A 134,265-nucleotide genomic window follows, 5' to 3' on the forward strand; every position below is an offset into this window, starting at 1 on the left:
GGTACCCCTGCCCCAGAGAGAGCGCAGGTTTGGGTAACCCCAGGAAGCCAAGCGCAGGAGAGGCCCACCTCAGCCCTCACTCCCCACCAGGGACCACATAGGGGCACCGCCTCAGCCCGCACTCCCCACTCGGGGCCACAGGAGGCGGCCTGCATGTCGCTCACCTTGTCCAGGGCTTCTATTTCCTTCCCTGCCCCCAACCCGGGGGGGTGGGGGTGGGGGGTTTGGGACACAGAGGCTGAGGGGAGCCCCAGCCGAGGGGCATGCGGGTTCATGGTTCTCCAGGGATGCCAGGTCCCGGTACACGGCCGAGCTGCTGCCTGAGCCAGCCCTGCTCTTGCCCACCTCTGCTGCCCATGCGGCAACCTTGGCAAGCGACTCGCCTCACTCTGGGGAACCCCCCTATGGAGTGCGAGGTGCCACACCCCACCGAAGCCCTGCAGGTGTTCACATTTATATTTATATAAAAGATGACTTCACAGTTCGCGTCCCCCGGCACAGGAGCCGCGGGGCCCCGCAGTGGCCTGGGCCAGAGCCAGCAGTCACAGACGCCGAGGTCAACGCTGCCGCCTCGGCGACCGCACGCGGGGCGGGGGCGGGGCGGCCCTCACTCGGCTGGGACCTCATACTTGAAGATGACGCTGAAGAGCTGGCCCCCCAGGCGCGCGGCTAGCCAGGCGTTCTTGACCACGGCCAGCTTGAGGCTCTCGCAGCGTAGGGCGGCGTGGTAGTTGGTGTGCACGGCCCGGCCCATGCCCTCAATGACCACCAGGTCGGCACCTCGCTCTCGTACCAGCGCGGCCAGCCCCTTGTCCAGGCGGCTATGGGGAGCAGGGGCGGGGAGACCAGTCAGGCACCACAGCCCGTGGGCGGAGGTGGAGGCAACCCGAGAGCCAGGCACCCCTCCCGCTGCAGCCCCGCCGGGCCCTGGCTCCCACCACCTCCCTCCAGGGTTTCAGAGCCCCTTGCTGGTCACTGGGGGTCTCGGGCTGGGCCACGGCTGAGTCCCAGCTCTGGCTTCCAGCCCCAGGTGGTAGCTCAGATCTAGAGTGGTGCCATGCGCAGGACGCAGATGGAGTCACTGGGCCCCAGCTCCGCCCGGTGACTGCACACACCCAGGGGGGCGTGGACTCAGCCCCCAGAGCAGGACGCGGCCTCGGCAGGGAGAGCTGACCTGGTCCTCCCTCCTCGAGTTGGTGGGGGCAGACAAGTAACCATCATGTGGCCAGAGATGGAAACCTCCTGCGTTGCCCCCAGCCTGAGCCGGAGGCCCTGGCAGCCTGAACCGGGCGGCTGCGGGCAGGGGGCTCCGGGGCGAGAGGGCAGGGTTACCTGAGGTCGAGGCAGGGCGAGCTCGAGCCGGTCTGCACCAGCCTTAGTCTCTCTTCTTGGAGCGCCGCACTGTGGGGCACGAGGCAGTCAGGGCCCGCTGTGCCCACCGCCCACAGGCTGGACTCTCCGCCCACTGCCCTGCCTGCAGGCTGGACTCGCCTCCGCCCGCTCCAGCCACTCACCACACAAGGGGGTCCATGGCCGCGATGCGCTCGGCCACCAGGAGGGACTCACTGTGGGTCACGTCATTGAGGGCAGGGCCCGAGTTGCACGCCAAGATGACCTGTGGGGGAGATCCAGGCTCTCAGATCCGACTGCCCGGCTCGGACGGGGCCGCGGGCACCTGGGTTCTTCGACGGCCAGGCCAGGGCCAGTGACCAGGGCCACTGCTGAAGGCCGAGGCCCCATGGCCCTCTACTCTGGCCTCCGGAAGGCAGCAGTGTCCACAAGTTCCCAGGAAGCTCAGGGGCCAGCCCAGGTCCCCCAGGGACTCCCGCCCCCAAGGCCTGCTCACTCACCTCCGTCCCTCTAAGGAGTAGCTCCCTGACAAAGGGGAAGACTCCCAAAATGAGGTCTACTCCACTGTTATCTGCGAAAATTAAGGCACATTTATGAGGGGGCCCCTGCAAGAGAAAACCAGGACCTTCAGTCGGGAACAGGTGTGGCCGAGCGCTTGAGACCCCACGGCTTCTCCACGGCCACGCAGGGCCTGGGGCCGCACTGCACCCACACCCACACTGTGGCCTGTGACCCCACTACACCCATACAGCAGGGCCTGGGACCCCAAGACACCCACACCCACAGGGCTGGATCTGGCTTCAGGGTCCCGGAGGCGAGGCAGGCCCAGGGGGACACGACTCGGGTGCTTCACCCAGTGAGGCTGACCTAAAGGCCTCCGCACACCACGGTGCCAACCAGGCAGTGCGAGACCAGCAGGGTACTGTGTGAGCTGCCCTGCTGGCCCTGCCTCCCATGGCCCAGAGGCCCTCCTGGCCTGGACTGGAGGGAGGCCCTCGTACATACCTTTGACCTCTGAAGCCATTCGTTGTAGGAGTCCACAAGCCAAGGCCGCTCTGTGAGGACAGAGAAGAGTCAGCTGCAGGTGCCCGGGCAACGTGGGGCCACCCCGTCCCCCCACCGCCCCCGGGATCCCAACAGCGTCCAGGACGGCCCACCTTGCAGCTTCCTCTTTGCTTCTTCAAACCCAAAATTGGGGTCAGACTCCAGGACGCTGCGGTGGGGGCAGAAAGCATGGTCAGCCATGGGGGTGCGTGAGCGCGGCCCGCAGCCCTGGCAGAGCGCGGAGCTGGGGCCGCATCCACACCGAGCGTGATAAGAGGGTGTGGCGTCACAACAAACTCAGCTCAGGGGGTAGGCGGGGTGGGTGGAGCGGAGACCCCAGTTAGGTGCCCTGGCCGTGCCACCCGAAGGGGCCTGTTCCCTGGCCGCACCTAGCTCACCGAGGCACGGATGGGGAGGGCTGAGGGGGACACCTACTCAGACACGGCCTTGGCGCCCCAGTCGAAGACGTTCCCGGCCAGGAGGCCCTTGACCAGGGCCAGCTGCCGCTCCTCCCAGGCCAGCGCGTCCAGGGCGCGGATCACGCTCCGGAAGCAGCGCAGTGCCACGCCGTTCTCCCTCTGCTTCACCTGGAGAGATGGGCCATCCATGAGGCTGGCTGTGTGCCACCCCGGAAGGACACTGCCAAGGACGCCATGGGTCTCTGGCCGAGGTCTGCTTTGAACTGGTCCTCCCTGCAGGTTTGCCAGGCTGTGGGGCGGGGTGGGAGAGCCTGCAGTGCCCAGGACGAGGCCCTGGAGGACACCCCCATCCTCAGCGCCTGCCACTCCGACCTTGCCCGGGTTAAGCCACGGCCACACAGGGTCAGGGTCAGTGCTGAGGGGTGCTCAGCGGGGAAGTTGAGCAGCCAGCCCTGGCGACAGCCTCCTGGCCAGTGGAGTTCAAGAGCACGGTCCCCTGACCCTGACAGGTGGGAGCCAGAGGGCCCAGCCAACTCTGCTGGCTCCGCACCGGCTCCAGCTCAGCTTCCTGTGCCACGCTGGGAGCTCCCCGTGCATGTGTGGGCAAACAGCAATGGCTCCGCTCATACGAGGAGCGTCTGGCTTGCTCCGCCCGCAGCTTTCCTGGCCCAGGGCATCAGGCTCAGCCCCTGGATCCTGAGGCTGCTTCCAGACCAGCGCTGGGCCAGGGCTGCCTCTCAAGGACACTCACTTTGGAGTAGGGGTCTGGGAAGTTGAACTCGTTCAGGCAGTGTTCCCGCGTGTCCAGCAGGCTGCGCACAGTCAGGGTCCCGTAGGCGCTGGGGACAGGACCAGGGTGGACAGCGGCTGAGCAGGCCCGGCCCGCACTCAGCCCTGTCGGGGCCCCCCATGGCAGCCAGCAGAGGCTGCAGGTGCACGAGGCATGTAACGAAGGGGCTGTGGGGCCGGATACTCACCAGGGCTGCTGGCGTAGCACCTGCAACTTGTCCCGGTACTTCTGCCGGAACTTCTCAGCCCGCTCGGCTGCGTCCAGGGCTTCAGGCTGGCTCGCCACGGCACGCTTCACCACCTGCCACGAGAGGCGATCGGGTGGAATCTACACACCGCCCATGTCAGGGACCATGGAGGCTGGTCCCGTGTGCTGGAGGATCCCAGGCTGGGTGGCTTCTCCTGGCCACCCAAGGACAGGTCCGGACAAGGCCACCACAAAGCCCGAGGCCAGGTGCACACCCTTGGACAGAAGTTATTCAGGATGACAGCATGGTGGCAGGCAGGGCCTTGCTGGGACAGCCCTCTGGCCTCACCTCTGAGCCCACCGGCTTGGCCCAAGCCTCTTTGTGGCCACTCTGGCCCCAGGGGAGGGCGTGGTGCAGGTGTCACTTCCTGGTGCTCATGGGTTCCTCAGCTGTGCCCCACAGGGCCACACTAAGGAGCAACACGCTCTGGTACCCATTGCTGGAGGCACAGCAGGAGTGTACCAGCTTGGCTCCCGGTGGCATGCCCCACCTGGGCCCTGGGCACAACCAGATGAGTGGGACGCTCGAAGCTCATTACCCCCCTCGCCAGAAGTCGGAGCCCACGTGGCCCCTTACCCCGTCCAGGGCCTCCTCGAAGCAGCCGAGCCAGTACTTGCGGGCCAGGGCATCGTCGGTGAGGTCGACCGTGTCCGGCACGTAGGAGGCAGGGTCCCGGAGCAGTGGCAGGTCTACCAGCAGCCTTTCCAGCCGGTCCATCTCCAGCAGGTCGAACTGGGGAATGCAGCAAGGGAAGGGTTACTGGGGTCCTCAGAAGACCCAAACCCTCCTGTGGAGTGCCAGAGCAGAAGGCATAGCTGGCCTTCCACAGTGCCCAGTGCCTGGGCCTGCCCCCAGGAGTCCTGGGCCGTCGTTCCACACCAGCTAACTCTGGTATTCGCTCCCACTGGTCCTGGGCCACACCACTGGTCCTGGGCCGTGCCACTGGTCCTGGGCCACACCACTGGTCCTGGGCCACACCACTGGTCCCCAAGGGACCTTGGCTCAGCACTGCGGTCCCTGCAGATGGCCTGGATTCCCAGTTGTGTCCCCATCACTGGCCTGTGTGTGCCTTGGCTCGGCTGGCCAGGACTACACCTTGCCCTGCTGCTGGGGAGGCTCAGGGCATACGTGAGCCCGGAATGCCCTCTCACTAGGCGGTCTCCCTGGCAGAGATGCGCCAAGACGTGGCTGAGTGTGCCCACTTGCATGCCCCACAGTACGCCTTGCCACAGCCCTTCTGGGCCGGCCTGCTGTGAGAACCAGCCGACGGGCAGACGGGGGCGGGGCGCCTGACGTTCTCGTGCCAGGGCTCACCCACTGTCCAGGCGTATGTGCCGCCCCCAACTGGACTTTGAGGCACAGACTAAGGACCTTGCAGCAGGTCACTGCCACAGCCCCGGAGCCGCCTGCTGGCCTTGCTGTCACCAGGACCCGCAGGGCTGCCAGGCCCACGACTCACAGTGCCGCTGCGGGCCCGCTGTGCGGGGCAGAGCCCCGGGGAGGTGCTCCTGAGGCCCGAGCTGCCCGCGTAGTTCTCACCCCAGCTGTACTGGTCGGGGTCTGTGGAGACAAGAGGCCGGCGCACTGACCCAAAGTCTGCCCGCCCACCTGGCCTAGACACCCTCAACCTTCAAACCCCTTAGTCTCCCCCATTCCCAAGCCACCCCAAGTACAGAACAGCCCACAGGGGTCACAGCCTGTGGGGGGTCACAGGCCATAAGGGAAGGGAACAGGCCATGGGGGGGGTCACAGGCTGCGTGTGTGTGTGGGGGTCACAGGCTGTGTATGAGGGGGGACACAGGTTGTGTGTATGGTTACAGGCCTCTGTGTGTGTGTATGTGGGGGTCACAGGCCGTGTGTGTGTGTATGTGTGGGGGTCACAGGCTGTGTGTGTGTGTGTGGGGTCACAGGCTGTGTGTGTGTGTGGGGTCACAGGCTGTGTGTGTGTGTGGGGTCACAGGCCATGTATGTGTGTGGGGTCACAGGCCATGTGTATGTGTGTGGGGTCACAGGCTGTGTGTGTGGGGGGGGTCACAGGCTGTGTGTATGTGTGTGTGTGGGGTCACAGGCTGTGTGTATGTGTGTGTGTGGGGTCACAGGCTGTGTGTGTGGTCACAGGCTGTGTGTGTGGGGTCACAGGCCGTGTGTATGTGTGGGGGTCACAGGCTGTGTGTGTGTGTGTGTGTGGGGTCACAGGCTGTGTGTGCATGTGGGGTCACAGGCTGTGTGTGTGTGTGGGGTCACAGGCTGTGTGTATATGGTGGGGTCACAGGCCGTGTGTGTGTGTGTGGGGGGGTCACAGGCCGTGTGTGTGGGGTCACAGGCCGTGTGTGTGTGTGTGCATGTGGGGTCACAGGCTGTGTGTGTGTGTGTGTGTGGGGTCACAGAACGCCACGAGCACTCACTGTCTTGCTCAGCTCCCTTCAGGAACGCCCCGATGGCGCCCAGATAGCCTTCGTGCCTTAGGAACAGCGCCTGGACTTCCCCCTGCACGACCGAGTCCCCGTAGGGCCACACGTGTCACCAGGGAACACCCGGGCACAGCCGTCTTCCCGCCCGTGCCAGCACCCGGACGCCCCACAGTGCGGCTGGCAGGAGGGGCGGGCCGGGCCGGGGCGGAGCAGCTGGTACCTTGGAGAAGAAGTTGATGCTGTAGGTGATGGTGCGCATGGTCACGGGGTGGCCCCGGATGAAGAAGCCGCCGAAGTACACGCGGTCGAGCGCGTGCAGCCGTGCGTACAGACAGGCCAGCTGCCCGATGTCGTTGCTGATCATGTGCAGCAGGCTCTTGGCCAGGTCCTCCGGGGAGAACTCTGCGAGCAAGGAGACGCGCTGTCCCAGAGCCCCGCAGCATGGGACGTCGGAGTCCCTCCCACATCGGTGTGGTTCTGCTTAAAGGCCAAAGAAAGCAGCTGGCGCTGCAGTGGAGCCAGGAAAGCCGGCACCTGGGACCCAGCGTCCCAAAGAAGTGCCGGTTCGAGTCCCGGCTGCTCCACTTCCCGTCCAGCTCCCTGCTGGAGCCTGGGAAGGCAGTGGGTGGCCCTGTCTGGTCTCTGCACCTGCATGGCAGACTCGGAAAGAGCTCCTGGCTTCAGATCAACTCAGCTCCGGCCACTGTGCTTGTTTGCCGAGTGACCAGAAGATGGAAGACCTCTGTCTCGCCCTCTGTGATTCTTTCAAATAAATAAATCTTTGAGAGATACAGGAGGGCACAGCCAGAAGCCCCGGCGTGCCGGCTGCAGTGGCCGTCCTGGGCCCTGGCCGTGTAACTGCTGGCAGCACACAGTTTGGGGACGGACCCCGTGTGTCAGACGATGGTGGACAGCAAGGGTGCCCTGCAAGCCCGGTGCCCCTGCCCCAGCTGGCCTGGTACCTCCGTCGGCCGTGGCCGACTTGCCGAAGCTGCTGGCAATCAGGTTCCCGCTCAGCCCCAGGGTCTGGTGGGCGCCGCCGTATACGTCCCGCACCAGCATGTCCACGTGCGCGTGCTGGCCGCGTGAGGCCAGCTGCAGCAGCTCGTCAAACTTCTGCAGGCGGGCAGACGGTGGCAGTGAGGCCAGAGGGCCAGCGGACTCCAGGGACCCTGGCAGGAAGCCGTCCTCCCACGTCCCTGGCCCCGCTGCCCCTCCAGGGAGCCGGTGGCTGCTACCTTCGTCTTGGTGAGCAGAGCTCCGAGTCCCCAGAAGGTGCCTCCTCCGATGGAGCTGCCGCCGACCCACTCAAACCTGTCCTCGGCCTCCACCTGCAGCATAGCAGGGCAGCCGGGGTCAGCGGGCCCGGCCTGTGGGTGCCAGTGAAGCACTGCCCGCGGCAGCCTGCCTCACCTTCACGATGGAGACCCCAGAGCCGATGTTGACCAGCAGGTAGGGGAAGATGTTGGGGTGGTTGGTCTGGAAGCGGAACTCGGGGTCGGTGTCCTGCTGGCACACGAAGGCCTCCTGCGGGATGTTCCGGAGCACGAAGTTGCAACCCTTGATCAGGCAGCTCATCACGTCCTCCTTGGCCACCCTGGAAGGCAGGGCCGCCGCTGACTGCCTCACGCCCGCTGCCGGCCGGCCCTGCTGAGCACGGCCCAGGGTCCGGTCTCCCGGCACTGGCCGCTCACCTCAGCTGCAGCTTCTGCTCAATGAGCTCCTTGAACTTGTAGGCCCCGCCCCCAGTCGCTTGGATGACCTTGGTCTCTGTGTTGACCAGGTGGTCTTTGATGAAGTCCAGGCAGGCCTCGATGTAGGTGTTCTCAAACTTGATGAAGTGCAGGCGGGCGCTCACCTCCTCCTGCACCGACACCTCATAGGGCGGCTCGTGTTCCCGCTCTGCGTCCTAGGGATGTGCAGGGGCTGCCGGGGTGCTGCGTGTGCTGGGGGAGCCCGGCCCCACCCGTGTGTGTGTGCATGCTGGGGGAGCCCGGCCCCACCCGTGTGTGTGTGCATGCTGGGGGAGCCCGGCCTCCACCCATGTGACTGTGCACACATGTGCTGGGAGAGCCACCACCCTTGCAGGACTACTCCTTGCAGTGGCCTACTCCTGGCCAAGGGGGAAGGGTCTGTGGGCTGAGTGGGCCTTCCTAGGGGCCCATGGCGCTGGCCTGGTGGGCACGGCGGGGACAGAGCAAGGGCAGGGCTCATGGTTGACGCTCACCTTTCCCGAGTGGTCAAAAGACCTCACCCTGGCTACCTTGTGCTGCACGGTGGAGTAGTAGGCCAGCTTGGTGAGCGAGCCACCTGCAGGGAGAGCTGGGCCTCAGTGAGTCTGTGGAGTCTCAGAGACTGAGTGGTCCCTCTGCAGGCCTGCCCTGTCCCTGGGGCCACTGCCCACAGGCCTCGGCGACCACCCAAAGCAGCAGCTGGCAGACTCAGTGTGCAGTCACAACCCTCACTCTGGCAGAGCACGCAAGTAGATCAGCATCTTCCCAGGGGATCAGCGGACAAGAGGCAGAGACCTGGGCCAGGATCTGCCTAACATCCCTGACTCCTGGGACCCCCACCTGTGGCCCCACACGTCCACTCTCCTAGAACATGCTCAAATATAACTCCTGGAAGCCAGAGGCATAAAGGACAGGAGGAACACCCACCGGCCACCACTCTCCAAGTGCTGGCCAGTCAGAACCCAGCCCGGGGCTCCGGGTGGACAGGTGGGCAGGCGGCAGGGGCCTGGAACCCAGCCTGGGGCTCTGGGTGGGCAGCAGGGCCCAGCAGTTGGGGATCAGCACCTGCTAAGAAGTGGGAGGGAACAGCGGGACCAGGACTTGAACCCAGGGCTTGGGCATGGAAGTGGGCGGAGTGGGTGTCCCAGGCAGGGCCGCAAGGCCACCCCCCTCAGGGGAAGTGCAGTGACTGGGGCCCTTGGACAAGCAGCAGGAGCAGGGCAGATTCTGGGTGCTTGAGAGGCCTGGGCCAGGGTTGTGGCATGGTGAGAAAACACTATGAATGCGAGAGGAGCAACACCCAAGCCTGGCAATACCAAGGCGCCCGAGACGCAGGCGCAAACCACGGAGCCCAGACGTCTCGCGGCATGCCCGAGCCGGCCCTGTGGTGCCAGATGGGCTGCGGTCCGACTTATCCCCTGCCCCAGTCCTAGCCCCACGCACCCCTCGAGAGGAGTCAACCCAGCCAGAGCACGGGGCGTGAGGGAGAAGTCCTGAGTCACATGCTCACTCCACGATGGAGCGTGTGGAACAGGGTCCCTCGTGGGTGCCCACAGGCCACCTGACAGCAGACGTAGGGGCAGGGGCACCCCAGAAGCCCAGGCTGGCAGGGAGCTGACTGCCTGGCTCAGCAGCGCCGCCCTGGAGGCTGCCTGGGGAAGGCCAGGACAATCCTGCCAGGTGCCTCGCCTGGCCACCAGCAGAAGCCCAGAGCAAGGTCAGACCTTGAAGCCTGTTTCCTGAAAGGCTGAGGTGCCTGGCTGGCGGGGTCCTGGGCCTAAGCTGGGTTCCACAGGAAGTGAGCCCACCTCACAACACCCCGAGCCAGAGTGGCCAGGGCTTTGGGGGACTGTGGTCCAGCCCTGCCAGGACAGCATAGCCATGGCTCTGTGCGGTCCCATCGGGCCACAAACCCAGCACCGTGCCAGGTGGGCACCCAGAACCCAGGTCTGGCCAGCCCGGCCGTGGGACAGGTGGGGCAGTATTCTGTCCTCAGTCTGGGGAGTGGGGTGTCCAGCCGTCGAGTGAGCGAGCCGTCAGGCACAGGGACAGCCCTGAAGGTCAGGTGGCCAGGTGCCCGTGATCAGGCTGGGCAGAGCGGGCACCGGGGAGCCTTCCCTGGGATTGGGGTCTGAAGGTCAGGTGGCCAGGTGCCCACAGTCAGACTTGGGATGGGGGTCTGAAGGTCAGGCGGCCAGGTGCCCGCGGTCAGGCTGGGCAGAGCAGGCCCCGGGGCGCCTTCGCTGGGTGGGGGCGGTACACGGGCCTTGCTCTCCCGGGGCCCCGACCTCTGCCCTCACAGCAGCCGGGATCCCCGGGGTCCCCAGGCGCCCATCACACCCGCTCTCGGGGTGCCGTCCCCCACCCCGGGGTCACCAACAGGCACCGGGAACCGCCGAGAGGGGCGAGGGACTAGGGGGAAGCGCTAGCTGGCCGACAGGCCAGGGGGGACGCGGCGCCGTGGACTCCGCACCGCCCCACGGCCAACAGCCCCCCGGGGCGCTCCTCACGGCGGCCGCACCGACTACGAGTCCCGGCAGCCCCCGGTCCGGCCCCGCGGCGCCTGCCGGGAGCGGTAGTCCGGCCGCCGCGTCCAGGCTGCGCGCAGGCGCCTCGGGGGACTACAAGGCCCGTGAGGCCGTGCGCGGCGGCCCGCACCCCCGCCCTTCGTCCTTCTCGCCGCCCCCGCTCGCCGCGGCCGCCGCCGGCGCCCCGCGCGTCCCGACCGAGCGCCGTCGCCATCCGGCCCGCGGCTACCTATGTCGATGGCGAAGCGCTTGGCGTTCTCCAGGTTGCGGAAGATCTCGTCGGGCGGCAGCGTGATGCTCTTGTCCAGGCTGTCTCCGCTGCTCCCGCTGCCGCTCGCTCCGCACGCCGCCATTTTGAAAGTGCCCGGCCGGCCTCATCGTCCATGGAGATATATGCGCATATATTTGAATGTTAAACACCCCGCGCATAGATTATGCTAATGAGCCCGCCTCCGCGGTCAGCGCCGGGGGGAGCGTGCGGCGCGGGTGGAGGGCCACGCCACTCGGGAAGGCCAGCGCGGGTGGACTCGCGTGTCCGCGGCCCGGCTGCCTTCCCGGCAGATGGGAGCTCTGGGCACAGGCTGAGCGGGCATCCCAGGTCTTTGGGCACTTGGCCGGAGAGCTGCCAGGCTAGCTCGGTGGTCAGCTGCCTGGGGGGCCTGCCTCCTGTTGGGGTTCCCGTCAACGAGCAGAGGAGGGGAGCCCCTCTGTGTGAGGCCCCGGCAGGCCTCAGGCAGGTGGTGATGGTGGTGGGGGGGACAGGCCAGGGCCTCCTGCTGCTCTTCTGGGGTGCCCACAGATCCCCGGAGACACTCAGTGGCCGTGGAGTCCACCTAGAAATAGGTGCCCTTCCCACAGCCAGGGATCCGCCCAGCGGTCGGCGCGTGCAGCTGGGGCAGGCGGCTGCGTGGGCGCTGCCCCCGCGAGGCTGGCATGGCTGGCCGCCTGCCCAGGCGAGCCCCTTGGCTGCCCGGTGGCCCACTGCCAGCCTGTGCCGAGGGGACCCGTGGCTGCCATGGTGCCACCCTCCGGTGCCCCCTTCCCACCTGGCAGGGGCTGGTGGAAGGCCTGCGGGGGACCTCGGGTCTGGCCCAGGAGGGGGGTCCTGGCACTCCTGGCCCCGGGGCAGGGAGGACAGGCCAGAGGCAGACAGGAGACCAGGGTGGAGGACTGAGACTTTATTAGAAGTGTTCAGAGCAGTCCGTGGCCTCCCACGGGACCGAGAGTTCAAATTCTGAGTACAAAGCCGTGCCCACCGCACGCGCCCCTTCCCGCTCCCCCGCCGCCCACGCACAGCGGATCGCGGCGGGGACCCCGCCCCCGACGGCCCCCTAGGAGCCCGATCCCGTCCTATGAGGATACACCTGAGTTCGGCCTTCACAAAAGGCAACTGTGCGGACCCCACGGATGGCACAGAGCCGCGGGCGCCCGCCGGGACTTCGCGGAAGTCACCTGCCGGAGAGCAGACACGCAACGACCCCGCGGGGTCAGGCGCGGGTGGGCCCGCCGCCGCGACAAGGGCCGCGCGCGCGCGTTCTCTGAGAACGACCCTCCCGCCGGCCAGCCGGCCCGCGGCCTGGCGCAGGGCGGGGAGGCTCCTCCCTGCCGCGGGAGGAGTGCGCGCTGCCCCCGGTCACCAGGGCCGCCAGAGGCCGCCGGGGGGCTGGCGCGCGGCGGCCTTGGCCGAGGGTAGCGCGGCCGGGGACGCGGCGCTCGGCGCCTTGGACTCGGCGGCGGGGGCGGCGGGGGTGGCGGGCGCGGCGGCGGGCCGCTGGAAGTGGTACAGCAGCTTGAGGTGCGTGTCGCTGGCGGAGTGCAGGGTCAGGAACTGCACGGCCTCCTGCAGGCACCACGAGTAGCCCTCGCTGTAGTCCTGGTGCAGGCTCTTGGGGCCGGCGGCGGCGGCGAAGGCTGCAGGGAGATGCGAGTGGGCGAGTGGGCCGGGGGGCCAAGCGTGGGGCTCGGGAAGCAGGGCGACGCGGGCTGCGCGGGGCCGGGACGCGGGGGGAAGCGCGGAGTGTGCGGGGAGGCGCGTGGTGCGTGGGGCGCGGGGGTGCACGGGGCCGGGGCGCGGGGAGACGCGAGGTGCGTGGGGCGCGGGGGTGCACGGGTCCGAGGCACGGGTTGCACGGGGCCGGGACGCGGGGGAAGCGCGGAGTGTGCGGGGAGGCGCGTGGTGCGTGGGGCGCGGGGGTGCACGGGGCCGGGGCGCGGGGAGACGCGTGGGGCGCGGGCGTGCACGGATCCGAGGCGCGGGTTGCGCGGGGCGCAGGGGAAGCGCGGAGTGTGCAGGGAGGCGCGGGGTGCGCGGGGCCGGGACCGCTCACCTTTGCTATGCTTCAGGTAGCTGACAGCCATCTCCAGGATGTCGGCTTTCTCCAGCTTCGAGTTAGGCTGGTGCCGCGCGAACTCCTGCTCCAGCAGCAGCTTCAGCTGCTCGATGCTGCTGTTGATGCGGTCCCGGCGCATCTTCTCCACCACCGGCTTCCGCAGCTGCGGGGGGAGGGGGCGTCAGGTGGGGCGGCGGGCGCGGGGCGCGGCGGGGCGGACGCGCCGGCCAGGGCTGGCACTTACTCGGTTCTTCTCCTTGGGACTCAGCAGCTCCACGGCCACGGTGCTGGGGGCCATGCCGGGCGCGGGCGGCGGGCGCGGGCAGAGGGGCCAGGCGCGTCCCGGACTTGGCTCGCGCCCCGGGCCCGGCCCTATATAGGCGCGGGCGGCGGCCGGGCGCCTGGGGCCGGGGCGCCGCGGCCGTTCCCACACTCGGCGGCCAATGGCGGCGCGGGCCGCACAAAGGCGCCGGCCCATTAGCGCACGCTAAATTGCCCGTGAATTGGCGCCGGTACAATGGACGCTCCCCGAGGAGCAGGTGGGCCGCGCCGCACAATGTCCGGGCTGTGGGAACGCGCTCGCCCGCATTAGCATCCCGGGGCCGGGTGCTGGGAGCCCTGAGCCTCAATATGCTGCCTTTTCCCAGGCCGCGGGCGGGGGAGGGGCAGGAAGGAGCGAGCCCCTCCCCTCCCCCCACGGCTGGCTGGCTGTGGCCTCGGGAGAGGAAGGGGGAACGCTGGGGGGATGAGCGAGCGCGGGTGCGGCGCGTGTGCCCTCCCGACTCCCAGCACCCGGGCAGCTCCCCAGCGGGCACCTGTGCGCCCGGCCTGCAGGCCCCAGGCATCCCACTGCCCGTCGGGCTGGGCTCTGACACTGTCACCTGGGGCCTGGGAAATGGGCCGGCACTGCCTTCACGCTGGGCCTGGGCAGTTCCAGCGGGGAGCCTGGCACTGACCCTCACTCCCGCGGCCCCGAGGATGACCAGGTGCCCCGCGGGGGGGAGGGGCCCAGCTCAGGAAGGGGCTGCGTGTCACCCTGGGCAGGCAGGGGGTGGCAGTGCCGGAGTGGGGCAGATGCTGAGCCCTGCTCCCCAGCCCCCAACCCAGGGTGAGCCCAGCGGGTGGTGGGAGCCCCCTGCTCTCAAGACGGTTGCCTGGGAGCTCAGGTGTCTCCTGGGGGAGCCGGGTTAGGCCCAAGTGGGAAGCCTTGGCGCCAGGAGCCATGTCCTGAGGGTGGCAAAAGTGGCTGGGCCTCATCCAGGGCTGGGAGCTCCCCGACCCCTCCCCCCAGCGGGTCTTGGCAGTGACCCATAGCTGCGAGAGGCCCTTTGGGCAGGCCTGGCCCCGGAGTCCCTCAGCACAAGGAGCCATTGGTGAGCCAGGGCTGGGCGGTCCGGGAAGCAGTGCCAGGGTGGGGGTGGGGAAGGAGGGCTCAATTTGAAGCAGTGCAGGCTGGTCACCCCAGGGTGAGGTGGCGGTCTGCCCCAGGCTGGCCCTGGGAGACAGGGCCCCCCTCCAGCTGGAGTTCCTTCTGAGCCGCTCTCCCCCACTCACAGTTCAGCTTGCAGCTTGGGCTCAGCCAGCGGTGCTGAGTGGCGAGTGGGACGATGCTGTGGAAAGGGGGGGGTCATGCTCAGGAACATTTTGGGGACCCTTTCTTGCCATGGGCTCTCTGGGCTGGGGTGGGGAGGATCCCACCTGCACCCACACGACCCCTGGCATGGTTGCATCCACATGGGGGGTGGCTCTCAGCCCTGCCCTGCCCGAGCCAGGCTTCCTAGAGGGCAATGGGCCGGGCTGTGGCCCAGCCCCAAGAGGACACGTGCCGTGTCGGGAGGTGTGGCCCAACCCCCAGCCTGCCCGCTGCAGGGGGTGAGGGTGGTGGGTGGGCCGAGGGAGGCTGCCTCCCCTCTGCTGCCCTGGCCGGGGGGCAGCTTTGATCCAGTTTCCAGTTGTGGGAAATGAATGGTGTGAAGTCCCGGCCACAGCACGGGCCAGATGGCAGCGCGGGCGGCCCCCAAGGCACACGCCTGGTCTTTGTGGGCCACTTAACACGGTGAATGGGACCAGAGTGTGGGAAAGGCACTGGCTGCCGGCTCACGCCGCCGGCCGTCGGCGGGAGGCGCTGCGGGGGCCGGGGGCCGCCCTGGGCTGCCCGGCTCTGCCGCCCGCGTGTGTGAGACGAGGGTGGGGTGGGGACGGTGTGGGTCCTGCCCGCACCCCAGGGCCCCATGTGCAGTTCGGGTGCGGGTAGCATTCCCTGAGCTCAGGCTGAGCCTGTGCTGTGACCGCTGAGCTCATGACCTGTTCACCGCGATGCCCCGAGTCCCTGGGAGGGCAAGGGGTGCAAGGCAAAGCTGGGGGGCTCCAGCTGGCAAGGCCATATGGTGCCACCTTAAAGCATCAGTTGGATCTGGCAATGACATCTGGGTTTGAACCCCAAAGACAGGAAGGGGTGCCTGTGACAGGGTGGGGCACTATTCTGTGCCCTGCTGGCACCTGGGAAGGCAGCAGAGCACTGCCTGCTCCTGGGCCCCCTGGAGGGCTGTCCCAGGGTTCTGTTCTCGCCTGGCCCGGACCTGGGACGACCGTTTGGGCCATGAGCTAGTGGATGATGATGTCTCCGTCTGCCTTCAAATATAAAGCAATGTTTTTGTTTGTTTTTAAGATTTCGTTATTTTTTGAAGACGTATTTGTTTTCTTTGGAAAGGCAGATTTACAGAGAGACAAAGATCTGCCGTCTGCTGGTTCATCGTCCAAATGGCCAAACAACTGTAGCTGAGCTGATCCGAAGCCAGGAGCCTCTTCTGGGTCTCCCACGCGGGTGCAGGGTCCCGAGGCTTTGGGCCGTCCTTGACGGCCTTTCCAGGCCACAGGCAGGGAGCTGGAAGGGAAGTGGAGCTGCTGGGATTAGAACTGGCGCCCATATGGGATGCTGGTGCCTGCAGGTGGAGGATTAGCCAGTTGAGCCATTGCACCAGACCGGAGCGATCGCCCATCCATTGGTTGACACTCCACATGGTGCAGCTGCCAGCGCTAAGCTTCCTCTGGGTCTCCCACGGGGGCACGGGGCCCCCCACATGCACGGGGCCCCCACGCAGGCACAGGTGCCCAGATGGCTACAATACCGTCCGCTGCTTTCCCAGGCATGTTAGCAGGAAGTTGAATGGGAAATGGGACAGCCAGGCCTGAAACCAGTGCTCATATGGGATGCCAGTTGCGGGCAGCAGCTTAACGCACTGCGCCCCAGTGCTGGTCCCATCACGTGATCTATTGACGAGCTGGCAGGGTTGGCCGCCTGCCTGCCCCGTCAGAGGGCCTGTCCCCAGTGCATCCTGAGGGATGGCCCAGGTGCCCAGGTGCCTGCAGCTGGATGGGGCTCCGTGCCTTGTCGGCCGGCATTAGGGGTATGAACAGGTGTCAGGCACACATCCACTTCTGCTCTCTTTTTCAAGTGACAATAAATGCATGAAAGTTGAGAAATGGTTGAGGTGATTGTTTTTCTGGGACTGGAAACAGGAAGGGGAGGGGCCCTGTGGCCAGGCCTGGTCTGGAGCGGACACTGCCCACCGCTCTGCCCGTCTACCCCAGGGTCGACTGTGCAGGGCACATGGCAGCTGGAGTGCCATGGGAGGGGCCGGGCTGCTCCTTCAGGGCTCCCAGCCCCCCCCCCAGGGTTTCCAGAGGAGACTGTGGGGAGGATTGGGGTGGCCTGCAGCTCTGGGCTCTGAACCCCAAACCCTAGAAGTAGCAATGGGGCAGCTCAGTCGAGTGGGAGGCCCTGGAGTCACCGTGGCCCCCCTTGGGAGGGACGGAGGTCTAAGACCTCAGGTGCAGGCTGGAGATGGACACACCCCTGGGGGTGTCCTGACATGGCCCCTGCCCGTCACCCCTGGGGGTGTCCTGACATAGTCCCTGCTCGTCACTCTCGGGGCTGTCCTGACATGGCCCCCACCTGGCTGAGCCTGGCCTCCCAGGAAAGGCTGCCCTGGCACAGATGCACACACATGGTTATAAGGTGCCCATGCGCACGCAGACACAAATGGACGCTCCGGCCCCTCACCCCCCGCTCAGGGCCACAGCACTGCCTGCCCCTCCCCACTCCCGCTGGCCGGCTTCAGCCAAGTCACTGCGGGTCAGGGTGGAGTGGGGGAGGAGGAGGTGGGCAGGTCCCTCTGCCCCTCCTGCCTCCCTAGCCCAGCCTCTGCCTGTGGTTGCCTTGCGGAACAGCAGGCTCCTTCTCACTCCAGACCCCAGGCTGGTTGCAGCCTGGGGGAGCGAGGTTTGAGGAGGGGGCTGCAGCCTGCACTGCTGACATGGGCTCACCTCCCGTGTCTCTGGATGGCTGGTGGCAGGCCCTTGTCACCCTCTGCTGAGGTGACCCTGAGACCCCCATGCACAGAACCACTCCCCCCGGGGCCCCAGTGCAGAGTCCCCAGTGCAGGGTCCCCCAGCGCAGGGCCCCCCAGTGCAGAACCCCCCAGTGCAGGGTCCCCCAGTGCAGAGCCCCCAGTGCAGAACCCCCAGTGCAGGGCCCCCCAGTGCAGAACCCCCCAGTGCAGAGCCCCCAGCGCAGGGCCCCCCAGTGCAGAACCCCTCAGTGCAGGGTCCCCCAGTGCAGAACCCCTGTGTACCCCATATCTGGGAATTGGGGCCCAACACCCGTCCCATTGGACAGATGTGGCCCTGAGGGAGGGGTTCAGTCCCTGAGCCCATGGGAGGCCTCTTGGTTCCTTCTGCTTGGTACAAGCTGCCTGCCCCAGGGCCTCTAACTATCCTGTCAATTGAGCACCCAGAGCATTGTGGGGGGACACAAGGAGTGCTTTTGTCCCCCATTTCCTCATCTGATGAAGCCGGGGCTCCCCCAGCCAAGAAGGAGGGCGCATGGGGGCAGGGAGGGGTGTCCTCACTGAGGAGTTGGTGAGGGCCACCCAGGCCCACGGGCGTCCTGGCTGGGGGGGGAGGGTCTGCAGGTCAAGTGGGGGCAGGGGTGCAGAACGCAACCCCTTGCAAACGTCCCGCGGGGCGCTGGAGGCCCGGCGGGTGCCCAGCCCGGCGCCAGCCCTGGCCTCCCAGCCTCCGCTCTGCGGCGCGGCCGACCCACGTGGCCGCCCCTCCCCGCCAGCGGTGTCAAGGAGCAGTTCCTTCCCAGCCCGGCGCCCTCGGCCGCTCCTTTATGACGCGCGGCCAGATGGTCTTTTGGGAGGCGCCCCCCGCGCCCCGCGCGCCCCCCGCCTTCATTCAGAGTCAGACGCCGGCACTAATGCCGCGGGGGCGCCCAGGCACGCTTCCCCCGCGCCCTCCCGCCCGCCACAGTGTGGGAACGGGCGGCCCGCGCCGACCCACAGCCTGTCTGGCCCGCGCGAGGCACCCCGAGATGGGGCGCGGCGCGCTCGCTGCCAGGGCCGGGGGGCAACGCCGGGGTCTCAACTCCACTCATTCCCGAGTTTCCTCACGTCTGGAACTGGGGCGACGAGGGCCTTCCCAACAAGTTTGGCCTCTCCCTGGGTTTTACCCACATCCCGAGAGGAGCAAAGAGAAAGATTCCACCTGCTGGTCGGCTCCCCAAGTGCCAGCTACAGCCAGAGCTGCCCCCTGCACCTCCCTCCCAGGGGCCTGGAAAGCAGTGCAGTTTTCGATGCAGGGGGCAGGGACCCCAGGACGTGGGCCATCGCCTGCTCCTCCCCGGTGAGCATGAGCTGGCAGCCACCCGGTGCCTGGGCCTTGGATGTGGGCAGTGGCCCCCAAGCAGCAACCTGCCTTGCACCCCAACCTGCTGTGTGGGGAGACGCAGCCTCAGCCCTATTGTCAACTGCACTGTCCATCAAGTGCCCAGCCCCTCGCTGGTCCTGTCTGGCCATCGCCTGCCCGCCGCAGGTGTGCCTGGTTCTCACCGCGAGCGGCCCGCGTCCCTCTCCCGGGCTCTGGGGCAGCCGGGGAACTGAGTGAGTTCGCACTGGCCAGTGGCCATACCTGCCAAGGCCAGCGTGCTCAGGCTTGTTGCTAGCCCAGAGAACCAAGGCCCAGCCTGCCAGTGGGCGGCCAGGTCTGAGTGGATGCTGAGTGAGGGCGGGTGAGGCAGCCTTCAGGGCCTCTGCCCACCTGCCCATGGGCCGTCCTTCCCTCACAGCTTGCTGTCTGCACACAGCGAGAGAGAGCCGTTCTGTCCATTGTTCATTCCCCAGATGGCCACAGCAGCCAGAGCTGAGTCCGTCTGAGGGCAGGAGCTCCTTCGGGCCTTCTGACCGCGGGGGGCAGGGTCCCGAGACGAGACCATGAGCAGAGAGAGCTGGATGGGAAGTGGAGAGGCCGGCACACGAACCCGTGTCCCCCACGGGATGCTGGCCATACATGTAGATTAGTCTGTTGAGCCAACCACCGGCCCCTGATGGATTTTATTACTATTATTATTATTCATTGGAAAGGCAGGAGAGTCAGAGAACGCCCACCTGCTGGCTCACTGCCTGGGGCCGGGCCAGGCTGCACAGGAACTTCTTCCAGGTCCCACGCACACGGGGCGTCCTCGGCCTCCGTCCCAGGTGTGTCGGCAGACACGGCTTGCAGGTGGTGCAGCTGGGACTCGAACCAGCCCCTTGCAGGGTGCCAGAGGCACAGGCAATGGCTCATACGCTGTCACAGCACTGGCCTGCTGAGTGCAGGGCTTCCAGGCAGACCCGTCCTCCACTGCAACCCCGGCACATGAGCAGGGCGCAGGATGGGAAGTGGAGCAGCCGGCACTCGAACTGGTGCCCACTTGGAATGGTGGTGCTGTAGGCACCTGCTCCATTGTGGCTGGCCTTTACCAAGGGCCCAGCCTGGACGGGTCACTGTGTCTCTGTGTCACCGGTGGCATTCAAAGCAAGCCATGGGTGTGGGGCATTGCCCTGCCGGGAGGGGCAGGATCCTAGGACAGCCGCTGTCTGTGCCTGAGTTGAGCAGCGACCCCGAGAGGCCCGGCTCCCCCCATGCCAGGGCATTCCATTGCCTGTAGCAGGGGCCGAGGGCAGGGGGTGGACAGGACTGCCTGGGAGTCTCTGCCATTCAGGCAGGTGCAGGCAGCATGGGGTGACCACTATGCCCTCATTGACTGTCCCAGGCCCCCCAAGGTCCCTCCTGGGTGTGGCCATGCCTGGTTAGGGACAGGAACCAAGCATGGGCCCTCCCTGGGTGGGGATCGCTTGGAGCCAGTGGGCAGGACACACGTTCACCACCTTGGCGACGCCCTATAGCCCTGGCACTCGCCACAGCCACGGAGGACCTGGCTTCCAGGTGAACGTGGAAGGGGGCTGAGTGCAAGTTGCAGACTGGGCTTCCCTAGCTGGGCCAAGGTCACCAACCTTGGTAAGTGGCTGCTGTGCCACAGGGAGTGCCACTGTGGGCAGGGTGGGATTCTGCCTGTTTCAACCCCTCACTCAGCCCCAGGACCAAGGTGGGCCCTGGTCCACTGGGGCCATCCCGCTGCTGAGGGTGCCACAGCCGGGTTCCAGGACACTGCCCAGAGCTGCCCGCAGGGCATAAGGAAGAGCCCCTGTAGCGGCCTTGCTTCCCTGTGGGAAAGGCGCCCGGGGCCCACCCAGCCCCTCCTCTCTGGGCAGGAGGCATCCGGGACATTCAGCTGCACAAAGGCCTGTGCGCGGCCCCAGGCATTGGGCATTGTCCCCTGAGGCCATCTGGGGGACAGTGGCCCCATGGTGGGGAGGGGCTCCCCAGGTTCTTCAGAGGTGACAGCCAGCTGGAAGGCTGCACATCTGGCCAGGCCAGCGGCCTGCCATTGCCCCGGGCTGCTGCCCCAGGCGTGGCGAGGACACGGCCGCCTGCCAGGCAGCCAGAGCCAAGCTCACGGGGCTCAGTGTCTGTGGCGTGGTGCTGGCAGCGGTGCCAGCTCAGGCTGTGAGGAAGAGGAGCAGGCCTTCATCGTGGCCCTGAATGCAGAGCCCCAGGCCTGGCTCCACTTCCCACTTCCTCCAGTGTGGGCGGGGCTGGGAAGTCCCGCATGCTGGGACAGCTACGGCCCAGGCCCCTCTGGGTTCCTGGCACCCCAGAACCATAGCAGGCTCAGGAAGAAGGGGTGCTGGTAGGGGGTGGAGGCCCTGGGGGCTTCCCCAACCCTGGCAGAGGGCGGGAACGCCTGGGCCTCTCCGGCCTTCTGGGGCCAGCACTGCCCCCCTTGCTGGGGGGTCCCGAGCGGGGAGATAATCCCGGCTTTGGAGCCGCTGTGAGAGGCCGGGCCCTGGCTTTCCCACAGCCCACATAAAGGCCTGGCCGCCAGCTGCTCTCCCACAAAGGCCTGTGGGCCTCTCAGGGCCTCTGTGCGGGCGGGGCGGCTGCGGCCTACCTGGCCACCCTGGAGCAGGACTCGGCACTCAGCGGGGTGTGCCTCCCTGCCGGCCTGGGGAGGGGGTCGGCTCCTGGCAACGCCTCGGCAGCACCCCCCCCCACCGCCTGGCCGCCACGTGCCCAGCAGGCACATGCCCTGGCTGCCTGCCCCGCCCGTGCCCTGGCACCCTCAGCTCACGGCTATGCTCACCCACCAGGCCAGGGGCTGAGAGGGAGGCAGACCCGTGAGGACCAGGGTGGGGGCCCAGCCATTCAGGATGACCCAGCTGGCAGGGGACAGCGTCCCGGCAGGGCTGTCTGCGGTCACTGTCCACGCTGACTGGGGCAGGTCCGAGCAGGTCCCTGGCCACTGGGAAGTGACCCAGAGACACCCAGTGTGGCCAATAAACAGACAGTGGCCAGAGGATGCCTTGTAGGCGGAGGGCTGGGAACAGGGCAGCTCGCTCGGCCCCTGCCTGGGGGCAGCCCCACGTGCCCAGCGGTACCTCCGCTCACACCCCGCCTTCCGCTGCTGTCTGCTGATTGGCTGCAGGGCGTGGGAAAGCCGCCCGGCCAGGCTGAGCCCGCTGCTGCTGGGGGAAGAGCCTGCCCGGGGTTGCCCGGGGTCTCCTCAGTTGCAGAGGGAGGTGGGTGGGTGGATCCGCCTCCTGCACCTTTCCGCGTGACCCCCAGCTCTCGGTTCCCCCCCCCCCCCCCCCCCCCCCCCCCGCCAGCGCTCCCCACCACCCCTCGTGCTCCACAGCTCCAGTCTTGGATGTTGGAAGAGGCCCTGGCCACCGCCTCCAGGAAGCCTTCTCCCCACCAAGCGGGTACCCAGCTAAGAGCCACTTGTCGAGAACCCCATGGTCCCAGAGTGCCGCTTCCTAACGCAGGGTCTGGCACAGTGAGGGGTCGTGGTGGCTGGGGCCAGGTGCAGGCGTGGGGTCCATCTCATTGGAGGACGGCTGTGTTCCTGGCCCCATGGGAACCCCACGTGGGTTAGTCTTGGGACCCTGCTCTGGCTGGGCTGGCCCTGGCCACACCAGGTGCAGGGTTGGCTGGGCTTTGCTGCCCCCTCGTGGCTGGCACCTGCAGCTGTGCGACTCGCAGGGGCCCAGCCTTGCCCAGGCCTGCCTGTCCAGCCCCAGGCGCTGGCCATCCCACATCCCAGCGGCCCCCCAGAAGACAGATCTGGGGATGCCCTTGCTGGGTGGACGTGCAGCGCAGCAGGTTCCCGGAAGGCTGGGGCGGGGTGGCCAGACGAGAAGCTGCCGGCAGGGGGAAGTCCCCGGTTCCCTGTAGGTGGCGGGGACTGGTGAACGCCCGCCACAGGCCAGTGGGCTACAGGGGTGAGCCGGGGGCACCCTGCCCGACGCCCAGACGTCCAGGCAGTCTCACCAATGTGGCTGGCAGGGGCTGCAGCCGCTGTCCAGGCCCAAGGGTCAAGGGGAGAGGCCAGCCATCCCAGGGAACCACCATTCTGTGCCAGGCGTGGGGGCAGCAGTTCCAGGGCCCAGGCTGCACCCCACCTTTCTTGGGGACAGCTGAGTGACAAGAAGGCCCGCCCTGCACCGCCCCCAGCTTCTGAGGAGGACCACTGCGCCCCCAGTGTGCCGGGCGGAGTGGAGCAGGAACACCTGGCTGTAGCCAGGCCCTGCCCGACCCCAGGCGAGGGTGCCGCTATGCAAGCCTGACTCGTGCCCCTCAGTGCCCGCTGACTGAGGACTGGGCAGGGGCCATCAGGAGTGGCCCTGAGACCCAGGAGGGACGGCGTTCTGCCGGATGGTGCCTCTGGTGGACACTGAGAAGGAAAGGCAGCCGGCTCGGGTGGCGGCTGCACCTGTAGCGCAGGAAGTGAGGTGTGAGTGCAGTGTGACCTGCCTGGCAGGCAGCGTGTAGTGCGTGCTCAGCGTCGTCCAGGCAGCGTGCCGTGTGGACACTCGGCAGGACTCAAAGGTGCTTTGTGGGTGCTCCACCCGAAGGGGCGTTGGGCCGCGGCGGGGTGACCTGAGGGCGCCTGCACTGTGTGTCCCACGAGCTCCCTGTGCGTCACTGTTACAGCGTCGGTACAATATTGAAATATTAGAACGTTACCATGCAATGTTATTGTTGGGCAACGTTAGGCTCCTTTGTGCCAGGAAATTGCTACCTTGTTAGGCCAGAAGGCGCCTGGACTCCTCTGACAGGGTGCTGGACACCAGGTCTGACCATCTGGGGGTGCCCAGTGTGGGGGTGGGGCTTCCTGCAGAGGCTCCTGCGGGCTGACCCGGGCAGTGGCGCGCAGCAGACCCCTCGCTGAGGATGCCATGTTACAGTGAGCGTGCCCCTCCGGCTGCTCTGGGCGCGAGTCCGTGCTCAGCTGGGTGGGTTTGCCAGCCCGTGGCTGCGCGTGTGTAAATCCCGGGGCTGCAGCAAGGCTGCGGGCTCCCTCCCCTGCAGGGACTGGGTGCGGCGTCTTTCACCTCAGCTCCTTCCTTGCCAGCTGCTCAATCTCGGACAGCCGCTGACACATGGCTCGTGGCTCACCCGGGGACCCAAGTTCCTCCTGCGAAGCGGGAACTGGAAGCAGCTGGCTCCCTGCGGAGGCCGATGGGAGCCCTGCTCCTGCTCCCCCTTGGCCTCGGCAGCCCCCTCCTCCTTGCTGCCCCCTGCTCCATCTGGTCCTCCGCATCGGGGGTCCACTCAGACCCTGTCCTCCCCCGGCCTGACTCTGGGCAGTAGCCTGGCTCTCTGGTCTCTATTCTTGCTGGACAGCCAGCCTGGCCTGGCTGCCGGGGTGCTGACTGCCGAGAGGGTGTGTGGATGGTGACGAGGGAGAGGAGGGCTTGGCCCTGGGGAGGTGGGGGCCAGAGCAGCTGCTCCGGCAGGTGGAAGGTTCTGGGATGCGGGCAGCTGGCTTAGCTGGGGAGTTGAGGCAGGTGACTGGGCGGGGCCCAAGCCAGGGTGTGCTGCAAGGCCTGGGAGGGGACGGGCGGAGGCCCAGGAGAACCACAGTGCTGCCTGGAAGCACAGGAGGCAGGAGGAGAGGGGCTTGGGCTGTTTCAGGAGAAGTTGTCAGGGTTCCAGGAGGGAAGGCCACAGGCACAGGGTTCCGAGAAGCCTTGGACCGCAGCCAGAGGCCCGCAGCCTAGGTGTCTGCCCCGCCCCTCGCCCCAAGTCCCCGGGCCTGAAGCCCTGCAGCCCCAGAGTCCTCCCTGCTGCCCCCGCCAGTGGCCATGTCCCATCCATGCCATGACTGCCCCTCCTCAGAGTACCCTGTGCTGCCCCTCTGCCCACAGACCAGTCCTGGCCTGGGAGCCCCTGCCCCGCCAGGCTGGCACTGAGCAGGGGGCAGGCAGCAGGTGGAGGGACGCTCTCTGCCCTTCTCTCAGGCTGTGCTACTCTGATGTCCCCGCCCCCTGGACATGGTGCTGGAGATGCTTCTCCCACAGAAAGCAGAAATGTACCCAGGGAATTTCCAGAGAGGGACCTGCCGGAGGTCAGGTGCTGGACATGGGGCCCGCAGGGGGCAGCTGGGACTGGGTGGGACTGGGTGGGGGGCAAGGGCCAGACCTGGGCTATCTGCTTCCCAGACTCAGCATCCCTGTGGGGGGGGGCCCAGCATGATCCCTGGAGGGGCCACATGGGGAGGGGGAGGCCTAGGGAGACACTGGGCTTATTCAGGGGGCCTCCGATGGCAGCCTTCTCCTTGTTGGTTCTCGGGGTTCTGGGGCCTTGCAGGTGACAGTGGGTGATGGGGTCCCTGTCAGGAGTGAGGCCCTGGCTCTAGCCTTCATGTTTGGGTCATTTCATCCTGAGTTCTCAGCCTGTGTGGGGGTGGTCTGTGCTGAAGGCAGGAGGGACTAAATGGGTGAGGGAGTGAATGAATGAATGAGTGAATGAATGACTGAGTCAGTGAATAAATGAGTGATTGAGTGAGTGAATGAATGGTTGAGAGAATGAGTGAGCGAATGAGTGATTGAATGAGTCAGTGAGTGAATGAATGACTGAGTGAGCGAGTGAATGAGTGAGTGAATGAATGAGTGAGTGAATGAGTGAGTGAGTGAATGAGTGAGTGAATGAGTGAGTGAGTGAGTGAATGAGTGAGTGAGTGAGTGAATGAGTGAGTGAGTGAATGAGTGAATGAGTGAGTGAATGAGTGAGTGAGTGAATGAGTGAGTGAGTGAGTGAATGAGTGAATGAGTGAGTGAGTGAATGAGTGAGTGAGTGAATGAGTGAGTGAGTGAATGAGTGACTGAGTGAGTGAATGAGTGAGTGAGTGAATGAGTGAGTGAGTGAATGAGTGAGTGAATGAGTGAGTGAGTGAGTGAATGAGTGAGTGAATGAATGAATGAGTGAGTGAATGAGTGAGTGAGTGAATGAATGAGTGAGTGAGTGAGTGAATGAGTGAATGAGTGAGTGAATGAGTGAGTGAGTGAATGAATGAGTGAGTGAATGAATGAATGAGTGAATGAATGAGTGAGTGAATGAGTGAGTGAATGAATGAGTGAGTGAATGAATGAATGAGTGAATGAATGACTGAGTGAATGAATGAATGAGTGAGTGAATGAGTGAGTGAATGAGTGAGTGAATGAGTGAATGAGTGAGTGAGTGAGTGAATGAGTGAGTGAATGAGTGAGTGAATGAATGAGTGAGTGAGTGAATGAATGAATGAGTGAGTGAATGAGTGAGTGAGTGAGTGAATGAGTGAGTGAGTGAATGAGTGAGTGAGTGAGTGAGTGAATGAGTGAGTGAATGAGTGAATGAGTGAGTGAATGAGTGAGTGAATGAATGAATGAGTGAGTGAATGAATGAATGAGTGAGTGAATGAATGAGTGAGTGAATGAATGAATGAGTGAATGAATGACTGAGTGAATGAATGAATGAGTGAGTGAATGAGTGAGTGAATGAGTGAGTGAATGAGTGAATGAGTGAGTGAGTGAGTGAATGAGTGAGTGAATGAGTGAGTGAATGAATGACTGAGTGAGTGAATGAATGACTGAGTGAGTGAATGAATGAATGAATCAGTGAATGAATGAGTGAGTGAGTGAGTGAGTGAGTGAATGAGTGAATGAGTGAGTGAATGAATGTCTGAGTGAGTGAATGAATGAATGAGTGAATGAGTGAATGAATGAATGAATCAGTGAATGAATGAGTGAGTGAGTGAGTGGACGCTTGGCGGGCAAAGCCCTCCAGGTGGGCTGTGGTGGACACCAGGTCCAGCCCAGGAGTCTCCACAGGGCGCCCCAGGGAGGGGCTGGAAGGCGTGGGGGACCCTGGCCTGGCCCGTGGGTAGCAATCAAGGAAGGCCTCATGGAGGACGTGGCATTCCAGCACAGCCCAGAGCACAGAGAGGGTCAGCGAGCCCCTCATGGCCAGCATGGCGGGGTCCAGTGGGGGCGGGGTTGAGGCAGCCGTGGGGGCCCTACTTACTGGAAAGGGTGCATGGTCCCAGAGTTGGGGTGTGTGTGCCTGGGGGCAGGGTCTGTGTTGTGCTTCCAGCTGGCTCCCCAGGGACCCCCAGATGACACACGGGGCATAGGGGGTGGTGTCCGCTGCCCTTCTCTGCTGTGGGGCTGGGGGTCTTGCGGGGACTCCCAGCAGTCCTGCTGCCTCCCTGCAGTCTGGCCCATGTGGCCGGCAAGGGCCTCTGCCTCGGTCCCCCAGCTCCGTGTGGGGGTTCCGCCTGCCTGGCTCTCCCCTGGATGTCCTGGGCAGGGCCCCGCAGCAGGCACAGCAGGCTCCTGGGCCAGAAGGGGCTCCGGAGTCGGTAGGGTGGACGTCTAGAAGGGACGGCAGCTGTGTGAGGTGAGGCTATGGCCCTGGGGCTGATGGGGACCCAGCAGGACAAGCACAGTCACACCTGCTCCTGGGGCTGATGGGGACCTGGCAGGACAAGCAGTCACACCTGCTCCTGGGGCTGATGGGGACCCAGCAGGACAAGCACAGAGTCACACCTGCTCCTGGGGCTGATGGGGACCTGGCAGGACAAGCACAGTCACACCTGCTCCTGGGGCTGATGGGGACCCGGCAGGACAAGCACAGAGTCACACCTGCTCCTGGGGCTGATGGGGACCCAGCAGGACAAGCACAGTCACACCTGCTCCTGGGGCTGATGGGGACCCGGCAGGACAAGCACAGAGTCACACCTGCTCCTGGGGCTGATGGGGACCCAGCAGGACAAGCACAGAGTCACACCTGCTCCTGGGGCTGATGGGGACCCAGCAGGACAAGCACAGTCACACCTGCTCCTGGGGCTGATGGGGACCCGGCAGGACAAGCACAGTCACACCTGCTCCTGGGGCTGATGGGGACCAGGCAGGACAAGCACAGAGTCACACCTGCTCCTGGGGCTGATGGCAGGTTGGACTGGAGGCAGGGGCGGACTCCTCAAGTGCCTCACTCGATCCACAGGACTTTAGCGGTCCCACTGATGTCCACGGCGTGCGAGGGACCATGTGCCCCCCTCTCCGACTTCCAGCTCCCAGATCTGGGGGAAGGGCAGGCGGGTAGGGCCCCCGACTCCTCCTTCCACCAGCAACAGGGCAGGGAAGTTACCTCAGTTCACACAGGAAACCCAGGTTCCTGTGGAGGTGGGGGCAGGGGGGCAACGGGGTGCAGTCATAGCTTCCCCACCCAGGACTCAGAGCACCCCGATCCTTCCTGCACCCCGCAAGTGGCTGCCACTCCCCGCCCAGCTGCCTGCCCTCGCCGCAGGGCCTGTCCAAGGAGTGCTTATCAGTGGTGGGCGGACTCCAGGGTTGGCGCCCCAGCCTGTCCTCCGGCTTCTGCCAGCCGCAGCCTCCTGAATGCCCAGCCAGAGCCACTCGACCAGGAAGCCCACACACCCCTCGGTGCTGTGTCTGGGTGCTGAGTGCTGATGGGTGCTGAGGGCACGGTGCAGTGGAGGAGGGGCAGGCTTATAGCCACGCCCCCTTCCTATCTTTGAGGCTGAGAATTTTCGCTTTCTGTTTTTGTCCCCAGGTGGCAGCGATGTCTGGCGGGTTGCGAGGGGCTGAGGGACGTCCTCCTGCCTGGGGTCTGGGTGGGTCCGCCACGACCTGAGGCAGCCTTGTGCTCAGGTGGACATGGAGCCCCGGCGGGGCGGGGGGCCTCCCGGCTGCGGCCCAGCACCCCCTGCAGACGCCCTGGGCCTGGTGAGTCACTCTGCCTTCCCTGTCAGCACTGCCCCCAGCGAGCCCCCTCCCCTCAGCACCAACCTTGACCCTGTCCGGGCAGGAGTTGTGGACGCAAGCCTTAGCTTTCTGCTGGACTCTGCAGGCCTCCCGTGGCGGGGGGTGGGGAGGAGGGGACAAGGGCAGGTGGCAGGGGGGAGGGGACAAGGGCAATGGAAAGGGTGCCCAGCCAGGAGAAGCCCGATCTGGCACTCCTGAGTCCACGCCCACTAGCTGGCCCCGTGGGATTAGTGGGCAGTTGTGGGAGGGACTTTGCTCTGGGCTGGGCCCTGGCAGGTGTCCAGCTGGCCTGTTCTGCAGGTGCAGATAAGCAGTCTGGGGTGCAGGGAGGGACCCCAGCCCTTCCCCTCCCCAGCCTCTCCACTGCCCCAGCCGGTGGGCCCAGCCGTCAGGCTCAGGGCTCTTTGGGGCGGGTGGGGTCCAATGCCAGGCTGGCATCCTCGGTCCTCCCTGGAGCCTGGCCTGGTCCCTCCGCTGTGCCACCCTGGCTCAGGTGTGGCTGCCCCTTCACACAGGGAGGAAGGAGGGCCTGCTGGAGCCCCACTCCGCTGTCCCTTCTGTCCCCACAGGCCCTGTATCTCTTGCTCCTCCTGGGAGTCCCTGGCTGTGCCCTGGCCCAGCCCCTGTGCAAGGAAGAGGAGTACCCTGTGGGCAACGAATGCTGTCCCAAGTGCAGCCCAGGTAGGGAGGGGCCTCCCTGGAACCAGGGGTCAGAGCTGGGCGGGGGGGAGGAGCGGGGGCTCCACTAGGAGGAGGACTGGGAGTTCCCCTTCCCAAGGTCCCCCTGTGGGAGCTGCCCAGGAGCCCAGGGGACCTGGTGGCATCGTCACACCTGCGGGGGGTGGGGCTGCCGTGCCTGGCAGGGTACCACGTGGTACGGGCCTGCGGAAACGAGAGTGGCACCGTGTGTGCACCCTGCCCTGGCGAGACCTACACTGCCCACTACAACGGCCTGAGCAAGTGTCTGCCGTGCCGCGAGTGTCATGCAGGTAGGGGCACATCTGGCTGGCACCGCCTCCCTGGGAGGGAGCTCCCAGCCACTGTGTCACCCCAGGGTGGGTGAGTGCCACACCTGGACCCTCCTGAGCTGTCCTTGGGGAACCACAGCTTTGGGACTGAGCCCAGAACAGCTGCTCGTCTTGGTGCCAGCAGCCAAGGGACCTGGACCCTGTTGTGTCTCAGTCGCTCCCCTGGGCCCCGCTGCGGCCCCACTGTGTCCTCTTCATCCAGGAAAGCACCCTGGGCTGGACGGGGAGGGCAAGGCAGGTGTCTGGAGGGGACTCAGGGCAGTGGGCACTGTGCCCTCCACATACCCGGCAGCCTCTACTGACTGGCACTGCCCAGATCAGTGCAGTCCTAGGCTTGCAGCCACACGGAGCCTAGTGCGTGCCAGCCTGAGGGACGGCAGGCCAGGCCAGGGCCTGAGCCACAGGTGTCAGGGGGCCCGGTGAGGCTGGCCTCACACTGCGGGAAAGGAGCCAGCAGGGAGGGGAGCCCCACAGTCTCCCCGCAGTTGGACCCCCAAGCCCAGCAGGGATAGGGCCACAGGCACTCCCTGAAGGGCTGATGGTGCCCCTGTGACCAGCTGGCTGAGGCTCTGGTCTCAAGGGCAGGGCCGGAGGAGGGCAGCAGACACCCCTGTGTGATGGGCTGTGGAGGGCACAGGTGCCGGGACCCTGTCCTTCAGGAGGGAGCCTGGGCGGGATCAGGCCAGCGGCTCCCTGTCTGTCCTCACAGCAGGGACCTGTGTGGCGACACTGCCAGGGCCAGGCTCCTGTGGCTGGTCACCAGCTGGGCCACTATGGGCACAGGGCTTGCTCCCTGCCCAGCTCATGCTTCTGGGTTCCTCCCAGCAGTCGGGCACCTCTGGGACTCAGGCAGAGCTGGGGGCAGAGTGGATGGCCCGCCTGCTAGAGGGGCAGGAGGCATTTCCGGCTCAGGGGTCCAGCACTCTCACGTGCTCTCTTGGCCCCCAGCCCTGGGCCTGGTCACCAGGCGCGTGTGCTCCCGCATAGCCAACACTGTGTGCGGCTGTGACCATGGGCGCTTCTGCGTCAGCAAGGACGGTGACCACTGTGACGCCTGCCGGCCCCACTCCACCTGCCGCCCAGGCCAGAGGGTACAGGAGACAGGTGAGGCCCCGCCAGCAGACCCTTACCCCTCGTCTCCAGGAGCCCACTGTCTGCCTAGAGCTGCAGGCTCTACCTTGCCATGGCCACTTCAGGCCTCCTTGGTGGTACGGGACCTGGGCCAGCTGCAGGGAGGCACACGAGCCCACGCCCCTGGCAGGGACCCCATGCTGCCCGGCCCTGTCCCCCTCCCAGGCACCGAGAGTCGGGACACTGTGTGTGGCGACTGCCCGCCGGGCACGTTCTCGCCCAACGGGAGCTTGGAACAGTGTCAGCCCTGGACCAGGTAGGTGGCTCCTCCAGGGTGTGGCGGTAGGGGGTCCCCACCCCGGGCCCCCCACCCGAGGGACACTGCTGCCAGGTTCCTGACCCCTGTGTGTCAGGGCCACGGGGTCTAGGGGACTACGAGATGGAGATAGCCCACCCCTCCCCAATGTGGCCCCTCCTTACGTCAGTCCCAGACCCCAGAACTGACCTGGGTTCCAGGGGACGGGGATCCTGTGTGGGTGAGGCATGGCTACTGCGGGGGTGGGCAACGCTTCATCCTCCCACCCTCTCTCCTTGGTCTTGTCCTGGCTGACCTGGGATCGGGGTCCCTGGCTGAGCTGGGCTTGTGGTTCCTGTGTGACTCGGGCCTGGGGGCCCCTAGTCTCTGGGCTATCCTCGTGTCCCTCCTCTCCTGGCTTCTCCCCTGCCCTCCCCCTTTCCCCTCTCCACTCCTGGGGAGGCAGGCCTAAGGCCGTCAGCGGGGCCTCACGCAGCTCTGGCCTCCTGCGGCACCTCTGTCCCAGCTGCAGCCACTGGCTCCTGGCCGAAGCAGTGCCTGGGACCAACCGCACAGATGCCACCTGCTCCCCCTGGATGCAGCATCTTGTTTGGGGCTTTGCCACCACCATCATCCTGTTGATCCTTGTTGGTGTATTCATCTGGAAATGGAGGAGACGGAAAAGGCCACCAGGTGAGTGCCAGGCCCCGTCCCCTGCAGTGTCTGGGAGACAGCTGCTGGCCAGGTGAGGTAGGTCTCTGTGTGCAGGGCCCTGGGGCTGCGCCTGGAGCCCCTGCGCCTACTGTGCTCTAGGCTGTGGGGTCCTGGCTGCGCGGGGTTGGGGAGGTGCCCAGGCACACTGGCCCTAGCTGGGAGAAGCTGTAGGAGGTGCCGATAGCTGCCCTGTTTGGCCCTGGGCGAGGCTGTGTCCCCATGGGGAACACCAAATGCCAATCCTTCCATTGTCCACTTAGCAGCCCTCTTGTGGTATGTGTGCCAGGCACAAGAATCTTAGCTTTGGGGACCCCGTGACGGAACCCGGGGTTCTAGCTCTAAGTACAGCCTAGAGGGGCGGGCCGGCTCTGTTCCCAGCTCGGTGTCGGCAGGGCTCCCGGGGTCTGAGGATCCAGGCTAGAGCTCAGGCAGCTGGGCTGAAACGGTGCCCTTTGCTAGGTGCCCCCCATTTTCCGGGAGATAGCCCCATGGGCTGGGGGTGTGACATGGCCTGGCCCTGGGAACAGCCTCAGGTTATGTCGCCTTGTGTCCAAAGAGGCCAGGCTCCCACGCAGGCCAGCTGGGTGAAGACCCCACAGGATACCACTGTCTCCTTGGCCCCGCCCCAGCTGTGTGTCTTGTCTTGCAGGTGACCAGGCGACCGACTCAATCCAGGTACTGTGTCCCCTGACCTTTCCTTCTGCCCAGCTGGGTGGTGCTGGTGGGGTGCATGGGCGGGCTCCCCGTTCTTTGAGTCAGGTGGGAGGGCACTGACCCCCATGACCCCCATGACCCTGGAAGACACACTCACTTCCTGTTGACACCCAGTGAGTGTGGGTAAAGTTCCAACACGTGTGGGAGACGATCTCAGTGGATGTTGGAGTGTCAGCTGCGACTTCCTCCCACTTGTCACCGTGCTGGGTTACTGCTGTCAGTGCAGCCGCCCTCCCGCGGCTCCTCCCTGCCCTTAACCATCCTGTCTTCCTGCCCTCCCAGGACCTCGTGGGTTCTGGATCCACAGTAACTTCCCCATGGGAGGGCAGTGGCCCTGCTCTGCCTTTGGTCCTGTGCACCAGGGCAGAGGAACTGCGGGGCGGGGGGCGGTGTGGGGAGGGCAGCTGTCCAGGGGAGTTGGGGAGCTGGATCGGGGAGGGGGCTGCATGTCCAGAAGAGGGGGAGAAAGCTGGGTCGGGGAGGGGGCTGCCGTCAGGGGAGGGAGGGGGAGAGCTGGGTCGGGGAGGGGGTACCTGGCTTTCTTCTGAGTGTTGATCTGTGGTCCCTGCCTCCTGGGGTCAGAAGTGGAGCTGGCACTGGAGGGCAGGCCCATCCTGCCTTTTCCCACCAGGTTTCCACAGGTCACTCGGTGCATCTGCAGCTGAGTGTCAGGGCTCCTGGCATCTGTGGGGTGGCCATTGGTGTAGGTCGCTGCCGCTGTCGGCCCTGCTGTTAGTGCAGTGGAGTCCACCTCCATCCAGCCCAGTGTCCTGGAGCCAAGGCCTTGGTCGGCTCTGAGCTAGTGTCTGTGTAAGGTGCGGGTGTTGGGGTTCAGTGAAATCGAGTGAGACTCCAAGATGAGTGAAATGAGATTAACGTCCAGTCCAGGGGCAGCCTCTTGCCATGAGCTAGAAGTGTGGGGTTTTTAGCAAGTATCTGCGGGAAAATCAAAAGCTACGTAACGGTGTAACGGTGAGCAAATACGTGATCGGGGCTTCCTGTGACACAAAGCAGAAACAGACACGTACAATGCAGGGCTTGGGGTCTGATCCTGCCGCTGCAACGCAGACAGCAAGTAAGACAGCTTCCTCAAAGGTCTTTCCCATACATCTCAAAACTCCGAGGTCCTTCCTACCTCCTGGAATCTCCAAGATTCCAGACTTCAGGAGTACAGGCAACTTTGCCAGGAGCCCTTTCCGGGGGCACTGCGTCTTTGTCCTCTGCCTGCGGGAGTTGGTTTCCCGGCACGGTTTAGCAAGCAGGTTCCCCTTCTGCGCCTGCGGCTGTGTGCTGCCTTTGGCCCCGGGGCCTCCTTGGGGAGTCTGCTGCGTCCGCTGGTCCACCCCGTTCGGTGGCGAGGCTCTGTAGTGGGTTTTGGACTCAAATAGAACAAGTTCCCTAGATTTTTTTCCCTGCTCCCTGCTGTGGGAGTGCTTTGGGTAATCTGGGTCTTTGGTGGTTTCGTGTGAATTTTGGATTTGTTGTTCCTAGTTCTATGAAGAACAGTGCGATATTTAGATAAAAATTGTACTCTATCCACAGATCAAACATTTTGCCAACATCTTCCTATCCATGAACATGGGACATCTTCCCATCTTATAATTTTCCTTAAGGAAGTTTTTCCACTTCTTCGGTTAAACTTATCCCTGGGTATACTGTGTGTGGCTGTGCAAACCAGGCTTTTCTCCATTTTGTTCTCAACATCATCATCATTGTATATAAATTACATATATAAAGCTACTTATTTTCCTATGCTAATCCTCTATGCTAATCCTTACCACATTTGTTGATGAGTTATGATGGTTTTCTTGGGGTGTTTTCTTTATTATTATTGTTTTTTCCTGTGAAATCAGACTGTGCAAATAGGGAAGTGTGGGCCCTTCCCTTCCTTCCCGCACCCTGTTGCAGTGGCTGACTTCCAGCAACACATGGAGGAAGTGAGTACCCTTGCTCCTGACCCCGGGCTGCTTTCAGCTTTTCTAGGCAACACGGCTGTGGTGACGGGATCGGCGTGGGTAGCCCCAGTATGCTGAGGAGGCTTCAGCACCCCAGCGTTTGCACGAAACACTCTTGAATTTTATCAGATGCTTCTTATATGCTGAGCTGACCGTGGCCGTTGCTGCCCACGTGGCTGAGGTGACCATTGTCAGTTTCCTCAGATTAAGTCCCAGCTGATCCCAGCCGTCCTGGGCCTGAGCTAGATTATGTTGGATTCTGATGAGAATTTTAAAAATGTTTACCCGTTTGTATTTGAAAGAACAACATTGAGACACATGGACAAACCAATGAAAGATATCTTCTTTTTTAAAAAATGATTTAGTTATTTTTGTCGGAAAAGAATTTAGAGAGAGAGGGACTTAGAGAGCAAGATCTTCTGTCTGCTGGTTCACTCCCCAAGTGGTCACAACAGCCAGAGCTGAGCTGATCCGAAGCCAGGAGCCAGGAACTTCTTCCGGGTCTCCCATGTGGGTGCAGGGTCCCAAGGCTTTGGGCCGTCCTCGACTGCTTTCCCAGGCCACAAGCACGGAGCTGGATGGGAAGTGGAGCAGCTGGGTCACAAGCTGGTGCCCACGTGGGATCCTGATGTGTGGAAGGCGAGGATTTACCATTGGGCCATCCTACTGGGCCCAGAAAGGCATCTTCTGCCCACTGTCCCAGAGCAGCTGTGAGTCTCTGACACGGGTGATGTGGGGGGCTGGGGCTCCCTTTGCTGACTCCCAGCACCCAGCAGGACGCTGGGCCAGCGGCTGGGTCAGGGACGCAAGCTGGGGCTTAGCCCGCCATGCCACAGCACCCAGCAGGACGCTGGGCCAGCGGCTGGGCTGGGACGCAAGCTGGGGCTTAGCCCGCCATGCTACAGCACCCAGCAGGACGCTGGGCCAGCGGTTGGGCTGGAGCTGCAGGCTGGGGCTTAGCCCGCCATGCCACAGCACCCAGCAGGACACTGGGCCAGTGGCTGGGTCGGGGGCGCAGGCTGGGGCTTAGCCCGCCATGCCACAGTACCCAGCAGGACACTGGGCCAGTGGCTGGGTCGGGGGCACAGGCTGGGGCTTAGCCCGCCATGCCACAGCATCAATCTCCTGTTGAGGGTTTTTGTTCCAACATTGGTCAAGAATGAGTGTGTGGTTTACTGGTTTGGCACCAGTGCGATACTGGATTTATAGATGCAGTGTGGAAGAGCAAACTTGACTTGTTTGAAACAGCTTGAAAATAATTGGCTTTAGTTCTTAAGAAACTTGGTAAAGCTGAGTGCAGCTTGGGTGCCGGGTTTGTTCGGTGAGTCTGTTTCCGCTGCTCTCAGCTGCTTGGGCTTCCTGTGGCTTCCTGGTTCAGTCTGGGCCGCTCTGAGTTGAAAAACTCGCCCACCTGGCGCCGGTCTCTGGCGCGTGTGCCCATCATAGTTCCCACTGATGCTTTGTGAGACTGGGGTGTCTGTTCCAATGTCTGGCTCTCATTTGGACTGTTGGAGTGTCTCCTTTTTTGTGTCCGTCCCACCCCTTCGTGCGGCGTGCTGCTCACGGGGCTCCTGGCGCCCTGGGCTGTTTACGCAGCGCTCGCCGCCTCTCTGCTCTCAACTCTGTCTTCGCCGTGTCTCACGGCCTTGGTATACACTGTGTTTTCATTTTCATTTATTTGAGGAAACCTAAAAATTTCCCTGTTGATTTCTTGTTTGAATCATCGGTTTTTTAAGAGAATGTTGCCTAATTTCCGCCGGTTAGCACAGCCCGCCCGGCCCCGCTTGGCTCTGATGTGTTGCCCTGCTGTGGTCACAGAGGACACGGCCAGCGGTTCTGAGGTCAGCGTTGCTGTGGAGACTTGCGTGGGGCCTGCGGAGGTGGGGAGGGGCGCAGGCTTGCGGGGGCCCGGCCCGCAGAGGAAGGTGGGTGCAGACGCCGGCCCTGTGTCGTGGGGTGGGCAGCTGCTGCCCCCAGCGGCTCACGGTCCTGAAAGACCCCCGTCACTCTTGCATCTTCACACTCAACGTGTGTGCTGCGCGGGGATCACACCTCTGCCTTCTGCTTTCCATTTCCTGAAACATCCTTCCTCACGCCTTTGCTTTCAGTGTGTGTGTCCTTACTGACAAAGTGAGTTCTTGTATTTTAAAAATTATTTATTTATTGGAAGGTTTAAGTCAGATTTACAGAGAGGAAGAGAGACGGAGAGAAGGATTTTCTGTCCATTCATATACACTTCTCAGCTGGCCACAGTGGCCAGAGCTGAGCCGATCCGAAGCCAGGAGCCAGGAGCTTCCTCCAGGTCTCCCATGGGAGTGCAGGGTCCCAAGGCTTTGGGCGGTGCTCGACTGCTTTCCCAGGCTACTGGCAGGGAGCTGGGTGGGACGTGGAGCAGCCGGGACACAAACCAGTGCCCAGTAGGATGCAGGCGGAGGATTAGCCAGTTAAACCACTGTACTGGCCCCAACAAAAGGATTTCACCTTTTTAAACCATTAGTCCATATATACTTTTTATTTTAAGTAGTTCACTTCATTTTTATGTGAAGGTCAGAGTTACAGACAGGTGTCTGCTGCTTTGCTTCCCCCCGCTTGGACAGCCGGAGCGCCTGCCTGGAAGCAGGCGTCCAATGCTGGCCATTCTCTGCGGTGTTCCCAGGCGTTAGCAGCCAGCTGCCTGGACTGGAGCGTCTGGGACATGAATCAGTGCCCACACGGGCTGCTGCTGTTACAGGCTTAACGCACTGTGCCACACCAGCCCCTGTTATTACTACCTTTAAAGATTGATTTATTTGAAAGGCAGAGTGACAGAGAGACAGAGAGAGATCTTGCATCTGCTGATTTGCTGCCCAAATGCAAGGCTGAGCCAGCCCAGGTGCTGGAAGCCCTGGCCTGCTGGGCAGCAAGAGCTGTAGCCCTTGGGCTATCACGGACCTTGCCGCGCGTCAGCCATTGGAAAGGGCGGCTTACCCCAGTGGACGCCGCCAGCCCCTCACGATGCTGCCGCCCGGTGGGCGGTGTGTCCTCGTGCCCTCCCTGCACTTGCTGGTCGTTGGACACTGGGGCTGGGTGTGGGGACCATGCGGGCCTCCCTTCCCTGGCATATTTGCTCCATGGTGATTGGGGCTGGTGGCCACCATCTTCCCGCCGAAGGCTGTCCCGGTGGTCCAAGCAGGACCACGACGGCGCGAGGCAGTTCATCACTTTCCCTCGGGGTGCTGGGCTCACAGTGGGCAGGCCTTCCGGGTCCCGAGCACCTCATGTTCCTTTCTTGTGGCCGGCCAGGCTTTTGCTGGGAAGTTGCTGCTGGCCAGCCACTCGGCCCCTGCTGGCGTGGACTTGCTCCCTGCCACGTGCCTGGCCAGCTGCGGTGGGCCGTCCTGCCGCGAGACCCTCAGCCCCAGTCTGGGGTGCCTGGCTGGTCTGTATCTTCCCCGATGTGGAAAGCTTTCTCCTCTCTTCCCTCTTCTGGAATGTTCCTCCTCCCCTCCCCTTTCTGCTACAGGCAAATCGTGTCCCATGTGTCTTTTTTGTTTGTTTGTTTATTTTACTTGAAAGTCAGAGTCACAAAGAAGAGAGACAGAGACGTTCTGTCTGCTGTTCCCTCCCCAAACGGCCACAGCTGGACTGGTCCAAAGCCAGGAGTTGCTTCTGGGTCTCCTACATGGGTGCAGGGGCCCAGGGCCTTTGGTCCATGCTCTGCTGCTTCCCCAGGTGTGTTGTCAGGGAGCTGAATTGAAAGTGGAGCAGCTGGGACTCGCACCGGGGCCCACACAGGATGCCAGTGCCACAGCTGGAGGGTTAGCCTGTGGTGCCACCACACTGGTCCCCATTTATTCAATTTTCCTCTTTTCTTCTTCATAAAAAAAAATAAGTTATCTTGAAGGAGATGGGAATTATTATTATAAAAAATTTATTTTTATTGGAAAGTCAGATATACAGAGAGGAAGATCTTCCGTGTCTTGATTGACTCCCCAAGTGACTGCAATGGCTGGAGCTGAGCCGATCAGAAGCCAGGCGCCAGGAACTTCTAGGTTTCCCACACAGGTGCAGGGTCCCAAGGTCTTGGGCGTCCTTGACTGCTTTCCCAGGCCACAGGCAGGGAGCTGGATGGGAAGTGCAGCTGCCGGAATTAGAATCTTATGGGATCCTGGCGCAGAAAGAGGGAGAGAGAGAAAGAGAGAGAGAGAGAGAGAAAATGGAGAGAAAGTTCTTCCATTTGCTGGCTCACTCTCCAAATGGCTTCAGTACCAGGCTGCAGCTGCACCAGTGGAGCTGGGCCAGGCTGGAGCGGGGAGGCAGCTGGGCCGTCCTGGTCTCCCTGGTCCGTGCAGGGGCTCAAGCAGGTGGCTGTTGCCCAGGCTGGGGCGGGGAGGCAGCTGGGCCGTCCTGGTCTCCCTGGTCCGTGCAGGGGCCCTCGCAGGTGGCCCTTGCCCATGGCTTTCCCAGCAGCAGCCGTGTGAGCGGGCCACTGACAGAGTGCCTGCTGCAGGCTGGGGAAGCCTCGCTAGCCCTCAGCTTGTCAGACTCGGGGAGAGTCCAGCCCCGTGGAGGGGAGCCGCACCGTCATTGGCAAAGCAAGTCAAACGCAGAGGCTGCAATAAGCCTGAGGGTTTTATTGATCATTCGCGAATGGGCAACAGAGTCTCTGGAGGCACCCAGGACTCTGCGCGCCCCAAGCAGGTTAAAGCACCTTTTTAAAGGACAAAACCACAAACTTTGCATAACAACTGGAATTTTTTAATTGTTGACGGTCTGCATTCCTCGTCTTAGGACTAGATGACCCGGTACTTTCTCAAACTTCTTATCTCTCTGTAACTGTCTCACTTTCTTATTTTTTATATTCTTGCATCGGCCTTGTTGCATTGGCCTTGCTTCCTTATCTTCTCCATTCTTGCAGCTGCCTTGTTCATGTCTGGGAAACTGAAACTTTACTTGTTTCATGAAATGACTTTTCTATACTTAGTCTAACATGGCTCTACTCTTGCTCAGCAGAAAGCAATATACAGAGGCAGAATCAAGCGGTTATTCTAAACTCTTACATGCCCTCGGAGCTGTCTGTCCGTCCGTCAGCTCAAGCTTCCTCTGCCGTTCTTTCTGACCCGCCCCCATGCCTGACTCCTGACCCACCAGTCGTCCGTCCGTCTGACCCTCGGCCTTGTCTGTTCTCTGCTGACCATCTCCGCTTTGGCTCAGGGTCTGAGCTAGAGTGAGCCTGTTCCTCGGGGCTGCCACAGGAGCTGGGCCACACCAGCCAGACGTGTGCGTGGGGGGCAGCAGCTGTGGCGTGTCCCTCGCTGTCGTGGGCTGCCTGTGGGCGGGGCATCCTGTTGGGCCTGCCTGAGCTGGGCTGTACAGTGGGCCCAGCCAGGATACCCACGAGTGCTTGGTGGCTGCCCTCCGGGATGGCTGAGGGCTGAGCAGTTCAGAGCAGGGCGCTGCTCCCAGCATGAAGGTGGGTGGGTGGATGCTGCTGCCTGGCTGCTGCTGGGGGCCCAGGTGGGAGAATGGGGGTGGGGCAGCACTTCCTGGGGCCCCTGCCTGCTCTGTTGGGTGGGGCCAGCTGCCAGTGAACTTCCTGGGGGTAGGAGGGCAGCCCGGGGCACAGCATGAGCTGGGTAGTTGCACTCCAAGCCTTGGGACGCCTGTTTTCCCATCTGCCCCTGGGCCCTCTGCTGAGTGTGGATGGAAGCCGGGGCCCTGCACAGCCACCAGGGCTGCGGGGGAGGCAGGGAAGACCAGAGGATTCAGGGTCCTCACGGGGCACTTGTCCTGCAGGGCAAAAGGAGTGAAGACAGCAAGCCCATGGTGCTACAGGTGCTGCCCAGCGTCACCACGGTGGCGGAGGAGGAGACGGCCCCTGTGCTGATCTAGGGGGCCATCGCTAGCCAGCGGGATCGACGGCTGCCACGTGTGGGACCAGCTGTTGGAGGAAGCTGCTCCTGGCTCACAGCAGGCCCAGCAGGACCCGGGAGGCCTCCAGAGCGCCCGGCTAGCCCAGGTTGCGGCACAAAGCCGGCTTGGCCACCAGCCATGTTCCGAAGGAAGTGCCTCCCCGCTGACCACAGTGTGTTTCGGAGAGGTGATTGGGGCTGTGTCTTCCCTGGTGGTCGTGGCTCCCTCCTCAGCGCCCCTGCCAGCGTGCACCCTGCCATCTCCTTGGCCCCCAGCGCCCCTCCTTGCCTAGGCGCTCCCGTTTGGGGTCACCTCCCCGACCACCACTTCCTCCGCGGGAGAAGGGGCCTCGCGTCTCTGCATTCGCCAGGCGGGACACCCAGCTGCGTGGACGCGGCCCCGCGGGCACCTCTCGTGACCAGCCTGGTGAAGAGCCCGAGGCCAGGGACTTCCCGTCGCGGCCGGCCGTCCTGCGCAGCTTTCCCGGAACCCGCGGACGACCTGCCCAGCCGGGCCCTCCCGGGTCTGCCCCGTGCGCGCCCCTGCCGCCGGCGGCTGCGGTGCGCGGCAAACCAGAGCACCCCGGGGGTGTTGGCTGCGACTTCGCGCCCAGGGCGCAGGGGAACACAACCGGGCTTGGGGGCGGGAGGCACCGGGCTCAGCAGCAGCAAAGCCGCGGGCCCTGGGCTGTCCCACGCCTGGCCAGCAATGGGGGACGCCGAGGCTGCGTTCCGCGTTCAGCCTGCTTTCCGCTAAGCACTCCTGGAGGGCAGCAGAGGGGCCGGCTGCCGTGCAACCCCTGCTGCCCGGGCTCGTGGGCAGGGAGGTGAGCCTGGGAGGTCTGTCACCTGCCCCGCGGCCTTCCAAATGCACTGAAATAAAACGTGTCCACTGTGCTCAGCAGGGACCCAGCATCAGCTGGTGACAGCAGCCAGGGTGTGCAGTGGCTCCCACACTGAGCTGAGGGTGGGCACAGCCGAGTGGCGGTGCCAGGGCAGCCAGCCTCCTCCCTCAGTGGGGTGTGGCTTCTCCCCGTGCCCCCGCTTTTCTAGGGAGGCAGCTCACAGTTGAGAGACCTGGATGGAACAGCAGGCTTGGCCACTGAGGCATCTGGGCAGTGGGTCCGCAGCACAGGCTCCATGTCTCTTAAATGAAACAGCTCTAGCTGAAGTAAGAACAGGAACCTGGGTGCCCTCGGCTCAGGCCTGGCAGGGAGAAGCAGCCGGGGGTGACCCCACTCCTGTGAGGGGTGCCCTCCAAGGGCGGGTGCAAGGCCACCCTGGGGCAAGCAGACATTGCTCAGAAGGCAGAAAAGGATGGGGGCAAGCGAGCATCCACTGCCCACGGATGCCTGGAGTGGCCGACACGGCTGGGGCTAGGTGGGCGCCAGAGCCGGGAGCACCCAGGGGACCCCTGTGGCTAGCACTGGCAGGAAGCTGGAGGCTGGCCCGAGCTGGACTGGATGCCAGGCCCTGTGGATGCGATACAGGTGGCTCAGCTGCCAGCCAAATCCCCACTCGCCCAGACAGGCCTCCGTGATACCGTCTGGCTCTGGGAGACCTGGCAGGGAGGCGGCTGTGGGGGCAGGCCCGCCTGTGGGAGCCACCAGGAGGGCAAAGCAGGGCGGAACTGCCCCTCTCCTGACCTGGGCTGGGAGTTGCACCCCTTCCCCGCGGAACGCAGGGACCCTGACCCTCAGAGACCCAGGCTGGAGGCTGCACCCTTCCCCGCGGAACGCAGGGACCCTGACCCGCAGAGACCTGGGCTGGGGGCTGCACCCTTCCCCGCGGAACGCAGGGACCCTGACCCGCAGCAGACCTGGGCTGGAGGCTGCACCCCTTCCCCGCGGAACGCAGGGACCCTGACCCGCAGAGACCTGGGCTGGGGGCTGCACCCTTCCCCGAGGAACGCAGAGACCCTGACCCGCAGCAGACCTGGGCTGGAGGCTGCACCCCTTCCCCGCGGAACGCAGGGACCCTGACCCGCAGAGACCTGGGCTGGGGGCTGCACCCTTCCCCGCGGAACGCAGGGACCCTGACCCGCAGCAGACCTGGGCTGGAGGCTGCACCCTTCCCCGCGGAACGCAGGGACCCTGACCCTCAGAGACCCAGGCTGGGGGCTGCACCCTTCCCCGCGGAACGTAGGGACCCTGACCCGCAGAGACCTGGGCTGGAGGCTGCACCCTTCCCCGCGGAACGCAGGGACCCTGACCCTCAGAGACCCAGGCTGGGGGCTGCACCCTTCCCCGCGGAACGTAGGGACCCTGACCCTCAGAGACCCAGGCTGGGGGCTGCACCCTTCCCCGCGGAATGCAGGGACCCTGACCCTCAGAGACCCAGGCTGGGGGCTGCACCCTTCCCCGCGGAACGCAGGGACCCTGACCCGCAGCAGACCTGGGCTGGAGGCATCCTCTTTGATTGCAGGCCTGTGTTGCGGGTGCAAGTGAGATCATGTCAGACAAGTCTAGGGTGTAATGAGGAGTCTTTATTAACCAAGTTTGGTGATAACAGGCCCACTAGGAACGAGCAAATGGCAGTAACACATGGCAATCCAGTCTGAACAAGTGGTCATGACCCTGAAGTTCACCCATTAAGCTGGACACCTATGGCCCAGCTTCCCCAGCAATGCCATCCTAACAAACAGCCTGGACACACTCAGAAAGCTGCATACTCACCTCTCCCTGGCTTCTCTGCTCACGTTCCCTCGCTGCCAGGCCTCCCCTCTCCCGACAGCACACACATCAGAAATACAGACATCTTAGCATTGCCTGCTGCACTGTCCCGCCCGGGCCGTGCACAGAGGGTGAGGAATACAGACACACGGGGCATGCTCAGGGCTGCCCGTCCTCCTGTCCTCAGCTCTGTCCACCGGAAGCCAGAGAGCAAGCAGGTCCTGGGGAGGCCAAGGGTGAGCGTGGCAGAGCAAGGGAGGCACAGGACAGAGAGAGCGAGAGAGGAAGAGAGAGGGAGAGAGAGCCCTCCCTGTCACGGGCCTTTATGGGGCTTGCGAAGGAGTGGTTACACAACAAGGCTCTGAGGCTCCAGGTGGGCAGAGGGGACACCTGGGTGGTGGTGACCCACAGGTAGGCAGGGGGGGACAGCTGATGGAGGTGACCCCACAGGTGGGCAGAGGGGACGGCTGGTAGTGGTGACCCACAGGTGGGCAGAGGGGACAGCTGATGGAAGTGACCCCACAGGTGGGCAGAGGGGACGGCTGATGGAAGTGACCTACAGGTGGGCAGAGGGGACAGCTGATGGAGGTGACCCACAGGTGGGCAGAGGGGACGGCTGATGGAGGTGACCCCACAGGTGGGCAGAGGGGACGGCTGATGGAAGTGACCCCACAGGTGGGCAGAGGGGACGGCTGGTAGTGGTGACCCACAGGTGGGCAGAGGGGACGGCTGATGGAAGTGACCCCACAGGTGGGCAGAGGGGACAGCTGATGGAGGTGACCCACAGGTGGGCAGAGGGGACGGCTGATGGAGGTGACCCACAGCTGGGCAGAGGGGACGGCTGATGGAGGCGACCCCACAGGTGGACGAGAAGGGACGGCTGGCGGTGGCGACCCCACAGCACCGGCCCACCCCGCACTCGCCGTGTCCAGGAAGGACAGGGCGTGATTCGCGTCGAGTCCCCGGGACACCGAGAGCCACCAGCTCTGCCGTCGGACACAGGATCGGGGTGCGGGCTCATGCATATGCAAATGAGACGCCGGTTCTGACCGGTCCGATGGGCGAGGCCCGCAGGCAGAACAAGGACATGGTGCGGCCATCTTGGGGTGGGGCCTCGGAGAGAGGCGGGGCTTCGGGGCTTGGTCGCTGTGCGGCCATCTTGGGGCGGGGGCTCGGGGAGGCGGGCCTCGGAGAGAGGCGGGGCTTCGGGGCCTGGTCGCTGCGCGGCCATCTGGGGCGGGGCCTCGGGGAGACGGGCCTCGGAGAGAGGCGGGGCTTCGGGGCTTGGTCGCTGCGCGGCCATCTTGGGGCGGGGGCTCGGGGAGGCGGGCCTCGGAGAGAGGCGGGACTTCGGGGCCTGGTCGCTGCGCGGCCATCTGGGGCGGGGCCTCGGGGAGACGGGCCTCGGAGAGAGGCGGGGCTTCGGGGCTTGGTCGCTGCGCGGCCATCTTGGGGTGGGGCCTCGGAGAGAGGCGGGGCTTCGGGGCTTGGTCGCTGCGCGGCCATCTGGGGCGGGGCCTCGGGGAGACGGGCCTCGGAGAGAGGCGGGGCTTCGGGGCTTGGTCGCTGCGCGGCCATCTTGGGGTGGGGCCTCGGAGAGAGGCGGGACTTCGGGGCCTGGTCGCTGCGCGGCCATCTGGGGCGGGGCCTCGGGGAGGCGGGCCTCGGAGAGAGGCGGGGCTTCGGGGCCTGGTCGCTGCGCGGCCATCTGGGGCGGGGCCTCGGGGAGGCGTGGCCTCGGCGGGAGGCGGGACCTGGCAGGTCCACGGGCGGACGCGGATCGCTGGCCGCGAGCAGGACTGCAGACCGGACCGGGGAGTCGAGGTGGACGGTCGCCGCCATGAGCACCGTGGACCTTGCTCGCGTGGGCGCGTGCGTCCTGAAGCATGCGACGACCGGGGAGGTGAGGACGGGCGACGGGCACCTGTCCTCGGAGCGGGTGGGGTGCGGGGTCGGGCCTGGTTCTCCGGGCTGGATCCCCCGGGCCTGGTCCCCTCGCTGGGTCCCCCGGGCCTGGTCCCCTCGCTAGGTCCTCCGGGCTGGGTCCCTCCGGCCTGGTCCCCTCGCTGGGTCCTCCGGGCTGGGTCCCCTGGGCCTGATCCCTGCAGGCTGGGTCCTCCGGGCTGGGTCCCCCTGCTGGGTCCCCTGGGCCTGGTCCCCTCGCTGGGTCCTCCGGGCTGGGTCCTCCGGGCCTGGTCCCCTCGCTGGGTCCTCCCGGCTGGGTCCTCCGGGCTGGGTTCCCCGGGCCTGGTACCCCCCGGGCTGGGTCCTCCTGGCCTGGTCCCCTCGCTGGGTCCTCCGGGCCTGGTCTCCCCACCCCAGCTGGGCGAGGGCGCCTGGCCCTTGTGACCAGGCCTCCGGCAGGCCGTGGAGCTGCGGAGTCTCTGGCGGGAGCAGCCGTGCGTGGTGGCTGGGCTGCGACGCTTCGGCTGCGTGTTGTGCCGCTGGATGGCCCAGGACCTGAGCAGCCTGCATGGACTCCTGAAGGAGCATGGGGTGCGCCTGGTGGGCGTGGGGCCCGAGGCGCTGGGCCTGCAGGAGTTCCTGGACGGCGGCTACTTCTCCGGAGGTGCGTCTGGCTGCGCCCGCGCTGTACCCGCAGTCCCAGGGGATGCCCAGGCTCCCCTGGGCCTCAGCTCTGCTCTGAACCGTGGGGACCCTGGCCCTGGGTGGGTGAACTGGCAGGAGGGAGACTCGGCCTGGACCCCATCTGTGCCCATCCTTCCCCCACCCCAGAGCTCTACTTGGATGAGACCAAGCAGTTGTACAAGGAGCTGGGCTTCAAGCGGTGAGTGTGTGAGGCTCAGCTTGGCGGGACTTGGGGGCAGGGGCCTATGGAGCTGGCCAAGGGCCCAGACCGGTGCTGGCTCCCGTGGGGTCACCACTGGGCCAGCCCTTCTGCGGGCTCTCCTGGGCACTGAGTCTGACAGTAGAATGACCTGTAGCACCTGGATTCTCCCGAGGGCCTCACGGTCCCAGGCTCCCGGCCCAGATGGCCGCTGTGCTGAACTGAACTCTTTGGCCCCTGGGGTCCCGGCTGCTGCCCCTGGGCTGGCTGCCTGTGCCAGCCCCACTCTCCTGGAATGGGGTGTGGAGGCTGGTGGCAGGTGCCGGGTAAGGCCAGCTGCTGTCTGCATGGCTGGGCCATGTCCCTGCAGGTACAACAGCCTGAGCATCCTGCCAGCTGCCCTGGGGAAGCCAGTGCGAGATCTGGCGGCCAAGGTGTGTCCTGTACCATCCAGGGGGTGGGGGGACAGTGCGAGCCCCGGGGCTCACTGCCACCCTGCGTCCCTCCTCACAGGCCAAGGCTGTGGGCATCCAGGGGAACCTGTCTGGGGACCTGCTGCAGAGTGGGGGGCTGGTGATCGTCAGCAAAGGTGGGTGGGCTCGCTGCGCTGGGCGGGTGGTGCCTGGGCGAGCCCCTGGGGTGATTGGATCGGGGCACGGGGCTGTCCTGACGCCCTGCCCGCTGACCTGGGCAGGTGGTGCCCAGGTGCGCCCCTGGGGGTGATTGGGTCGGGGCATGGGGCTGTCCTGATGCCCTGCCCGCTGACCTGGGCGGGTGGTGCCTGGGTGAGCTCCTGGGGGTGATCAGGTCGGGGCACGGGGCTGTCCTGACGCCCTGCCCGCTGACCTGGGCGGGTGGTGCCTGGGCAAGCTCCTGGGGGTGATCTGGTCGGGGCACGGGGCTGTCCTGACGCCCTGTCCGCTGTCCTGACGCCCTGTCCACTGTGCAGGTGGTGACCAGGTGCTGCTGCACTTTGTCCAGAAGTCCCCGGGTGACTACTTGCCACGGGAGAGCGTCCTGCAGGCCCTGGGCCTCTCTGCCGAGCTCAGCAGCAGCCAGCCGCCCCAGGTGAGCATGCTGCACTGCCCTCCTGACCCCAGCACTTCAGGGTGGCCATGGGTCGGGGGGCAGGCCTGCTGGGGTGCTGCCCTTCTGACTCAGTGCCTCAGGGCTGCTGCAGCAGGGTGGGGGTGGAGGGCTGGCCTTGGTGGGGCCCTGGGCTGCCCTCTGTACCCAGGGACCAGGTCCACTCTGGAGTGAGGCATGCACGGTATCTAGCTGGGGGCTGGCCCTGCTGCCCTGCCCCTGACTGGGTCCTCTGCCTGTGCAGTGTGACGAGGAGGTGTGCAGCAGATGAAGGCTTTGGGGGACCTGGATGAGCCTGGAGCTGGAAGAGCCACCGCGTGTGCGGGTCCTGGATGCCAGACCTTGCCTGGGGCCGGGGCAGCCAGAGCTAATAAAGTGCCGTTCTGGGAGTGCTGCTTTGCTCACGCCGTGCTGGGCACCTTTGTGCACAAACTTGGGGTTCCCTGAGCCAGGCAGCCCGCCACATGACCTAGGGACCCAGGGCCATTTACCTGAACACGCAACCTTGGGGTCCTCAGGCCAGGCACCCTGCACACATGACCTCAGGGTCCCAGGCCAGGCACCCAGCACACGTGACCTTGGGGTACCCAGGCCAGGCACCCCGCACAGGAGCTGTGGTCTGCGTGCCCGGAAGTAGGCCCTTTCATGAGTGATGTGTGGGTGCTGGCTTGGCCTGTTGGGTGTTGCACACTCTGTGTGCTGTGTTCCGAGCAGAAGCCCTCAGGCCTGCCTCCCACCGCCCTGGGCTGTGGCTCCCCAGCCCTGGGAGTTGGCCCTTGGCCACCTGCGCTCTGCCTGCCGGGCCCTCCTGGACAGACAAGCGGCCGAGGCTTCTTTGAAGCATTTACTCAGCTCGAGTGTGAAGCACGGGACCCCGGAAGACGAGGCGCTTCGGCGAGTGGGCAGGAGGTGGTTGGTCATGTCTGCGGGGCTGCCGGGGGGGCGCGGACCCTCTTCGGCGGCCCTCGGGCCGGCTGGACGCTGCTGCTGACCCGGGTGGCTGCACTCCTTGCTGGGGCGCAGGCCAGGCAGGCACCATCTGCCGTGGGGCGCGGTGCGTGCAGGGTCCCGCCAGCTGCTCGGCGGCGGGTGGGCGAGGGCTGCACAGCCGCTTGGCCGTGGCTACCACACACGGCAGCGGCCCTGGGGGTGCATACGGGTGCCCAGGGAGCAGTGGAACGCGTCCGCGAAGGCCGCCAGGTTCTGCAGCGAGCCCAGCACCCTGTGGGCGGGGGACGGAGTGGCCTGAGACACGTGCAGGGCCGGGACAGGGGTGACGGGCGAGGGCTGGCACTTGCCTGTACTTCAGGGGGCTGTGGACGTCTGTTTTGATGGACTGGATGGCGAACTCGGGCCGGTAGGACCCGCACCACACCTGTGGGTGCACTGCCGTCACCCCGGCCCCACCCCTGTGGCTCAGCCCAGGCTACCCACTCTGGGGGTGCTGCAGGGGCACCCCATTCCTCCTCTCCCTCGGCCCTTTCTGTTCCATCCTCCTGTACCATTCGAGGCTGCCAGGCCCACCCCTACTCTGGGGCCCTCCCATTCGTGGTGGTACCCACAGCGGGGGACCCGGTGGCTGGGGGTGGGGCCCAGGACTGTGGTGCCACCTGGGCGTAGTTGATGAAAAAAAGCTGCTCATAGGTGAGCTCCAGGCCGGGCAGCTGCTGGTCCTGGCCGCCCTCTTCCATCCACTTGAGGTAAGCCTGTGGCATCAAGCAGCAGCTCTGGGCTGTGGGCAGGACCGACCCAGGCGGGAGCCAGCCTCTGTTGCCCTGGCCCCAGGAGGCTCTCTGCTGTACAGGCTTCGCGCCCCCAGGAGGCCCTCCGCTGCCCCCCCAGGCCCTCTGCTGCCCCCCCCAGGCCCTCTGCTGCCCCCCCAGGCCCTCCGCTGCCTGGGCTCCGTCCCCCAGCAGCCCTCCGCTGCCCAAGCAGGCTCTGCCCTCCTGCGCCTGCGCACTCCGGGGACCCACCTTGTAGGCCTGCCGCACTCCACCGTTGTCGGCGATGTTCTCCCCGAGCGTGCTGAAGCCGTTCACCTGTACAGAGGAGTTGGGAGGCGGACTGGGCCCGGCCGGGGCTCGGGGCTGGGTCAGGGTCCCCCGCGGGGCCTCCGCTCACGTTCTGCTGGTCTGCCAGGTCCCAGGAGTAGTTGCCGTACTGGTAGATCATGCACTGTGACTGATCCCGGAAGTGCTGGGCCGAGAAGTTACTCCACCAGTCCAGCATGTTGCCGTCCTTGTCGAAGTTCCGGCCTGGGCAGGGGTGGGCGGCCCGTGCTCCCTGTCCACCTTGCCCACACCCCCGCTGGCAGGCCCAGTGCTGAGGGCTCGGGTCAGGGGCAGAGCCGAGTGCCTGCAGCCTGGGGCCGGGGGCACAGCCGGGAGGCCTACACCGCAGGGGCTGCTCGGCGGAGCTGAGCCCGAGGAGGCCGCTGTGGGAAGCCCCGCTTACCGTTGTCATCAAAGCCATGTGTGATCTCGTGGCCGATCACCATCCCGATGCCCCCGAAGTTCAAGGCCTGTGGCTGCTCCTTACTGAAGAAGGGGGGCTGCAGGATCCCGGCTGGGAACACTGGGCGCAGTGGGGCAGAGGGCAGTGAGCGGCTCTGGCCGGAGCCTGCCTGCCAGGGGCTTGGTGCCGAGCCCCATTGCCAGAGGTGGGGCTGGGACCCTGACCCCCCAGTCGGGGACAAGGAGACTGAGCTTGGAGCCCCCGGGGCAGACCTGGTGCCCGAGGCCAACCTTCATGCCTCACTCTGCGGTGCTGCTGTCGGGTCTCCCCAACGCTTCTGTGGGGGTGTGAGAGGAAGCCTGCCCCCCTGCTCTGAGAGCAGCTGCACCTGCAGGGGTCCCGGGGTGTACTGACCCTCCTGGGGGTCATCAGGGCGGGGAGGGGTGAATGTCCCGACCCTCCTGGGGGCCTGGGGTAGGGAGGATTGAGTGTGCCAACCCTGCAGGGGTACCAAGCCTCCAGGGGGTCATCATGGCGGGGGTTGTGCAGTTTCCCGACCCTCCTGGGGTCACCAGGGAGGGGTGGGCAGCGTACCGATCTGGTTTCGGTTTGGCGAGTAGAAGGCGTTTACTACTGCAGCCCCGATGATCCAGCTGTGACAGACACACCTGTCACACGCAGCCCGAACCTCCTGGACCCACCCCGGCTGACCAGAGCCCACCCTGGAGACCCAGGTCACAGGGACCATGCCAGCCAAGGCTGTGGGCCAGCCCAAGGTGGGCAGCCAGCAGTCGGGGTCCCTGAGCCCAGCCCAAGGCGGGCAGCCTGCCCCTGAGCCCAGCCCAAGGCGGGCAGCCTGCCCCTGAGCCCAGCCCAAGGCGGGCAGCCGGCCCCTGAGCCCAGCCCAAGGCGGGCAGCCTGCCCCTGAGCCCAGCCCAAGGCGGGCAGCCTGCCCCTGAGCCCAGCCCAAGGCGGGCAGCCTGCCCCTGAGCCCAGCCCAAGGCGGGTAGCCGGCCCCTGAGCCCAGCCTCCTGGCCCTGTGGCTGGGCATGCATGCCTGTGCAGGCCGCAGCACTCACAGGTTTTGGTCCACTTTTTCCCGCAGCTTCTTGAGGCTCCTCTGGGCCCCAGCCCTGAGGTTCTGCAGGCCGTTCTCGAAGTATAGGTCTTCTGAGAAGTTCAGCTGCGGGACGACAGCCAGTGTCCTCACTGGTAGCCCAGGGCGGGGTGAGGGTGGCTGCGTGCCCCTCCCTGGTACCAAAAAGCTTTGGGGTCGGGGTCGAGGGTTGGTGGGGGTCTGGGATCGGGGGTGGGGGCTCACATTGGAATACTCCTCGTCCAGGTGCCTGTTCTTTTCCTCCAGGATATAGTCAGGGTAGCCGATCAGCTCGCGGATGCTCATGGCCTTGGAGGGAAAGTGAGGCAGGGGCGATGGCGTGATGGGGCAGCCAGACCTGCTGACTAGACCCCCAAGCCCCTTCCCAGGCCGGGCTCCCTCTGGGTCAGCCCAGCCTGCCCTCTCTGATGCTCACCTTCTCCTGGGCCTTCCTCTTGGACTCGTCGTCCATCCAACTTAGCTCGTCCAGGGTCTCCACGAACACGGCCCGTACCTTGTCGATGAGCTCCCTGACCTGGGGGCCACGCAGCAATGTCAGGCTTTGGGGGTTCCACCTGCAGCACCTCTGGGACGAGGCCCAGGGTGTCTGGGGCCTCCCAGTGAGGGGCGGAGTAGAATGATGCCCCAGGTGCCCTGCAGGACAGCAGCGGAGTCTGGGGGAGACAGGACAGCCAGTGTCCGGATGCCACACGGGATGGCAGCAGACCTACAGAGTCTGGGAGAGACGGGGCAGCCTGTCCCCGGGCACCCTGCAGGACGGTGGTGGACCTACAGAGTCTGGGAGAGACGGGGCAGCCTGTCCCCGGGCACCCTGCAGGACGGTGGTGGACCCACAGAGTCTGGGAGAGACGGGGCAGCCTGTCCCCAGGCACCCTGCAGGACGGTGGTGGACCCACGGAGTCTGGGAGAGACGGGGCAGCCTGTCCCCGGGCACCCTGCAGGATGGCAGTGGACTTGCGGAGCCCGGGGGGATGGGCCAGGGTGGGCCCTGACCCTCCTCGGCCTCTCACTTGCTACTCTCCGCCACCAGCAGGTGCCACTGCACATAAGCTGTTGCTGGAGGTGGAACAGGGTGGCCTAGCCAGGAGTGGAAGTCCCAGTGTGTATGTGTGGGGGGAGTCGGTCATGCCTTGCCAAGAGTAGGGGTATAGTGTGTGTGTGCTATTCCAGTGTATATTTTGGGGTGCACAGGTGTGTGGGGTCAGCCAGGCCTAGCCAGGAGCAGCAGTGGGGCATGGTGTGTGTGTGAGAAGCTGGGCTGGGGCAGTGGCCACTCACCCTCTTCTTGCTGTCCCTGGGGAAGGCCTCCCTGACGTAGAGCGAGCCCACGGCGCTCTCCATGTTGCTATTGACATAGCTGACGCACTCCCGCCAGCGCACCTCCTCCACCGTGGTACCGTACAGCGCCTGCAGGGCCAGGGGGCACAGGGGAGCACATGAGTGCCCCTGCTGGGAGGAGGATCCGCTGTCCCTCTCTGAGCCCTCGGCTGCCCCCTCCTGGGTGGTGGGCTTTTCTGCTTCCCAGGCACCAGTGAGGCTGTCCTTCTGGGTCCTGCCCCGGAGCCCTCTAGGAGCTGGCCCTCCTGGGTTGTGTATGCCTCCATCCCCTGGGCCTCCAGGGACGGCAGAAGCGCCTCGGTCACGGCCTCCGTGGACTCCTGTGGCCGAGGCCTGGTTTCCTAAGCCGAGCAGGTGCAGTGGGGGCGGGGCCGCTGCCCGTCTCCTCACCTTGCGGTAGTTGACACGGGCATCCTTGAAGCGCTGGCTCAGGCTGCTGACACGATCCAGCACGAGACGCCAGACCAGGTAGTTCTGCATGGTCCTGAGGGGGAGGCAGGGAGGGGGAGGGTGGAGGGCCGGCCGGGGCGGGGCAGCACCGCGGGAGGGCCGCTGGCGGGGCCCCACCTGGGCGGGAACAGGTCGATGATGTCCTCGAGGTTCTGCAGGTAGGGGATGCCGTAGACCACCACCTCCTCGTTTGGCAGGAGCTTGAGCCTCACGGAGGACAACACCGTTTGTATGAAGAGCGTCCAGTTAAACCCCTGGGGGCGGAGAGAGGCAGGACGTGGTCCCTGGCGTCAGAGGGGACAGTGTGGAAGGAGGTGGCCTTGCCTTGAAGCCCACACACGGGGGGCACCCCGACCTTGGGAGTCTGGGAACGCACAGCTTAGCAAGACGGCCAAAGCAGCAGGCACGTGTGGTCTCGGGTAAAAGCAACAGAACGGTCCATTTAAAATGGTCCCCAAAGAGCTTTGGGGGGCCACATGGCTGCGTCAGTGGAGTCTGCCGGTCAGGGAACTCAACTGTACGTGCGAGGCCCGGCTAGCCGTGGCGCCAGAGGTGTCACGATAGGCCAGGCCTGTTTTCATTGCTGTCCGTTTAGGCATCCCACGTGGTCAGTCCCGGCTGCCCCACTTCTCAACCGGCTTGGTGCCAACAGCCCTGAAGGACGGCCCAGGTGGCCCGCGCCCGCATGTGGGGCTCCTGACGGCTGGCTGGTCCTGGCCGTTGTGGCCATCTACACAGTGAGCCAGTCTCGGGAAGGCTTTCTCAACTCTGCCTTTCAAAGAAATCAGAAAGGAGGCAGTGCCGTGCGCCACGGCAGCGGGCAAGAGGGGCCACGGAATCCCAGGTCACGGGCACAGTCGGGCACGTGTGTGTCCCAAGTCTCAGGGCCTGAGTGGCAGGAGTGCCCTGTCTCCCGGGAAAGGGGTCCTGGCAGAAGGGATGGGGGGGCTCATGGAAGGAGGGGCCTGGCTGTGACAGCCCGACCCAGGACTCGGGGTGTGGAGCTGCTGGGTCGGGGGAGAGCCAACGGAGACTCGGCAGGGGCCGACGGGTTGGGTGGCGTGCAGCTCCCGGACTGCAGGAGCCTGTCGGTGGGGCTGGCTGTCTTCCCCAAACCCGGGGGTCACAGCGGCTCCCACCCGAGCCCAGGACACGGCACCGGCGGGAGCTGCTTCGTGTTTCAGAAGCTGATGAAGACAGCTCCGAGGGCAGTGTGGGCTCAGCTGGGGGCAGTCAGGGGGACACAGGAGGGAAGTGGTGCGACCAAGGCGGGTCCGGAAAACCGAGGAGCACGGACACACGCGTGGACACACGTAGACACACGCGTGGACACATACACACAGACACACATACACACACGGACACACACGTGGACACACACACCCACATTGATACACCTGTGGGCACACGTACAGACACTCACAGTGACACACACCAGACCCTAACAGAGGTGCCCACGGCCCGGCGCGTCAGGGGAGGCTTGCCCTTATGGAATGACAGGAAGCTTGGAAGCCAGCCCCGGGTGGACAGCCGCCTTGCCGCCCTTGGTGCTGAGCACAGCTTTACCCCCGGGGGCACTGGCCAGGGAGAAAGGTGACTGGATCCTTGATCCACTGACAACCAAACCATTCCAGAGACCACCTTGGAGGGCTGACACTGCGGCACCCCATCTGGGTACCAGCTCCGAGCCTGGCTGCTCCACTTTCGCTCCAGCTCCCCCCAAAGGGTCGGGCGAAGCAGTGGAAGATGACCAAGTCCTTGGGCCCCTGTCGTGTACAGGAGAGACCCGGCCAGCGCAGCCCTCTGGGGAGTCACTCTTTCAAACAACTTTTCTTTAAACTCCTTTGAATCTAAATGAGGATGCAGAACAACCTTCCTGTAGGTTGCACAAGCTAGTACCCTGGAGACCCAGGGGCCACGAAGGAAAGAGCAGAGAGGAGCTGCTGGGCACCAGCTGGGTGCCAGCTGAGTCCACCGCTAGCCGCTGACCGCACCCTCAGCCTCGGAATCTGGGCACGGCCCGGGGCATGGTCTGGGGCACGGTCCAGGGCACGGTCCAGGGCACGGTCCAGGGGCCCTGGCTGCGTGTCTCCTGCACTTGTGCCAGGCACAGACTTTCACAGGAACTTTGAGAAGGAGCTGCAGGTTGAGAAGGGCTGCTAGAGCAGGCCTGGCAGAAATGCCCTGGGTGCAGCGCCCAAGGGTGCATATGGGGGTAGATCCCAAAGCTAGGGAGGGCTCCAGCACAGGGGAGTGCAGGCAAAAAGAACTGGGAACTGTCAGTGAGAGGCAGGGGCGAGAGGCCAGGGCCTCCGCCCAGCGCAGTGAGCCCCTGTTCCTGCCCCCGCACCCCTGCAGCCATCATTCCCTCCCCCAGCCGTTCCCTGGTGTCGACCCTGGGCCCTGGCTCCTCCCCAGGTCCACGCTGGTCTGTGCCCTGCCCCCATCCCACAGCTGGACTGGGCAGTGCCTGCCTCAGGCCTGGAGTCCCGCTCCTTCCTGAGACAGGCTCAGCCCTCTGTGGATCTGCCGTGGGCCCCTCCGCGGCCGGGGCTGGGTGGGGCGGCGTCGGCAGGGATGCGCCCGCGCGGCGTGGCGCTGCCCCTCTCCACCCGCACCAGCCTCACCTTCAGGCCAAACTTGCTCTGCAGCTCTCCCACATCCATCCTGTGGTACAGGGCGGTCACGTCATGCCTTTCCTCCTGGGGCGCCGTGGCCTGCGCAGGGCCGGTGGTCACCTGGGCCCGGCCCCCAGGCCCCGCGCGCCCTGCCCCCGGCCCCACCTCACATTGGCCAGCTGTGTCTCGAACTGCAGCACCTGCGCCATCTCGTGGCGCACGAGGAAGCCGTTCGTGGGGAGGTTCAGATCCTTTCGCAGCATCAAGGCCACCGACGTCATGAACTGCAGGTAGGCGTCCCGCACCTGCCAGAGGGGTGGTGCAGGCTGGCGGCCTTGGAACCACGGCCCCCACACATCTCCCACGACACGGGGCAGTCCTAGGATGCCCTTGGGTGGGCCTCGGCCGCAGGACCCTGCACACAGGGGGCAGGAAGGCGGCGGGGGCCGGGCCTGGCGCTGCCCGCCTCACTCCCTGGAGGCACTGTGGGTTTGGGCTGCCCGTGCCGAGCTCCACCCTCCCCGTCCCTCACCCGGTGTACCTGCCCACGGGGGCTCACCTTCCTGTTGGTACCTTCGTTAAAGTAGTACTCACGGGACGGCATGCCCAGGCTGGGCTGATCTATCTGCAAGCAGAGGGCATGAGGGCGCTGCAGCGCGCGAGGGGGCAGGGCCCCAGGACTGCACCTGGAGGACCCCAAGACCTCCCGCAATCCCGGGGTGGCAGGCAGCCCCACAGGATGGCCTCCAGTCAGAGTCCTGGCCGTGTCTCTCCCTCAGGGGCACGCATGTCGACTACACGTGTGCTTCTGTGTGGCCGGTGGGGCCCCCGAGGCTCGTTCCCCCAGGCCCGTGGGAGCCACCCTGCCGTGGCCCCGGGGCCGGCGTGGCCGAGGTGGGGTGGGCACGTACGTAGATGATATGGCGGCTGGAATTCTGGTCGTCGTTCCAGATGAAGAAGTCGATGAGGACACGCTTGTTGAACTGTGTGTTCAGCACCGCCAGCTGCCGCTCCAGCTCCCACCGCGGGCCTGGGGAGGCAGTGCTCGGATGCAGGCCGGCGAGGGGTCCTGGAGCTCCACGGAGGCAGCCAGCCCGACCCTGGACGGCCAGCTCTTTCACCCCAAGACTGCAGCAGCAGACGGCACGTGCCTCCCCCCGGGGCCCCAGGGCTCGCTGCCTCTGCTCTCCGTGGCAGGGGCAGGCCTGAGCCTGGGTGTGGAAGTCACAGCCTCCCTGGCAGAGGGAGAGCCCAGGAGGACTGCCCCTCTGTGAAGCTGGAAGGACCCAGAGCCCAGCTGGACCCTGAGGTCGGCCCTGCATGGCCATGCCTTGAGGGTCGCCCAGGAGAGGTGCGTGGCTCCGGCCTTACCCACGGTCTCATTCCAGTTGTCCATGGCCACTGGCCAGCCTCCCACGATGTCCAGGATGTCCAGCAGGGGCTGGGAGTCCCGTTTCTCTATCACACCTGCAGGGCAGGAGGCTGTCCCTCAGCACAGCCTGTCCCTCAGCCACTGACTGTGGGTGCTGGGCTGTCACACAGTGGGAGTCTCTCAAAGACCAGGTGGCCCTAGGGGGCAGAGGCCTCAGGCAGGCGGACAGGAGGCCTGGGCGGCTCTGCTGAGGCTGCTCGGCCTGCTGCCACGTGGGTGGCAGGAGTGCAGCAGGGAGGGCAAGAGGGGAAGCCGCCGGGGCAGCCGAGCAGGTCTGTAGGGGCCGGCTCCCTTTGCTGCCGAGCTGTGCTACTAGCCACATTCCTCCTGGACAGGAGAGCTTTGGGGTCAGGGAGAGAGGAAAGGGGGTTCCACAGAGGAAGCACCTCTCAGCTGGTGGGCACTGGCCAGTCTGCAGCTGCTGATTTTGTTGGCAGAAGCCTCCATGAGTTGGGGTCCCCAGGAGTCCCAGCCAGGCACGCAGGACACAACGCCCGCCCTCCGGCTGCCCCGAGTGGGAGGAGCCAGGACACGGAAACACACATGTCCACATGCACATCACACACATCCACATGTGTGTCCACATACATACATACGTCAACACACACCCATACACATACCACACACATGTCCACATGCATGCAACACACATACATGCACGCGCCCATATGTGCATCACACACATCCACACCTGTGTCTACACACGCACACACATCAACACACACCACACATGTCCACACACATGTCCACACACATGTTCACACACATGTCCACACACATGTTCACACACATGTGTCCACAAGCAGCACACACCCACACATGTCCGCATACACATACATGCATCACACACCACACACCCATACAAACACCACACACATGTTCACATACACCCACACGTGTCCAATACGCATACACACATGTCCATGTCACACCACACACATACATGTGCCCACATGTGCATCACATCCACACGTGTCCACACATATGCTTCCTCACAGTACTACACAATCTCTACGCCCGTGCCACGTGATCCGTGCCACGTGATCCGTGCACACCGCGCACAGCCACCCACAGTGCAGACACCGCACATCAGCGCACTCCGTGCCTTCCGTGCACAGGCACACTCACCACGCTGCTTCCAGAGCTCACGGGAGGCAGGACAAGGGTGGATATTTTTGGAGACTGAATGGGTTTCCACAAGGTGTATTTCCCGTGAGTGCTGCGCGTGTTGACGGCGTGTGCTGATCTAGCTCACACGCACGTCGCTACACATACAGCACACAGAAACACGCTCAGCGCCTCCGACACACTCATGGAAACGCACGGATGTTCTGAATGTGCCCCTCAGACACACCCAAGCACGCATGCAGACATGCGCACACAGGGGCTCCAGGCAGGTCTCCCACCGTCACCCTGCTCTCCTGCAGTGCAGCCTGGGCTGGGGTGTAGTGTGCCTGACGTCACGGGGTGGCCAGCAGCAGTGGCCAGGTTGGGGTGCAGTGCAGAGTCCCAAGTGGCCTTCGTCTGTCCTCATGCACTCCTGTGGGGGCCACTGTGGGGTCCAGAGCTGGACTGGCCCCTGCCTCCCCCCCTCCCCGGCCATGCCGCTCACTCTCATTCATGCAGGAACGGTACAGCGTCTTGGCCTTTGCCACGGCCGGCCGGTCCTCCTCACTGGAGTTCTCCAGCACCCCTGTGGGTAGAGCAGGCACCTGCTGGGCTCCAGGCCATGTGTGCCCCGCAGGCCTCTGCACTGGGGACTCCCCCACCCTATGAAATGCAGGTGGGCTTCTGTGAGGTGGAGGTCAGGGGGGCATGACCTCACCTGGTGGGCAGTCCTGTCCAGGGTTGGGGGGCTGTCCTGGTCCAGGGGTGAGGGCAGTTCTGTCTAGGGGCGGCGGGGCTGTCCTGGTCCAGGACTGGGGACCCTCCTGTCCAGGGTTGGGGGGCAGTCCTCTGGGGTGGGGAACCCTCCTGTCCAGGGGCGGGGGGCAGTCCTCTGGGGCGGGGTGGAGGACCCTCCTGTCCAGGGGCAGGGCCAGCCTCACGTTTGAGGATGACTTCCAGCTCATCCCGGAGGATGTCAAAGACACTGTAGCGAGAGTTGGTCTCCGGGATCACGTGACGCCGCAGCCAGCCCCCACAGGCGTACTGGTAGAAGTCGTCGCAGGGCTCCTTGGAGGGGTCCATGTTCTGCAGGATCCTGGCGGCTGCCCGTCCCCAGGGGAGGAGGAGGGGTCGGTTGTGGATGGCCACCTAGCCCGTGTCCTGGCCTGAGGGACTGTGGGACAGCAGCCGTGTGCCCCAGGGGAGCGGGGAGGTGGGGAGCTGGCGCCTCCTTGGTCTGTGATGCAGCCCGCTGGGCCCCAGCCAGGGGTGGGGAGGCAGCCCAGTGGAAGAGGCGGGACCTGAGCCCCGTGAACCCCAAGTCAGTCCCTGAGAGGGGCAGCTGGAGGGGTGGTTGCACTCCAGGAACCCTGGGTGTCCAGGGATGGGAGGTCGAGGCGTTCCAGCTGGACCTGCACCCTAGCACCCTGCCCAGGCCCCTCCCTCGAACTCTAGGTGTCTGGGTCCCTGGGCCATCCTGGGGATGGAGAGGGGCAGGGACGCCGCCCTCAGAGGGCCACCTGGGCCTTTTCACCCTTTTACCACAACACCTTGACGGGACCTCTCCTCCCCTCACCCCCTCCAGGCAGGGCCCACGGGGCTGGGAGGCTTACCCGCCATCACACAGCCAGGGGTGGTGCACACCTCAGCCTCCCGGGACCCTCTGATCGCTGCGGGCAAGGGGCAAGGAACCCGTGAGTGCCGGACTGCAGACCAGCTGGGCGTGGCCAGGGTCGGCATGGGCGGAGCCAGATCTCGGTCCCGCCCCCGACCCCAGGTTAGTGGGGCAGGTCTCGGGGCTCTCCTGCCGAGCAGTGCAGCGACTCCTCAGAAGTCTCCACAGCCCCTGCCTCACTGCACCCCGCAGCCCCACAGGCAGGGTGGGGCGGGGCTCCCCTTCGCTGGGGCCGCTACCTCGGGGTTCTCGATTTACAATGGTCCTTTCTTCCTTGGAGAAGCACGGGCGGCTAGATATGGGTGACAGCTGCTTCCCTGGGGAGAGACACGCTCAGCTCAGCGCTGGGCCTGAGCCAACCCTGCAGGGACCCCTCCCTGACAGCCCGTCTGCTTCCACCACTCATGTCCCCTCAGGCACAGGAGGCTCCCTGGAGCCCTGTCTGTTGGGGATACACTCCATGGGGGATCGGTGCCCAGGTGCTAAGCCAGCAGGCAGGCATAGACACCTGGTGGGAAGGGGGCACAGAAAGGCGCCCCGCAGGCTCCGGGAGCTGGGCACTCAGTATGGCTCATGCCGGCTGGGGTGACAGGTGCCCGTGACGTGGCGCTCACGTCTGCCCCACAGATGGGAAGCCAGAAGCAACTGCTGAGCGAGGTGCTGAAGCCAGGTGGGCATCTGAGCTGGCACACTCAAATGCCCATCCCTGCTCCATAGGCTTAACAGTGCCAAGGAAATTCCCGGCCAACTTTTTTTGTAGTTTGTATTGGAGAGGCAGAACCTCTGGCAACCCTGCGGGAGCGTGTTGGAGCTGCCGTGGGGCTTTGCCAGCCGAGTTGCACGGAGCTGGCCAAGAGGGCCACACGAGAGTCAGAGCGAAAGGACGGAGGACCGGGACTGAAAGTTAGTTTCATCTGACTCAGCAGCAACGGTGACGCGTCGCACAAAGAATGGCTGCCTCAAGCAACGTCTGGGCAACAGGCCACAGCAGAGGGCGGGTGCGTGACGCTGCGCCGAAGCACCTGACACCGCACCCAGAACCGGCTGCCGTGAACCACACGCATGTAAACCGTGTCCTTCCTGCAAGAATGCCCAGGGCTTTGCGTCGGTGGTGGCTTAAACACAGCACGGAGAGTATGACCCGTGAGGCGAGCAGCAAGGTGACCGGTCAGACCTCAGTCAAGTTTGTGACTTGGAAGCTGTGGAAGGTTTGCTAAGAGAATGGACAGGCCCCACATCTGGGGGAAGATCCTTGCGCAATCTGGACATATCCCAAGTCTAAAAGAAACCCTGGACCTCGGCAATAAGGAAACAACTCCATTACAAAGTGGTGGGGGTGGGTGTTGGGTCAGCCGTCCTGGAAGGCCTGGGTTGGGTGCCGGGAGGTGGCAGGCGACAGCCTGTCGCCTGAGTGGGAGCTGAGGGCTGAGTTCAAAGCCTCTGTGTCCGGCTTGGCCCAGCCCTGGCTGCTGAGGGCGTCTGGCGAGTGGACCAGCGGAGGGGGTGTCTCTTGCAAATTCATGAACAAAACAGGTTTCTTTGAGGGCAAAAGATCTGGGGACAGCCCTCATCAGAGCACGGGGGACCAGCATCATGTGTGGGCTACATCACGCAATCCAACCGGTGGGATGGGCGCCCAGCACAGCACCTCAGACACCGGGGCGTGGGCTGGGCCGTTCCTCCATCCCCTGTCTCCCCACCTCCTCCCCTTCCCTTCCCTGTCTCTGCCTCTGCTGTAATTGTGGGAATGTAGCAGAATAGCAGTGTCCCGCAGGTGGCCTGTTCTGTCTGCCGCAGCGCCGGTTATGAGAAGCCAGGCGGGAGTTAGAGTGGTCCCTGCCGCCGGGTCCCAGGCTGGGGGCGGGGGGGCACGTGAGCTTAGCTCCCTGCCCCCAGGGGTTCGGCTGGCTCTTCCCACACAGCAGCAGTGTGAACCCCCTTCTGGGCCTGCTGGGGAACCCCTTTTCTGAGACAAGCACCCCAGAGTATGGGGAGTCCCCCCAGCCCTTCTGTGGTGCCAACAGCGGAGCTGGGGGACACGGTGGTGGGGCATACACTGCAGCTTACGGGGAACTGCATACACCCCAAGGGATAAAAGAATGGCCCGTGATTCCATGCCGACCCTGCACGAGGGCCGGCAGGCAGAGCTGCCCGTGGAATTCAGCCGGGCACGCACAGTCCTCCATGGAGGGCAGCTGCCTCCCCGTAACACGTGATCCCGGTCTGCTCACGGCCAGCTAAGCCCAGCTGGGGCGCGCTGAGTGAGGCCTTCGGCTGTGCTCCAGGCCGGAGCATGGCACAGGGCAGGTATGAGAAGTTGCATGTTCGTGGGCCTGGGGAGACGGGAGGGGCAGCCCAGGAGCCCCAACAAAGGCAGGGGTTCAGTGAGCAGCAATGCAGCCCCTCAGTGGGCTGCTGTGACAACTACACCCAGCGGTCAAGCAGGGGAGCCTGCGAGTGTGGACGCGGGCACACCTGCCGTCCGCGCCGTGATCCTGTCAGCCGGAGGCTCTTGTACAAGTTCAAAGGCACAGGCCTGGAGGGAGGACGCTAGGGGTTCTTGGTGAGGAGGGCACGACCTCCCCACGGCCCCTCCTGGTCAGGCCCACCCCCTGCTCCCTTCGGTGGGGGATGCCGACTGCCTGAGACCACTGCCCTGGGAAGGGGCAGCCTCAGACCCAGGGGACGGGAAGCCAGCATGGCCCCTTCCACCCAGAGCTGCATGGCGGACCCCTCAAAGCACGCTTGCTCTTTGGGGTCTAGACAGGAGGGGCGCTCCTCCGCGAGCTGCTACTCGCCCTGAGCAGCCAAGGACCCTGTCCGTATCAAAGTTGAAACATTTCTGAAAGTTGTTTTCCGAAAGAATTCTAAACCAGAAGTGATGCGCTTCTCTCTGGAATTCTCCAGCAATGGTGGCACAGACTGAACGCTGTACACAACTGTGTGTCCCAGGAGACCTCCCGCTGAGAAACCAGCTCAAACCAGTCCCAGTGGGTGGCGTCTCCAGGTGCCCGATGGAGACAAGCTCTGCTCCCAGGGCCGGGGCTCCCAGGGCCGGGGCTCCCAGGGCCGAGGCTCCCAGGGCCGGGGCTCCCAGGGCCGGGGCTCCCAGGGCCGGGGCCAGGTCACGCCCCCCAGAAGCAGCAGCACTCAGCAGTGTGGGATGGCCCCTCCGGCCTTGGGACCCTCTGACTGGCCTGGCAGCTGTCACCTGCCCTACACCCGCTCCTCCATGGGCTGTGATTCTGCAGCTGCTCCCGTGAGTGGGACCAGGGACATTGTCCATGTCTAGACTGGTGTTGTCTGCGACTTTCCTGACCACAGGGTGGCATGGTCTCTGTTGTGAGCCTTGGTTCCGAATGGGGAGCACCACGTCGGGTAGCCACACCTCGGGGGGCACCAAGGAAGGCTGGCTGGAGACGCTGAACATGTGAGTGGTGGTTTAAAGCACCAGCGTGCACGTAATACAGAAAATAATGCAAATTGTTTTGAAATATTGAAAGAAAAATTTAACAGTTGAAGACAAGGAAAAGGCACAAAGAGCCAACTGAAGAACAGCTTGCTCTGAGTCCTGGAGACAGATGCCTGTGGTTGGCAAGCGTGGAAAGCCCAGCAAACCCCCACACGGTGGCGCGGCTCATCGCAGGGGCCTGACGGGAGGCTTAGCCGGTTTGTCCAGAAAACGGCACAAACTCAGGGGCGGCGGCCAGTGGGGAAGCAGCGTCAGCTTGGGGGACAGCGAGAAGACAGTAGCCACCTCTTCCAGAATGCTCAGAGCCCCAGAACGCAGAAACACAGATTCCAAAGCAACGGAGATCAGCCCACGGGGGTTCTGCGCAGAAGGACGTCACACAGGCACAGAGTTCAGGCAGACCAGGGCACGCCGGTCACCCCCACAGGGCCGGCTGGCACGGACAGAATGCTCTGCCTGCTCCAAGTTCATGAGCAGCAGCGGCCATGGGGGCCCCGTAAGAGGACGAGTTGTGGGAGCCACCTGACCGTCCACTGTGAGGACGCAGCAAGAAGGGGACACCCAGGCAGGACAGCCTGAGCCACCGGCCGTCTCCTGGGGCTGTCCCACCTGCCAGGGCTGGGAGGACACGCGTCTTCAAGCCCCACAGCCCGTGCGTGAACCTCCTGCAGCTCCGGGTCACCCAGCTCATCGGGCCCCAAAGCCACACTTGCCAGACATTGCTGCCTGCCAGCTGGAGCCGGGGGTTTCTGGTGCCCTAACCCGCTCTAGGGCAGGCGATGGAGGGCCAATGCCAGCCTCCATGGACCACATGTGGAGCAGGAGGCACCTGAGTGTGGATTGCAGGGAGATCTAAGTGGGGAAATCCAACAGAGGGTCCACACTGGCGCCTCCGCGGCTGCCGCCACAGCCTTGTCCAGCACGCGGGGAATGCAGAGCCCGCCTCCCTGGCAGGGTCCACCGTCGGGGACGGGGGCTTTCAGCAGTGAGGTCACCAGGTGTAAGGGGCTGGTGAGGGCCCACCTGGCGGCAGCCCCGGAGGCCAAGACACCCCGCCCACAGGCGGCCCCTGGCCAGGTGGCAGCACAGGGCTGTCCTCTGGGGTGGGGTAAGCGAGGTCTGGCTGACAACAGGATGGACAGCAAGCAAGGCTCTGTGCCCCAGGCAGCCCAGGACAGCCTGGCCGGATCACCAGAGGCCAGCTCCCACAGGCCCAGTGCTGAAGGGCTACTGCTGGACAACGGCCCGGCCGAGGGCCACTGACGCCCCAGACAGGGCATGGAAAAGGGCCATCCAGCACCCTAGGCCTGCTGCTGCTGCCCTTGCTTAACTCATCACGCTGATTGGAAAGGCAGTTTACAGAGAGAAGGAGACAGAGGGAAAGGTCTGGTTCACTCCCCAAATGGCTGTCATGGCTAGAGCTGAGCCAATCTGAAGCCAGGAGCCAGGAGCTTCCTCTGGGTCTCCCATGTGGGTTCAGGTCCCCTAGGTCATGGGCCGTCTTCCACCGCTCCCTCAGGCCACAAGCAGGGAGCTGGACGGGAAGTAGAGCAGCCAGGACACAAACGGTGCCCACACGGATGCCGGTGCTTGCAGGTGGAGGACCAGCTTGTTGAGCCGTGATGCCGACCTGGGCCTGAGAGACTTGGGGTTTGGCGCACCATGGCAGGTGACATGGTGGGGTCAGCTATGAGCCCACCAGCTCCCTGCTGGCGGATGCCATCTGGCCGGCATGCTCTCACCGGCCGGAAATGGCATAAAAAGAGCAAATGAGGCTTGCCTGGCCCCGGGCCTTGTGGGATTCCGGCAGGATGATGGCACACCTTACATCTGCATACTTTTTTTTTTTTTTTAAGATTTATTTATTTTTATTGGAAAGGCGGATACACAGAGAGGAGAGACAGAGAGGAAGATCTGTACAATGGTTCACTCCCCAAGTGAGCGCAACGGCCGGAGCTGAGCCGATCTGAAGCCAGAGGCCAGGAACTCTTCCGGGTCTCCCACACGGGTGCAGGGTCCCAAGGCTTTGGGCCGTCCTTGACTGCATTCTCAGGCCACAAACAGGGAGCTGGATGGGAAGCGGAGCCGCTGGGATCAGAACCGGCGCCCATATGGGATGCTGGCGCATGCAAGGCAAGAACTTTAACCACTAAGCTATTGTGCTGGGCCCTGTATACTTTTTTTTTTAAATTTATTCATCTCTATTAGAAAGTCAGATATACAGAGAGGAGAAGAGACAGAGAGAAAGATGCTCCATCCGCTGATTCACTCCCCAAGTGACCACAATAGCTGGAGCTGAACTGATCTGAAGCCAGGAGCCTTTTCAGGGTCCCCTACATGGTGCAGGGTCCCAAGACTGCTTTCCCAGGCCAGAAACAGGGAGCTGGGTGGGAAGTGGGGCCGCCAGGACTAGAACTGGTGCCCATATGGGATCCCGGCATGCACAAGGCCAGGACCTTAGCTACTAGGCTACCGCACTGGGCCTACATCTGTATACTTTCTTTAGGATGCCCTGTGTCTGTTAGGTACAGCAAGACCCAGCCTTTCTGTGTCATTGCGGGCTCCAGTGGTGGCATGGCGGGTCAGCAGCTGCTCAGGACCCCCGGCCCCCCACGGCAGTCGGCTTCACATCAGGCTTCCTGCTAAGACACCTGGGAAGCTTGAGTGTCTGTGTTGCTGCCAGCCCTGCGGGAGGCCTGGGTGGATTTACCCCTGGCCATGGCAGCCGTCGGGGAGAGCAGTGTGGTGGAACAGGGCAGGGGGAGAGCAGCATGGTGGAACAGGGCAGGGGGAGAGCAGTGTGGTGGAACAGGGCAGGGGGAGAGCAGTGTGGTGGAACAGGGTGGCCGTCGGGGGAGAGCAGCATGGTGGAACAGGGCAGGGGGAGAGCAGCATGGTGGAACAGGGCAGGGGGAGAGCAGCATGGTGGAACAGGGCAGGGGGAGAGCAGCGTGGTGGAACAGGGCAGGGGGAGAGCAGCGTGGTGGAACAGGGCGCCCGTCGGGGAGAGCAGCGTGGTGGAACAGGGCGCCCGTCGGGGAGAGCAGTGTGGTGGTAGATCTCTTTCCTCCGCTCCCTCCCTTTCTTTGTCTCTACATTTCACAGACCTGCCCAGGCCTGATGCCGCAGGGCGCGAGACCCGCGTGACCTCCAGTGCGTTCCCGCTGTCATGCTTGCAACAGAGAGGGCTCGGCTCATGAGCCGTGCGCACTGCGGGGACTCACAGTGGGTCCTTTGTAAACAAGGCTGGGGCCGGGTGATGGCTCAGTCGCCTCTCCTCCATTTGTAGGCGCTGGCCCGGCTGCTCCACTTCCCCTCCAGCTCCCTGCCTACGGCCTGGGGAAGCAGTGGGAGACCTGGAGGAGGCTCCTGGCTCCTGATCGGCTCAGCTCTGGCTGCTCTGGCCATTTGGGGAGTGAACCAGCAGCTGGAAGATCTTTCTCTCTGTAAATCTGCCTCTTCATTTAAATAATAATAAATAATAAAAGCCAGACGTTTGGGTACAAAGCCTGAAACTCGAGTGCTGCTGCACTGGTGCCTGACTGAAGGCTCCAAGGTGTGGCGTCCCATACATGACGGACACCTAGCTTTTTTAAACATTTTTTAAATTTTATTTTTGATGACGTTTGTAGAGTTGATTAGAGTGGGGAGGGTCAAGGGAAAGCAGATGAAACCACTATTTTTTTTTAAAGATTTATTCATTTATTTATTGGAAAGTCAGATATACAGAGAGGAGGAGAGACAGAAAGGAAGATCTTCCGTCTGATGATTCACTCCCCAAGTGAGAGCAATGGCCGATGCTATGCCGATCCAGAGCCAGGAGCCAGGAACCTCCTCTGGGTCTCCCTCGTGGGTGCAGGGTCCCAAAGCCTTGGGCCATCCTCGACTACTTTCCCAGGCCACAGGCAGGGAGCTGGATGGGAAGTGGAGCTGTCGGGATTAGAACCGGTGCCCATATGGGATCCTGGGCGTGCAAGGCAAGGACTTTAGCCGCTAGGCCACGCCGCCGGGCCCTAAACCACTATTTCTACACCTTCCTTATCTTCCACCTGTGTCTGGGGAAGGGGAGACACGGCAGCAGCCACGCCCAGCCTCCCAACTGCCTCAGCACCCGGAACGGCGGCCGGCCCGGATGTCACCCCAGGGCCCATGTGGCGCATGCTCTGAGGGCTCTGCTCAAGTGGTTTCGATGTTCTGACATGCTTCAATTTCATTCTCCGAAGATGAGAAACCCTTCCAAGGTCCGCTGGCTGACACAGTCCGCCTCAGTCTCCATTCGCCCAGAATTTGCCGTCAGGCTTCTCAGCTGCAGTCAACGAGTTTGTTTGCCCCCTCTCGGGCATGCTCCATGTGCTTCTGGGTAAGCTGGCCGCCGTGCCACCTTCAGTACTGGAGGAGCCCCGTTCAGACGCACGCCCTCCGCCGTCAGATCACGGTCCTGCCTCTCCCGGGGTCGGAGCTCTGAGCCCAGCGGTGCGGCTGGGGGGACCCTCCAAGAACTCTCATCTGAGATGATGCCAGACCTGACTCCTGGGGGCGCCCGCAGTGTGGGGTGCAGCTCATTCTGTCACCCACAACAGCCTGCACACACTGATAGTTGCAATGGCTAGGTCACAGCTTACACAGACCAACGGGTGCTAGAGCCCGGCCCAACCCTGCCCAGCACACACTCGGCTCTCATGTACGCCATGGGGAGTCAGATTGACCCCCAGTAATCCCTGCTGGGCTGGCCCCAGCCCTGCTTCCTGTGTCTGCCAGGATGTGCAGTGGACCGGTTCGGGGCTGACTCCTATCTTGATGAACATTTTAGAAGGTTCATTTGAAGGGCGAGCGAGTGAGAAACAAGGGAGATAGCTAGCCAGCCGGACAGATGGGTGGAAAACAAGACAGAGGGCCATCTTCCATCTGCTGGGTCACTCCCTAAACGGCCACAGCAGCCAGGGCTGGGCTGGGCTGAAGCCAGGAGCCAGGAGCTTCCTCCGGGTCTCCCACCGGGGCAGGGGTCAGCACTGGAGCCATTGTTGCTGCTTCAGGCTGCGTCAGCAGGGAGCTGGCGACCCCTGGCCCATCTGAGCTCAAAGTCGATATTTGACAAAAGGAAAAACAGAGATGAAAAAATAATTGGATATAGAAAAAGGGAAACTCCTCAAATGAGGAATTACCAATATTGACGGCGAGAGGAAAGGCCTGTGGCATTTCTCCCAGCCCGGCTGTGACACACCACAGAACGGCCCGACGGAGAAGTTGCTTCTGGCTGTGGGGGACACACACACATGACTCCAATAGCCAATAAATAGAAAAAAAACTAAGCTGAGCATCTAAAAGTTAGAACTGTGTGATGTCCACACTCCCCGTGGAAATCAGGTGTCAGTTCCAGCGAAGGTGGAGGGTTAGGTGGCAAAACAGCAACAGAACAGTGTGCGGATGGGCCCTCTGGGAGAGGCGGGCAGAGCGCAGGACAGCTGGAGGTCAAACACACCGTGACAGCGACAAGCAGGTAGGCGCGACTGAGCGTCCCTGACACCACAGGGCAGGAGGGTACCCGTCTCCACCACGTAGTGCCCGCTGCACGGTGCCCGCGAGGGCTGCTTCTAAACTCACGCACGCTTGCTCCGCGTTAGAGCAGGCCATGTCAGGGAGCAGGTGTGGGTTGGGCTATAACACGTCACCTGAGGACTGCGCGGATAACCCGGGACCTAACACGCCTTCACCGGCAGATGGGCAGGGCGCAGGTGTGCAAGCTGCTGGGTGTGGCCCACGCTGCAGCCAGCCCCAGTGGCCGCCCAGGAGCACACACATTGGATTGATGGTGGCCGAGCACAGCATAGCCCAGTACAAGGTGACCCCAAACTACCCGTGGGCTGTCCCCTCTCCCCGGTGCTCCCCGGGGCTGCTGTGGTCCCTGGACCCTGAAAATTCAAAGATAACAAAAGGATTCCAAACAAATTTCAAGTGAAGGACAAAATTACAGCAGAAGGAGATACATAGAAACGAACGGTTAACAACTGCCTGTGAGCCGGCTGGGCGGGGGGAGGCAGAGGCTGGGGGGGCGGGCAGCCGTGTCCTGCAGGGTGTCCCTGCCACGGGAGCTGTTGGGGTGAGCGCCTGTTCTGCCCTAGACCCCTCACCCCAGAGACCACGTGGAGGTTGGGAGGGTCCCTACCCCCACCTCCAATGGCATTTGCAGTTCCATTCTAAACGCAGTTCCGCGACCACCGGCAGAGCTGGCCTGGCTGCACACACCAGCTCAGAGGGGGCCGGTCTGCCAGAGGTACGGGTGCCTTGCCCCTTCCCTGTCGGTCCGCACTGGGGGCGGGGGTTCTGGGGCGCCTAGCCCGGCCTCCTCCTGCCGTCTGGCAAGGAGCAGAGGCCAGGTCGTGGCGCCCCCGGCAAGGTCGGCGGGGTGGCCGGCAGCGGGGCTCCCCCGTTGGGCGGCGGCCAGGTGAGCCCCCCGGGATGGCAGCGGCGGGGCGGCGGGGGCTGGGCTGCGGCAGTCGGCGGAGCGGAGCGGGCGGCCGCCGCCAGAGAGGAACCCTGCAGGTCGGTGTCCCTCCCGGCAGCCGGGCGCGAGCGGGCTCCCGCTGGCGCAGCAGCCCGGGGCAGCGGCGGCCACTCACCTCTGTTGTAGAGGACGCCCAGGGCGGCGAGGGCAGCGGCCAGCAACAGCAGCAGCAGCAGCAGCCCGCCCTCCAGGAAGCGCCAGCGCCTGTGTCCAGGCCCCACGGGGCTCTGCGGCTTCCCCATCAGCCAGGCTCTGCACAGAAGGGCCAGCAGTGAGCAGCAGGCCGGGCAGGGTCAGGGCTGGAGGAGGCAAGGGGAGCTCAGGGCGGCCGAGGCTGGAGGGGCTGATCTGGCTGGGAGCCGGCGCCCGGAGCTTTGGAGCATTCTGTCCCCGGCTCCCTCCCCATCCCAGCCCTGCCTGGCCAGCATCTCTGCTTGGGGAGTCCTCTGCAGGGGGCACAGAGTGGTCCAGGAATGCCCACTCATGGTTGGGTGGGCACTCTAAGGGGTCTTCCCTGCAAGGCGTCCTGGAGCTGTAGCCCCGGCGCTGGTAGGGGGCGCTGGTGGGCCACTGGGCTTCCCACCCAACTTTGTTGTTGGAGCCTAGGGCTGGCGTGGGTACCAACATGCCCTAGTGTGTGCACACGTGTGTGAACCTGCTCATGAGTAAGCATACACGTGTGTGCACGTGGGAGCCGTGTGTGCACACACCCCTGGTTGGCGCTCCTAGCCCAGCCCTGGGGAAGCAGCCATGGACCCAACCACAGCAGGAGGGTGGCACCACAGCCAGCGCCTGCCCTGAGGGGATGTGCCCACCGGGCTGGGAGATGCCCCACTTCCCGGATTTGCACTTCATGTTGCCCAGGCTCACGCCCTCCCTCCTGCTCTGCCTTGCCAGTCAGCCACCTCTCTCCACTTCCTGTTCCTGGGCAAGAGCTTCTCTCCCAGCAGTACCCAGGGATTTCCTTGACATTCATATGCTACCCCCCCCCCGCCCTCGGACGACCCCAGGGTGCCCTGCTGCCCTGCCCCACGGAGCCCTCCTGTGGCCTCCAGCCCAGGGCTTCCAAGTCCATGTGCAGGCAACCTGCCTCTCTGTCTCACCCCTGTACCTCCCAAATCCCCTGTCCCTTGGAGAGGTCCCTCAGCTTGGAGGTGCGACATGGTGCTTGGGGATCAGAGGTCCCTGCTCTGTGCTCAGAGTCCCTCCTGGGGGAGCCTGTGTCGGGACCCCCAGGTGCCCTGCCCCACCCTGACCTCCATCGTCAATCCAGAAGGCTCAGGCGTGTGCTGCACGCTGTGCCCTCCCGTGTGTGTGCCCTCTCATGTGTGTGCCCTCCCTGTTTGTGCCCTCCCCATGTGTGTGCCCTCCCTGTGTGTGCCCTCCCCATGTGTGTGCCCTCCTGTGTGTGCCCTCCCTGTGTGTGCCCTCCCCATGTGTGTGCCCTCCCCATGTGTGTGCCCTCCCTGTCTGTGCCCTCCCATGTGTGCCCTCCCTGTCTGTGCCCTCCCTGTCTGTGCCCTCCCCATGTCTGTGCCCTCCCATGTGTGCCCTCCCCTGTGTGTGCCCTCCCGTGTGTGTGCCCTCCCCATGTGTGTGCCCTCCTGTGTGTGCCCTCCCTGTCTGTGCCCTCCCTGTCTGTGCCCTCCCCATGTGTGCGCCCTCCCTGTCTGTGCCCTCCCTGTCTGTGCCCTCCTTGTCTGTGCCCTCCCGTGTGTGTGCCCTCCCATGTGTGTGTGCCCTCCCTGTCTGTGCCCTCCCTGTCTGTGCCCTCCCATGTGTGTGTGCCCTCCCTGTCTGTGCCCTCCCTGTCTGTGCCCTCTCATGTCTGTGCCCTCCCTGTCTGTGCCCTCCCCATGTGTGCGCCCTCCCTGTCTGTGCCCTCCCTGTCTGTGCCCTCCTTGTCTGTGCCCTCCCGTGTGTGTGCCCTCCCTGTCTGTGCCCTCCCATGTGTGTGTGCCCTCCCTGTCTGTGCCCTCCCTGTCTGTACCCTCTCATGTCTGTGCCCTCCCATGTCTGTGCCCTCCCATGTGTGTGTGCCCTCCCTGTCTGTGCCCTCCCTGTCTGTGCCCTCCCTGTCTGTGCCCTCCCCATGTGTGCGCCCTCCCTGTCTGTGCCCTCCCTGTCTGTGCCCTCCTTGTCTGTGCCCTCCTTGTCTGTGCCCTCCTTGTCTGTGCCCTCCCTGTCTGTGCCCTCTCATGTCTGTGCCCTCCCATGTCTGTGCCCTCCCATGTGTGTGTGCCCTCCCTGTCTGTGCCCTCCCTGTCTGTGCCCTCTCATGTCTGTGCCCTCCCATGTCTGTGCCCTCCCCATGTGTGTGCCCTCCTTGTCTGTGCCCTCCCTGTCTGTGCCCTCCTGTGTGTGTGCCCTCCCTGTCTGTGCCCTCCCTGTGTGTGCCCTCCCTGTCTGTGCCCTCCTGTGTGTGTGCCCTCCCTGTCTGTGCCCTCCCTGTCTGTGCCCTCCCTGTCTGTGCCCTCCTGTGTGTGCCCTCCCTGTCTGTGCCCTCCCTGTGTGTGCCCTCCCGTGTGTGTGTGCCCTCCCTGTCTGTACCCTCTCATGTCTGTGCCCTCCCCGTGTGTGTGCCCTCCTTGTCTGTGCCCTCCTTGTCTGTACCCTCCCTGTCTGTGCCCTCCTTGTCTGTGTTCTCCCTGTCTGTGCCCTCCCTGTCTGTGCCCTCCCTGTCTGTGCTCTCCCTGTCTGTACCCTCTCATGTCTGTGCCCTCCCGTGTGTGTGCCCTCCCGTGTGTGTGTTTTCGCCTCTCCCTGGCCCCTGTCTTTTCTCGCTCCCTCTTAGGGACCTCCAGGACTTTTCCCCGGGGTATCAGGCAACACCCACTGAACAAATGCAGCATGAATGAATGAATGAATGGGTCAATCAGGAAGCACCTGTGACTCAGGTCTCACATCCCTCACCCTGCACAGGATGACTTGCCTCAACTTACCTCACCCTTCCTCACTCCTGCACAGGATGACTAGCCTCACCTCACCTCACCTCTTCACAGGACGACTCACCTCACCTCATCCTCCTCACCCCTGCACAGGACGACTCGCCTCACCTCACCCCTTCTCACTCCTTCACAGGACGACTCACCTCACCTCACCTCACCTCACCCCTGCACAGAACGACTCGCTTCACCTCACCCCTCCTCACCCCTGCACAGGATGATTCGCCTTACCTCACCTCACCTCACCCTTCCTCACTCCTGCACAGGATGACTCACCTCACCTCACCTCACCTCTTCACAGGACGACTCACCTCACCTCACCCCCTCCTCATCCCTGCACAGGGCGACTCGCCTCACCTCACCCCTCCTCACCCCTGCACAGGACGACTCGCTTCACCTCACCTTCCTCACTCCTGCACAGGTGTCCTCTCACCTCACCCCTTCTTGTCTTAGCAGAAACAGACTCACCCCTGCATCCTGTGAGTTCACTTCCTTCTGACTTGTGGGCACTTGAGGAGCCAGAAAGGCATGGGCACAGTACAACCCTAGGCCACCGGAGCGTTCTGTGGGAGGAGGAGCAGGGGGTCCGAGTGGCCCAGTACAGCCACATGGGGTGGGGCTGGGGGGACCCAGGAAGGGGTGAGGCTGGTGCAGGAGCTCTGCTGGCCTCCTGCAGTGACCGACCTCAGCCTCTGGTCTCAGCTCCGGGAGGGAAGGTTGGGTCAGGGTGGTTTTCAGTTGTGCCCGCCGGCAAGGGGGTGGCCTCCCTGGGAGGCCCGTGGGTGGCTGCGTCACGTGGGGCCGGGCTGCTTCCTGGCTTCTGGCTCCCTTTGTGATGCCGCCTGGGTTCCATGGAAGGAGCCCTCCTGCTCAGGCCGCGTTCTATGGCGGGGGAGGGGGGAAAAGCGGCTGCCTTGCCTGCGGTGCTGGCCCTGGGCCTCGGCCGTGTCCCCTTCGTCCCTGAACACGCAGCCTGAAGGGAGAAGTTGGCTGTGCTCATTGCCAGCACTGCCTGGGAGGGTCCTGGGATGGGTGAGGGGCTTTGGGGCCTGATGCAAGTGGCTGGAGGCAGGGCGAGGTTGCCTGGGGGGGCTCCACCCTGAGTCCTTTTCAGCTCCTGAGGAAGCCTGTGAAACGGACACTCTAGCCCTCAGGGACAGGGGCCCTGGCTGGGCACCTGGGGTTGGAGCACGTCCTCCAGGAGTCACTGTGGGAACCACGGATCCTGACCTGCTGGCTATGGGGGCCGGGGCTGGGCAGAGCAGGCTGAGACCCAGCATTCCCTGCAGAGTTGCACAGGCGGGTCTTGCCTGGCCTGGACCTGTCCTCCTGTGTGACCCAGGGAGTCCCTTGCTGCTAGACGCTTTGTGTCACCTGCAGGTGGGCCCTGCGGGGAGGAGGCGTTGACTCAGCCCCTGCAGGTCAGGACTGCAGTCCTGAGGGAGCAGTGGGGAAGTGAGAGGCTGGGATCCCTTCCCCTCCCCTGCCATTCCCGGGGGGCACGAGCGGGCCTGGGTCCAGCCAGATGCTCCTTCTCTGACGGCCAGGGGAGGCCAGGGGTCAGCAAGTCCCCTGGGTGGCCTCGGGCTTCTCCACCCCAAGGTGGGACGCCTTGGAGGAACAGACTGGATGCCTCCCCCTCCACCTCCCTGGCCTCCCTGCACGCAGCCCCCCTCCAGCCCAAGCCAGGCCCACCCTGGCCTCCCTGCACGCAGCCCCCCCTCAGCCCAAGCCAGGCCCACCCTGGCCTCCCTGCATGCAGCCCCCCTCCAGCCCAAGCCAGGCCCACCCTGGCCTCCCTGCATGCAGCCCCCCCTCGAGCCCAAGCCAGGCCCAGCACCTGCACCTGGGGGTGGGTGCTCAGCCCAGGAGGGGAAAGGGCGGGGCCCAGTGACTCAGCCCCGCCCACTCTAGGCTGGTGTGGGGGGTGTAAGGTGCAGCCGAATGCAGGTTCCGGGGGCAGCCATGAAGGGGGCTCAGGAGGACACCTCCCCCCATCTGCCCCGGGTCAGTGTGTGTCCAGGCTGGCCTCTGTCACGTGGACCCATGCCTTTCCTGCTCCCAGGCTCTCTGAGTCGCAGGGGGTACACCTGTGGCCACCACTCCTGGCTCTGCATTTCCTGGGGAGGAAGGTGGGGGCATCCTGAACTGGGGGTGGGGCCAGGCGGGGGTCCAGACTGATGGCCCAGAGCACGCAGTGACATGTCGAGCCAGCCATACTGTCACCTGTGCCCCTGTGGAGCTAGCTGGATTGAGGCCAGTGCCCGCAGGACAGGTTGGGGAGGGTGTCCGGCAGAGCTCAGCCCTGAGCTGTGGAGGGCGGAGCTGTGTTGGGTGGTTGCCATGGTGGCAGCACCTGCAGCTTCATGCAGCTTCCTAGAAGGCCAGGTTGTGGACTGGGCAGTGAAAGGGCGCTGGCGTTGGCATGGGCCCATAGGACCCCACGGTACCCTGAGCTGCCCCTCCCGGAGGAAGGCACCTGCAGGGATGTTGACGGTGCAGGGACCCCTGGCTGTGGACCTGGGCAAGGGGCAGAGACGTCATCTCAGTGGAAGGGAGGAAGTGGCTGGGCAGCCATGAGGTGGCAAGGGAGCAGTGAGGCACATTCAGAGAGTGTGTGGGGAAGCATGCCTGACACGGAAGAACCCAGGTGTTTTCTGCCTTTGTGATTCTGCCTCACTAGCTCGGCTGGGGCTGTGTGAACTCCCGGCCTGACGGTCTACGTGACACCCGGCGGACACCTGGCAGGTCACGAGCCTGCCAACTTGTTCTTTTTGAAAGTTAACAGATAAACTGACCAATCATGACTGTATAATTATTGGCCTGAAATGTATAGGAACCCTCTGCTGTTGAACCTCACTCTTTTCCTGCCCTGCGGGTCCTGCAGCAGCCTCGGCTGCACCTGCCCAGCCCTGCTGGGGGAGGGGGCTGGGAGACCTGGGCTAACCTGAATAAACTGCCCTTTATGCCTTAGCACCGACTTCAGACTCAGTGACTTTCTGGGGATCTCAAAATCTGGCACAACATTTGGGGGCTCGTCCGGGATCCCCAGGTGTGTCGGGTGAGTGCCACCTAACTTTTCTTTGCCAGCTAATTTTTTCTTATTTTTCCTTTTTCATTCTGATCTGTTTCCTTTTTCAGCTGATTTTTGTTTTTGCGTCCAGTGAGGGGGCAGGAAGACTAGAATGGGTCAGGCGTTTGTGCCTGGTGAGTGGGCCGGAAGGCCTCTCCAGGTCAGGCACCAAATTGCCTAAGGAGGAGTGGGCGTGTCCCCTCTGGATGATTTTCCTTTCAGAGGGCCTACGTTGTTGACCGTGTGTCTGTCCTGTCTTTAAACTGTTGTATCTTTTTGTGTCTGCGGGCTATAAGTTAAAAGTGCTGAGATAGTTAAATTGGCTACAACATCTTGAACTGTGAGAACTTTGTAAGGGAGCCTCTTACTTGAATTAAGTTGAGTCTGTGAGTGGCGCACCTAAATTTTCATCTGAATGCAGCGAGAGAAAGCCTTTCCAGATTAATGTTCTGAGCAAGCAGAACGGCTGAAAGTCTCTGGTGGATAGCTTGGGAGTCAACAGCTGACATTATGGAGTCTGGGCGGATCTCAGGGACCTGGAGGGGAGCAGGCTCTTCACGACCCGCTGCTGGGGAGAGTTCATTTAACGCCTTCTCGCCTGAGAAGTTGCTTCCCTTTGCTATCAAATCTGACCTACTCGTTAGCATGCCCGGTCAAATGTACTTTTAACCAACGTATTTGCATCTCTAGATTGTTCAAAATTCTGAAACCAAGCCTCGACTTTGTGAATTCCGTAGGATCCATAGAACTGGCAAAGGTAGAGACAAAACCTGGATAATTTCATTGCTATTTGAAATAATTCAGAGTGTTGTCGCTGTCCCACAGCAATGGACTTGGTGCACGGAGCCGATAACACACGCGACTCTGGGGGTCAATAGCCCGAGTTTATGAACAGCACCGGACTTTAAGGGAAGGTTGTCAGGCAGGTCTCCGCAGAGGAGGGGCTTGAGCCATTTACATCTCAACAGCAAGGTACTCCCCAAAACAGCGAGTTCCTCCAGCAGGTTCTCTCTCAGCCTGCGACCAGGAGGTAGCCTGCTCATTCAGCTCCTTATCAACTGCTCCTGGCACCTCCAGGGGAGAGTCAGCTGCAAGGATTCTGAATGCCCTTCTATAACCCACCTCCTGGCTTCCTCCCCTGGGGTCTGAGCTTGGTCCGTTCACGGCCTTCCTGGAGGGAGAGGGCAGGACTCCCGGGGGTGGGGGACAGGTCTCAGGCCTGGCGGGGACCAGTGAGGACGCCCCTCCCTGGGAGGGGGAGCCAGGCCCCTACTCCTGCCCCCTCACTGCCTGAGCATTGCCTTGGTCCCGCCCCGGCTCCCGGGGCTGTCAGTCAAGGTGTGTGACGCACAGGAGTGCTGAGGTGGACACGGGAGGACAGACAATGGACGGGGGAGGGACAACTGGGCAGCAGGAAACTCCACGCAAAACGGGGGTTCTGCATGGGGAGGGCGGGGGACATGAGGCCAGAGTCCTCGGTGGGCTCCCTGGCCCCTGGTCCTGCCGGTGGCTGGCACTATGCTGCTGGCACCTGGGCCCTTCACCCTCTGCCCTGGGAGGGACAGCCTCCACCAGGGAAGGCGGTGGTCTGCGGCCCGAGACCAAGGGGGAGGAGCCCAGGTCAGAGGTGGAGGGCTGAGGGTCAGCAGGCACAGGGGATGGCAGGTGGGAAGGCAAGGCCTCGCTCCTGGCCCCTCCCGGCCTCTCGACGGAGAAGGGGCACAGCCAGTGACGACGTGGCAGGGAAGGCCGCTCTGTGCCCAGCAAACGCGCGAGGCCCTGGGGTGCCTGCAGCAGCCAGAGCCGGGACCCTGACCTCGGGATGACTCTCGCTCTGCTTCCAGGGGGCTGGCTATCCTGCAGGTGGACATGTCCGGCACTGGGCTGGAGACACCAGGCAGTCCTGCGCCGTGTCAGTGCAGGCTGCAGCCCGAGGCCGCCTCTCTCCGGGCCCTGGCCTTCAGCCGCTTCAGGCCATTGTGGTGGGGGTCCACCAGGAGGCCGCTCTCGGCTGCGGCCCAGGCCTCTGCTGGACGCTGCTGCTCCAGGCAGTGCTGCCCGTGCCGCAAGAACAGGTGGGCTGTGGGGGTCTGTCCGGGCCACTCCCACAGGCTGCTCTGGGCTGGGGCGGGTGCCAGCTGGAGGGCCTGGGTGAAGGTGCCCGTGGCCCCGGCCTCGTCCCCCAGGCTCAGCAGCAGGCACCCCCGGGAGCACAGGTCCTTGGCCCGCTGGGGGAGGTTGCTGTCTCCTGCCCCGTCCTGGAGCAGGGAATCCATGTCTCTTAGGGCCCGGCCAAACTCCCCCAGGCGGGCCAGGCAGGTGGCCCTCAGACGCAGGTGCCAGGCCTTGCTGCCCCCCGCCAGGACGGCCAGCGAGCAGTAGCCCAGCGCTGGCCTGATTTGTCCCGTGTCCAGGAGAGCACTGGCCTCGTGGGCAGCAGCCTGCAGAGGGGTGGGGAGAGCCGGGGTCAGGCAAGCCCCACAGCCTCGTGCGCTCTGCATGGCCAGGCCTGGCCCTCAGAACGTCACTTTAGCCCCGCCCAGGGACCACGCCCCCTAGCAGAGACCCCGCCCCACCTCACAGACCCCGCCCCCACCCCGCAGACCCCGCCCCTCATCTCACAGACACCGCCCCATCCCACAGACCTTTCCCAGGGTCCCACAGACTCCGTGCGTCCCTCTGACCGCCGCCCCCCTGGGCTTCTCCCCAGTGCACCTGCTCCTCTCGCCCCCTGGCCCAGCTCTCCTTCCCAGTAGGTGCCATTAGACTGGAGCGAGCAGAGAAGCACCTTCTGCCCACCCTGGCCACCCGCCCTGGTAAGGTGGGCTTCATGCGAGGTGCCCCGACCGCCCCGAGGGCTCTCCTGCTGCCCCAACCCCTAGGCTGCTGGGCTGCTGGGCGGTCCTGTGCGAACCCTCCTGGAAGGCACCTGGGCCAGGCTCTGCCGCTCCGGTGTCTCCAGCAGCCGCAGCAGGAAGCCCAGGTCCCCCGCGTCCGGCTCGGCCAGGCCCTGCAGGTCCTGCGCAGCGGCCTGCACGTCTCCCTTCTTGAGCCGGAGCAGGCCCTGCCGGGCCCGGATCGCCTCCGACGGGCGTGCCAGATGCAGGGCCTCCTGCAGGCGGGCGTCCGCGGCCTCGTAGCTGCCTGTGGGATTGGGGGGCAGTGGCGTTGAGACAGGGTGGCAGCCAGGAGGAGCCCTCTGGGTCAGGCAGGAGTGGGTGAGGGGCTGGGCTGTGCAGAGGCCCACAGGCTCCCCACCCTGACGTTGGGCCTTTGTGGTGGTCACTGCCAGGGGCCAGTTGCCACCTCCCGTGGGTGAGGCAGGGGCACTGCATGGGAGGAGCTTGGCCTCTGGGCAGAGAGCAAAGGTCAAGGACAGCAGGCCAGAGGTCATGGGGCTGTGGTCCAGGGCGTCTATCTGCTCACTGCAGGACACGGAGAGCCGGAGGGTGGGCGAGGCCGTACCCAGCATCATGAGTGTGTCGGCCAGTAGCAGGTGGCCACTGGGCTGCACCCCGTCCATCTGGGTCAGCGCCTCTCCGACGGCCAGGAGGGCCTGCGTGTCCTTGCGCTGCAGAGGCCGGCTCAGGAGGGCTCGGCAGTGGGAGTGGAGGCCCCGTGCCAGCAGGGCCTGGGCTTCTCTCTTCAGAGAGCGCAGCTCGGGCACCACGGAGGGCGCGTCCAGCCCCAGGGCCAACACGATGTCGTCCACGGCTTTCTGAAAGGAAGGGGCGGCTGGGCTCTCACACCCCCTCCGGTCTGTGGTCACTCTGTCTGGGGACATCCCACGTCCTGGGTCACCCCTGTCTGGGACACTGGGTCCCCCCGGGGACACTTCCTGTCACTCGGGCTGACAACTGTCCATCGCCTTTGGCTTGCCCCCTCCCCCGGCTGACAGCTGGTCATCAGCTGGCTCTGGCCCCAGCGCAGTGTGGAGCTGTGTGGTGTCCCTTAGCACCTGGCTGTCCTGAGGTCATTGCTCACCCTGGCAGGTGCCCAGGGGGGTGGGGACGGAGGCTCAACCGGCTGACTGAGGTCTTGTGTGCCCCTGAGGTCCCCCTGGAGCCCGTGGCCCCATCCCAGTGGGTGCCATGACGGTCGGCAGCTCACCCAGACGCCTCTTTAGGATGGCGAGTGTTCTCAGGCAGCCAGGTGCACAGAAGGGGGCAAGAGGGCCCCCGATGGCAGGAGTGCATGCCACACCACGGTGGGTCCCACCTGCCCAGGGCAGGCCACGCCAGGGTGGGCCCAGCATGAGCCGCCCCGCCCTCCAGGTGAGCCTGCACACAGGGGAGACCCTCAGGACCCTGAGTGTAAACACCTCCCTCAGGGAGCATGTAAGCACTGAACCCCAACTTCCCCCCGACAGGTGAGGCCCAGGTGGACTGGGTCAGACCCCCCGCCCCTGAACTGGGTGAACTGTGAATTGGATAAATTCCTGTTCAGCAGTCTGGCTGTGCCACCGGCTCCCTTCCCCCTGCGGGCACCAACACAGCTGAGCCACAGCTGGGCCTGCGTCGGCAGTGCGTCCAGCGGGTGGGCTCCCGGCTCGTGCACCTCCGTGGGGGAGCGCCTGACTGGCCGCCCAGGTGGCCACGCCCCCACCCGCAGGTGGGCAACGGCCCGGAGGAGCACTGCACAGCGGGATGGCACAGCCTGGGGTGGGCAGCCCAGGGAAGGGCGAGGTGGACTAGAGTGGGATGGGTGTTGAGCCGGCCCAGGGCCAGCAGAGCATCAGCTGGGCGGTGGGGTCACCCAGTGGAACTAATGGTGCAGACAAGCTCCAGCTCTAGTGAGCATACTGGGCCTGAAGAAACACCCTAAGCTTCTAGAACCTTCTGGAAACGGCTCCCTGCCGCTGATCTCAGACAGCGTGGAAGCAGCTCCTGCTGCCTGTCACAGGAAGTCAGAAAAAGCAACTCTGCTGTCCGGGAAACTGAGCCTGTCAAAGCACGTGCCCCATGGGTGTGAGCAGAATGCCACAGCCCCGGGCACTCACCTCCCGGGTGAGCGTGCACAGTCAGTCCTCACTTCCTCAGTACTCACCTCCTGGGTGAGCGTGCACAGTCAGTCCTCACCTCCCGGGTGAGCGTGCACAGTCAGTACTCACCTCCTGGGTGAGCGTGTGCAGCAGCCTGCACTGCCTGCACTGCCCAGGAGCCTGGACTGCCCTGCAGCCTGCCCAGCCCGCGTCTGCTGCGGCCCACACACCGCGTCCTGCACCCAGAGCACCCTGGGGCTGGCGCACGGAAAGGGGTCCCTGAAACACCGTGCACGAGGATGCGGCTGGGGAACAGGCAGTGCAGGCGGGGCTCATGATCTGGGGCTCCGGTGGGTGCCCCGCTGCTGGGCTTGGCCGGCCCTGTCCCAGACGGAGTGGGGCGGCGTCCTGCCAGTCCATCACCAGAGGGGCGTGGGCGGGGGTCCAGTACCTGCTGCTGGCCCAGGGCCAGGTGCACAAGTGCCCGCCCACATAGAGCCGGCACGTTCTCCGGCTCGGCTCGCAGCACGGCGTTGAAGTCCAACATGGACGTCTTCTTCTGGCCCAGGATGCCATAGCAGCGGGCTCGGGCGAGGAGGGACTCGCTGGCCTTGCTACCTGCAGGGAGGGCGTGGGCGGGGCTCAGCGGAGGTCCGCCCAGTGCCTGACTGGGTGGGCGGGGCTCGGCAGAGGCCCCTCCCAGTGCATGACTGATAGGCAAGACTTAGATTTGGTTCCTCCCAGTGCCTGACAGGGTGGGCGGGGCTCAGCTGTGGCCCCTCCCAGTGTCCTTGGCCCACAAGGCACAGCATCAGGGAGGGGGTTCCCTCACTAGGATGCGCCCTGCTCCCATTTCCCGCTCCCTGCGCCCCAGCACGAAGCCCCAGGCCTGCGTCCTGCCCCTGCACCCTGGGCTAAGTGTAGGGGTGGCTGAAGGCTGTCTCCATCTCAGCAGAGCCCCCCACCCCATCCCCTCAAGCACCGGCCACAGGACCGGGCCCTCGGGCGTGGGCAGCCCCTACCTGCTGCGAAGATGGCTAGAGAGAGGTAGGCGATGGCCTCCCGGGTGTGGGCCCTGCTGTCAGTCGCGCCCGGCCCGGCCCGCAGGATGGCCAGGGCATGTGTGTGGCAGTGGTCCTGAAGCAGCTGCCGGTCCTCGGCACTGAAGACGTCCAGGGTGGGCTGCAGGCAGGCTGTGTCCCCGGCCTGGACCAGCTTCTTCACCAGCTGCAGGGCGATGGTGTCGCTGCTGCCTGGCCACTGTTGCCAGAGCCAGGACACTCGGTGCCCGGCCCAAGGACCTTCCTGTCTGTTCTGGGCCATAGCCAAGGCTGGGGGTTGGTGCTTGTGGGGCATCCTCAGCTTGGAGCTCAGAAAGGGCCGGGGGACCCTGCTATGTCCTATGTCCACACGCAGGTGGACACCTGGCCTCAAAGGGCCGTGGGAGGGAGGGGCTTCCAGGGCAGAATCTGCTTGGGCAGGGTTGTGGGACTCCCAGCGGACACCTCCGCCCCTGGCCGCGGCCCGACGCTGGGAGGCCCAGGCCGTGCATATGCACTCTGTGTCCCAGGGAGCCAGGACCCTCAGCCTGGCTGGACACCAGCTCATCATCCACTCATGCCCCGCCGGCCCGGCTCAGGTGTGGGTCCTCCTGTCCCCGGAGGCACAGCTGCCAAAGTGGACGAGGCTGAGGCACGGTGCCCCTGTTTCCCCTCCACCATGTGCGTCTGCTCCAACAACTTCCCACGACAACCCATAGGGGCAGGACACAAGGGAGGGGCTGGGGCCCTGCGGGAGCTTGCGGGGGAGCGTGCGGTGCAACTCCAAGGCCCCAGGCCGTGCCTGCACACTCTACCCAGAGTGGCGCCCTTACCTGGGAGGCATCGCAGAGGCAGCCCCTGCGCAACTGCAGCAGTGCCAGCCGTGCCAGCACCGGGGCCGCCTGGGGCCTCCGTGTCAGTGCCAGCCGTAGGGCCTGGTGAGCCTCCTGCAGGCGGCCCAGGCGGTACAGGGCGTCAGCCGCCAGCAGGTGGGCGGCCTCATCCTCTGCGTCCAGCTGTAGCAGCAGTGAGGCCAGCAGGTACACGCCACGGGCGTCCCTGCAGGGAAGGGGGTCAGGCTGGGCTCCCTGTGCGCGCCCTGTCAGACTGTGGGGACCCTGGGTGTAGGGAGGATGCTTAGGCTACTCAGGCTCAGGGCGTCTGCCTTTTGGCCCTGGGCACTTGTGGGCATTCTTCAGACGGGGCACGGGGGCTCTGCTTTCCCTTTCTGCAGATGCACAATGAGTCGGTGGGCCTGGTGAGCTCAGCTGCTTGTGGGGGTGATGGTGACCCCCAGCAGGACACTCCGAGGTCCAGGCCTCTCCTCACAGTGGGTCCAGGCGTGCCGATGGCACAGCTGACGCCGATGGAGGCGCCCAGCTGGAGGTTTCCCCTGTGGGGCGCCGAGGGGATGTGGGTGCCCTGTAGGCCTGCTAACTAAGAGGGGACCGTGCGGTGGCAGGAGCCGCCCCCGTTCTGCTGCGAGCAGGCGCAGCCTAGAAACGCACCACGCAGGGGCGGCACAGCTGGGCGCGGCCTGGGGACGCCAATTTCTCGCACGCAAAGGCTGGAAGGACTCGATGGTGGGAGGTCGGCCGTGTGCACTCCCTTTTTCCTTCCTCCCGGCAGAGCTAAGCGCGTCCCGGGGGCTCGGCCTCAGTTTACTGACCCGCAGAATGGGAAGTCTTCTCTGCTGCCTGGCGGACGATCGCACGGACAGCAACCCAGGCGCGCGCGGTGGTACTCACCCCTCCTGCTCCGCGCTGCCGTCCATCCCCGCGGCCTGGCCGGGGCAGCCCGACCTGCGCTGCAGCATCCCGCGGCCTTCCTCTTGCAGCACGGTCCGCAGCAGTCCCCGCTGATTCCAGGGCACCAAGGCCTTGGCGGCCAGCAGCGCCTCGTCGGGCCGCAGCCGGCACGCGGTGACATAGTCCAGCGCGCCCAGGAAGGCGCTGCCCGCCAGCACCCGCAGCAGTCCACGGCCGCACAGGGCGCGCACGCAGCCGCCCGGGTGGGGTGCCCCCTGCTCCACCACCGCCTGGAAGTCCTCCCGGGCGCCCGGCGCGTCGCCGGCGTGCAGCGCGCAGAAGCCGCGCAGTGCCAGCAGCGGCGCGCGCTCCCCGGCGGCGCGCTGTCCAGGGCCGGCTGGCCGCAGCAGGCGCTCGCACAGAGCCTGGGCTGCGGTCACGTCCCCTGCCAGCAGCAGGCTCTCGGCCAGTCGGGCGCCCAGCGCAGGTCGCTCCGCTGCCGGCGCCACGCGAAGCAGGATTCGGAGCGCGCAGGTGGCCGGAGCCAGCAGCTCGCGATCCGCGTCTTGGCGGAGCTCGGCGCGCTTTCGCACGGCTTCCTGGAAGCGGGCGAAGGCCAGGTCTGCGGCCTCTCGTGCCTGAGCCCTGAGGCGCTCCTGGTCCCGGGCGGACAGCACGGCCTGGAACTGCCGGCGTGCGGCCGCGGGGTTCTCGCGGAAGGCCTCCTGCAGATCCCGCAGCGTGTCCTGCGCCTGGCCGTCCAGGAAGAAGGCTGCGGCGGCGCGGGTGACCAGCAGGGCTGCCAGGCGCTCACCTGGGGGAAAGTGGTGTTGGGGGACCGCCTGGGAGGTGTCTCCCCACACTGCGCCTGGGGACCTTGAACTCCTTGTGGTTCTTACGCTCTGGCACCCTGAAGCCCAGGACACAGAGACCTTCAAGGCCCCTTGGGGAAAGCAGGTGAGAACCAGAGGCTTCGCCAGGTGAGGGGACAGCTGCCTGTAGTGTCTCCTCAGAGCCACTTGAGCTGAGAGCAGACCTCGCCCCGGGCGCCCAGGGCTGGGTTGGGACTCCCAGGACAGTCTTGACAGCCACGCCCACTTGGTTCTGCTCTGCCCTGGGAGGGGTCATGCCTCTGTCTCTGGGAGCCCACTGGGACCAAGAAGGGGCAGCAGGTGTGGCAGACTGGCCCCTAGCCCCCGCCCCCCGGAGTCCCCAGCCTGGTCCTCCTCCACACGAAGGCGCAGGCGGCGGGGCTTGCGGGCTGTTCGGGTTTTGGTGTAACTTGGCTCAACCGTGCTTTTCTGGCTGGGAAACGTGGGGCAGCTGTCCCTTCCGGGGACCCGGGCAGGACACAGGGCTCCGGGAGGGACAAAGAGAGCCAGTGGCTGGAGGAGTTTAAGGGCCTTGCTCAGCCAAGGCACCTTTCTAGGGGGTTCTCAGTACCCCAGGGCTCGGTACCCCCAAAAGATCATGCCTAAGGTGACGCCAGGTGCTTCAGTAGCCAAGCCCTTCATGTTCAGCTGGGAACCCCAGCACTCGGCCGCCGACCCCGCTGCGGGGAGTACAGAGTGGCAGCCAGGGTGTGTGCCACCACCCCTTGCGTCCAGAGACCCACTGACCCTCAGCTTCCGCCCGGGGGCCCGCTGTGCAGTGAGGTGGGGCTCTCCAGGAGCGCCCATGAGTGGGCGGGTCCCAGGGAGCCCTGGAAGCACAGCGCACTCTGCCCTGTCTGGATCCTCACTCGGGGCTTCCTGGGGGGCACAGGGGCAGCCCCTCTCTTACCCTGGCTGCTGCCCACAGGTGCCGACCGCAGGGCCCGGCTGCACATGGCCAGGCAGTCTGCATAGCGGCCTCTCCGTAGCAATGCTTCTGGGGACAGGGCCGCGCTGGATGAGCCCCTGGGGTCCAGCGCCTCCAGGAGCTGCTGGCAGTCCGTGTCCTGCTGGCCGCCGTGGTCCTCGGTCCCCGACAACTCTGTGATGTGGTCCTGGAGGGCGCGGATGAGCGCTGGGAGGTAGGGCCGCTGGTGGGCCTGAATGAAGGCCAGGGTGCGGTCGGCGCTTGCAGCGAAAGCCCGGAGGTAGTCGGCCAGGCCATCGGCGGCCCGCGCCCCGGACAGGACCCAGGCCAGGGCACGGCTCAGCCGCAGCTCCAGTGCAGGAGAGGGGCAGGCGTCCAGCAGCTCGCTGCAGCGCTGGGCCACCTCCTCATGGCGCCCGCGGGCCAGCAGGCCAGCCAGCGCGTGCAGCACGGCGGCCGGGTGGCCCGGGCAGAGGGCGCTGAGGAAGGCGGAGGCCAGCGTCCCTGTGAGTGAGACCACTGCCATGCCGTCCCAGTGGATGGTGGGGATCCGGCTGTCCCCGCGGCACCAGGCCTCCAGGGTGGCCACGACCGGAGCACCCCGGGCCTCGGCGAGCGCCGTCCGCACGCTGTGCACGGCCGAGGGTGCGTGGCAGCTGAAGGCGGCCAGGTAGAAGGCCGTGGCCAGCGGGGGCTCTCCGAGGGCCAGGTGCTGGTCCCCCTCCCTGCAGAGGCTGCTTCCCAACTCCTGGGCTGCCATAAGCCAGTCCGGTCCTCACAGCACCTGTGCAAGCAGTGTGGTAGTTTGCAGGTGATGGCCGTGAGCCAGCCGGCCTCAGAGCTGTTTACTGCCCCCACCCCCCGACCCCACATCCGTGCATACCCCACAGTGGGAGGGTTGGCACGGCTGGGGTCTGAGCTGGTCCTCCAGGCTGTGCTGTTGGGCCCAGCCGCCTCCTCCACAGCATGAGATAGGCACCCTGCACTGTGCGGGCGCGCTGAGATCGGCACCCGAGTGCCCACCTGGGGAGGGATTGCCGGGCTCTGCCGCCACCTCTGCCCATCCCCTGCCCTGGGGCGAAGGGCAGCTACAGCCCCTGGGAAGGCAGACATGGGGCCACACTCCCCCGGCTGCCCACAGTGGGCCTGGGGGTGGGAGCCGCAGTGGCTTCTGCAGAGCTGAGCTGGAGGGGGCGGGGCCAGCCCTGGCCCTCCCCACCCCCACACCTGCAAACTACCAGGAGTCCTTGCTGGCACGCTGTGCCCGACACGCACACGGGTATGCACATACTTGCCTGTGGCTTGGAGACAGCCAGCTGTGCCCTCCAGGACCGAGCTGGGGACTGAGGGCAGAGGAGGGGCCCAGCAGGCCCTGCAGCCTCGCCCCGCCTGTCCCCATGGCAGACCCTGGTCTCCTGGGAGACCGTCAACACCTGTGGCCGCCTGGCGGCTCAGCGGTGCCCCCTGTAGGCCAAAGCCGCAGCCACTTGGCCGAGCCACCTGGCTGAGATGCCTGTTCTGTGGACACTAGGGTGCCGGGGGGGTGCTGCCCACACCCAGGGCTCGCCGGGCCTTACCGGGAGGCCTTGGCCTGGAAAGGGAGGACGGGAGGAAGGGGGCTCAGGCCCTGTTTGGACCCTGTGCAGCGGAGTCCACAGTGTGCCGCGGAGCCCCCTGGCTGCCCTGGGGAGCCCACCCTGCTGGCAGGGGCTGGCTCTTGCCCAGCCAGCTGCCTAGGGCCCCTGCCTCCCCCGTGCAGGAGCCTGTAGGGCAGAGTGGGGGCACTCTGAGCCCATGAAGGCAGGTGCCCAGGTGCCCAGGTGCCCAGGGACCAGGCACTGTTGCTTCCTCTTGGGCTCTGGGACCCAGGCCATGTGATCACATGGAGGGGTGCTGGCGGCCGTGTGCCAGCCAGGCGGTCAGCCAGGCCGCCCCGTCTCGGCTCCTGATGCATACAAAGGCTCTGCTGACCGGCCAGCAGGACCATGTCACCCGGGTCTGACTGTTGCCTTTAAGTACGCTCATTAAGCCAGGCTGTCACGAAGCGTGGCTGCCACAGGCCGAGCTGTCGCCGCATCAGCCCTGATGGGTTGGGCCCCCGAGGCTCTGCCCTGGTACTCGACGGCCACAGACAAGGTCCAGGGGCTCCAGGCCGAGTGGGTTCAGAGCTCCGACAGCAGCTCACACAAGAGGGCAGCCCACCTGGGCTCACTCTGCCTGCCCCTGGGGTGGGGAGATGGAGGCCACTCTGCCCGTCCCTCAGGTAAGTGAGGAGTGGACAGCCAGTCCGCCCGTCCCTGGGGTGGGGAGACGGTGGTCACCCCGCCCGTCCCTCACCTTTGCCAGCTCAGTGCTGCCCAGTGAGTCAGGTCAGATCTGAGGAAAATCATTTTGACCACCAAGGGCCAAAGCAGCACAGGTCTGGTGTGGAATATCTGCCTGGACGGAGTGACCCCAGACCCTGGTCCCCCCAACCAGCAGCCGCCTGGACAGAGTGAGGGAGCAGAATGCAGCTGGGGGATGGTGCTGGGCAGGCGGAGTGGCCGCTCTCCCCACCCCAGGGACGGGCGGGGTGGCTACCGTCTCCCCACCCTAGGGACGGGCAGGGTGGCCGTTCTCCCCACCCCAGGGATGGGCAGGGTGGCCGCTCTCCCCACCCCAGGGACGGGCAGGGTGGCCGCTTTCCCCACCCCAGGGGCGGGTGGAGTGGCTGTTCACTCCTCCCCAGACATGGGAGAAGGTTGGGTCGGAAGCCTTAGGGTCACCCTGTGGGGTTTCTGTTGCACTCCCTGCTGTGGAGAACCGGGTGGGCAGGACAGGACTCAGCTGACCTGTAAAGGCCGGGAGGGTCTGGGGGTGCCTGGGTGAGGGGTCGGACACGGCCCAGTGAAGGGATGTGCGCATGTTGCCTCCAGCTGGGCCAGCTATGTCAGACCCTCCCATGGCCATGGCGGCCTGTCTTGCTCCCAGCACGGACCAGGTCCCTCCCCTGCTCCTGCAGGAAGCCCCCCTTCTCTGTGGTCCAGCAGATCGAGGCGGCTGAGTGCAGACCACCCGGGAAGTGGTGAGCAGGGTGGGAGCACAGCCCTGTCCCAGGCCCAACCTCCTGCGGGCACCTGCTCCCCGCACGGCCCTCCTCAGAAGGTGTTCAGCAAGAGGGAGGGAAGTCAGCAGCGCCAACGAGAAGGGCACTCTGGGCCCTCGCTGGGGTCTCTGCTCGGCCCGCCCAGTGGCTAGGCACAGCCCAGGGCCAGTTCTCAGGTCTCGCCCACCTCAGCCCCCACTGCCCAGGGTCACCTGACCCCCACGCCTGGGCTGAGCACCCTGCCAGGAGACTCCCTGTGGCCCTGAGGCCCTACCTGGGGGCAGCGTCCAGGGTCCTGGAGAGACGGCTGCAGCTTCTGGCCGCTGACTGGGCAGGGCTCCTCCCTGGGGTGAGCTGAGCTCTCCGGGCTGGCAGCCGGCGGGCGGGGCGGGGGCCACCTGTCGGAGCTGTCTCCTCCTGCTGCCCGGGCTCTCTTCCACCTGTGCTTAATAATGCAGAGGGGGCGTAGCCCCCATGCACCTGCCACTTCTGGCGAGTCCCGATCTCAGAGGCACCAGCGGTTTCCAGAGCGCCAGCTGAATGACAGGACCTGGGGGCAGGCCGGCGGGGGAGGGGTCCATTGGGGCCGTCCTGTTCCGAGGTGCTCAGTGCCCCAGGTCAGGGCAGCTTTGCAGGTGCCCTGTGCTTGCTACCCAAAGCTGTGGCTGGGATCCAGGCCCCCACAGCGCTCTGACGAGCATGGCAGGGACTGGGCCACTTGGCCGTAGTGGACGGGCCACAATAAGGGGCTCCCAGCCAAGACCTCAGCAACATCTTACAATCTGAGACGCAGAGAAGGACCGCCCACCCGCCGGTCAGTGCCAGTCAGGGGCCAAGGATTCCCGCCCGTCTCCCACGTGGCGGCAGGGAGTGCTTGGGCGCAGACCTGCCACCTCCCAGGTGCGTGTGGGCTGGGAGCTCCGACGTGGGCCACGAGCTTCCTAGCTGCAGGGCCAGACATCCACGTCGGCCTGCAGCCCCATCCAAGCCTGTCCAACCTTGGCCACTTCTAAGCCCCCACCAGCATCGAGGCTTCTGTCCTGCCCGCTGTGGGTCCGTCCGCACCCAGCAGCCCACAGGGTCCTCCTAAGCCCCGGGCACCCCTCGGTCTCAGCACCCCTCCCCACTGAGCGTGCTGCGTCTGGGGGCTTCGTCCTTCTCTCATGGCTGCTGTTGGCTCTGCTGCCCCTCCACCCCTCAGGTGGACCTGGCTGACTCCCGCGTGTGACCCAGCAGTCGCTGCCCTCGTCCCCACTGCCGTTCCTTCCCCTTGGGAGCGCGGGCCGCAGGGGTTACGGTCTGCTGGCCACGAGATGACAGGACGAGGCAGTGAGCAGAGGATGTGAGAGGTGAGGAGGTCTCCGGGGCCTGTGCTGCGGGCTGCTGGGCACCCCCAAGTCCCAGCACCCTGAGTCCGAGGGGCTGGTGGAGCCCAGGCCCTCTCCGTTACCCGCAGGGCCAGGATAGAGACCTGTGCTGGCCCTGTCGTGTGTTGGCGTTTGCAGCCTGCGTGGCTTTGAACGGAGGAAGTTTATCAGCCTGACAACGAGGAATCATTAATCACGCAATAAAAAAACACGGCGAAATGAGTTTTCATAACGCGCGCTCTGATTACCGCCGTGCCCGCTACACTCAATTCGGTGATTTATATCCGCCATGTTCAAGTATGCAAACAGTAATTAACGTGCTAATGAACCGGGGGCCCCAGAGCCTCCCCTCCCTGAGCTAATTTGCATGTTAATTATCATTAGCGACCAGGGAAACAAGTTATAAACAGTCTAATTAGCAGGCACACCATTTTTACAAGAAACTGCGTGCTCCCTGCCATGTGAGTGAGTGGGAGATTGATGGAGTCGGCTTGGGTGGGTGCGGGGTTGGGGACCCCTGCGAGTGAGCAGGGTGACAGTACTTGGGATAGCTGAGAGGGGTGGGACCCCGCTTGGGGTGGGCAGGAAAACAGGACAGACGGCCCGCCGTGTGGAGACCCTCACCCAGCCCAAAGGGCAAGGGAGGTGTCATTACACACCATCATGTTGTTGGGGTGCAGGCGGCTAAGGCATGGCGCCCCAAGTCAGAGCTGCGCCCTCGCCCGGCTCTGCTTCCCATCCGGCTCCCCGCCAACGCGCCATGCTGCTGGAGACGGCCCAAGTGGCTGGGCCTCAGACGGGGCGGAGCTCTCGCCTCCTGCTGTAGCCTGGCCGGTCCTGGCTCCTGTGGCCAGCGTGGACTGAGCTGGTGGATGCAACATACCCCTCCTCTGTCCCTCTGCCCTTGAGGAGGACAAATCTGACGGTGGGAAGGCTGGGCTCCGCTCCACGGGGACGGCGGGGAAGGGGAGCTGGCTGGGTACCCTGGGAGACTCGGGGGACGGGGCACGGCTCTGGCGACCCTGCGCCAGGCAGGCCCAAGCTGGGGTGACCGCCGCTGCTGCCTCGTGATGGCCTCGCATCACCATCTTCCTGGCTGAGTCTGGGACCCCAGGGACCCTCGGGTGGGCCTGGCAGCCTGATCATCCCACACCTGCTTCTCCTTCAGTCACAAGCCGAGGGCTTCCTCAGGGCACTGCGGGAGCTGGAGCTAGCTGGGTCTGGGCTCCATCTCAGGCTGGGGCTGGGTCAGCCTGAGGCCAGCAGCCAGTTCCAGGTCTCCCCCCGGTGCTCTGCCGCGAGGCCCACCCTCCGTGGCCCCCACAGTAACACTGTGGACTCTGAGCTGCGGGTGCAGGGCGGCCCTTGTTCCTTGGCCGCCAGCCAGTAGGTGGGCGTAGCTGGGATGTCCCTGGGAGCCCTCGGGGAGCAGGGGTGGCGGTGGCAGCAGCCCGTGCCCAGAAATCACATCCTCTAGCTCCAACCCGACCTGTGCAGCCCCGGGCGCACACCCCTTCCCCTTCAGGGCCAGCCTTCACCAGGGGTTTGTGAGAGCACGTGTCTGTACAACCGTGTTAGCGACTGAGAAAGCCCTGGGCGACCACTTGACCACAATGAGCAGGCCTGAACCCACCAGGAGATGCCAGGGAGTCGGGCAGGAGGAGGGCGGGGTCTACGAGGGGCGGAGTCAGTGATGGGGCAGAGTCAGGCAGGAGGAGGGCGGGGTCAATGAGGGGCAGAGTCAGTGATGGGGTGGAGTCAGCCAGGAGGAGGGCGGGGTCAATGAGGGGCAGAGTCAGTGATGGGGCGGAGTCAGGCAGGAGGAGGGCGGGGTCAATGAGGGGCGGAGTCAGGCAGGAGGAGGGCGGGGTCAATGAAGGGCAGAATCAGGCAGAGGAGGGCGGGGTCTATGAGGGGCGGAGTCAGCCAGGAGGAGGGCAGAGTCAGGCAGGAGGAGGGCGGAGTCAGCGAAGAGGGCAGAGTCAGTGAGGAGGGCGGGGTCAATGAGGGGCGGAGTCAGTGATGGGGCAGTCAGGCAGGAGGAGGGCGGAGTCAATGAGGGGGCAGAGTCAGGCAGGAGGAGGGCGGAGTCAGGCAGGAGGAGGGCGGAGTCAGCGAGGAGGGCGGAGTCAGCCAGGAAGCTTGAACTGCCCTCAGGGGCAGCCAGGGTGTGGGCATCAGCTTTTGCCCCCTCTCTGGCGTCTCGCCCTCAGCCCACCGCCCTGAGACCCCATCCAGGCTTCCGGTCAGCTCTGCCTGTTGCCAGATGGAGCAACCAAATTGCCAACCCCAGTTGCACTGAGCAAAAGGCTCAATTCTTTTTTTTTTTTTTTTTTTTTTTAATTAATAAATTTTATTTTGACATTCTTTACATAGTTAATTAGGGTAAGAAGGTTCAAGGGCTACAGGAAAGTGGATAATACTAATATGTTTTCCATATTGTTACCTTCATGTTTAAAAGGGGGGTATTAAGGGAGAAGGCCCACCCAATTTCCCACCCTCCCCAAGTCCCAGGTGTAGGGCATGCTCTGAGGTTCTTGCTCAAGTGGTTTTGATATTGCAACAGTTATGAATCGCTGTCAATCTTGCCGCTCCAAGCACTATGAGGTCTTTGAAAAATCCACTGATTGACATAGTCCATCATAGCTTAGATGGTTGGTTGACCCGTTCTGTCTTCTCTCTTTTCTTTGTTATGGTTCTGAGTCCAGCATTTAGATTAGGAAGATCTCCAAAGAAACTTCTTGTATGTGCTAACAAGTACAGGGCCTGGCACCGTCCATCGCTCCAATCAGCTGGTGGTTGCAATTCCTGGGTTGGTTCTGTTTTCACTCCCGTCTTCCACTGGAGCCAATGGGTGTTGCAGTCCAGCCTGGTTCTGCCCAGCACATACTTGGCCCTCACATAAACCAGCGGGAGCTGTAGCCTAGGTTGGAGCGATAACCCCAATAATAACCACAATAACCCCCACCAGGCCCACCCCCTACCCTGGTTTGCCAGTAAGTGTAGCAGTAATCCAGTCTGTCCCACACCCCATTCCACCCCAGCCGCTGTCTTAGTTTTATGTCCTCCCGTGGAAGTGGTAACCCAAGAGGGATGAGCCCACTATTTCCCTCCCAGGCCTCTCCCACTCCCAGATTCCAGTTGATGCTGCCCAAACAAACCTCGCCCACTTTAATTTTGTTTGCACCAGTAGGAATAATCCGCCCAGCCTGGCTTTTCCCTGATCTAGTCCACATGAGGCGCACAGGTGTGGTAGCTCTGCCTAGTCTGGTCTGCCCCCATCCCAGCCCATGCTCTCCTGCGGAAGTAGCTGTCCAGCAAAGGAACCCTCCCTTATTCCCCTGCCAGCTCTGCCCACTTCCTTGCTTGTTCTCAGGCTGGTTGGGCGCTGCGGTCCCTTCTGGTACAGGCAACCTCACCTCAGCATTCCATAATGTGCACTAGTCTTTGTTGCGACCGACCCTGGGTCGACCCACACTGGTGCCTGGATTTGCCAGTGGATGATGTGGACAGATTCAGCCTGGTCTTGCCCCCACGTCTGCCAACTGTATGCCAGTGGGTAGGTTTCCATGGCCTTTTCTGGGCTGTTTCCTATCATGTTTCTTGCGTTTACCTGCTGGGTCTGTGTCCTGCCAGAGGAGTTGCCCAGGCTCCTCCATCAGAACCTCTCCCAATGCCAGGTTTCACGCTTACCAGTGGGTCCATGAGCCAACCCTACTCAGTCCACCTCCTGTCATAGCAGGAACTGTGGCTTTTCCTGACTGGCCTTCAACCCAATCTGGTTCTTGCTGTTGGATGTTCCAGCCCAGCCATGGTTTGTCCATACCCACGTATGGCTCACACATGGCTCAGTAGGGGTTTGAGACCCTGCCTAGTCCATCCCACATCTGCCCTGGTCCTCCAGAACACCAGGGGGAGTCGGGGTCCGGCCCAGTTCGGTGCATCCAATCCCAGTCCACACTTGTGCCAAGGGAGACTACAACTGTTTCCAGATCAGAACGCAGCCCCCTTCCAGGCCACGCGCCTCTTGGTGGGAACCTCAGCCCAGCTAGGGTTGTCCCCTTTGCTCCCCTACCAGGTCCGTTCCCAGGCATAGATCACATGCCTGCCAATGGATGCTCTGACTCAGCTTGGCACAACCCCTCCCCTGTCCCGAACTCTGCCTTAGACACTGTGGCTTAGCGTCCCAGGCTCCCACAGACCAGCAGGTACAAGAGCCTAGCTCGGCATGACCTCTGCTCCCTCCTGGTTTCTAGTTTTACTTGTGGGCTAAGGTTTGCTCAGTCGTGCCTAATCTACTCTGTTCCATTACCAGTTGACACATTGGCCAACTGTTGGAGCTACTTGTGCAGGGCAAGCCCCAAGCCATAGCTTCTGCATGACTGGTATTTGGTGCTCAGAATTATTAGTGATTACAAGTTTTGCTAAGGAAGAGTTACTGCCTCTTTCAGGTCCAAGAAGCACAATGGGTTCAACCTGGAGCTAATTAAGCAGCAACTCAAAGAACCAAATCCCCAGAGCTCCCGGGCTGGGCGGCCAGCAGGCGGAGCCTGGCACCAAATGGGGCACTGGCCGCCCGGGGAGAACGGCTCACCATGTGCCCAGGGCGGCCGTCCGGGATCCAGGCATGAGACGCCCCGTTCTGAGACCCACCAGCTGCCAGGAGGCAGCTGGAGGTTTAAATAACCCAGGCCCAAGGTCGCGCCCCTCCCAAATCCCATTCACCGCCCCATGAAGGCGGCGGGTGGGCCCCGGACCTGCCCAGTCCCGGAGGCCTCCCCCCCTCGGTCTACTCACCCCGAAGGAAGCGGCCCCCGAAACCCAGCAGGCCCGGGGAGGACGGCTCACCATGTGCCCATGGCGGCCGTCCGGGATCCAGGCATGAGACGCCCCGTCCTGAGACCCACCAGCTGCCAGGAGGCAGCTGGAGGTTTAAATAACCCAGGCCCAAGGTCGCGCCCCTCCCAAATCCCATTCACCGCCCCATGAAGGCGGCGGGTGGGCCCCGGACCTGCCCAGTCCCGGAGGCCTCCCCCCCTCGGTCTACTCACCCCGAAGGAAGCGGCCCCCGAAACCCAGCAGGCCCGGGGAGGACGGCTCACCATGTGCCCATGGCGGCCGTCCGGGATCCAGGCATGAGACGCCCCGTCAAAAGGCTCAATTCTGATTGCCGGGGACCTCCGAGGTCATGGTGTTTCCAGGCGCCCGGGTCGTTCTTAAACACAGCCGGGCATTGGGCGTCCTCCCTGGAAGCTTGCAGGGCCCTGTCCGCTGTCCCATCTGAACTCACGGGCCCTGGGACCGGGCCGCTCTTGCCCACCGAGGCCTCAGGCCCTTGCTGGCTGAGGGCCCACCGTGCAGCCAGGAGCTGCCTTGCCCTGGGCTCGTGGTGGCCTCCATGGGGCTGCAGGAGCCGCAGGCTGAGCACAGGGCATTCGCCACAGCCTGTGTGTGCCCGTGGACACTGGAAAGTTCACAGATGGCAGAATGAAAATGACGACTTTGGTGCAGGGATTCAGAACAGGTGCAGCCTCTCCCTTCGCCGTCCGCGAGCGCAGCGCACACTTGAGCTGGTTTTGCATTAAGACAAGCTCACCTTCCGGTTCCACTCCCCTGAGTGTCCTGACGTTCTCTCCCAGACGTGTGACAGGTATGAGCTGTGCGCAGGCGCCACATACCTGAGTACCCACATGTGGCGTGTGAGCACGTGGCCCCATCCCCGCTTGGGCCTGGCCTCTGCCCACAGCCCGCCCCCCTGGGGGTGCCACGTGACACAGCAACCCCCCTGCGGGCCTAAACCTGCCTGTGCTGGGACCCCCAGGCATGGAGGGGCCGGGGCTCGGTGCAGGCCTGCGTCCGTCTCTGAGCCTGCCCCGGAGGCCCCGGGCCCTCTGCCCTGCTGCGCTCCACACGCTTCGCCCCTGTCAGTGGCGCAGCAGTTGGACAGGGAGCCAGTGTGGGTCCCGTGGCCAGGGTGTGGGCATCCGAGGGGGGCTCTCCTCCTGCAAACTGGAGGCCCTCGGGCTCACGCCTCCAACCTGGTCTTGGACTCGGGCTGGCTTTTTGCCCCCAGCAGACCATGGTCACATGAGCTATGGACGCTGCAGGGGCTGGGGGCGGGCCCAGGCCCCCCTCACCAGATCCTCCGTCCGCCCCTGGCCTTAGGTGGGGACCAGGGGTCAGCATCGAGGGTCCGGGGAGAGGGTGTGGAGCAGGTGCTGAGCTGGCCTGGGCTCCGTGGCCTTCTGCACACTGGAATCCCCAGGCCCCCGAGGCAGAGGTGGGAGGGACCTGCGTGAGGGAAGTCGGGTCCCCAGGGCTGGTGCAGGTGGCATCTGAGAGGGTGGTGGCCCGGGGAACCTGAAGCCCATTTATTCTTTAAAGATGCATCTATTTCTATTTGAAAGGTGGAGAAATAGACAGAGACACATGGAAGGATCTTCCATCCTTTTGTTTAGTCCCCAGGTGGCTGCAAGGCCTGGAGCTGAGCTGATCCCAGAGCCGGGAGCTTCTTGCGGGTCTCCCCTGGGCTGTGGTGTAAGCACCAGGGAGCCCTCCACTGCTTCCCCAGGCACAGGAGCAGAGAGCTTGATGGGAAGTGGAGCAGCGGGGACTTGAGGCGCCCACATGCTAGGCAGCATCCAGGCCCCACCCCAGGGGGCTCCTGCGTCTGGGCTCCGGTGCCTGCCTGTGCCCCCTTGGTCAGGACAGCCCCCAGCCAGCACGCTGTGGGTGGAGGCCCCGGACAGCGCAGAGGGCAGCCTGGCCCAAGTGTCCGTTTCTGCAGGTAGGCTGGCTGATGGGAGTGATAACCACGTGCTGGGTACGTGGTGCCCCAGGGCAGAGTCCTCCCCCTGGTGGGCCCTGTCTCCTGACTGCCTGTCCTCCCAGGCTGGGGAGTGTCCTGCCGGCGTGCCCCCCGCAGGACAGGGGACAGGGGAGGTCTGGGGACAGGGGAGACAGTGGCTTCCTCCGGGGCCTCCTACCGCGGTCATTGCACCAAGTGGCCGGCAGAGGGAGACCACGCTCCACATGCAGCTCCATCCTTCCCGCTGGCCACAGGGAGGTCACGGTGCAGGCCCGGAGGGCACCTTGGCCTGGCACGTGGCTGACGGGGCAGAGATGGGGCTCTGGCTCCGTGCACTCCGGGCTGGGCCTGCACAGCGTCCACTGTGGGCATCTGGGCTGCCAAGGAGGCGACAGGCAGGGCAGGGGCTCACATGGAGACCACACTGCCCCGGGTCCAACTCCTGACCAGGGTGGGGGTGGCAGCGCCATAGTAGCACCGATGGTGGCCCAGGGTGGTGGTTCGACATGCTGAGGGTGCGGACTCCTCTCCTGGCTGGGGCCTTTCGGAGGCGTCCAGCCTAGCCCAGTCCGGCCCACCCTGGCCCAGTGGGAGCCGTGGTCCCCGGGCCGAGGGGTGAGGAAGCAGCTTTGGTTTGGGGTATCCCCAGACACCCACCTTGCTGTCTCCTGGCCCCGAGACAAGGTTCTGCAATGGCCCCCTCCTCAGCCTGGGAGCCAGCAGGGGCAGGCAGGGGCAGTTGAGGTGGGGGACAGGAGGTGGACCCCGTGTCGGAGGTTGCCCTGCAGAGGCCGGGGTCCTTGTCCCCGTGGGGTCTCCCCTGGGGAGAAGGTCTCCCTCCACAGCCTCCCGGATGAGGTCACAGGTCAGGCTTCAGGTAAGGGGGTCCCACTGCCTGGCCGTTGGCTTTGGGCTGGCCCCATGCGTGCTGCTGTCCTGAGGCTGGCGCAGAAGGCCGAGGTGTGGGCAGGGCACTGTCTGGGCTCCCCCTGGCCTGCCGGTGGCGGCTTCTCCCTGAGTCCTCACACAGTCACCCGTGGGTCCTCATCTTCCCTTCAGGGACCCCCAGTCTCCAGGCTGTCCTTGGCCTCAGTTCTGGGCTGTGTTCTGGCCACAGCTGTCGGGGGGGTGGGGCACGCAGCTCAGCCCATGGTGGTGGGCTCAGGGTGGGGACCGGAGCCATGTCGGCTAAAGGCGGCTGGCATGCTGCCCTGCCCCGGTGTGCAGTGGTAAGCCGGTGTGTCTGGAGAACCTCCTGGGCGTCCCAGGGCGAGGGCGGGGAGGGGGTGCAGACTCCGTTCTCTCTGGGGACTCAGGGCTAGGGAGGGGCACACGGCTGGGGTCGTGGAGGTCATGGCTGAGTCGGCACGGCGGCCCGCCTGGCCCTGCCCCTTCCCGCCGTGGAGGCCGGAGGGGATGTCGCTTCTGTCCCCACACTCCCTGCTGCCCTGGGCTCGGGGACCAGATGTGGGTTCCAGGCCGGGGGTCCCGTGCCAGGTCTAGGCGCGGCCGCTGGCACCGTCACGGGCTCTGGGTAACAAGCAGCAGGTGCGCCTGTAAGTGGAGCTGGGTGCCGGGTTCCGCGCAGGCCTTCCCCCGTGCCTACCACCCGGCTGGCCGTGCGGGCACCGGCACCAAGAGGCCTGCCAGCCGCTGGTGGGGTGTCACCAGGCTCGGCTGACAACCAGGGACCGCATCAGCCATGTGGGCGCAGAGCTGTCCGCCAGGTAACAGGCTTGATTAATTTTGTGCCTAGAGGTTTGTTTTTTTTTTTTTCTTTCTTTCTTTTCCCAAAGAATCAGAGAAAACAAAATATTTTTCTAATTAAATAAATCTTGGGTGCACGCTAATGGAGCCCGTCTGTGGGTCTGTGGCAGGGCAGGGAGAAGTGGAATAATGATTTTATTTTTTCATTAAATAGAATTATAGGCAGTTACTCAAAGCAACGCGGAGCCTAATTGAAAGAAACCCATTTCTTCTTAATTTACTTTCACGGTTTTGGATGATAAAAGAGTGTGTTCGTTGGAAAATTAAATAAAAAACACAACACAAGGAAAGGACTTTGTTAGGCAAGTTATTTGGCCTTCAAGCTCCAAGTGATGGTCCCCGGGCTCAGGTGAGCAGAGGGGAGCCTGGGTGGGGGTCCTGGGGGGTCCCCGGGCTCAGGTGAGCAGAGGGGAGCCCGGGTGGGGGTCCTGGGGGGTCCCCGGGGTCGGGTGAGCAGAGGGGAGCCCGGGTGGGGGTCCTGGGGGGCCCCGGGCTCGGGTGAGCAGAGGGGAGCCCGGGTGGGGGTCCTGGGGGGTCCCCGGGCTCAGGTGAGCAGAGGGGAGCCCGGGTGGGGTCCTGGGGGGCCCCGGGCTCAGGTGAGCAGAGGGGAGCCCAGGTGGGGGTCCTGCGGGGCCCCGGGCTCAGGTGAGCAGAGGGGAGCCCGGGTGGGGGTCCTGGGGGGTCCCCGGGCTCAGGTGAGCAGAGGGGAGCCCGGGTGGGGGTCCTGGGGGGTCCCCGGGCTCAGGTGAGCAGAGGGGAGCCCGGGTGGGGGTCCTGCGGGGCCCCCGGGCTCGGGTGAGTAGCCGATCCAAGGCCCGGTGCTCCTCAGGCCCTCTGGGTCCCACAGCCTTCGGGAATCCGCCTGCCCACAGCACACTGCCCCTGGGCTGCCCGGGGTAAGTCCTTGCCCTCCTCCCCCCGGCACTGGACTGTTTCTGTTCTCAGACCCTCAGATCAGTACTGGATTGGGTGTCTTGGTTCTCTGGTGGGCAGTGCCAGGGTGCCTGGCGGGCACCATGACCCACGTTGGGGCTGCAGACTGTGCTGGTCCCTGCAGAATCTGCCCCTCCCCTGGTGGGCTGCTGTGTCAGTGCGGCTCCTGGCCCTCTCTTCCCAGAGCTCAGTGTAGCTGCTGTGTGGACGGGCTGTGTCAACACCTATTGCCAGCCTGCCTCTTGTCACACCTACTGAGTACCAGCACTCGTCCAGGGCCTACTAAGTACCAGTACTCACCCAGCATCTACAGAGCGCCAGCACTCATCCAGTGTCTACTGAGCACCAGCACTCATCCAGTGTCTACCAAGCCCCAGCACTCATCCAGCATCTACTGAGCCCCAGCACCCGTCTGGGGTGTACTGAGCCCCAGCACTCGTCCAGGGCCTGCCGAGCCCCAGCACTCGTCCACATCCTGCCGAGCCCCAGGACCCGTCCAGCGTCTACCGAGCCGCAGCACTCATCCAGCGTCTACCGAGCCCCAGCACTTGTCCAGGGCCTGCTGGGTACCAGTACTAGCAGTCCGAGTTCTGGGGCAGGAGCTGGGGAGGGGCGCTGCCGTGGGGAGTGTGGGGGCTCCGAGTCCCTTGAGCCGTCTGCTGCGGTAAGGGGCAGGTGCCGGCCCCGAATGGCACCAAGCATGTCAGGTACAGTCCCTGGACCTCAGACTGAATTCTGAGTTATTTATCTTCATTAACTCATGTTTCGATCTCATGTCTGGCCGGTGGCGACCCGGTCACGTGCGGTGCGGGTCTAGCTCTGGGGGTCCCAGTGACTTCACTGCCGTACGCCCCTCCCCAGCAGCGCTGGGAGGGAGGGCAGCTCCACACGATCAGACCAGGGGAAACGTGTTCATACAAATAAACACCATTTTAAATTATTTGTAAAAATGCAGAGTCCAGAGCGCAGAACACGGTCCCGATGGGACACAGGGCTCCCCACTGCTGCCAGGCTCTGTCCCGCAGCCCCCTCCCCTGTGGTGGGGGACGGTGTGGGAAGAGGGCTCCGGGAGGTGCGGGGAGGTGCGGGGAGGTGCGGGGAGGGGCTCCTCTGAGGTTCATCAAGTGTCTGCTCTGCCCAGTTGCCAGGCCACCGGGGCAGCAGCGGTTTCTGCCTGGTGCCTGCTGTGGGCATGGGGACCAGGCCCCCTTGTGTGGGGGTGCCATGGGCCTCGCCCCACTCCTAACTATGCCCAGCTCGGTCAGGTCTGGCTCTGTCGCAGCCACTGTGCCAGGCTCTCTCCACTGTCAACCCAAGCTGGGCCCTGGGTCATCCTGAGGCTGCTGGGAGCCTGGAACCGGGTGCCACTGCACCCTCTGGAGCCTGGTTCTGCCAGAAGGGGTCAACCTGGAGTGTTAAGGGAGACGGGAGGCCCCCTTGGGGGGGTCTGCACTAAGGGGTTGCCTGCATGGGGTCACAGCGCATGCCCACGGCTCCTAGAACCTCTGCCATCTGGCAGCTACCTGCAGGATGGGCACCGCTACCACTTCTGGCCGCCCGAGAGCCTGCAGCTCCAGGAGAGGCCCCTGGGTGGGGCCCCTGGGTGGGGCCCCCTGGGGTGGGGCCCCCTGGGGTGGGGTGGGGGCTCCAGCAGCAGAGACCTCCAGGTGCACCTGCCGTGGTCCAGCCCTGAGCCGGGGAGGGTGGGCGCACGAGCCAGGACTGGTCTAGCCTAGGAGATCCGGGGCTTGCTTCCGCCACACAGACCTAGGTGCCTCGCAAAGGCCTCCCTCTGGCCGCTCGCTGTGAGAACTGGCCTGGGGACTGGTCCTGCCTGTCTCAGCACGTGGCTTAGTGATGTCCCCTGTGTGGGCGTGGGGGCTGGGGGTCGGCTGGCCTTGCAGCCCTCCTTCCCTCCGCCAGCCTGCCTCGCATGCTTTCCATCCGTGGGGGAGGTAGGAGCCTGGGGCTGTGTATGCACAGGGTTTGGGCTGCCCCCCTGCCATGTCTGCGGCCCCTCCTCAGCCCCCCGTGGCTGTGTGTCCCCTGCTCATACCACCCGTGGCTGCGTGTCCCCTTCTCAGCCCCCGTGGCTGCGGCCCCTCCTCAGCCCCCCGACTGTGTGTCCCCTCCTTACTGCTCCCCCCATAGCTGTGTGTCCCCTGCTCAGCCCCCATAGCTGTGTGTCCCCTGCTCAGCCCCCGTGGCTGCGTGTCCCCTCCTCACCCGCCTGCCCCCACCAGCTGGGGAGTCCCGCAGGAGCGCCCTGGGGCTGGTGAGCACGGGTGATGGACACGCGACATCCAGCGAGGCCCTGACAAATGTCCCCCTTGTTACCGTGCCCCGGTAGGTGCAGTCACATTTTTCCCTGTAATCACAGTATTAAACTTTAATATCCGAGATTAATAAAACATACTCTCCCTAATAGAGCCAGCGGGGGCTGGGGCGGGCGCGGGCAGAAGATGGTCCCTGGGCGCCGGTCTCTGATGCGTGCCCCTCTGGGCTGGCGGCTGGGGCAAGATGGCCCTGCCTCCATTACCAGTGCCTCGCTGCAGCCCCAAGCCCCCTTTCCTGTCCCCGGACCCCCAGATCTGCCACTCTAGGCCCTTGGTCTCTGGAACACGTCCTTGGCCACCACAGCCCTCCTCTGCTGGCCCCTGGCTGGAGTCTCTGGGAGGGCCCCTTGGGGTTCTCAGGAAACCCCATTATCCCGTAACCCATCCCCAGGGCCTCGCCTGCTGGGAGCCTCGAAACTTCTGCACCTTCTGAAGAAGGATGCTCTCTGGAGGGGACCTCCGGGGAGGGGGTGCCCGGCCTGGCTCCTTGGAGCAGCCTCAGCACCCCGTCCAGGCACTGCATCCATGCACCCTGCGGCTGGTGACTATGGGGCGGGGGCGGGGGGCTGAGAAGGCGCAGGGTCTGAGGTGGATGTCTCTGCCCTGCCCTGTGCCACCCTGCCCTGCTCCGCTCCACCCCTGCCCTGCCCATCTGCCCCCGTCCTTCCCAGCTCTACCTACCCCTGCCTCGGCCCTAATGCATGTGGGGAGGCTGTGCAGGACGAACCATTCTTGCAGCACGTGGGAGAGCCCAGGAAGGTGCTGGCTTTGTCTGCCCAGCCCTGGCACTGCAGCCATTTAGGGAGTGAGTTGGGCCAAGGACGCCCACTCCGTGACTCTGCCTTTCATATATAAAATGAATCCTAAAGATTTTTGTTGGAGAAAATGGCCAGGTCTGGCTCATGACTGTGCTGGGTAGCAGGGTTAGGTGCTGGTGCAATGGCCTTGTATTACAACCTGGTAGCCCTGCAAGTACACTGGCTGAGCCTTAACCCATGTGGTGGCACGGGACAGGTGAGCAGGCCACGGGATCGTGGGTTCCTAGCAAGGGGCAGCAGAGGTGGGTGTTGGGCTGGAGGCCTTGACCCTGCTTGGGATACCAGCACACACGGCCGGGGCCTGGGTTCAAGTCCCAACTCCAGCCAACAGACATATGGGAGGCAGCATTGATAGCTCCTGTGCTTGGGGTCCTGCCTCCCACATGGGCGCCTGGATGGGGCCTGGCCTGGTGTTGGCACCCGGGAAGGAGGCAGCAGGGACGGCTCCTGTGTGGCACCCGGATGGAGCCGGGCCCGGTGTTGGCTGTGCTAGGTTTGAGGAGTAAACCCGCACACAGGAGCTTTTTCTGTTTTGTTTTTCTGTGTTTCTCTGCCTGTCCAAGTGGTAAACACAGGCTTGGTTTTTAGAAGTGGCCCAGGAAGCTGTCCCCCCATCTATCCTGGTGACAGCTGCCATTATTGGGGGGCTGGTTGCAGGGCAAGTGCCTGAATCCGGGAGAACTGGGGTGACGGCTGCTGGTCACCGTGGGAGGGAGTGATGGCCGCTGGCCACTGTGGGAGGGGGTGACACCCACTGGTCACCATGGGAGGGGGTGACACCCACTGGCCACCGTGGGAGGGAGTGACAGCCGCTGGTCACTGTGGGAGGGAGTGACAGCCGCTGGTCACTGTGGGTGGGAGTGATGGCCGCTGGCCACTGTGGGAGGGGGTGACACCCACTGGTCACCATGGGAGGGGGTGACATCCACTGGTCACTGTGGGAGGAGGTGATGGCCACTGGCCACCGTGGGAAGGAGCCATTACTGTTGGCCACCGTGGGAGGGAGTCATGGCTGCCGGACACCGTGTGTTAGGAGCTATTGAGTTTGGGGGTTAGGGGAGGTGAGTCCAGCCCCTCTCAGGCCCCTCGCAAATGCCCACATGCCCAGCACTAGCTGCCAGCTGTGACAGCAGGAGATGTCCCAAGTCTTTGGGACCCTGCACCTATGTAGGAGCCCTGGAAGAGGGCCCTGGCTCCTGGCTTCGGGTCAGCTTAGCTCTGGCCATGGTGGCCGTTTGGGAGTGAAGCAGCGGACAGCTGCTTCCTCTGTCCCTTGCCCCACTCTGTAATTCTTTCGGGTAAGTAAGTGGCTTTGAGATCTTTGAAGGGAATATTAGTGGTACACTTGGTCGGGGGCTGGATCTGTGGCCGGTCTCCTGCTCGTCCTTCAGCCCCTTCGGCTGTCTGAGTTCCGTAACTCCTCTGTGCGCTGTCACACACACCTGCTTTACGATACGTCATTGTACATCACATACCGTCGCGTATTTATTATCCTGATACGATCTATGTAGCAGCCATCGCATAGCACGTAAAGCTGTTAACGTTTCCTTTAAAAAGCGAAGGCGTGGGCCTGACACGCTCAGTGGTTAAATACTTGCCTTGCACGTGCCGGGATCCCATTCGGGCACTGGTTTGTAACCCGGCTGCTCCACTTCCCATCCGGCTCCCTGCTTGTGGCCTGGGAAAGCAGCCGAGGACGGCCCAAAGCCTTGGGACTCTGCACCTGCCTCGGAGACCCAGAGGTGGCTCCTGGCTCCTGGCTTTGGATTGGCTCAGCTGTGGCCGTTGCAGCTACTTTGGGGGTAAGCCAGGTGGACAGATCTCTCTCTCTCTCCCTTTCTCTCTGAATCTGATCTGCCTTTCCAACAAAAATAAATAAATGTTAAAAAAAATGAGGGAAGGACAAGATCTTCCCGCTTGCCCGCAGGATTCAGAGCCTGTGCCCACGCGGGAGGCGGCTTTGCCACCCACGCCCCATACCAGCTCCACTGCCCGCATTATTAACCAACTCTACAGACCCCTTGGTGGGTTCAAGCCACAAAAAAACCCAGTCACACGCTCACATCTGGGGGTTTGGAAACCGCCGCGGACCAAGCTCAGACTGGTTCAAGTGCAGCCACTGCACTTTGCACCCAGCTCCCTGCCTGTGGCCTGGGAAAGCAGCCGAGGACAGCCCAGAGCCTTGGGACCCTGCACCTGCATGGGAGACCCCGGAAGTAGCTTCTGGCTTCAGATGGGCTCAGCTCCAGCCATTCCGGCTACTTGGGGAGCGAATCAGCAGACAGATCTTCTGTCTCTTCTGTATGCATCTGCTGTGCCTTTCTGATCAAAATAAATACGTTTTTTAAGTGCAGGCACACAGGTTGCAGTGAAGGACTCTGAAGGAGCGTCTGTGTGCGCAGCGTGTGCCCATGTATGTGTGTCCACATGTGTGCAAGTACGCACGGGCAGACACGCGTACCAAGTGCGCGTGGCTGTGTGTGCCCGTGCGTGGCCACGCGTGAGCACGTGCGTGTGCCGTGTGTGTGTCCGGGCAGCCTCCTCAGCTTTTTGTGTCCCTGCACACGTCTCCCTGGCCTTCCCCACGGTGCCCCACTAGGCCGTGCTTGCGTCAGGGCCAAGCTGCTGCTGGCTCCCTGCACGTTCACAGGCTCACACAGCCGCCCACAGCCCACCTTCTGGAGTGCCCTGCCCCTGCCCAGAAGCTGGGCATCTGGCCAGTCCTCTCCTGCCTGCCTTGGGCATCTGGTGGAAACAGAACAACTCAGTGTGTCCTGCGGTGCCCACACTTCTCGCCAAGCGGGGCTGCAGCCTGCGCTGCATACACGTGCCCGCCCCGTGTGTGCCCGTGTGTCAGGCGCCCTGTAGGTGGGCGGGGAGCGCTGGCCCAGCTTGGACGTGGAGCTGCTGGGTAGCTCTCCCCCAGTTACACAGCGGCAGGCGTCCCCGACACAGCCCCCTGAGCCCGAGCACGATGACGGCTCCAGCTTCTGTCACCTCCACCGCGAAGCCCTCGCCCTGCTACGGCTCCTCCGAGGGCAGCTGTTCTGGAATGTTCTTCTGCTGTCTCTCCTGGGCTGGTTTATGGTGGAATCCTGGGCTTTGTCAGCCTCACCGGGTCAGGTTGGCATGCCCGCGCCCCTGCTGGGTGTGGCCTCACGCGTTCGCCTGCCGGGGCCTCTGTGAAGCCTGGCTGTGAACCATGACCTCCTGTCTTGCCGTGCTAGTGTGTGAGAAGCCCACGGCCTCCCTTCCTGGGCCCCCGATGCCCTCCAGCTCACAGGTTTTGGGGTTCCTGCAGGTGCCTAGGGCTGCGTCAGAGCCCACTTGGCCGAACCACAGCAGGCTCCTCCCCCTGCCCGGGGAGGCCCTCCTGTCCTCACAGCTCTGAAGGCAGGCTCGGTTCCTCTGGCCACTGAGTCCCCGAGCACCAGGGCTGGGTCTGGCGGAACCTCCAGCTCCAGTGGGCCGCCCACTGGGCAGCGCTGTCCAGGGCCTCCTGTTAGTGGGAGCTGGGAGTGGGTGTGAGACTCGGTCAGGCTCCATATGTGGGCATGGCAGCTTCCTGAGCTGGGATCTCCCGGCACCAGAGCCCACGCACACAGGCCTCTCGGGGAATGCCCTGGGAGGGGCCCTCGGCCCAGCGCTGCCTGCCCAGCTGTCCTTGCTCCAGGCTGTGCCATCCCCCAGGGATCCTGCCCCGTCCCCCTGGGGACCCTGCCCGTCCTCCCAGAGACCCCGCCCTGTCGCCTGGGGACCCCGCCCTGCCCTGTCGCCTGGGGACCCTGCCCCGTCCTCCCAGAGACCCCGCCCCGTCGTCTGGGGACCCTGCCCTGTCCCCCTGGGGACCCTGCCCCAGCTGGAGCAGCCTTTGATTGTTGCTGCTGGGGTGACATTCTGCATACCCCAGGCTCACTGGGAGGTGCGGGCTGACCACGTGCTGGGGCCACAGGTGAAGACACAGTGTCCAAGAGGGCCAGGACCCTCTCTCCAGCAGGGATGGTGGCCACAGGGTTTAGCTCATTTGCTTCACTTTTAAATTCTTCTTTTTCCCCCCTCTGTTAGAAAGACACAGGTTAGCGTGTGAGAGAGACAGAAGGGGGAGGGAGATGGAGCGTGGTTGGCCACGAGCCTGGCCACAGAGCCAGGGCTGAGCGGAGCCCAGCAGCTGGGAGCTCCACGCAGGGCTGCCAGGTGAGCAGCAGGGCCCAGGCACCGGAGCCACTGCCTGCTGCGTGGCACGACCTGCCGGACAGCAGCTGAGGGAGTCAGCCTGGGGTTGGGGCGGCGGGGGACGGACAGGCGGTGAAGGTGGCAGTGCCTGGGGTGGTGCTGGGGTGGGACTGCTCCCCATGGCTGAGCCTCCCCCGGGCCTCGGTCCTGTTCTCATGATACCTGGTCACACAGTGGGCGTCTGGTGCCCGCACCTACATGGAGGTCGGCCGTGTCTGTCACGGCCTCCGCAGTCGGCATTCCATGCAAGCCCGTGGCATGGCAGTTAGAGCCTCAGAGACCCCAGTGGCTTTGGGGTGGCATGGGCCACGGCAGGGCCCTTGGGCTCAAGCAGGTGGGCAGCGGACGGCTGGAGAGGGGCTGGCAGGTCTCTCCACGTGCCCCTGCCCCTGGCTGGCCAGGCTCAGAGCTGGCACCTGGAGCATTGTGGGCCTCTGTGCCGAGTCAACATGGAGCCTGGTGGCAGGGCCTACCTGGGCTCTGCACGTGGAGGGAGACGGGGCGGGTCAGCGGGAGTGACTGCTGGGCGCAGGGCCCTGTGTCCTGCCAGGGAGGGAGGAGGGTCTCACGGGGACGGCTCTGGGTCATGGTCTCCCTGGGGGCTCTTGCTCTGCTCCAGGGCAGTAAGCTCCAGAGACACTGGAGCTGTGGCCCTGGTGCAGCCATGCCCGAGGGCGGCGGCCTGCGAGCTGACCGGGCCGCCAGGTGTCCTGCTCAGGGTGGCGCCCATGGGTGGAGGCTGCCCCCCGACCGCCTGGCTGGTCCTGTGTTCTCTCTCTCAGGCTGTCCCTGGGCTTGCTCATTCAGTGACGATGATGGTGGTGGTGATGGTGTTACTGCCTTCGCTGCATGATGAATCCGTCGCGTCCCTGGCCGCCCGCGCGGCCTGATCAGCCAGGATACCTGCGTGCCGGCTCGGCAGGGCTGGGCTGCAGCCCCAAGCGTGGATGCTTGACGTCCCTGACAGCCTGGAAATGCCGGATTTCCTTTGGGCTCGCTGCAACCCTGAGCCGACTTCAGGGACCCCCGGCTCCTGCCTGGTAGCCCCCTGCTGGGGGGCCCCAGGAAGCTTCCAGAACCCCCTCCCCCACCGGGGCTGGTCCTCCCCTGCCCGATCACGCCCTCTATTGCCTGGAGAGCGCTCGCTGGGTAACCTTACCCCTGGGCAGGGACGATAGCATCTCCCTGCCGGTGACGGGCAGGAACTCACGAGCATGGAGTTAATAACGCAGGCTCCCAAAAAAACGCGGCTGGCAGAGGGAGACGCTGGCAGGAATAAAAGGGGCCGGTGTGGCTGTAATTGGGACCATGTGAACCTCCTCGGAGGGGGATTAGGAGGAGAGACAGCCCTTGCCCGCGAAGATTAGTTTCAATTAGACGGGCTGGAGGCGAAAGGCCGGGCGCGGTGCAAGACGAAAACAGACGGGAGAAAGTTTCCGTGGCGGAGGCCCCGCGCCCGCAGCGGGCCGGGAGACCCGCTAATTGGAGGCGAAGCGTGCCTGGAGTTCGGAAGAACTCGCCATAATCGATTCAACGCTGGCTTTACTTCTTGGCCCGGCCGCGCACGGCCCCATCCCCAAGGCGCAAGGCACCTCGGCTGCAGACCAGGTGGGCTAGGGCTGCCCGGGGCACAGAGGTCAGCCAGCCGGCACGGCCACTCGGCTTGAGGCCCCGTGTGACTTGTATCCGCTGCTGGCCGTCGGCTGGCCTGCCCTGGCTGTGCCATTGCGGGAGTCACCGGCACCCTGGGGGGCTAGTACACTGCAGGCTGGGGCCCCTTTCTCCCATCTGTCCATCACTTTCCCTCCTCATCTTCCATCTCGCCAGTCCATTCCTTCTCGCTCTAGCTCTACGGGAGGGTCGAATGGTGACACCTCGTCCTCGCCAGGCTCAGAAGTCGGCCCGCCTGGTCCAGCTCCTGCCTGGCTCCCCACCGGTGGCCAGGCCTCAAGGCTCTCGCCTGAGAAATGGGTGCGTCATGGTGGAGGCTGCTGTTGCAACCCAAACTCACTAGCCCCGGGGGGCAGCCACGTCCCAGCTGGTGGCTCTCTGCTCTTCGCTTTCCCATCAGAGTGCAGTTCCTGGGAGAGGGTCTCCGTGTGGATCCCAGCCTGGTGGGAAGCCTGAGGCCGGGTGCCAGGCGTGGCCGTGCCTGTACCCACCCCTCCCGGGCAGGGCCAGCTGCCCCCTGGCCTCGCCAGGCTGCTTCCCTCCTGGCCCCCCGAGCACGGACTACACGCGTGTGTTTTATAAATCCTTCCTATTGTAATGACAGCTAAATTATGGAAAATGCATTTTCACAGCTGGTGAGAAAACCCATTAGCATTAATCAAGGAGCCGGCCTCGTTGGGGATTCGTGGCCGGGTTTTGTTGGTGAAGTTATGGACGTGCTAAGCAGTCATTAGCGGATCCGCGCGGCCGGGTCGGCCATCCATCTTCACCCGCCGTGGACGCCTCCCTGCCTGTGCTGGGGTCTCAGCTCAGTGCAGGGCCCCCGGCCTGCCAGGACCCAGGCGGGGCTGAGGGTCGGGGCTCTGAGATGGCAGGAAGGACGGCGGGGTTCCAGTGAGGCCAGAGGGAAGACAGGCGTCTTGCTGTCTGGCAGGCCCGCACGGAAACCTGGTGTCTGCGACCGTGTCAGGCTGACCCTGGCTCCTGCCCTCTGGTGTCCCTGACCTAGGTCCCCAGCCAGCCGGGCACTGCCAGCCACTGCGGGTGCTCGGCCTCCCTGCTGGACTCTCTGGGTGCCCAGGTGGGCATTGCTGGCCACTGCGGGTGCTCGGCCTCCCTGCTGGATTTGGGGTCTGGGGATGTCAGGTGCTGCATGGGGGTGCTTTTCTAGGTAGACATTTTGTTTTGGGTAAAATGCCTGAGGAAGCAAGGCTACCAAGAGCCCTGAGCCGCCTGGGGTCCTTGTCAGCTCGCCGCCGCCACCTGGACTCACTCCCAGTGTCCTGCCCAGGCTCCCGGCGAGGCCAACCGCGGACACACCCAGCTGTGGCGTCCCTGGCCCCTCGCTGACACCTGGTGTGTCCCTAGCATCGTGAGCATGGGGACACGTGCGGTGGCTGCTGCCTGCACTGTAGGTCCTCCAGGTACCATCGATCTTGTTACCACAGGGGACACGCATGGGGCATGGACAGCTCCTGGACCTCGTGTGTGTCCCCGACCTGGGTCCTGGCCCCTCTATTCACCTCCTTTCTCACCCCCTGAGGTCCCTCTGTCCCTGGATGTCCTCACACTGTCCCTTTCTCCTTCGAGGTCCAGCTTAAAGCCTCAACCTACAGAGCTGCCACCGACTCTGGCCCTTCCCTGCTGCGGCTTTTGAGGTGGGACAGACTGCCACCTGGACGCCACAGGGAGACGCCAGCCTGGAGATGACGGTCTCCCGCCTACCCTGCAGCTGAGCTGTGCAAGGGCCACTGGCACACGAGGAAGACACGCTGCCACGGGCAAATAGAAGGAGTGTCACGGAACCCCTGCGGTATAGCGTGGCAGTTTGATAACGGATTTTCGACCTCCAATGCCAAGATGCACTTAAATGCTTAACTTGTGTGACTAAAGGACTGCCTTGGTAATGCGGGGGAGACTGGATGGAGGATCCCTATACCCCTGTACCGCATCATGGGACATAAACATAAAAACACTGTGTCTATAAACGAAACTGCAGACACATGGGTGGACATGCGCTCTCTCACACGCATGCGTGCATCACCATGGTCTCTGTGACATGCAGGGCACATGTATAAGTCCCCTCACATTCCAGTGGGCCGGGAGCTGCCAAGGGACAGCCCACACATGGCAGGCCTGCCCTGGGAGTCGTGGAGGGAAGAGCCGGAGCACTGGGGTGCCCTGGGGAGAGCCAGGGAAGAGTGGGGGGGGTGCCCTGGGCCAGGAGAGCAGGGGCTGCCTGAACTGCCCACGGGGGACCTGGAGGTAGCTCCTGCCTCTGGCCTGGTCAGCCCTGTGCTGCAGCTGTCTGGGGAGTGAACCAGTGGATGGAAGGGCTCTCTCTGTCGAACTAATAAAGAAAAGCAAAACCAATGCAGACATTCTGAAAGGAAGACACGGTGGCCAAATGGGGGTCAGCTGGAAGCCACGTTCCCCAGCCTTGCAGGAGCAGGCAGAGGGGCCCTGGCAGTGTGGAGGTGGGCATCCCCCACGGCACTGTCTGCCAGCTGTCCCCCTACACACCAGGAGAGCCCTGAGTAACCCTGATGGCCTCAGCTGTCATTCGCTAAATTTATTGTCAACTTTGGGGAGACCCGTCGATATTTAAGGGTTTGTACGTTTTCAGGGGACAGGGTCCAGCTGGCACCCACAGCCCCGTGGGAAGACTCAGGCTGTTGGGAGAGGTCTCAGGTCTGTTCAGGGGCCACACACCCCTTGTGGGTCTTGGGGAAGGGGCACCAAGCAAGGCGTTGCCAACCCCGTCCCCAGGTTAAGCCACACTGTCCTCCTGGGGGTGCCAGGGCAGCTCCTTGCGTACAGATGCCTGGCGAGGAACCCAAAGAGCACCCAGCCTGGGTCCAGTCCCCGAGAACACGGGTGGCCCTGTGTCTGCCCGGCCTGCTGGCCTGTCTGCCCAACCTGGCGGCAGCTCCAGCCACTGCCCCCGATCGCCCAAGCTTTGGGTCATTTGTAACTTGCACGGTTGGCCAGTCCTCACCACCTCCCCAAGCTGAGATGCCCAGAGCAGCCGGGTGCCTGACCATGCCCCCTCCCCTCAGTGCTGGCTCCCGGGCCCTGAGGGCAGCCGTGGCCAACATCGGCATGGCTGGGCTCACCTGCAGCCAGAGTCCGGTCGGAGAACGCTGAACACGGACAGGCTGCTGTGTGGCGCCGGGGAGCTGGAACCGCCCTGCGACGCCCAGGGCTCAGGGGCTGGCCACTGTCCACTGGTGGGCTGGGGGATGCCATGCCCCGGGGTCATCCTCACCCTGTGGCTACCCTCTGGGCCCGTGGTGGCTGCTGCTTGCCTGCCTTCCCTAATGAACTGGGCCACGGGGAGGGGGGACAGTGAGCAGCAGGAGCTACACGCCCAGGGTCAGCTGCTTCCGCCGCCTAACTGCTCATCCTGTCCCTGGCGCCTCACTGCAGGAGCGGGGGACAGCGGCCGCCCGTGTTGGGGAGCGTTGTCCATCCTTGGGTCTGCTAAATCTCAGAGGGACCTTGCCTGGCACGCCACCTCACTGCCCATGGTCAAGGCTGTGCCCACCAGGGACGTGGTTGGGCTTGGCATGGATGTGGCATCATGCTGCCTCCTGAGCTAGCTGCCAGAGCGGCAGTCGCCCAGGGTGTTGGCCAGTGGGACACCCAGGAGCCCTGGGTTCATTCGCAGTTGCCTTCCCCGGCTGGTCTGGGGGAGTGGCTTTGAGCTGGGGTGGGGTGCCACCTGCCAGGGAAGAAGGCTCAGGTGTGGCGAGCATGGGGGCTGGGCCACACCTGTTGTTCTGCCCTTTCCCATGGCGGACCTGGGATGACCCCACCTCCTGGGCCATCCCAGAACTTGGGGACCTTCGAGGCCTGAATGGGGGTCAGGGAGGGGACGCAATAGGCAGGGCTGAATACACTTGGACTCCTCCGCTAGCCCTGGCTAGGGCTCCAGGTCAGGTGTGTGCGGGCGGGTCTGGTGGCAGGCACTCCAGGTGTGAAGGCCTTAGCCTGCGGCTGGCTCAACAGCACGAAGCATCCATCGGGGCGGGGTCTAAGCCAGCCAGTGGGACAGGCAGGAGGACGGGTGGGAGCTGGGGCGGCTCTCTGACCAGTGCAGGTACAACAGAGAAGCAAGCCAAGGCCCTCGGAGGAGGCCTGGGCCTCCAGGTCACACTGGCCCCAAGCCTGACGTGTCCACTCCAGCCGGGCTGTGCCTGGAGCTGTGACCTAAATGCAAGATGGCAACCGAGGACAGAGGCGGACACAGACCAAGGTGAAGGAGGTGGGGGTGGGGAGTGGGTGCTGAAGTTCCGGGAGCCCCAAGACCCTCACTCAGCTTCGGAGCCGGGCCTGGATGGGCAGCCCCGAGAGTGGCCCAGCACACAGAGCAAATCCCCACCCGACCGGGCAGCTGGAGCCCCTTGGGCAGCCTGACCTCACCGAGCAGCACCCTGGGTGGTGGGCAGGGGCTGGCTCTGCACCTGCAGGGCGTGTCCACACACACCTATGCCGGGCACTGGGGCGGCTCCGTCCACCTCATCCTGCAGAGGGGTCCCCGGTCAACCGTACCAGCGGGCTCTCAGGCAGCTCAGCATGCCAGGGTGGTCAGGGCTCAAGGTCGCCGCCTGCAGATGGGCGGGTCAGCTCAGCGGCCGGCCCACCCCTTCCAAGGGAGCAGGGAAGCCACGCCGCTGTTTGCCCAGGCTTTTCCGAAAGCTGACAGCTCGAATCAGCCTGATTTACCTGACACGTCCCAACCCGTGCTCTATTTATTGTACAGATTTCACCGTGTAACCCAATCCCTGCTCTCTTTACTGCGGCCGCGGGCGGCATCTGCGTCCCATACCACGGCCAGCCTGTCTCAGGGTCGCGGGGCTTGGAGTGTGCTGGGCTGGCTCAGGGCCACATCACCTGTGTGAAGGTCCCACACCTGAGGGGGGCCAGGGAGGGGCAGGGCTGCAGGCCCGGTTGGCAGGATCCCCAGGACCCTGGTAGCCCTTGGTGGAGCTGTCTTCCTGCGGTGCTGAGCTGAACTCTCTGGGTCACCTGCCACAGCGGCCTCAGACCCAGATTCCAGTCCCGCCCGGGTCACTCGGCAACATGGGGTCCCCTGCCCGGCCACTGGCTGGGGTACCCTGCACTCAGACCAGCAGACAACAGCTCTCAGACACTGCAGCCAGATGATCAGGGAGGACTTCCTGGAGGAGGTGGTGTGAGTGTGTGTGTGGTTAAGGATCAGCAGGAACCCTGGGCAGTGGGGTCAGCTGCAGCTAGGCTCCCGGGGTGGGCCTCCATGCTGAGTGGCCACAGCTTGGCCAGGACGAGTTCGTACACCATGGGAGCCCAGGCCACACTGCCGCGTGTCCTTGTCATGCCTGCCTGCTGCTGCCCAGTGGTCCCAGGCCCCGAGCCCAGACCCCTTCCGCTCTTGGTACATGGGCCGGGGAGGGACTTCTAAGCTGCTTTTCTGGCAATCTAGGGAACCTCCGAGGGCTCCACTGTCCCCATCTCCCTGGAGCCACCTGCTGCACCCCAAAGCAGCTGTGGAGGCGGCCTTGGGGCCCGCAGCCAGGCCGGGGTGGCCCAGCCCACAGAGCTGCAGGAGCGCCGCGGCCACGGGCGCTGACCACTGTTCTGTGCCGTCTCCTCCCCGGCGCCCCCCCGGGAAGGGCCGGCAGCACGGAGCCATACATCTCTGTCAGAACCCCCATGAATAAATTAACCTTTGTAAAGATTAGTGCGCGCTAATACCTCGGGGTTTCTAAATGGAACGAGCGTGGCAACATTGTGACAGAGCTCGCTGAGCCTGCCAGGCCACTGGCCCACTGGGCCCAGGATGGGGACCAGGCTAGAGCGAGGAGGTGGGGGGAGGGCGGGAGCTGAGGCTGCGTCTGCGGGGGTCTCTGCCTGTCTCAGGGTGGGCCAGGTGTGCAGGTGCCCGCAGACCCGGCCGATGTCCAGGAAACCTCTGAACCCCTGGGGGCAGGTGGAGGCTTGGCCTGTGGTCACCCAGAGCAGGGGTCACTCACCAGCCGGCACTGCGGGCGGCATGCGTGGGGTGGGCAGCTGAGGAAGGGGACATCATGGGCAGGGGCTGGGGTGTCCTACAGCGTGCAACCGGGGGCCGGGAATGCAAAGGGCCTGGGGGAGGACCGTGGGCCCGAGGGAGTCACAGAGGACCATGGAGCAAGATGGGAGGAGGTGCCAGGCCACTGGAGCTAGGGCAGGGCTGCAGGCAGGGGGCTCAGGGGCACCCCACCCTCCCCCAGACAGCCCCTGCTCACTTCGCTTCCTGCCCCTGGCCTGGTGCACAGAAGGGGACCCGCACCCGTGGATGTATGTCCATTCCCGGGCCCTCACTGGCCCTGCAGATGCTGTGCCCACACCTGGGGAAGGGCACGGTGCCGAGATGGGGCAGCCCTCCCAGCTCTTGCTGTGATGGGGGCAGGCAGCCTGGCTCCCGCCATGTGCGCAGGCAGGGAAGGGGCCGGGAGGGGAAGTCTCTGGCTCAGGGGTCCGTGACAGCGGTGGGCTCCTCCTGCTTGATCCCACGGAATCCAGTTCCTCAGTCCTGGCACTGTTGGTGCCTGAGCTCCAGGGAAGCAGGGGCTTGTGGGTGAAGCCCTAGGCTGTCCTGTGCACCTGCTGCTGGCCTGCCCAAGCTGGCCCTGGGGTCATCTTTGAGGGGGACACATCTTGCCCCCAGTGTCGGGTGCTATAAAATGGGGGTGCAGCACATCCTGGTCCCAGCCATGCCCCCTAAGCACCAGGAACCCGGGAGGAGGCCCCAAGTGCTGGGACCCACAGGGGAGGAACACACACCCTGGCTCAGACAGCTCAAGGGGGCATGGCCATGGGCGATGGGGCCAGGGTCAAGCCAGAAGCCCAGGGCTGGGCCAGCTGGCATGCCTCTGCACACCCAGGGAACCCAGTGGGGTTGAAAGGAAGGGTGCTTTAGAGCTCCAAGTCCAGTGGGGGTGCGGGGAAGAGCAGTGGCTGCCTAACTGACTGTGCTGGGCCGAGGGGGAGGGGACACCCCTGGCACACTCGCCCTCTGCCCTTGCTGCTGCGGGGTGGGGGACCCCGTGGGTTCTGGGTGGTTCTCAGCTCTTCACTGAGATTTCTGTGTGGGGTCAACTGTGGCGTGCAGCAGGCAGGTCAGGGGTTCAGGGCGGGGAGCCAAGTGGGGGACGCCGGGGGGGTCTCCATGCCTTATGCAGGGCAGCCCCCAGGGCTGGGGCTCCTGGACACTGTGGGCTCCTCACCCAGCCTGAGGAGGGGGTGCCTGGGGTCCCCCTGCCTTGGGCAAGGCAGCCCCCAGGGTTGGGGCTCCTGGACACCTTGGACTCCTCACCCAGCCTGAGGAGGGGGTGCCTGGGGTCCCCCTGCCTTGGGCAAGGCAGCCCCCAGGGCTGGGGGTCCCAGCTGCTGTTGGTTCCCCTCCTGGCCCGAGGAGTGGACGCCTTACCCCGGGCGGCCAGTAGGTGGAGGCCGCGGGCTGCTCAGCTGTCCCCCGCCCAGCTGGGCGCATCTGGAAATGTTTGATTTGATCGAGTGTCGCTTTGCATAGCAGAAACGAGCGTCAGCGGGTTTTTAACCCACCGAGAGAGACATGTGATCCGGGTTTTACTGCCGACCCTTTAAATAAAAAACAGATCGCTTATTAAGCCATTATCTCCAGGATGGGGGCGGGGCAGGGGCAGAGGCTGACCTGGCGCCCGCTACCCATCCGTACCCTGGCCTGGGCATTGCCCAGCATGCTCCTGGGGGTGGTCTCAGCCCCGAGGGTGCCCGCAGCTCCAGGCCCCGGCTACTGTTCCCCACAACCTGGGCTGGAGCCTGGGGTCCCCGCCAAGGCTGGCTCACCTCTCTGGCTCTCCACCTTGAGGTGTTTCGGGGGCTGTCCCCTGGGGCCAGCTGAAGCTGAGGCCAGCCAAGCGCTTTGCTGCCCAGAACTGTGGGTGATGTGGTCAGGTACGGGGCGGCCCGGGACCCACCTGGGCAGTGCCTGCCGACACGCATGTCCAGCAGGTCTCTCCATGTGGGGGGTCCTGGCCTGTCCAGGGAGCAAAGAGCTGGGGGTGGCTGAGCTCCTCACCGCGTCCCCCGCGCACAGCGGCTCAGCCTAGCCCGGCCCGTACTCTGTGGTTCTGGGATGGCAGAGCCGATCAGCGCCTGTGTACCAGCGTCCCCCGTGTGGGCAGCTGTCGGGCAGGTGGTCCAGTCCTCTCTCTCCCACATGGTGGCTTTGTTCCGTCCTTGCAGGGCTGACGCGGTCAGCGGGAAATGCGAGGTGGCTTGGGGACCTTGCAGGCCGAGGCCTCCCGGCTGTTCCTGGCGGAGGGGAGTTCTTGGCAGTGCCTGCCTCGCTGTCCACTGGAGCCTGGCCAGGGAAGGTGTGCCACGCCGTCACTGCCTGCACCCTGCACAGCTGCAGTGACTGGCTGGTTGGATACCATTTGTGGGATCCAACGGTCCGGCTAGGCCCAGCGACACCGGCCCTGACCCTGGGGGGCAGCCCCTGCAGGACATCCCTCAGGGGTGAGGCTGCAGGACCACTCGCAACCTTGACCAGGGACCCTGGGCCGAGGCAGGAGCACAGGGGCGGCTCCTGGGCGGCTGGCAGCAGGGACAGGTGGCAGCCAGGAGCCTGGCACATGCCAGGGGATCCTGCTGACCAAGGTGTGACTGCACGGACTCCTGTGCCGGGGTGCCCTCCCTGTTCCTTGGCCCTCTGCCCCACATCACTCTTGGTCACAGGAAACCTGCTGGCGCCTGTGGGGACTCCTGGGATGGGGCCTGGCCCCGCCTCCCCTTTCACACTCAGCACCTCCCCAGACCGCACTGTGGTTGTCCCCAGGTCACTGGCGGTGGAGACTGGGACTCTGAGCCAGGCGAAGCAGGGTCCCCCACGCGGCAGGCCAGGAGAGACCTATGTGGGGTCTAGCATATGGGGGGCTTATCCCCCACTTCCTGTGCCCCTCGTGCAGTTACTACAGCCTGTACCTTGGCCATGTCTTGGCCACGCTGTCCAGGAGATGCCACACCCAGGTCCAGCGTGTGTGAGGAGGTGGACTGCGCCCACAGGGAGCCTGGCGCCGGGGAGAGGATTTCCCGCAGTGGAGTGGAATGAGGGGAGGGAGGGAGGATGTGGGCTTGAGGGCTGGCGGCCAGCAGGGCCCTGGGCTCCGAGGAGGCACCCTGGGTATCTGGGCAGGGCAGGGAGGGGCCTTGGGGCCTGGCTGATCTGGGTGCCCCACTCTCCCCGCCCCCACCTGCACCCCGGACCAGAGCAGTGGGCAGTAGCCAGGCCCTGGGGCAGGGGCAACCTTGAGCTGGGGAGCCTTGGAACACTTGGGGTCCATCTATCCGGCCCCCTGGAAGCCTCACCCACTCATGCTGACCTCTGGGACTCAGCTGCCCAGTGGGCATCTGCGGAGGGCAGTGCGTGGCTGGCCCTCTGTGTAAAGCTCCCTTCCTGGGCTCCTCCGGCCCTGGCTGGACAGACGGGCTCCAGGCTCTGTGGGGCCCCTCGTTCTCCTCAGGGGGCCGCTCCCCTGGCCGTCCCAGGGTCCTGTGCAGAGGTGGACACGGTCGGGGCAGCTCTGGGGTCACGCAGCTGCCCTGCATGGACATCTTACAGGCCAGGTGGGGGACAGCGACCCTGGGAGGAGGGAGGCACCTGTCGCCCTGGAGCAGGACACCCGGACTGGCCGCGCTTGGCCGCCTCGTCCCCAGGGCACCTTGATTTACCGCCCCTGCCCCTTTAACGGCGTCGAGGCGCCGCTCGGCCCTCCCTGCCCGCTGGCCCGTGTGGCGGAGCTTGGGAAATCTATTACTGCCGAGCCATTAATCTGGGGCTGCCGCCCCGGGCGCTCCCGGCCCCTTGCTTAATGGGCTCTGCTTCCTGAATGCCGGGGCCGGCCGCTCGCCTCTCTTGATCAGCTTTGTTTAATTATCAAAATATTTGATGCAGAAAATTGACATTAGTTCTGAAGGTTGTGCCCCACCACCCCCCACCGGGCTCCCGGGGACTTGGAACAGCAGTCGCAGAGTAGCCGGTGCTGCCGCCGGGCGGGCCGGGAGTGGACACTGATGCCACAGGCCAGCGGCCCTGCCGGACCCTGGCAGCTCAGGCTGTGCTCAAGGACGCCCACGCCTGTCCCCCACTGTGCTGTTCAGGCCCCTGCGCTCCGGCTGCGCAGACCCCAGGGACTGCCGTGGGCCGTGAAGGACCGGAGTCTGGGCTCTGCTTCCCGCCTCCAGTTGGGGCTGGCTAGTGAGCTTGTTTGTGTGGTGTCACAGGAGAGTCTGTGTTGACACACACGCACGGGCAGGCACACATGATTGCTTGTCTATGTGCTTGGCATGCACGTGTGCCTGTGTGTTCCGTGCACACATGTATGTGCTCACATGTGCCCCGTGGCAGCCAAGTCCACAAGACCCCCTCTTGCCTTCGTCTGCCCGTGGGGCCATCCTGTGCTCGGCAGGCAGTGGCAGCCGATTGGGCTTCCTGGTCCCGGTGGCGGATCTGGCACCTGGCGCGTGGGGGGGCGCTAGGGCGTGTGGGTGCGGGGAGCGGCCGTCCACCCTGCCACCAGCACTTCCGGCAGCTGCTGGCTCCCGCGTCTCGGGCCCGCCGGGCAGCGTCCGTCCCGATTCAGCCGGTTTTCCCACGTCAGGAAATTCTTAGAACAGAAAGCAGTTTCAAGGTTGAGAAGATCCTGTTATGGAAAACAAATAGCGCCCTGACGAGGTGCTGGGTCTGCTGGCATTAAATGCTCCTGGTGCAGGGCAGGGAGTGGGGGAGGGCGGGCGGGCAGGGGGAGGGCTGGGGGAGGGCCGGGGGAGGCTGCAGGGGAGGGGTGGGCACTGGGGGCCACGGCCGGTGTGGCTCACCTGTGCTGGGTGTCCACCCCACAGCCTGACCCGCAGCAGGCTGGGGAGACCCAGGTCAGCCTCCTCCCGCCCATGCCTACCAAGCGGGCAGGTGTGGCTACTGCAGGTGGCCCTTGTTCTGCTGGCCTGGCTCTGACTCCATAGTCCCATGAGCCCGAGGAGGGGCCGAGATGGGGTCCCAGTGGAACCCCATTTTCCGGGCAGGTGATTCTGGGACAACACGCCCTTGGGCATCCTTGTTGTTGGGACATGGGGAGGTGTCCCACAGGGGCCAGAATTCTCGAGGTACCCTGGTCTGAGCCTGGCTGTGCCCCCACACGGGGAACCCTGGGTGGGCCCTGGAGTCCTTTGCTGAGCCCTAGGCCAGGCAACCATGGTCATGCCTCCTGGTTCTGGAAGCTGGGGTCTCAGGGTCCTTGGCCTGGTGGCCGCCTTGTCCCCATGCCAGCCAGGGTCTACACGGGCCACGACCTCCCTGCTAGAGCAGGTTACTGGGTTGGGCCCCGCACCCCCAGAATCCAAGGCTGTCCACCGGTCACCTGGGAGGGCCCTGGGCTCCAGCCGCATTTGGGGCTCATACTCAGTTCTTCCCACTACGGGGAGGGGTCTCTGGTCTCCGTGGGTGGTGCGCTGGTGTGGGGAGGTGGCTGGCCCTGTCTCTCTGTGACTGGACAGATGTGGGAAAGGACCGTGCCTTTGTGGAGCCGAGTGCCCTCAAGCTGGACCGTGGCCACAAGCCGAGGGGATGCCCAGCTGAGCCTGGCATGCCGCTCAGCGTACTGCTCCTTTAAACCTTGGTGGGGCGCAGCAGGGGCCCTCCAGGCAATGACCTGCCCCGCTGTGGCCTCTGGGCTCGTTTTCCAGGGGTTCCGCTGGGTCAGTGGGCAGGTGGACTCTGCAGTTGTGGCCAAGAGCAAGTCAGGGCATCTCTGGGGGCCTGCTCCCTGCCTGCGCCCACCTGGACCAGACTGCCAGAGCCTGGCCCGAGGCGCTGCCGGGGCCCTGGCACAGGACTACTGCACTTGCAGTGGCCAGGGGCAGCTGAGCACCTGGAGCTGAGGGGTTCCTGGGCGGCAGGGGGCTCTGGAGACAGGTGTGAGGGGGCTGCAGCAACACCGCCGGGAGCAGGAAAGGCCCGGCGTGCGGACTCGGCCTGCGGGTTCCCCGCAGCGGTGGCATCTATGATGCCTACCCCAGGGGCGCCCCCAGCTGCGTCCTCACGGTTGTGGCCCCAGAGTCACCATCCTCTTCTGGGCCAGCCAGAGGCCACGGCCAGCCCCCAGCCCCCAAAGCCTTGCCCTGCCCGTGGGCCTCTGGGCAGCCAGCCACGCTGAGCCACCACCTCGGGTCCTTGCAGTCATTCCAGCCACCACTGCTACCCTTGGGTCGTGGTAGGCTGATTGCACCCTAGGGTCAGACCCATGCTGGGGGCGTGGGTCAGTGGGCATGGCCACTCCCGCCCCTTTCCCCAGAGTCTCCAGAGGTCCAGGTTCCTGCCTCTTGTCAGCCCAGCCTGGGCTGCCCCAGGGACCCAGGGTAGAGTTCGGGAGACTGGCTGGCCACAGACGCGTGGAGTCCTGCTGGCAGTTGGGGGTGGGGCTCAGAGCAGGTGCCAGCCTGGCACTGGGAACCTCACACGACCAGGCCATGAGAACTGACCTGGGGGTCGGGCCTGGCGAGGAGAGGGGCTGGGGTCGTGTGCCCACGGAGGTCTGAGACGCTGGGTGCCCTGGCCTATGCCGGCGCCCCGTGGAGTGACTGAGGAGGGGCTGGGCAGGGCTGCTCTGGGCTCTTTCGAAGTGTTTGCTGCAAAGGGAGGGATTATCCCAGCAGCGTCCCCGGCTATCATTCCTTTCCTGATAACAAGGTCTCCAGTGAGGACCAGGCACAGGCCAGCAGGAGCAGTGTGCCCGCAGGTCCTGGTCACAGAGCCTTTGCCCACCTGACCGGCTGGGCGCTGCCCCAGCTGCCCCTCTCCAGGCCCATGTGATTCCTACTTAAAGGTTCCTGGTGCGGCTGCTGTGCTATGCTAATAGGTCCATGCATATTCGATGAGTGCCATGCATACTCGATGAGCGTGAAGTAGGCTGTGTGTTCTGCCGCTGGCTGGTGCGTAATGTGCCCGGCAGGGGTCCCGGGCTGCCCACCATTTGTCTCTGTCCCCCCGGCCTGGGGCTGCAAGTTCAGACCTCAGGAAGAGCTGCCCCAGCCTGCCTGTCCACCTGCTCCTGGCAGGGGAGTGGTCACGCCACCTGGTGGCCGTTGTCCCGAGTCCCCACCCAGCGTCCACTTGTTGGAGGACGTGGACAGGGCCATCCCCCTCCCCAGCCTCCGTTTCTCCCAGGTATGTGCGGTGTGGAGGCCCCTCGGCATGGAGGGGTGCCCTGTGCCGCCAGCACTGCCAGTGGGTACGGGACCCCCTCAGGGGCTCCGTCCGAGCACAGCAAAGCCGAGCGCAGGCACGTGTGGCCGCCCAGGTCAGCCAGGCCTGGGGACATAGGGCAGGCCCGATCCTGGGCTGGAGCCCGCCACACTCTCCTATTCCCTCCACCCGCTTGCTCCTGGGTGGTGACCCCACACCCTGACAGGGGTGCCCATGATGGTCCTGCCTCCCAGCACAGGCTCTGACATGGCCTGGGTGGGCTTGGGGCTGGGCTCCTGGCATTCGGCCCTGGCTGGAAGGGTCTGGGGGAGCAGGTGTCAGCTGTTCCCCTGTCTCTTGCTACGCTGGGTCCTCTAAGGGTGCCTTGAGGCAGCACCCCTCCTGCCCACGTCTGGGCCCAGAAGCCAGGAACCCGGGTGCCCCCCTGCCCCCACCATGGCGGGTGTTGGGGGCTGGGCCTGCCTTAGGCTGGGGTGGTCGTGCCTAATTCCAGACTGGTCTTGCCCGAGTCTCTCTGGGCAATGTTGCTGAAGCCCCGTCAGGGTCCTGGCCAAGCCCCTGCTTCACGCAGTCCTTGTCCCCTGCCCGGGGCATGAGTAGCAGGTGGGGCCTTTGGGGCTGCAGGGCTGGGGGTGGGTGTGACTGGGGCAGCAGCAGGCAGACGGGGCGTGAGGGTGTGGGGTGCTGGGCCGGCCCCAGATCACATGCCCCAGGCGAGGGTTGGGGGCTGCTGGGCTGGGTCCCCACAAGACGTCGTGCGGGGTGGCAGATCAAACCTTGCAGGGTAAACGGCAAGCCATGACCTTCAGGATGCTGAGGGCTTCAGCGTGGGGCCCCGCCTGCACAGGGGTCGTGGTGGGGCTGGTTTGCTTGCCGCCGCTCTGGCTCCCTTATCACAGCCCTGTGAGCTGGTCCAGCCGAGTTGTGTCCACTCAGGGCCCCAGCAGAGCTGGGCCAGGGCTGAGCCCCTTCTGTAGTGACCTGGTGGTCCAGCAGCCCTCAAGCCCTGCTTCTGCTGGGGGTGGGGGATGGTCGGGAGACAGGAAGTAGTGAACCGGGCAGTGTGGGGATGTGGGGTGCGGGCGTGAGGCTGGCAGCGGCCCAGGGCCTCAGAGCCAGCGGCTCTCACTCTGCCGAGCCCTGCTCTCTGTCCCTGCTAAGGGGCTCACCCCAGTGTGGACCTGTGGTGAGGGCTCCGAGTGAGAGGCCGAGATGTGGGCCAAGCCTGGGCTGCCAGCCTCAGGGAGGGCACGCGGGGTGGACGTTGCTGGGCTGGTGGCCCCCGCGCCCCCTCCCTGGGCCACTGCTGCCCGGGCTCCGAGGCCAAGCGTGGGCAGGGCAGGGCCAGGGCCAGGGCCAGCCCACCCAGCCGCCCGCCCGGCGGGGCCCCCGTGTAGGCGCCACGAGAGTGGCCGGGCCGCTGCTCCGGGACCGGGCGAGCGCGCTCCTGCAGCCGCTGCATTTGATCCGTGGAGGCCGGGACGTCTCCGGGAGAGAAATATGGAAGCAATTACTCTGAGAGCCGTCGTTTGAGTAATTCCCAGAGAGACACCGGCCCCGTGCTCGCGAGGCCTGGTGCACGGCGGCCTAATGAAGCAATTAAGGCAAGGATCCTCTGCCTTTGATCTCGATGGGGTAATTTTTACAAAAACATCACGGAGTGATAGATACCCATAACTCAGGGTCCTTAATTGTACTTAATTTGTTTGGAATACGAATGTGCATTTAATTAGACCCCAGCGCGCCCGCATGCTTCAAGCTGGGCTGTCAGGCAAAATTAAGACCCAGTTTGCTTTCAAAGTTACTGGTTTCTATCAGGCAGGGACGGCGGCGTCCAGCAGAAGGCTAGCGGTAATTAGGCGAGAGGCCGGCCCTGGGAGGGGTGGAGAGGGACCCCGGTGCTCGGGGCTCCCGGGGGACGGGCCTGCACCTCGGCAAAGCTGGGCCCCAAGGACGCGCTGGACACGTGGCTCGTCGCTTCTTGGGGGTAAACTGAGGCCCGGCCTTGTGCTCGCGACTCAGGCGGGTCTGGCCTGTCCCCGCTCCTACCTGACTCATTGCTGTCCAGTGGCCCCCAAGCCCGCTGCGTGACCGCTCAGCCTGGGAAGGGCGTGGGGGACCGCTCTGGCCGAGCAACCTCCAGTGGCTCCCCTGGGCTCGGGGGACCCTGGTGCTGGCACCACTCAGGCAGCCAGGCTATGTGTGGGGGCGGCATCGTGGGGGTCAGCGGAGGCCGAGCTGGACTGGCTAACTCTGCCACGCCCGGCCTGGAGCCACCACCGAGGGCTCACTGCATCGGGCACTGGCTGAGGGCGGGGCGGGGGCTGCTGCTGGCCGCTGAGAGCCCGCTGACCCGGGGGCTGCCCCGCAGCCAGCCTCCTGGCAAGTGAAGTCTGGGCACACTCGGCACCTGCCCCGGTCGGATCATGCACGCGGCATCTGGTCAGGTGGTAGTGCGCGAGTGCCCGGTGTGTGTGGTCAGGCATGTGCGTCCACATATGAGCGCGTTGCCGTGTGAACATGTGCAGCACGGCTCATGCGTGCTATGGGCTGGAGAACCTGGGTTCATACACACATGGACGCGTGCACACGTGCAGAGGTGTCTCCGTGTGCCTGTCTGCTGGCTGTCTGTGCCTGTGTGTAGGTGTGCCGGGTAGCTGTGTGCACAGCTGTGTGTCTGTGTGTGTCTGTGTCATGGGCTCCCGTGTCTGTGTCTCTGTGTGTCTCTGTGTGTGTCATGGGCTCCCATGTCTGTGTCATGGGCTCCCGTGTATGTGTGTCTGTGTGTGTCCGTGTCTGTGTCATGGGCTCCCGTGTCTGTGTCTCTGTGTGTCTCTGTGTGTCTGTGTGTCTGTGTCATGGGCTCCCATGTCTGTGTGTGTCCATGTCTGTGTCATGGGCTCCCGTGTCTGTGTCTCTGTGTGTGTCCGTGTCTGTGTAGGGCTCCCTGTGTGTCTCTGTGTGTGTCCGTGTCTGTGTAGGACTCCCTGTGTGTCTCTGTGTGTCTGTGTGTCCTCACCCTCAGAGTGTTAAGTCCCTCGAGGACTTGGCTTCTCTCCCTGCATGTGCACACAGCTGCTCCCTGAGGTCAGCTGTCCAGGCTCCATGTGCACCCTGGAGCCCACGTGTGAGGGGAAGGGGCGGTCTCTGTCCCATGGCTGGCAGGGCACTCAAGCCCGCTCACTCACTCCCCCACTTGGTATCCCTGCCCACTCCACCCCATGGCAAGGGCTGAGCTCATGCTGCTAGTCTCACTCGAAGCGTGACAGCGGATGCTGCCCGGCAGCCAGCTCACATTTGGAACCCCGGGTCTGGTGGTGAGGGCAGTGGAGGTGGGGGCTCCCAAAGAGGAGGGACCCAGGCATTTGACCCCTTCCTGCCTTGCCCTGGGCTCCCTCACCTGCCAGCAGACAGCACACCTGCTTCTCCACCCAGGGCACCTATCCGCCAGGGCCAAGGCTGGACTTGGCATGCCTGTGCCACTTGCAGCTTCAGAGGACCCTGGAAGAGGTGGTGTCTCAGTGTCCCAAACAGTGCTGGAGGCTGACTCCACAGCCAGGTGTGGGCAGGTTTGGACAGCTGTGGACAGCTGTGGGCAGGTGTGGACTATTTCTCGAGGGCCTGCGTGTCCGAGGCTCCCCTCTTCTACCTGCTACTCCCCCGACAGTGCCCAGGGGTGGCCCAGGTTGAGCAGACAATGGGCCTGCAGCCTCCTGTCACGTCTCACAGGCGCACCAGGGGGCCTGGGGCCCCTTGCTCCCAGCCACCTCTGTGGCTGCCCTGAATTCCTGGCGGCTCTGTTCGCTGGGGGTCCCACCTGGGTCTGTCCTGTGGGTTCCACTGCCACCCTTGCTCTTCATGGAGCCAGGCCCGGGGTGTGGGCGAGACTGATGGGCACACCTCATCCTCCAGAGCCATTTTCCATGCTGGGAAATTTTCCATGGTGGAGGGTGGCACCCAGGACACGGCCAGGTTTTCCACCCTTGTGAACACACAGTAGCCTGCCCCTGGCACACAGGGGTCCCGAGCAGGGGGACCAGTGCCCTGCCTGGGGGACTCCTGGTGACATGACCTTGGCACGTGGTGTCTGGGAGGCCCGTGGGTCAGCGCTGGCCTCAACAGGATCCTGGATAGAAACTTGCAAGGACACAGGGGGAATCCTCCATGGGGCAGACACTTCCTGGGTGGCGCTGCTGGGGGTGTGGCCACTTCCCGCAAGGCAAGCAGTGTGGCCTTGCACGTCCAGCTGTGGCCAGCCCTGTGAGTGGACACCGCGGCCCCAGGGCAGCAGGGCCAGTAGAATAATATCTCTCTGATCAGCTAAACTGTGTGCGGCACACTGGTGACAGATGGTGGCTGGACGGCCCCGGAACTAAGCCCACCACTGTTTCTGAGATAACTCAGCATGGGCAGCGCTGGCACCCTTCCATCCACTGCCCACTCACACTACGTCCCGCGGCGCTGTCTCACCCAGCGGCCAGGAGTCCTTGGGACTGAATGATACTCCATGTGCCAGGACAACTGCAGCACACACAGAGCAGAAGAGCTGTGTGTGTGAGTGTACATCCATGTCAGGATACGTGTGCATGTGTGAGTGTACATCATGGATACATGCACACACGTGTGAGTGTATATCCATGTACTGGATACATGTGCACGTGTGTGAGTGTACATCATGGATACATGCACACACGTGTGAGTGTACATCCATGTACTGGATACGTGCGCACGTGTGTGAGTGTACATCATGGATACATGCACACACGTGTGAGTGTACATCCATGTACTGGATACGTGTACACGTGTGTGAGTGTACATCATGGATACATGCACACACGTGTGAGTGTACATCCATGTACTGGATACGTGTGCACGTGTGTGAGTGTACATCATGGATACATGCACACACGTGTGAGTGTACATCCATGTACTGGATACGTGTGCACGTGTGTGAGTGTTCATCCATGGATACATGCACACACGTGTGAGTGTACATCCATGGATACATGTGCACATGTGAGTGTTCATCCATGTAAGGATACATGTGCATGTGTGAGTGTACACCCATGGATATGTGTACACACGTGTGAGTGTACATCATGGATACGTGTGCACATGTGAGTGTACATCCATGATTACATGTGCACATGTGTGAGTGTTCATCCATGTAAGGACACATGTGAACATGTGAGTGTACATCCATGGATACATGTGCACATATGTGCCTGATGTGACACGTGTTTGAGTGCACACAGCCCCATGTGAGTGGTCTGGGTGCCCACAGCCCCATGTTTTCTTTGGTGAGAAATGCAGTGCCATGATCTGGACCGGTTAGTTGGGGCTTGCAGGAGCGACCATGGTGAGCTGCTTCCCAGCGGCCTGGCCTCCGTCCTCTGCAGGGTTCTAGGGCTTTGCGGCAGCTGTCAGTGGAGTTGCCACCTTGGTTAGGGTGACCCTAGTGGGCAGGTGACACATGTCCTCATTCCTTCTGGTGGAGCCTCGGAAGCCGCACACCCGTGAGTCCCCGTGGCAGTCCGCACTGGGCGGCGTCCAAGAGCTCTGATGTCATGCTGCCTGTTGGGCCCCAGGAGTCTCCCTGGCTGCCGCCCCAGGCAGGGTCAGCCGGACTGCGAGGGCACAGGGAGCCTCTTTGGGGGCAGTGCTGCCTGAGGCTGGAGCAGTGTACCCTGTCCCTCCCATCTTTGTCACCACAACACCTAGGCCCTTCTCAAACATTTCTTCTGGGTCTTTCTGGTGGTTTCCGAAGGAGTTGGGAATCACACAGGAAGACACCCCCACTTCCTGTTCACGGCTGTGCCCTGGCTCCTTCAGGGTCATTTTGGACATGGTGCCCACAGAACCACCTGGCTGGGGCACCGCTGGGGGCCTGGAGGGCTGCGGTCACCTGCACCTCTCCTTCCTGGCTGGGCCACATGCTGCCCACGCAGGGCCTGTGGGGCCATCTGGATGCTGTGCTCAGGTTCCCATGAACACACAGACATGCCTGCCCACTCACACGCCTGCACTTGCAGTACTCACAAGGTCACGTGTGCACACTTGTAATATAAATCTACACACACACGAGCAATTCATGTTACCTAACATACATGTCCATGCTGACATGCTTAGAACACAGAGAGCACATTCACACAGTCCATGTTAACACGTTTAGAACACACAGCGTGTTCACACACGTCCATGTTGACGCGTTTAGAACACACAGCATGCTCACACACATGTTGACATGCTTACAACACACAGCGTGTTCACACACCCCCACATTGACACATTTAGAACACACAGCGTCTTCACACACAGTCACATTGACACACTTAGAACACACAGCGTGTTCACACACATGTTGACATGCTTAGAACACATAGCATGTTCACATACACATGTTGACACGTTTAGAACAGCCCACACAGTTGATCACACGTGTCTGCCTGACACACATGTTCACGTGTTTGTGCACTGTGCAGACATACATGTGGATACGATGTACCTGCACACACAGGCACCCTCATGGAACACATGCACACACAGCCCGGAGGGCTGACCCTTGGCCAGGTCCTCACCGAGGTCTCGACCATGGCTATTAGCAGCCAGGGTTGGTCCTGGGAGGCCCGCCTGGCTGTGTCAGCCATGTGTGCACATGGCTTTGAGGACCACTGCTCCGGTCTTGTGTGCACACACAGTCATGTGCCACAGAGAAGTGTACCCTGTCCGCACTCGGCTGGCCCTTTGCGCGGGCACCTGCACGTGGGGCTGGGAGAGGGGGCTCTGCCAGTGGTGGGCTGCCCGCAGGCCCTCTGGGCGTATGGACAGTGCACCACCGGCAGCCCTGCCTGCACTGCAGGGTTTGGGACCTTCACCTGCAGCAGAAACCCTGAGGGCCGGCCCTGCTGCCCGTCCACGCTCTGTGCCCAGCCAGCACGGCCCCGCTGCCCACCCCACGCTCTGTGCCCAGCCAGCACGGCTGACAGCTCAGCACTTTCTCACTTTGTGGACCGCTGTTCTGCCCACCCCCATGCCGTCGTGTGCGTGTTCCCTGATGGTCGTATCAGCCGTGCAGCCGTCCTCACGCTCTGGGACAAAGCGACTTTCACGCGGCCCCAGGGGCTCAGGTGGGAGCGAGAGGTGGGACGCCCCGTGCGGTTTCTGGGCCGGCAGCACAAAGTGCCCTAAATAATGAATCACCCGCACACTCCCTTCTTTGCATGCGTGAATATTTCAGCTGCACACAAGTGTAGCAGACGCATTTGCCGGGACAAAAGGGAGCGCTTGCTCACCCCTGGGAATAAATACGCAGGGGAGGGGTGCGGCGAGCCAGGAGCCAGGGCAGCAGGGCCGCACAGGGTGAGTGTGGGGCTTCAGGGCCGGGCCTTCCCCACCATCCTCACTTCCCTAGCACCTACTGCCTGCAGACGCGTGTCCTCGTGGGCTCGTTTGCCAGAGCTCAGGGTCTGGGGTCACAGTGGGGTCCATGAGGCCACGGTGTGGGGCATCCTGCCCACCCTCGTGGCCACTGCTGGCCTCCGTCTTCTTGTGGCTGGCTCCCCCACGCACCTCTGCTTCCCGGCCCACTCCAGTGGGCTTCAGCCCTCTGTCCGGCTCAGGCCACACCAGCAAGTTGCAATGTCCCCCGTGGGGCACAACTCTGGCCACAGCAGCTGTCGGATATAGAATGCAGTGGCTCAGCCGAGTATCCTTTGCTGGGCCCTGGCCGGTGACGGCTCTCCCACCCCAATACTCTCTCAAGCTAGTCTGGGTTTCCTGCCCTTTATGGGAGCAGCAGAGGGCCCCCACCAGCTGGTTCACCCCCAGAAGTGGAGTCGGGCCCAGCTGAGGTGCTGCCCATACCTGCTGTGCAGCTGGCAGCAGCCTGGTCCCTCCAGGGCACCTGGGACATGGTGCCCTGCTCTTTTCAACACCTCAAGTTCTGAGTTTCAGTGCTAGGATGAAGAACCTTCTAGAAGCTGGACAAGGCTTGGTCTTTTTCCTGCAGGTTCCTGTCCCCGTGTGAGGTGGCCCTGCCCCACAGGTGTGAACATGGCTCTGAGGGCCTTGGGATGGCCGAGGGCCAGCTTGGGCGGAGGCCTCTGGCCCTGTGGGATGTCTGGCTGTGTGTCCAGCTGCAGGCCCCACCGTGTCAGCGCCCCATTAGCCATTGTAACCCTGAGACCAGGCCTGGGCGCCCATTAATGCTTCGGCTGGGCCTTGGCGGTGGCAGCCCCGGCTCCCCGAGTGCTGGCTGAGCCCAGGTGTCTGAGTGACCGCGACAATCCAAGTGATTGCTCTGCCCTGCTTGGTGGCTGGGGTCTCCCTCGGGTCGCCATGCTGACCACGGCCCAGGAGTTGGAAGTCAGCAGCTTGTAGCTGGGGAAATTGAGTCACAGCCAGGCGGTGGCGTCGCAGCCCCCTGCCCTCGGAGCGCAGCCCCTCAGCGCTAACCATGTGGTTGAGCACGTCTCTGAGCCTCTTGGTGCGCTGTGAATTCATGTCGGAGATGTGGCCCTGAGTTTGAAGTTGGGGAGGGAAGGCAGGGGAGGTAGGTAGCAAACACCGCTAAGTGGGGGGCGAGGGTCCCCTCCTTTCCCTGTCACACTGGGGGTCCAGGATCCTGCCCACCAGTGCGGTCTGGGCTCCGTGGAGTGGCTGCGTCCACCCTGTGGACAGTCACACTGGAGGTCTGGGGACGTGGACTGTCCAGTCCTCTGCACAGACAGCTGAGTGCCCAGGTGAGTGCCCTGCCCATAGCTGAGCACACTGGCCGGAGCTGGGCCAGGCAGCTCACCTGGTTAAGGAGATGCCAGGCAGCTCACCTGGGGTCACACAGCCAGGAGCGGTGGCATCGAGGAGGACACGGCAGCCCTCCAGGCCCTTCCCACAGCCCCCGGCCCGGCCCACACCCACTCTCTCCTGCAGTTTCCAGCAAGATGGCAAGGGTGGGGGAGTCCAGGCAGCCCCCGTCCAGCCCCGGGGTCCCTGGGGGACCATTCCCACGTGCATGCTGAGGGAAACAGAACCGAGGGGCTTGCCGATCCCCAGAAGCCCGCGGCGCCAGCCCAGGAGCGGCTCCTCCCAGCTCAGCAGACGCACTGCGTCCATCCCGTGTGTGTGCTGCTGAGCTCCGGCTGCAGCTGTGACGGCTGACCCTGTCCAGTCCCACCAGGGCCCCGCCGAGCTGGGCGCCCAGGAAGCCTGGGTGCCCAGGTCCCCCTGGTGGTGAGGGGCTGCCACTGCGGCAGTCGTTGCCCCAAGTGCTGCTCCCTCGCAGGCAGGTACGCCGCCATGTCCTGGGGGCCCTCGGCAGAGCCTGGGCCGAGTGGCCAGGGTGCCCGCAAAGTCCGAATGATGACCAAAGGGCGCCCGTGAGGGTCTCCCACAGGGGCTTGGGGAGCCTAGGGGGACAGCTCAATGTTTGGGAGACCTGTGGCCAATAGGTGCCTGCATCTGACAACCCAGTGGGAGACAGGGCCCCGGCAGGGCTCACCGCTACGGGGCCCGGGCAGGTTGCCGTCAGGGCTAGCACTCACGTAGCTCTCCCCAGCTCTGGCTCCTCCTGTCGACTCGATTCAGAAGCCCAAGGGGCCAGGTGTGCACAGGTGTGGCTGGCCTGTCTCAGGAGGGACAAGAAGTGGGGGTGTCGGAGTTCCCACCAAGCGTGGATCACTGCACCCCAGAATGGCCTGTCAGGCTCTGGAATTCAGGACCAGCTCCCACCAGGGCCAGAAGGTGCTGGCTGAGGCTCTGCCTGGGCCACTGGTCCCTGGGGGGAGGGTACCCCTTCTTGGGGGCGGGTCCTTGCCACGCCCTGCACTGTGGGTCCAGGCACAGAGGCTGTGGATCCCTTTGGGGGAGGGGATTGCGACCACACCGCGGCCTGTCCTCGTGGCCTGAGCCGGACAGAGGGCTGAAGCCCACTGGAGTGGGCCGGGAAGCAGAGCTGCGTGGGGGAGCCAGCCACAAGAAGACGGAGGCCAGCAGTGGCTATGAGGGTGGGCAGGATGCCCCACACCGCGGCCTCATGGACCCCACTGTGACCCCAGACCCTGAGCTCTGGCAAACGAGCCCGCGAGGACACGCGTCTGCAGGCAGTAGGTGCTAGGGAAGTGAGGATGGTGGGGAAGGCCCGGCCCTGAAGCCCCACACTCACCCTGTGCGGCCCGGCTCCTCTGGCTCCTGGCCTCAGCTCCGCCAGGAGCCCCCCCATCCCGAGAGCGAGGCTTTGCTGCATGCATGCATGTCCCAGCGTCAGGACTCAGTTTGTGGGCTATGGACTCATCCGGGGTCTGCTGGGCTGGCCTCCAGGGAGCACTGAGCCTGGGCCAGAGCAGGCTGCACTCAAGGTAGGCCTGGGAGCCGAGGCTTAAGGTTCATGCTGTGGCTTCCCCTGGGAGCCCCTGGCACCTCTGGGTGCAGGACATGCAAGCCAGCATCCGTGGGTGCAGGATGGTACAGACCAGCACACCCTGGTGCAGGGCAGGGACAGAGTTTGAAGAATAGTCTAGAACCGGGCAAACTAGGACTGGAACTTGTGCCCATGCGGCCCACCAGCACGACAGGCGGCAGCTTAACTGGCTATGCCGTGAACGCCTGCTCCAAGCTAAAAATGTGAATGTGTCATCATGCAGACAAAAGCATGGGCGGCACTGTGGGTCAGGCTCCAGCCCAGAACACCCGACCTTCCGTGGAGGCTGGCCTGAGACTTTGTTCTCTGTTTCACATCCCCTCTGCACTGCTGCTCGGGCCAGCACCCACGGGGGAACCGGGAGCTCCTGGCTGCTCGGGCCAGCACCCACTGGGCACCTGGGGACCTCCTGACTGCTCGGTCCAGAACCCACGGGGGCACCCGGGGACCTCCTGGCCGCTCGGGACCAGCACCCACGGGGGCACCCGGGCAGCTCCTGGCCGCTCGGGACCAGCACCCACGGGGGCACCCGGGCAGCTCCTGGCCGCTCGGGACCAGCACCCACGGGGGCACCCGGGGAGCTCCTGGCTGCTTGGTCCAGCACTCAGGGGGGAACTGGGAGTTCCTGGCCGCTCGGGACAGCACCCATGGGGGCACCCGGGGAGCTCCTGGCCACTCGGGACCAGCACCCACAGGGGCACCTGGGGACCTCCTGGCTGCTTGGACCAGCCTAGCCCAGCTGCTGCCGCCATCTAGGGCTGGAACATTCTTCTGAGTCTGCCTTTTAGATCAATAGATAGGTCTCTAGAACAACACAAAAATGGGGCATCCGGCCCTAAAGCTCCCGACAATGGTACCTTGGGCACGAGTGGGCTCTGGCCCCTGAGCTGCACTGAGGACACTGCCCCCAGCAGCAGTGGGGGTGCCGGCCATGGGGCAGGGAGGCCGTGTGGGGGTGGGCGCTGCCCTGCCTTCTTTGACCTTTGTGGGTGAGGTTAAGCCCTAGGGACCACAGAGCACTCCCTCCCCGTCTTTTATGCTCTGAGAGTTGCAGGTAGACGACCAGGATGAACCCAATATGGGAACATGAAAGGAAACCGTGGCCAGCGGCACAGCTGTGCAGGCCCTGGGCGGCCGGGGCCCTGCGTGCCGGCCCGGCCAGCGCCGAGGAAATCGGAGCCCGGCGCACGGATCGGGTGAGCGGCTAATGCTGGGAAACGGGCGAGGGACATGCGTGGGGCTCAGCTTTATGTGTGCTTTCGCAGAGGCGCTGTAACCCGATGCCAGCCTTGCTGGCTCCCGGGGTAATGGACGGTGCAGACCGGCGAGGGCTCCCAGAGCCCATTCCACGCTGGGGCCCGGCCCACCGCCAGCCCCTGCGGGTTCCAGATTCTCGGCGGCCGTGTGCTGTGGGGTGTGAGTGGGATGTGTTTGTGTGTGAGGGTGGGCATGGGTGTGAATGTGTGTTCACAGCTCCTGGAACGTGCGTGGTGCTCCACGTCCCAGACTTTGCCAGGAGATGCGGCTTCCTGCTCTGCTGGCATTAAGGATTGCCTGGGGCTTCTTTTTAAACCAGATTTTAAAATATTTACTTGAAAGCAGAATTACAAGAGAGAAAAGGACGCAGAGAGAGATTTTCCCTCTGCTGGTTCACTCCCCAGATGTCCACAGCAGTCAGGGCCGGTCTGGTCTGAATCAGGAGCCTCCTCCAGGTCTCCCACGAGGGTGCGGGCACTTGGTTCACCCTCTGCTGCTTGGCCGGACCCCAGCTGCCGAGCTTGGACCTGAGGCCTCCGCCCATGCCACCCTGTGCAGCGGCTGCTGGGTGCCTGGCAGGGCAGGTGCTGTGTGCTACAGGAGGGTGGAGGGCAGGCGGGGGCCGAGCACCAACCAGGCCCTCTGACCTCTGCTCCTAGGCATGTGAGTGAAGACGCCCCTGTCACAGGGGTATATTCCACATCAAAAGCCCCGGCCTCTCATTAGGGACAGATGTAGTGGCCCCACTGTGCCATCAGCGCCCCCAACCTGTGTCCTCTGACCCCACATCCCTCTGCCTGCGCCCCCTGCCCAGGAGTCCCAGCGTATCGTCTCTGATGTGGTTGTAGATGTGGCTGTGGCCACAGCCTGGGACCGGCCAAGGTTTTAGGAGATGCTGGCCCTGCCGGCCTGTTCAGCTGCCTCTGCTCAGGGCCATGACGGTACGGGGCTATGGACGAAGCGGCAGAAGAGCTCATCGTGGGGCAATGCCACCTGCACGGGGGCAAAGGGCATGCGTGTGTGTGCAGTGACTGAGTGTGAACATGTGTGTGTGTTTGCCTGTTGGGGCTGTGCCCTGCCAGCACACACAGGGTTAGATTTGCATATGCCACTGGTCCATGCCTTGTGTGTTGCTGTGGTTGCCAACAGGTACCAACGTGGCCGTGTGTGCGCCATGTATGCCCCGGGCCCTTTCCTGGGGGCCCTCGTGGCCCACCTGGGGCCTCCCTGCGGCTCCCTCTCCAGGGCAGAGGCGCCCACACACGCCTGAGTTGATGAAACCTTCGCAGGCGGCCCAGGCCAGGCTTCAGCCTTGTGTGTCGGGGTCAGTGAGCATTTGCCATGAAAACAGGGGCTGGCATGACCTGTGTTGTCCAATGGCTTTGGCCTTGGTGGTCTTCTGCCTTGAGCCCCCCGTGCCCATGGTCAACGTGCTGCTGCCCCCCCTTACATCTGTCCACAGCTGCTTTTGTCCAAGACAGCTTGAAAATTTTATTTCATTTGAAAGACAGAGTGAATGGAGAGGGTATAGGCGAAGGAGAGACTGGCTGGCTGCTGGTCACTCCCCAGGCCTGCTCCCCCAGGGAGCTCCGTCTGAGGCATCCGAGGGCGCAGGGCCTGCCGTTGAGCAACCAGTGCTGCCTCTCCAGGTGTGCCCACAGGACGCTGGCACCTGGGCCCTCTGCTGGGGCACACAGTCCAGGCCGACCCCACACCACCTGCACTCTGACCCTGCGCCCGCCCCGTGGTGAGCAATGGGAGAGGCTGACTTCAGCAGGATTCGCCCCACACACCGCCCCGAGCAAGCAGGGCCCCCAACCAGAGGAAGCCACAGGTAGTCTGGGCGGTCTGGGTCCCGGGGCCGTCCCAAGCCCATTTCAAATACTTCTTCCTAGTGTGGGTCCCCAGATGGCCTGCACGGGAGGCCCCCTAAGCCCCCGTCAAGGGCGTCCTCGCCCACTAGCCTTCGCAAAGGCTGGGACAGCACAGGCCCCTGTGCC

General features: G+C 64.3%; 6 protein-coding genes and 1 long non-coding RNA gene across 8 annotated transcripts; 3 read left to right on the forward strand and 4 right to left on the reverse strand.

The window, feature by feature from the left end:
• Nucleotides 1-442: 442 nt before the first annotated feature.
• On the reverse strand, nucleotides 443-10,917 carry PANK4 (pantothenate kinase 4 (inactive)). Its single transcript, XM_040987798.1, has 19 exons — nucleotides 10,752-10,917; nucleotides 8,489-8,571; nucleotides 7,956-8,170; nucleotides 7,675-7,858; nucleotides 7,500-7,592; nucleotides 7,224-7,377; nucleotides 6,482-6,663; nucleotides 6,256-6,337; nucleotides 5,310-5,410; nucleotides 4,427-4,582; nucleotides 3,791-3,903; nucleotides 3,565-3,652; nucleotides 2,830-2,981; nucleotides 2,508-2,563; nucleotides 2,356-2,405; nucleotides 1,851-1,955; nucleotides 1,515-1,615; nucleotides 1,333-1,401; nucleotides 443-821 (listed from the first exon to the last, which is right to left on the reverse strand). Exons 1-19 carry the CDS (start codon nucleotides 10,873-10,875, stop codon nucleotides 608-610), a joined length of 2,322 nt encoding a protein of 773 aa, XP_040843732.1. The 5' UTR covers nucleotides 10,876-10,917; the 3' UTR covers nucleotides 443-607.
• LOC121161437 lies at nucleotides 8,295-28,019 on the forward strand. The gene is made up of 3 exons (XR_005884680.1): nucleotides 8,295-8,306; nucleotides 14,014-14,018; nucleotides 27,949-28,019. It is a non-coding gene; the product is annotated as an uncharacterized LOC121161437 (long non-coding RNA).
• On the reverse strand, nucleotides 12,156-13,150 carry HES5 (hes family bHLH transcription factor 5). Its single transcript, XM_040987799.1, has 3 exons — nucleotides 13,097-13,150; nucleotides 12,850-13,015; nucleotides 12,156-12,433 (listed from the first exon to the last, which is right to left on the reverse strand). Exons 1-3 carry the CDS (start codon nucleotides 13,148-13,150, stop codon nucleotides 12,156-12,158), a joined length of 498 nt encoding a protein of 165 aa, XP_040843733.1.
• A 100-nt stretch (nucleotides 28,020-28,119) lies between the features above and the next one.
• Nucleotides 28,120-40,048, forward strand: TNFRSF14 (TNF receptor superfamily member 14). 2 transcript variants are annotated; one of them, XM_040987800.1, is made up of 8 exons: nucleotides 28,120-28,304; nucleotides 28,913-29,024; nucleotides 29,207-29,332; nucleotides 30,320-30,475; nucleotides 30,668-30,758; nucleotides 31,264-31,430; nucleotides 32,101-32,126; nucleotides 39,896-40,048. In XM_040987800.1, the coding sequence occupies exons 1-8, from the start codon at nucleotides 28,236-28,238 to the stop codon at nucleotides 39,989-39,991; spliced, it is 843 nt and encodes a 280-aa protein (XP_040843734.1). In that variant the 5' UTR covers nucleotides 28,120-28,235; the 3' UTR covers nucleotides 39,992-40,048. The 2 variants fall into 2 exon arrangements, with proteins under 2 accessions (XP_040843734.1, XP_040843736.1); XM_040987802.1 differs by lacking the exon at nucleotides 29,207-29,332.
• A 4,365-nt stretch (nucleotides 40,049-44,413) lies between these two features.
• On the forward strand, nucleotides 44,414-46,944 carry PRXL2B (peroxiredoxin like 2B). Its single transcript, XM_040987645.1, has 7 exons — nucleotides 44,414-44,586; nucleotides 45,048-45,252; nucleotides 45,420-45,471; nucleotides 45,842-45,905; nucleotides 45,985-46,060; nucleotides 46,421-46,539; nucleotides 46,802-46,944. Exons 1-7 carry the CDS (start codon nucleotides 44,524-44,526, stop codon nucleotides 46,826-46,828), a joined length of 606 nt encoding a protein of 201 aa, XP_040843579.1. The 5' UTR covers nucleotides 44,414-44,523; the 3' UTR covers nucleotides 46,829-46,944.
• Nucleotides 46,945-47,401: 457 nt separating this feature from the next.
• On the reverse strand, nucleotides 47,402-76,611 carry MMEL1 (membrane metalloendopeptidase like 1). Its single transcript, XM_040987587.1, has 23 exons — nucleotides 76,557-76,611; nucleotides 72,586-72,640; nucleotides 68,838-68,974; nucleotides 58,687-58,743; nucleotides 58,015-58,176; nucleotides 57,579-57,659; nucleotides 55,906-56,001; nucleotides 55,446-55,564; nucleotides 55,094-55,159; nucleotides 54,705-54,839; nucleotides 54,544-54,633; nucleotides 52,034-52,170; nucleotides 51,857-51,950; nucleotides 51,407-51,535; nucleotides 50,544-50,642; nucleotides 50,333-50,416; nucleotides 50,091-50,194; nucleotides 49,606-49,664; nucleotides 49,012-49,131; nucleotides 48,679-48,812; nucleotides 48,531-48,596; nucleotides 48,168-48,263; nucleotides 47,402-47,932 (listed from the first exon to the last, which is right to left on the reverse strand). The coding sequence occupies exons 1-23, from the start codon at nucleotides 76,609-76,611 to the stop codon at nucleotides 47,402-47,404; spliced, it is 2,706 nt and encodes a 901-aa protein (XP_040843521.1).
• A 42-nt stretch (nucleotides 76,612-76,653) lies between these two features.
• TTC34 (tetratricopeptide repeat domain 34) lies at nucleotides 76,654-85,069 on the reverse strand. The gene is made up of 8 exons (XM_040987646.1): nucleotides 84,292-85,069; nucleotides 82,510-83,323; nucleotides 81,595-81,820; nucleotides 80,744-80,948; nucleotides 80,173-80,339; nucleotides 78,206-78,458; nucleotides 77,670-77,884; nucleotides 76,654-77,181 (listed from the first exon to the last, which is right to left on the reverse strand). The coding sequence occupies exons 1-8, from the start codon at nucleotides 85,067-85,069 to the stop codon at nucleotides 76,654-76,656; spliced, it is 3,186 nt and encodes a 1,061-aa protein (XP_040843580.1).
• Nucleotides 85,070-134,265: the final 49,196 nt, after the last annotated feature.

Source organism: Ochotona curzoniae, unplaced genomic scaffold, assembly GCF_017591425.1.
Source record: "Ochotona curzoniae isolate NIBS_2020 unplaced genomic scaffold, NIBS_Ocur_1.0 contig_4792, whole genome shotgun sequence".
Lineage (NCBI taxonomy): Eukaryota > Metazoa > Chordata > Mammalia > Lagomorpha > Ochotonidae > Ochotona > Ochotona curzoniae.

What these genes read in the sequence shown, in the direction of transcription:
- PRXL2B (XM_040987645.1), top strand. Translation starts at nt 44,524, where the DNA reads ATGAGCACCGTGGACCTTGCTCGCGTGGGCGCGTGCGTCCTGAAGCAT. An exon ending in TGCGAGATCTGGCGGCCAAG is followed by an intron (nt 45,906 to 45,984) that starts GTGTGTCCTGTA and finishes CCCTCCTCACAG; the next exon opens with GCCAAGGCTGTGGGCATCCA. An exon ending in GCAGCAGCCAGCCGCCCCAG is followed by an intron (nt 46,540 to 46,801) that starts GTGAGCATGCTG and finishes CTGCCTGTGCAG; the next exon opens with TGTGACGAGGAGGTGTGCAG.
- TNFRSF14 (XM_040987800.1), top strand. Translation starts at nt 28,236, where the DNA reads ATGGAGCCCCGGCGGGGCGGGGGGCCTCCCGGCTGCGGCCCAGCACCC. An exon ending in GTGCCGCGAGTGTCATGCAG is followed by an intron (nt 29,333 to 30,319) that starts GTAGGGGCACAT and finishes CTTGGCCCCCAG; the next exon opens with CCCTGGGCCTGGTCACCAGG. An exon ending in AGGCGACCGACTCAATCCAG is followed by an intron (nt 32,127 to 39,895) that starts GTACTGTGTCCC and finishes CTTGTCCTGCAG; the next exon opens with GGCAAAAGGAGTGAAGACAG.
- TTC34 (XM_040987646.1), bottom strand. Translation starts at nt 85,069, where the DNA reads ATGGCAGCCCAGGAGTTGGGAAGCAGCCTCTGCAGGGAGGGGGACCAG. An exon ending in GGCAGCGCGGAGCAGGAGGG is followed by an intron (nt 81,821 to 82,509) that starts GTGAGTACCACC and finishes CCTTCCCTGCAG; the next exon opens with GGACGCCCGTGGCGTGTACC. An exon ending in GCCTCTGCGATGCCTCCCAG is followed by an intron (nt 80,949 to 81,594) that starts GTAAGGGCGCCA and finishes ATCGCCCTGCAG; the next exon opens with CTGGTGAAGAAGCTGGTCCA.
- PANK4 (XM_040987798.1), bottom strand. Translation starts at nt 10,875, where the DNA reads ATGGCGGCGTGCGGAGCGAGCGGCAGCGGGAGCAGCGGAGACAGCCTG. An exon ending in TCCCAGACCCCTACTCCAAA is followed by an intron (nt 2,982 to 3,564) that starts GTGAGTGTCCTT and finishes CCATCTCTCCAG; the next exon opens with GTGAAGCAGAGGGAGAACGG. An exon ending in GCCATGGACCCCCTTGTGTG is followed by an intron (nt 1,402 to 1,514) that starts GTGAGTGGCTGG and finishes CGTGCCCCACAG; the next exon opens with TGCGGCGCTCCAAGAAGAGA.
- HES5 (XM_040987799.1), bottom strand. Translation starts at nt 13,150, where the DNA reads ATGGCCCCCAGCACCGTGGCCGTGGAGCTGCTGAGTCCCAAGGAGAAG. An exon ending in GTCCCAAGGAGAAGAACCGA is followed by an intron (nt 13,016 to 13,096) that starts GTAAGTGCCAGC and finishes CTCCCCCCGCAG; the next exon opens with CTGCGGAAGCCGGTGGTGGA. An exon ending in CTACCTGAAGCATAGCAAAG is followed by an intron (nt 12,434 to 12,849) that starts GTGAGCGGTCCC and finishes ATCTCCCTGCAG; the next exon opens with CCTTCGCCGCCGCCGCCGGC.
- MMEL1 (XM_040987587.1), bottom strand. Translation starts at nt 76,611, where the DNA reads ATGTCCACCTGCAGGATAGCCAGCCCCCTGGAAGCAGAGCGAGAGTCA. An exon ending in ACATGGCTTTGATGACAACG is followed by an intron (nt 48,813 to 49,011) that starts GTAAGCGGGGCT and finishes ACCCCTGCCCAG; the next exon opens with GCCGGAACTTCGACAAGGAC. An exon ending in ACCTGGCAGACCAGCAGAAC is followed by an intron (nt 48,597 to 48,678) that starts GTGAGCGGAGGC and finishes TCCTCTGTACAG; the next exon opens with GTGAACGGCTTCAGCACGCT.